This window comes from Sabethes cyaneus, chromosome 2 (assembly GCF_943734655.1).
Source record: "Sabethes cyaneus chromosome 2, idSabCyanKW18_F2, whole genome shotgun sequence".
Classification (NCBI taxonomy): Eukaryota; Metazoa; Arthropoda; class Insecta; order Diptera; family Culicidae; genus Sabethes; species Sabethes cyaneus.
This window is the reverse complement of record NC_071354.1, coordinates 86,628,991-86,773,169: the sequence shown is the minus strand read 5'-3', so window position 1 is coordinate 86,773,169 and position 144,179 is coordinate 86,628,991. Positions and strand designations below refer to the sequence as shown.

The following is a 144,179-nucleotide window of genomic DNA, read 5'->3' as shown; positions in this document are numbered from 1 at the left end:
AGGTCCGGCCAAAAGATCACAACCTCTTGTGCCTGATATTTCTTGATGACTTCATACATACCCCGTTCATCAGTAGCCCCGAAGGGTAGAACAGTGGCTTGGACATTCCCTTGTCGTTGATCGTCAGCTGCAGAAGAACTTTCTTTGAGAATTTTGTGTGAGAGATATATTTGACGTCAACGCTTAGCTTCTTGGTGGGAGACGTAAAGTCCAGCGACGAGTAGGTCTCGTCCTGCATTGTTATGATCATGTTGCAGTACTTGACCGGAAAGATGTTTTTCAGCAGCACCTTCAGTCGCTTCTTCTGGGCGATTGTCTGCTGTTCAAACACGACCGACCTCGACTCACGCTTTCGCATAAAAATGTCCATTTTAGCCAGGTACTTCTTCACCATTTGGCTGGTTGCTCCGACCTTCCGGCCTAAGGCAAGAAACGATGAGTCCACCTTGATTTTCAGTTTCTATTGCCTTTTACGGTCACGCAGCACCGTCGGGCAGTTGGAACCTGCTCTTTCTTCGAAGCTCTCGCCTTTTATCAGAAGGGAGAGAGGGTTGTTAATGGCGGATAGGCTACACCTGGCAGACACAGAAGTGCCTCACAATGTCCAACTTCATCGTTACGAAATGGAGGTGGCAGTACGAACAAAGCATCGAGCGTAGTTGCTTGGCTGTTCCTGTTTCCACCCTGGCGGCTACAAATCAATTCATAGCGCAGTCGAATTTTTTATGACGCTACAGGTTTGTTATGATTGGCGGTGGTGGATTCACCACCAGGTAGCAGGGTAATCGCACGGATAACCGCTTAAATCAGTTTATTTTTCTAATGCATGCGTCAGATGGCTCGATCAAGTTGAAACTGACTTGCGAGTGTCGAGACGCCCAACGAATTGCCCAGGACCGAGCATAATGAACACAAGTTCTTGATACAGCACGAGCCACCCCGACTCCAAGCTGGTAATATAAACATTACTTGCCAATTTCCTAGTCGTCTCAGAAGTAGCAAATCGCTTTCGACCTGGTCGAGCCATCGTGCACGTTGGACCCCCCAGTTCCGTGTGCCGACTGGGTTGTTGAAGAGGACTATTTTCGTCGCACTGTCGTGCAGCATCCTTACGACGTGTCCGGCCCACCGTAGCCTGCTAACTTTCGCTAAATGTACGATGGGAGTCTCCCTACGAAGCCTGTAGCTCGTGATTCATACGCCGCCGCCTCTGCTTTCAGTTTATTCTCCGCCAAATATCGTCCGCAGTACTTTGCGCTCGAACACGGCAAGGGCACGTATGTCCTCCGTGAGCAGCGTCTTGGCTTCAAGTCTATAAAGAGCTTCCGGTCTAATAAGGGTTTGCTCAGAGGCGAATGCCAAATAGGCAAAGTCTCTTAAAAAAAAATAAGGGTTTTGTACATTGTTAACTTCGTGCGGTGGCGTATGCTTCCGGATCGTAGCGTTTTATGAAGGGCAGAGTAGGACCGATTTCCCGCTTGGATGCGCCGCTGGATCTCCTTACTAGTGTTGTTGTCCGCAGTAACCAGCGATCCCAAATACACGAACTCCTCTACCACTTCTAGTTCGTCGCCGTCAACGGTTACTGTCCGTGGGAAACGCGCGTTTGTTTCCTTTGAGCCTCTTCCTTTCATGTATTTGGTGTTCGACGCATTTATTTTTAGCCCAATTCTCCTAGACTCTGCTTTCAGTCTAGCGTAGATTGCCTCCGCCGTCGCAAAGTTCCTGGCTATGATATCGAAGTCATCTGCAAAGCCTAGAAGTTGGCACCCCTTGGTAAAAACCGTGCCGCTCGTTTCGTTGCCCGCTCGTCGGATCACCCCCTCAAGAGCGATGTTGAACAGCATGCAGGATAAACCGTCACCTTATCTCAATCCTCGCCGGGTCTCGAAGGGACTCGAGAGTGTCCCAGAGATGCGTACGAAATGCATCACTCGATCCAATGTAGCTGTTATCAGTCGCGTCAGTTTGTCCGGAAAATAGTGTTCGTGCATTATCTGCCATAGCTTGTCTCGATCGACTGTACCATATGCTGCTTTGAACTCAATAAAGATGTGATGCGTGGGCACGTTGTATTCTATGTCATATGATTGCGAATTTGACATAAATAAATAAATGTGTTTTTCTATAAGTTGGATGAAATAAGCTAAATTTTGATTAAAACTGTTTTGAATGTCCATGAAGTGTAAACACTTAGATTTTAAGTAGAAAATTTAACCAATTTAGGCTACTTGACACCAATAATTGCATTATTCCTTCTACCAATTGTTTGGTTGTAAAACTACTCAGGAGCTAAATCATTTTAATCATTTTGAATAGTTTCAAGTTTTAACCAAGTTTAAGCACAGTACACAAAAACACATTTAATAGCGTAGAACTTGTTATAGAGCAGACTAATTTTCTTCAGAAATTCGTTTTTTCTGCCATTAAGAATTCATGGTTTCGTTGGCCAAAAAAGTTTGTTATTTTGTGACCTCCCAAACCTCTGCGTCACAAGCAACATAAAACACCGGTCAATTGAACAAAATTCGTTCCAGCGTAGTTTTCGTTGTCAAGAGATTTGCTCATAAAGTTTGCTGAAGTAAAGTTGCCAAGCATATAAATTTATCTGTCTTATATCTGACAGATATTTGAAAGGATATTTGTATCAATTATGAATACAGAAAAATAAATTGACTTCATTTTCTCAGTGAACCACTGCTTTATCAACTTTATTTTTTTCTGCCCGGCAACCGGGCCAAAGGTTGCGACAAGGAAATTACAGTGCGAGAACGGCAATGGGAGAATTATTGAAGGACACGCGCGGCTTCGATCGGTGGGCCTGAACCGACACGAGCTCGCGTGAGAAGCGAACAGCGGAAACGACCGGAGACAGACATGAAAAACAAGTGATTTTCGCCGCCCAAGGGACGCACCGCGAGGCTGGGCACGAGATGTGTGGTTCCTTAGTGCGTTTCGTTGCCAGGTTTATTGTGGGTGTTATGAAACAAGTCATTGCATGGCGCTCAAGTGAGGCGAGAGAGTGAGGGTTGGTGGTGAAATGATAAAAACGGCCACAAATACAATTTTATCACGCAGAGACGGCCACCCCGCTAGGATAAGGGCGAGCTTTTCGAACATCATGCCCGGCTCTGTCAGTGTGTAAGTGTGCGGCAGAATGATACCTTCGGTTGAGTGTTTTTCTGTCAAGTATGCACATTGAAGCTGTTGAGTATAAAACATATACAATCCTGTGCTATTTCATTTCAACCTGCCTGCAATTCCTTCATGGGTATCACATGAGATGGAAATTCTGCTGGTTATGCTTCTCAAGTATATATTTCTAGGATCTATGCTCTATTTAACATGTTTCAACAAAGAAGCTAGGAATAACCGTTTTGAAACGGATACCTTGAAGAGGGCTGACATAAAAACAAAATAAACGAATTAAATTATTTGCAGTTTTTGCTACGAAATAAACTTTTTCACAATTTTTTTTTAAATTTTTACTAGAATACGTACAATGTTTTTGTGTAAATTGAGTGCACTCCATTGCTGCCGACAGAAAATTCTCGCCGCTAGGTGACGTCACTCGGGGTATGATTTAGCTCGTACTGCGCACGCCTCGTTTCCGATATCCTTCGTGAGTTCGCCCTGATTCGAGAGGAACTTCTATACCTAACAAAGTCGGTGTGGAAAATCGTTCCCATCGCTGCTGGCATGCGAACGGGTGGAGTTTGTCTCATCGTATGCATTTCGATTCAAAGGGACGTCAGCTTTCGTGTCGGTCGCAGTGTCGAGCTGAAGTGAGTAGACAGTTTTCCAACATTTTCCTGCATATCGGCTAGCGCTTGGGTTCTGCGGTGCTGGCCAGGAAGTGGTAGAGGTAGAGGTGGGGTACAGGTTTTCGTGCAAGGCTCTGCAGAGTAGTGTAGAAAAGGACTTTTTGTGTTATTCCATCACGTTTGGAGTGTTATGTAATTAAAAAAAAAGAATGTTAGAAAAGGAATGACACCAGCTGTTACGCATCGTTACTGAAGACAGAAAGTTGCCTTCACGAAGTAATAAAACGAAAAGTCTGAGTGAAGTGATTTATTGAGGTTGGTGCTCCAAATGAAACTCGCGTAAAGTGTAATGGAAACAAACGCAGTTGAAAGGATAAATTAGATTGTCATTAGATTGAGCTGTCAGTGTTGGAATGATATAAAATTAAGTTTCCGTGATTTCGTGTGAACATACAAAAGCTTTTATAACGAGACGTGCCAAACGGGCAAGTAAATACGTTGCTGTGGAGGTATAAAGTTCGAAATCGTGTGAGGCTAGAGGAAATGAATGAGTTTCTGAGAGACAAAAGAAACGCTGATTAGATTTCACACCGGAAAGTTTTCTTTCCCCGTTCTAACATGTGCCGCAAACCGTGGCGATATAAAATTAATAATTAAAATCCAATCTACCAAAAAATTCGTTGATTCTTGGCCGGTAATTTTGCAAATGAAAGAGATATTCGTACCTTGCCAGTAAGTAGATGAAAGAATGAGCTAAAGGAGGAGCATAGTGGCAAAGTTTTACGATTGTATAACTTGGCTTGGATGTGAAAAGCAGCCGCTTTTATATAATATCCTTGGTTGAGTTTTTTTCTCCCCCGCTGCCGAAGAAGCCGGGCCTACAGTCTCTATCTTTCGTCTGGGTTTCAGTCAAAACAGATTCGTACGTAAGGTAGCTGAGGAAATCCACCCACGCAGTGAAGTAAGGTTCTGTTGCGTGTGAGAAAGGACGTTTTCGTGCCTGCGTCGTTGGACCGTACCCGCATTATCTCCAGTAGAACAAATATTAGGAGATGCCAAACTGTATCCTCCGTACCGGTTAGGTCTGTCTGGTTTGGTCTTTATTGCTGCCAGTTCAAGGATATAAAGGTTTCTGCTGTTTTGTGTGCAAGCAGTTGTGATGTAGAGCTTACATCGACGAACTGAGGACGATTCCCAGAAGTAATCAACTAAACTTTTGCGCACGTCTATAGGATGAGTTGCTGCTTTTATGCGGAATAGACATTCTATCAAATATAATCTGAGCTCAATTGTATCTTTTACACATGCGTATAGCCACTGGTTAATTATCTAGTGGACCGAGAACTTCTACCATTTAAAATTAGAGGAAGGTGTTCTGCTGGATCTTCTGGAGCTAACGTGGTAGTACCATGAATACCGCCAATTTACTGTTTATTGCGGTTTACTACCTAACAAAATCAACGCAGAAAGTTAATTTCAATCGATGAAATTTTTACTTTTTATTGTTTCTAGTTTAGGCTTAATTTCATTCGACAACCACTTTGCGTGCATTGACTGGCTTTCATCCTGCTTATCTCATTAATTTCAAGACAAATTTAAATGTAATTTTACGGTGATCAGCCGGAGGACCGAAATTAAGCAAACGCAAAATTCTATCATAAGCACTTTCCGGTGCCGACGCAATATGCATGCAGTATGCACTTGTTATGTCAACATGGTAACAACCTGCTCCGGCCGAGACGCTTTCTTGCTTACGTGCTAGGCCCTGGTTGTCACTGTAATTATTCAAATTTTCTCACAGACAATATGCAAAGCGTGACTCAGTCGGTGCTTTAGATTCATATTAATATGCAAAAGCCATCCTCTAGTTTTCCCCGCGGAACCCTCCTGGGCTACATCGCCGAAGACACCCTTAGCGTTGACAGACGAGGTCTGGAGAAAATTTGAAAGCATTTCCTACCATGCCTATCGGGGCGAATCTCCGTCTGTGTTGGGAAAATTCCCTGCAGAAAGAAAGAAGCTGTGTGAAGCGAGCGAGGGGAGTTCGTCTGGGTACTGAAACAAATCGTAATCCGAAGGACCAACCCAGCACATGCATCATACTTCGTTAAATATGAACCATCATGACTCTCTTCTGCGGATCACGATTTAGCCTTATACACATTGGTGAAATGTTCGCAGATTTTTCAAGTAAAAAAAAACGATTACAACTTTTATAACTCACGTTCCATATTTATTGTGATCCTTCGTAATCTGAAGGCACGAACAAGTGAACTTGGCTGGTATAAAATGAGGAGCCAAAATGCTTTGAATTGGTTGGAAGCTGCTTCTGACTGCTGCTTTAAATCATTTTTGTTAACATGACTGTCAGGCGTTTCCGACAAATTTGTATGAATTTTAAGCGGATCTACTATAAAATTGAAGCTAGTTTCAGCACTCATTTGTGTATCGATTTATATTATTATGTTCACTTGCTAGTATTAGTTTTATTCTGTATCCCGACTCGACGCGACGGATAGGTTTTTTAAACAAAAGTGGATAGAATTCTTCCTTCCAAACAACTCGTTCGAAAAACTAAATAAAATGACTCAAAAACTTGGAAACAATCGTAACTTGTTACTGGGTTTGGCGCAGACGAAGATTTGCTGGCTGATTTAAATCTCAATTGATCGATCAGATACAAATGTACCTTAGTAGAGTTTTTCGCGCTCCAGTTGCGGACTGTTCTAGTTCATCAACCACTTCTGTTTCGTCGGCGTCAACGGTTACCGTCAGTAAGAGATACGCGTTTATTTCCTTTGAGCAACGCATTTGGTCATCGACGCATTTATTTTTAGCCTCATCTTCCTAGACTCCGCTTTTATTCGGATGTAGATTGCCTCAGCTGTCCCGAAGTTCCTAGCTATGATATCAAAATCATCTACGAAGTCTAGGAAATAGCACATTTGCTGATGATCGTACCTCTCGTTTCGAAGTCCACTCGTTGAATCATCCCCTCAAGAGGGATGTTGAATAATATGCAGTATAAGCGGTGACCTTGTCTCAATCCTTGCCGCGCTTTGAAGGGGCTCGAGAGTATCCCCGATGTAGCTCAGATCAGTTGCGTCAGTTTGTCCGAAAATAGAAGGTCTGCTTCTTTAGGAACTTTGATTAATATAATCTGTATCTAGTCCATTGAAAGTTTCCCGGTTTACCAGATATTATTGAAGAGCTGATCTATTATTTACGCTGAAAATACTGGAGCAGAATTGAGCATCTCCTCCGTAATGCAATCTATTCTTGGTGCTCCACTGGATTTTATATGTTGCAATGCTGCTTCCATTCCATTAACGACGGACAATTAACGTGGTTGACGCCACATACTGTGGGTGTCACGTGCTGCTGGCTTTGTTGGTGTGACCCTGGATATGCGAAAGAGTTGTTCAAAATATACAGCTTAACGGTTAAGTTGGCGTATACGATCGATTAGTAATAGGCCAGCTATGCTTTTGAGCGACATCTTCACATTAATCCTAACATCACTAAGGCAGGCGATGAGATTGTTTATTGCTGGGGGCTCTTTTTCCCTTTTTCCCAGATTCTCTTGTACCGTTGGCAAGATGCTTTGACACGTCGATGTATCTTTGACGACTCTTAGCTGCTCTGGTAGGCGTCCGCGCAACTGATTTTAGGCTTCGCCCGTTATCATCATCAAAACTAATTAATTATCACATAAAGTTTACATAAAACAATCTAAAACTACTCTTAATTTGCTGCTTTGTCATTTGAACATTAACAATATCTTGATGATTATTGAATATGGACATCATTCTGTACACTGGTTCGTTTCTAGCATAGTTTTGGACTCGATTTGTCAATTGAAAAAGTCTAACCCGCCTCAACGAAGAACGTCCATCGTACAAGGTTATCTGACTCAACAGATAGGGCGAGTTATACCTGCCGCTGAGCAGATCCTTTAAGGGGGCATAGTACTTTTTACACCATATTTTTTGCCTAATTTCAAATATTTTATTCTCGATAACGCGAAAAGCGCATCGATTCGGGTTTTTTGCATTCCAAACATTGCCCTTTATACTAATATTTACACTTTTGTTTGCATATGTGAACCCCTTCCCCTCTCCCCTACGGTTCCTTGAACATGATCGTTCGAAAAAAACATGATTTGCGGTACCATGGATTGGTGCTGGGGGTCTTATCCGAATTGCAAAATTCCAAAACGACATGAAAGTATATTAAATTATCTCGTGTTTGACCCATCCTTTTTTTAAAATTCGAACGCATAACAAAATGGCGGACATTCAAACATAAAAGTAAGGTTTTTAGTCGAAAAAATTGACTTTAAACATTTCTAAAAAATACAAAAATAGTAGTATCAAAAAAAGGATGGGTCAAACATTAGATAATTTTGTTGGCTTTAAAACAAAAAAAGAATCATGAGAATTGCTTAAGCCGTTCTTGAGATATTTATGGTACCGACTTTTAAAACCTGGTTTCGAGAAAAACGACGTTGAATTTTTAATTCGCCGTGTAATCGCTCCAGACATGCGCGGTACAAATAGCTGTAACTTTGTCAATTTTTGGAATTCATTGAAATGACTTAAAACACATATGGTCAAAATGTTAATCTTTCGAAATAATCATTAAAAAAAATTTCGATTTTTTTAAGTTGAAAAAGTACTATGCCCCCTTAAGAAAAGAGCATCTATGGTACGTCGTCTGCTTTCTAAGCTTTCCGTTCCAATCAGCATGCATAACGACCTGTAATCGGGTATCTCTCCAGACCATCCTAAATTCCGCAGAGAATAGCGTAAATTTTTTTCTGAATTCGCTCGACTCGTTTCTTATGCACTTCATAGCATGGTTGCCAAATTACACTCGCGTTTTCAATATCACTGTGTATTAAGGAATTGTATAGAGAAATGATAGTATACGGCTCATTCAGATCTCCAGTAAGCAGCCACGTAGCCAGAAGGGGGGCCCAATTTTGATTTTAACTGTTTTATATGCATATTTTTTCGTTTAGAACTACAATACATCAAATGTATAGTAATGTATTATATTTATAAGCAGTAAGATATGTATATAATGTATTAGGAGCCAAGATAGGGCTCCTGGCCCCCACCTTTGGCTACGTGGCTGCCACTAAGTCGTTTGATTAAACCGAAATTCACTGCCTTTGCTACTACCTTTTCAACATGACGAGCAAAGTTGAGCTCACTATCTATTTCTACTCCAAGATCACATACATCCTTTCTAGGAATTGCGTCACCTTCTATTAGATAATCAGACAACAATTGGTTTGGTTTTCGAGTGAACGAAACCATGCTGCACTTCGTTGTATTCACTTTGAGACCAAACATTTCGCAAAAGCCGACGAACCGATCGACGCTATCTTGAAGTATGCGACAATCTTTCATGCATTTTATTAGGAGAAAAATCTTAATATCGTCGGCGTAAATTGGGACGTAAATATCGGAAAGTAGTTCCGGAAGCTCGTTCATGATAGTTACGAAAAGTAAAGGTCCGAGATGGCTCCCTTGGGGTACACTAGACCAAACCGGATACGACATTGATTTGCTCTTATCGATCTTGACATATTGCGATCGGTTTCTTAAATAATCGTCTATCCACTGCAGATTCATTCCGCCTATTCCATATTTTGGTAACACAGCTGTAATCGCATCTATATTAACCCTTAAATGCGCAATGCTGCTTTAAAACAACATAGTGAAAAACATCCCCAGAGTAAATTATGTTTATCGCCTTTAGATAAGTAAGTTTTCTTTATAAATGATTTTTTTCATCGTGCGCATTTAAGGGTCAATTACATCAAACGCTTTCGACATATCCGTGTAGATTGTATCTACCTGTTAACCATCCATCATCCATTGCGCAGTTCTCGAGACAAATTCTGCCAATTTCGTTAACGTTGAGCGTTTTTAAGGTAATCATGTTGAAAACTTGAAATTTTTGGTTCAATTACAAGATACAATTGCTCATGCACCAGAGATTCAAACATTTTAGGTATGGCCGAGAGAACGGCAATTCCTCTGTAGTTCTCAACCGGCAGCTTAGAACCTTTTTTGTGAATTGGTATAATGTGCGAGATCTTTCATAACTTTGGGAATGAACTTGTTGCTAATGAGGTACTGAATAGGTATGCACATCTCTCCGCTGATCGATTCTCATCCAAGTATCATTTGATTGCTGCGTTCTATGTCATGGGTTTTATCACTCGTTGTGATGAAAGCGTTCTTGATGCCGATCTATTGTTTTTCAATAGTTGTGAGGCTCGGGCTGCTATGTATTGTCCGCGTTGTTCCAACGAATCTTCGTGTTGAAGTTGCCCAAATGGATTTGGATGCGATTTTTTGGGGACCAGTCATTTGGCATAAAGTCGTTTGGCATGGCACCATTTGGCATAATCATAAAGAGCAATTTGGGTACATGGCAGGGGCCATTTGGAATAACCGCGTAGCCGCGTTGTCTGTTACTGCCTCTTGTTGACACAAACTAAACAACAAAATCTGATTAAATTATGAATTATGCCAAAAAGTCGATATGCCAAATGACTCTTATGCCAAATGACTCTTATGCCAAATGACTCTTATGCCAAAAGAATGTTATGCTAAATGGCATTATGCCAAATGTCTTTATGCTGAAAAGCGTTATGCCAAATGGCTTTATATGGCTAAACCGTATCATTTGGGACTTTCTCACAACATTCAACACTTTTTATATAGCTGTCGTCTGAATCTGTTGGCACGTATATTTGTTAGCAATGAAGAACGGTAGCAGACGGTTATTCTTTGGAGCAAGCAGCAATGAATAGGGTTAACGTTAGAACGCTAAAAGTCGCATTACCAGATATAACTGATTTGTATCATCTTTTAGTTCTCCGCTTTCGAGAGTGTAGTTCGAGAGATCTTTGTCAATAGTAATGATTTTCCTAAGAATTTTAATCTACACTCTTAAATGATTCTGCCCGTAAATAGGTCGGATTTAGCTAAAGCTAGGTTGAAACTACTCAAAATGCCCTTAAAGTGTACATTCATCCTTTCATCCTTTGTTTAAAATTCGAACGCGCCACAAAATGGCGGACAGTCAAACACAAGAGTCCGATTTTTAAGTAAAAAATTGGTTATAGACTTCTCTAAAAAAACATTGTTAAGTGTTTTTGTTGTATGTAATAATTGCTGCTAACACATACTGTATAAATAACCGTGAATTTGTTAATTGTTGGAATTTACCCAAGCGGTTTCAGAGAAATCCAGATTATACCATGATTTTAAAAAGCAAAAGCAAAGTTTAAGGTATAAACGCCTTTAAGACTTGACCCTTTTTTTATCGAAAGGCTTCGCAGCCGTTTATTACAGTTCAGAACAATTAGTGCAGTGATCCTACTGAATCTAGCAACATTGTCCAGCTGTGATTCGAACATACGGCGACTGGCTTGTTAGATCAGCATCATCTGGGTGGTCATGATTTTATTCATTATAATTTACAGTTGATGCAAAGCGAATTCATGAGTTCACAGAAAAGGAGAAATAGAGTGGTGTTACCAGGCTATGCTATGGCTTAAAAAGTGAACTTTTCGATAGTTATTATAATTTTTGTGAGTGTATGCTTGCGTGAAAAAAAAACGAAAAAGTATATACAAATCGAATGATTCACATACTTTGTTTTTGGTGGATTTACACTTCACGCTGGTGGAATCTGAACATCTGTTTTTTCAAAAACTTGTTTTATCTAGCAAACTGTAAATAATTGGGCAGGCCAGGGTGGGTTTTATGAAGCATATTTTATTTCACGTCAGCTGGTGGTGTATGTATGTACATCTGAGAATAGTGGCCCAATTCAATGGTTTTGGCTAAATTAAAATAGTTCAACTGTTAACTGGAAAAACTATCAAATCTATAGAGTATAAGCAATACACTTTACAGTTTTAATTAGTTTGGGATATGGATGAGATTGAGGTAGAATTTGCCTTGAAATTTTATCGTAAAAAACGCTCAGGACACATTCCAGCGTTATGGGACACTATCTCTACTATCCAGATCGGTTCCTGTTTCATTAAATCCCTGGCATTCTACTGGAAAATGAAGTACTCTTTAAACAACTATTTTACAAGGTATTTGCCAAAAAATTGGTGAAACAGGAGGCGATTCACACGGTAACAAAGAGTGCTAATTGTGTCCTATAACGCTGGAATGTGTCTCATAGAGTTTGGAAAGTAGTGTACGGTGGGTACTTTTCGGATGTACCTAAATTGTAAATCTGTGAGGATGCTTACAACCAACTCGCCACATTCCAGAAAAAATAAAAGCATTAACTAGGGGAAAGAAACAGCTTATAATTGTTGAAAGTTTTAGAAAATTAATATTTAATAAGGGTTGATATTTCACTATTTTCATCTTCCTAATACAGTTCGGACTCGATTATCCGGGGATTCGACTATCCGGGTTTTTAGACTTGATTATGCGGGTGAAAAAAAAACATTTTTTTTAAATAATTTAAATATTTTACCCACAAATGTCATAGTTAGATAATGATTCTAGTATGACAAATTCTGATTCACCTCCCTAAAGATATAAAATTCCTTTCCTATATATTTTTATCCCCGAGTAATGCAGATAATAGCATCAATTTTTAATTTTCAAATTGTTGCGTGGTATGATTCATAATTCATCGTCATCAACATCATCATCATCATCAAATTAATCATCATCCTCAATAAAATCATCATCATCATCAAAACCATCATCATCATGATCATGATCCTTTTTATTTTGATCATCATCACGCTCAACATGATCATCATCAAAATAATCATCATTATCATCATCATCAGTGAAAAAAATTAAATGAAGGAATTTTCTCACTTTAGGGTAAATTATTCAATAATAGAAATCATTTATGATACCTAGAAGAAAAAAAAAAATGGCATCCAAAAACGAAAATTTCAGTGAAAAAATCGTAAAGGAATTTTATAACTTTAGGGGAGATTAATCAATACTAGAAATAGATTTATGCCACCTACAAGTCAGAAAACATGACACTCAAAAAAAATTTTTGTACCAAAAATATGCTTCGATTTTCCGGGTGATTCGATTATCCGGGCTGAAAATAAAAGTGAACACCCGGATAATCGAGGCCGGGCTGTACTTCGACGGTCAAATTAATCCATTAAAACTGTTTTCAATATGTTTGATCCTGGAAATTAAATAAAAACAAAACTAATCCAATTTAATTCTACTATGTAGACATAGTAAAATTAAATTGGATAAGTTTTCTTTTTATTTAATTTCCAGGTTTCGTATTCTACTAAGACGCTCCAAAAACATCCAGTCAATGTTTTATGTTTTTCGTAATTCTTCAGATGTTACTGAAGAAAATTTATTGTTCCCATTTAATCTTTGCTTACTTTCCTATTTCGCCGGTTAAATACAGAAGTGTTCAACTGCGGTGTAATTTAATTTTAATTGGTGGTAATTCAAGCAAGGTTTTATAAATATTTCCTTCAAATATTGCTTCCTCATAACAGCGACCGAGTTATCTATGCCCTTCTTAGAGAGAAACGGAAAAATTATACCGCTGGACTATAATTGCTGCAGGTGCGGATCGAAATGAAACCACGGCAATAGGACCCTCAATCAATCAGCTAATGCATAGGAAAAGTGTAAGCCAATACTAGGGTATACAAACTGTGGAACAGCATTCGAGTGAAAGTCAAGAAGTGTTCGTAAATCGCCATTAGTTCGCCGCAGCAGCGTGAACCACCCTTCGCACCTAGCTAGCGGGCAGAAAACAGCGGCGGTCCTTTAATTTAGTGTGGCTTTGCAAACGACGTGAAAGTCTAGAAGCAAAACTAGAACATCGTGGTACCCTGCTTAACGTAGCACGTACAGATATATATTTGTTCGATTTAGTTCGTTGTATCTACACAGAGGAAAACCCGAGGCGAGGAAAACCTGAATAAGCATATTCCAAACGTCATAGGATTTTATGAGCCAAAGAGAGTATTGTGAAGGATACGCGGTGCGGCGGCAACCGGGGTGTAGCTTACTTTTTGTCCCATTCCAGCACCGCCCGTACGAACGCCAATGTTGCAGGTCGGGCATGAAGGAAAGCTCGTTAAGTGAATAAACATCGCCCCATATTGTACCCGGGGGGTGAAGTAGTACTATGTGGGAGGAATAGGCGTGGAAATATTGCTGTGCGATTACAGAAATGAATGCGTTTTGGGTGAACGACTCCCTCTTGACCGTTATTTAGCGCTGTTCCTGGCGTGTGCAGTATATGTTTTGGAGAAAGCGGAAACTATCAGACATTGGCACTTAACGCTGGCGCCTGTGCTTAGTTGACTTGCCTGACGGGAAGCAGCAGTTTACTGCTGGGAATTTCTGCTTGTAACTAACTGTGTAATGTTTTATGATCCCGCTTATACCCTTTGAAACGTCAATGTCGTAAAATTGGAGAATTTATTAGCTTCTTTGCATGCGAGTGTTAAGCAAGGTACCACAGACGTTCTGCTAGGGACAGAATACAAAGGCGAATGATGACAGGGGAAATTGAGATATAATTCTACATTCGTTCGGCATCCGGAACCTGCAGAAATCAGGACTGGATATCTATTTCCAAGCATTCTACAAGTGGCTTAATTGCCGAGTAGCAGTAATAGTGGTTGTGATTTGTGAAAGTTGTTTACAGTACTGCCACCGGAAAAGACCTGTTACGTGCTATCCTATTATCAATCATACTAAATTGTTGCTAGCAGACAGAAATTAGTAATTGCCAAAGTACGTGCTTTAGGTGAAGTGGTACGTTAAGACGCTTTACGCCTGGCTTGGGAGAGCAATAAATCTTTGAGCTTTTGGCAACAATTCAATTAACTGAAGTCTTCTGAATGAAATTGTGGAAAGTGAAACTTTAATCGTTGATAATAGACGAAATCTTATCAGGAGGAGTCGAATCTGAACCATCCGGTGCAGTGTGGATTTGATATTTTTGAATTGTTGTTGAAGTCTGAATATTGTAATCATAAAAGGTAAGTGTTGTTCCCTTTTCACCTTTTATTTTACATTTTATGTCCTTCGGATTGATTTTGAATATTTTAATACAGTGGGAATCCTATTTTAGCATGAATCGATTTTACAGCGGGCGAAAGTACACATTTTTGGTAACAAATAATAGTTCGGTTTTAAAAATACATCAAAAAGTCACTCATTTCTGGTATATATGTGGTAAAAAACAAGAGTTTCGTTTGTAATGGTTTAAGCATGAACCCTTTATGGAAAAAGAGTGTAAGCCATAATCCTTCTGGGAATTCGTAAGTTTCACTCAAAGCTTTTTGAGCTAATCTAATTGTCTACGGACAACCGTGAACGACTTGATCTCAGAAACAATTCTTTACTTAATTTCCGCTTCTAGACCATTTTGCAACAATTCAACCGGAATACGGAAATCAATAATCCTTAGGTGCGTGTCGTTTTGTTTCTCTTTATCCCAGCTTAATTTTCAGAATGGTCATCAATAATTAAAAATTACGAATCTAGAACTCGAGAACACCAGCCGTACATTTCCGGCAGGTCAGTAAATTGAGTTTCCCATTCTAGCAATCCTTGTCGAGAGTTAGATGTGCTTTCAAAACCGTAAATAATGATAAAATTTAATCAACACGACGATTCAATCACTGCGTTGGGAGCTGAGACCTGCAGTCGTAAATCAATTGACGAAGCAATTGGAACTGAAGTGCCATATCCGGTGACCTGCCATGCGTCACGCTGCGCTGGCAGTCACTAATTTCAAATTTCCGTTTCAGCAATTGAAGTACACACCCAAGCCTGCGAGTTGGTACGTGCAATGGTGGCACGACTGGCTGTCAAATTAGCGATTGCTGCTAGTGGTTTGAATGAAAATGGAAAATTTCTGTACGAATTTTGCAACCGGCCGAGGCAAACCGTGTTATGCTAAATAACCCGCAGCAAAGCACCCAAATGTGTGCCCCAACAGACACAGAATAACATTATCCCCCGGTCCCTTGTTTAAAGCACTTCAAGGTTGCAGGTTCACTTTACGCTGCTCTGTAGCCGTGGAAGGCGTGACATTTCGCGTAGGCTCCATGACTTCCTTGCTTGGTAGGACGCTTCGTACCACCGACCGATGCCAACGTAATTTGCCCTGCTTGGCTCCACGCGATTCGCGATGTCGACTGTCGGGGCAAGGACTGCACACTACCACAGCACGCGCATACACAGATTTTCCAAAATAAATTACCATATCAAAGAACGCCCCGCTCTGAATTGAACAAGTGGAAAATGGTGGCATAATATATTTATGTGCTCTCACGGTAGTTTTAACGGAATGTTTATCGACTGGTGCTCGGGTTTAGGGTGGGTGACGCCAGAAATACGAAGAACAAATCATTACGGTTAACAGTTGTTATGACCATCATAAACCCTAGCAATACTCTAGCAAAATGGCTTAACGAAAGATTGAAATCAAAACATTGTACTATAACAATATCAGGTTTAGTTATTGATGACAGAATAAATTTTTGACAGAGTTTGAACTTTGTTTGGATTATTTGAAGAAAATCAAAAGAATATCTCACCAAAAACCTACTTTTACTATTATGGAATATGATAATAATGCAATACTTTTTCATAATATCTAGAGTGACTAAGCACATAGTCATTTTTGATAGTAAAAAACTTATCACGCTATTAATTACAGCTAATTATGTCTCTACCTTCGTTCCTGCACGAAATAAACCAAAGCTTCGGTGCGTTATACTGCTTTTGAAGCTTTTGCTTGTTTTATTTGATAGAGTTCACAGCTAAATCGATCATCTCTAGAGGAATATGGGACATACTGGATGGTAAATAAAGAAGAATAGAAAATGTTTTGTACTGCATAACAAATTCTTTTGGTGTTTTTTTATTAAAATCATACACAAACTCTTCGCACTCCGCTCTTGTCAGAAAAAACTGTCTCGCCTGTAGAGAGTGTTTTTCTAAGCTTTCATCATCAAGCTGCAATCATTTTCTCGAATTACAATTAATATAAAAAGAGTTTTTTCCAATTCAATTTTACAACCAATAAAAGGCATCTCCATCGATTACCAAGGAAACAAGATCGCATGTTTATATTAATCACCGGAATTTCGAAAAAAATTCTATAAGTAAAGTTTGATAAAAAGAAGAGCCCGCACCGTCTGCTCCTTTCCTACTGTTGGCGATACGTGGACGGCATTGTTATCTCGTTACTTTACGCAATACGCAAAATAGACCGAAAAGTTTTACTTTGTTGTTATTTTCACGGCATCGTATCGCCGCGCGCTTTGGCGACTGAATTTATGGCGTTCCACCGGGTGTAAATATTTCAACGAGGGGTTCCAATGTATCGTTTCATCCACTTCATTTTGGTAATGATGATTATTTATATGCCGTCGGCTTTTCACCGTCGGTATTTAAATGGATGTTCGCCTGTCAAAAGGTGTTTTATGTTCTGAAATAAATTTGATAACTTTTTGATGATCCAGCCGCAATTAAACATCTCTTCAAAAGGAACAGCTGGTAATGGGATAGACATTTGTAGATGTTCAAATGTAATTTGAGTTTTTTACGTGTAATCTATAATAAAAGAAAACGAACACATGATAAGATGAAAAATCATTGAAGACCTTGAAAAATACTTACTTTTAGCACCGCAAAAGATGCCAAGGATTCCATCCAATATCATATCGACGAACAATTCAATCAATCTTCTCTGCGATAATGAATCAACCCCGCGGAGAACGATTCTTTCAACTTTTATTGCCTAAACTTCAGGAATCGATGCAAACATTAGTACACCCTACGGTTGATGTATAGGTAGTCAGTCGGAATAACGTAAATAAATTATGCCATGACGTCTACCACCATACCACCAAAAACTCCGATCGGAATAATATAGTAGGTATTCCCGTGTGAAAAGTTTTCTCGTTGCAACAGTATCGGTAAGGTGCGAAATAACACATAAAACGCCAAACATAACCTCGCACAGTTCACAACTCGGTATCTTTTGGGGACTTCATTTTGGGGCTGCGTTGCGATGCCTTTTTCGATTTCCAACTTGTCCGTGAAAACCAACCTACAATTTTGTTGGTAGCAAGGCTACACTAATTGTAGCCGTTGAATTATATATGTGGTAGATCAATGATTCTTTCTGATTACCAGCAAATACAGCGCCAGGTTGCGCAATGTTGAGAATGAAAAATTCAAACCCATCTAAGTTCATTGTACCGACGCCATAAAAATGCAATGAGTATCTTATCGCCAGCCAGCACAGACTGCGAAACGACGTTAGCGATCAAAATAGAGCATGAAAATATGATCCGCGTTCATAAAATTTAAAATATGACCTGCCACGGCTGCCAGCCGGAAAAAATATTTTCACCCTCGTCCCGACCCGACTTTATCGGGCTCGGGACTGCATAATGCCCGCCAATGATGGCTTCGTATTGCAAATTTTATGGGCCTATTTTGCTTAAGTTACTCGATTTGTGGGTTTTGTTTCCCTCGGACTATGAGGAAAATGGACTATTTAGATTGATGTTGGTAAGCAAACTGATAGCCATAGTTGGAAATTGGACTCCAAGCTGGTGGGTAAACGTCTTCGGTTTTGCTACTGAGACTTTTACATGGAAAATATTCGGCGTAGCGACTGCTAAAGTCCATCGTACTATACAAATATTCTGGTGATGAGTTGCAGTATCTTCATGCCTCACATAGTCTCCTCTTACATGTAAAACCGCTCGGGCTAGGATGCTTAGTTTATGAGGTAAGGTATCTTAAATAAGCTATATATATAAAAGGAAAATTTTTATTGAAAATTTCCAGGAAAATTAATGATATCGTAGATTTTAAATATAATGTTCGTTCATAAGTCCATAAATGCATGTGTTCAAAATTTCATAAAACTTTTACCCCAAATCTACTCGATAATTTTGAAAAATTCTCCTTCTATTTTGAAAACGTTATTACTTCCCGCAAAGCTAACGAGAAGCAGAGAATTCTCTGATTAACAAACTTACAGCACAAATCTGAACTAAAGCAATCATTAGTTTTATGGCTGCAATTGTTCTGAATAAGGCGCCTCCTTTGATACCAAAACAGATGGGAACGCATTGTTGTTTATGAATTGGCTGTTTGATAAATTCATAAATCAAGACTTTTGGCAAGAAATAAGCTCTCAATTCGGATTAATGACCACGATGATTACTTTGAGCGTATTAGTAGGGTAAATTAACCATTAGTGGACCATTTAGTACTTGAGCAGTTTTCTTCCACGAATTATTTTAAGCTAGTAACGCTAAACACGCAACCGATGGCACTTACAATACGAGTAACTTTCGATTGAGCCTAAAAAAATATCAATTTATGTTGCAAATCTCTATATTTTACACATTTTGTAAAACAGATTGCAATGTCCGTTTTCCTTTAATTACAATAGGATAGCGACCGGGTCGGTTATAGGAATACCAATGCATTTTGCATGGAGAGGGTCCACTAATGGCAACATTTCGCATTGTTAAAATGGACCCTGACTTGTTGAAAATGTCGATTTTAAGGCATTAATCATTAAATTCGCCTAAAATTTAATAAACTGAGTTGTGGAGTATGTTTAGTACTTTCTGTTTCATGTCATATAACCTCGGAAATGAGAAGCACAAGCGAATAAACGCCGTACCCGAGGTCCATTATAGGTAAAGGGTCCACGATAGGTTAACTTACCCTAAGTAGCTTTTGGTTGCTTTTTACATGCAATTTTTTAAACTTCTAGTTCAGTAGTGTGGGGGTTGAATCTCCCTATTATAGCACCTATCGTAGAGATGGTGTATTGCGCGCTTGACTCGAATCAACTGCTCAACTTGACTGCGTGACTTGAATGCTCGACTCGACTACTCGAATTAACTGTTGACGCGATTTCTCGACAGATTTCTATTTTGTCATACTCTAATTTTAGTAAATATTACTAAATAACTCACTATAGATGATATGTCATAGTAATAAACATAACAGTGTTTGGCATGTGTTGTAATATTTCTTTGTTAGATTATTTGTTTATTTGTTTATTTTTTTATTTGTTTATTTATTTACTTATCCTCAACTGACTGATTGTCTTATTGAGGCGAATGGGAAAAGCCAATTTGAGTTGAGAGCATTATAACCATTCTCAAATTGGCATAAAAACCCATCATCTTTTACACTTAGAATTTTACATACATAATAGTCATACAACATAATTAAAAGCATTACAATACATTTACACATTTACAATTTCATAGTTTAACCTAAAATATCACAATTATAAATTCTTTGTTTGAACTGGTCAATTGAAAGCGTGAAATCAAAGAGATGGTACACACGGTTAAAACGCGGCACATGGCCTGGATCGGTTCGTTGCTACCATACACAGTACGGTGAAATACAGGTCGGAAAAAGTCACGGGTCCGGAGATTTCTTGGCGCTATATTGATGTTCAGCTGGGATAAAATTTCTGAAGCGTCGATTTCTCCTTTCAGTAGCTTGGCAGCGAAGATAGCTCGAGAAACCTCTCTTCTTTTGAGCAAGGTATTGATGTTCAACAGTTTGCATCGGTCCTCATACGGTGGAAAATTTGAAGGATCATTCCAGAGGAGGGATCTTAATGCGTGCCTGATGAATCTCCGTTGCACGGCTTCGATTCTCGTTATCCAGAGCTGTGTATATGGACTCCACACTATAGAAGCTGCGTCAAGGATTGAGTGTACTAGTGAGAAGTAAAGGGACCGCAGACAGTACGAATCACGAAACTCCTTAGCCAAGCGCATAATAAATCCCAAGTGTCGATTTGCTTTTGAGATAATGTTGGAATAATGGTTGTAAAAGGTCAGCTTCGAGTCCAGTTCCACTCCCAAATCTTTAACACTAGCAACACGTTCAAGGGAAGTCCCTTGAATCCTGTATCGGTATATGATTGGATTTTTGCTTCTGTAGAACGTGATAACTGAACACTTGGCAACGCTTATAGTCAGATTGTTCAGACTGCACCAATCAGCAAATCGGTTAACTAAAACCTGTAGTTCTTTGCAATCCTCAACTGATCTTACAGCAAGGAAGATTTTCAAGTCGTCTGCATACAATAATCTACTTCCAGGTGGTATCACATAGCAAACATCGTTGAAGTATATGAGGAATAGCAATGGGCCCAAATTACTTCCTTGTGGAACACCGGATTGGTTGCAAAAACTAAACGACTCGGCCGTGCCCAGCCGTACCGAGAGGCTACGATTTGTTAAATATATTTGTAGCCAGCAGACAAATTCGTTAGAAGCTCCAAGTCGATTCAGCTTATGTAGCAGAATTTGATGGTCTATGCGATCGAAAGCAGCTTTGAGATTAGTATACACTGCATCAATTTGAGCACTGTTCTCCATATGGCGGAAAGAGAACGAGCAGAACTGTAACAAGTTTGTACCAATAGAGCGCTTTGCATAAAAACCGTGTTGTTCTATTGAAATATATGATTTCACTTTACTGAACAAAATATTACAGACAATAATCTCCAGCAATTTTGAGCATGCGCATAAAGATGTAATTCCACGGTAATTTTCTATATTGCCTTTATCTCCTTTCTTAAACACCGGGAACACGTAAGGGTAAACGGGGTAACAACGCCCGCCGGGGTAAAACCGCCCACCATGGTTTTACAGGGCCTTGCTCAAATTGGTGTTAAATGTTGATGACAGTCATATTACTGAATGCGTACGCAATATTTTACAATACCTTGTACAGCAATATCGTGTAAACTATCGGAGAAATAAATAAAAACAGACTTTTCGTTATAATCGCTTCGTTTTTTATAACTTTGTTCCCGCAGAACTTAGGGTTTATTTTATTCAAAACGTTAAAACTTTTAGTAAATCCAACCCATATCGCATCTCTGATCCTGTCTTCATCCGACAGTACCTAAATTAGATAACTGTTCACGCAGTTTTGTTAAAATAAATAGTGAATTGTGTAAATCGCTCATTTGGGGGTAAAACCGCCCACAACGAACGGCGCAAGACCGTCGTGCATAATGCTAGTGCGATAAGGAGATTTTTAAAATAATTGTATAGTTTGGACCAAAGGATCTTAGATTTACATAAAACAATGTAAATGTGCTTAACTTGTAGCTGGTAGACTGTTTGAAAAAATCTAAATCGCCAAGTTTCCCTGCTGGGGCTATGGACATTTTCTTGTTTTCTCGGATATAGCTTTTTTCAATAATTCCTCCTTCTTGGAACGAATATACTGGAATAAACACTTTTTTATGGAAATATAGCCAATTTTCTTAGCAATGCAAAAATAATATGTATCTGGTTTATCAATCAGAACAATTTGAAATGTCAAAAAAGGACCCACCGGATCAATTGCAGGAACTTCAAAACCCATATTGTTATATTTTATCTTAAATCCTCTCTAGTCATTATAGATTGACTCCAGGATGCCTAACCCGATCCATCTTGTTGTCTAAGGAAACTACACGGTATCAATTTCAAGACTGTTGGTACCAATCACTGATATTCTTCCAATACGAGTGGTTGCCGGACACTCTTTTGAAATTGCGAATCTCGGGGAACCATGTATTGTTTGATGGCAAACTGATTCAATTTGTTTAAATTGGATAAATTTACGAATCCAATGCCACCAGTTTCGTTCAAATCGGTTGAATATTGTTAAAGTTATACGCTATGGCGGTTTTACCCCGTTAGTGGGCGTGTTTCACCCCGCATGGAAAAAATACTCTATTTTTTGGACGTGTTTCCAAATCGCAATAAAAAATAGAAAATCATTCAGATATTTATTTTTTTTATTTTTTACATGTAGGTAATAGATCAATTGTTCATTTAAAGCAGATAAATTAGAAATTGAGCTACAACTTTTTTTTACACAGGTGGTTTTGCTTAAGCGGGCGGTTTTGCCCCGCCTACCCTTAAGACCTTTTCCAGGACTCAGGGAACTTACGCTGTTGAAGAGACATATTGATACGACCATAGATGGATGAAGTGGTTCGATACGACCATTGATAAGTAAAATCCCAGATAACACAACATCGTAATAGAAAGTTCACATTAAATTGTTTTCATGTAAATTTTACATTCGAATTGTATAATGATTAGAGTATGTCAAAACAAAGTAAACAATAAATTGTTTCGCAGTCGTGCGTGTCCTCATATACAACTCATGACTGTGAATTATGAAGCAGTATAGATGATTGCAATATTAAGTTAAATCTCAATCATTTATCCAGAAGTATTAAGTTGCGTGTTATAAAAACCGCTGCATAAAATGCAAGATAGAATTACAAATAATTGTCAAAATTTTCGCACGTATATTGCCTCCACTTTGGTACTTATATGTTCTTATCTGGCGTGAAATATAACTTTTTCGTTCAGATATGATGTCGTATTTCTCAGTTGCAATCGAGATATACAAACCAAATAGTTTACTGGGATGATTCGGCACGATCATTGTTGTCCAGACAATAAATTCGAGCGCGACAAGTTTATGTTTTACTTACAGAAATAAATCTCCAATGCATAATATTTATATCATCGAATCGAATTCAGGCTCAAATACGTCGCACGTGCTTTCTAAACGATCATTTATAATAGTGATCGCGGAAAGTTTCGGTAATGGATGAAATGTAACTCAGAAGAATAGTAATTTGTTATGGAAATAAACCAGAATTAGGCGATCCTCGGCTGAAAAATTCAATAACATCGCTTCGTCAAAATCCCCAGGCAGAGAATCCTGCGATTTCAAAAAGATACAATAACGCGCGTGAAGAAAAATTTACTTGACAAGCTAGAAGGAAGGGTAGAGCGCCACATTGCTAGAAAGACAACCAATTACGTGAAGTCCAAGTTCCTCATATGCTTACCTTACGAGACGAATCATCCTCAATGCCGAAAAAATTGTGTTTCCTCTTAACGGGTAACAACTAAAATTTTGGAATTTTTTTTCAAGCTCTCAAAAAAAGACAAAGATACATGAAGAAGATCTGATCTACCGAAATTAAAGATACATTATCCATTGTTGATAAAAATTAATGTATATTTGAAAACGGTCCGTAATCGGCTGTTCGGCGAAGCTTTCGTTTGATGTTGAAACAGGAGCGTTGTACGGCCTTCATGTCAACTTTGTGAATGCATCTTTTGATTCTACCAGACAACTTTTTGCAATTCGCGGTCCTCCAGTTATTTTTGTACACCAAGGAACTCAAAATCCCGAAGAAATCTTCGATTGGGCGAACTGAGACAGATTTTTCCGGTCGTGGTTGTTGGGTAAAAATGAGATCGAAGGGTATTCAGGAACGATTGTGTTTTTGGCGTAATGCGATGATGCTCTATCCGGCCAAAACACGTATTATCCATCTGCATGATGTTTTTGTAGAAACGGGATCAACATTTTCTTCAAACATTCGTCTGCTGCATCTTAATTGATAGCCAAACCAGAGGACTTGTTGTTGAAGAAACGAGAAAGAGAACGATGTCCTTCTGCGTCCATAATTTTGGCTGGTCTTCCACTACCTTGCTTGCGAATAGTTGTTGGGCATCTTAGGATATGGTAAACAGTCGAACCGCCACATATTCGCTTTTTAAATGTTGTACCGTATACTTTTTGCCAAGATTTCTTTGGCAGTTCGTAGAAGTGTACAACGCGCTCTCGAAATGCTTCTTGTTTCGACGTCATTTTAAGCAAAACAAGGCAAGCATAAACAAAACAAAAAATATTGGCAAAAAGAGGAGAGAGAGAGCTAACACATGCATACTCGCATTTCTCTCTGAGGGGTCTCAAAAAAATTCCAAAATTTTAGTTGTCACCCGTTAGAAAAAAAAGTTAAAGATATGGGGGGAATGCGCTAGGACGTTTCACCAGGTACAGTAAATGGTGTCATTTTGAAACGAATTTCGGAGTTGCTAAAGATTTGAACAATGCCAGACAAACGCCACACTGCTGTACCATCAGGGCGGATTTTTTTCCTTTGATCCGGATTTGATGTCCTTTTTTAAAAATAGGGCAAATGAGGCCTTCCAACCACTTACACAACTTAATTCTGATGAATCTCTAGGAGATGAAAATAAATTTGAAAAACCTTCCTGGTTGGTCCGTAGGAAACAATACCCTTTATTTGCGATTTTCATCAGCAAAATCGATTGAGTCGCCTTGCAGGAAAGTAGGTTGTAAAAAGAACATAACCGCCCACAGTAAATGGTTTGGCATACCTTATCTCTGCACTGACGTTTTCAGTTTTTTTTTGTTCTGCTGTGGCCGTCGATGCATGACGGAAAAGTTATGCAGTCGGAAAACTCATTGCTGAAGAAGCTTTTTCCTCGACAAGACATCAGAACAGATCGAGCGTCACATGGTTGACTGCTAGCTACCGGTGGAAACATGATGCAGTATCATTATAACACGTTTGCCAGCCACCGGCAATAAGCTCGAAGGAAACGGGAAATATCTTTCCATTCACTACTGGTGGCATTCCGTTTACCAAGGTTTTCCTCCGAACGTTTTGCTGATGTAAAGCCCTCTGTAACAAAGGCGGAATATTTCATCTTGGTTCTTGCGCATCCATGTCGTGTGAAAAGCTGCTACCGCTGCTGGCTGGCTGATGGCGCTGCATGACATTTTGTATGCCCATCACGTCTGCACAACGGCTTCGAAAATTAGAAGAATGGAATGTTTGTCATTGTTAAAAGTTTTTCATCCTGCTCAACGGTGGCAGATGTATTTTTTTCTAAAAGAAAATGACAAAATGTGGTGTTCGAAAGTTTATCAAGTATGTTAAAAAATAAAATGCGAAGACTCATGAAATTTAAATTATTGGCTGATTCCGAAGCTAGATAAACAACTAAATAGGTATTTCGTTTAATCAACGAAATGTGACTTTTGAAAAGGAACAACAAATGTTCAGACTGAAAGTATTACAACCATCTTCATTACTGTGCAAAATCCTTTGTCCCATTTCAAATGGGACGACCAGTAAAAGATTGATTCTGAATCATTATTTGAATGGTCTGACCGAAGTAGTGGGTGTTTATCAAACAAGAATGGGAACGAATCGCTCGTTGTGATGTAAATACATGTGGTTTTGTGCAGTAGCCATGCCATACATACTAAAGTAGACTAACCTTGTGAGTTAGTTTTTTGTTGTATTTCGTTTACACATTACACTGTTGCTTTGCTATCGTTAGATTGGAAAAGTCTACCGTCGTTCATTTCCATCATGAGCTGCTAAGGCTTTAGTGATAATTGGAAAAGTTTTTCTACCGGAAAGACTTTCCCTCTTAGCGTTTGGTTTTACACGCGACGTCGATTTTTCAAATGTGCTGTCCCTGCAGATAGGCTTTTTGTCAGGAAAACTATTCTATTTTAAAAGGTGTCGTCTATGCCGTTCAATCTTCCTTGAGGTAAAATTTACGTAAGATTGGAGACATGATTTCCATTAGCACAGATTCTTCAATGTTATCTTTCCAGATTTCATCCAGAGTATAAGACAAACTTCCAGGAGACTGGCTTCCTTCAATGTGCAACTAGACTTTGTGTTCTGGTCGGTTTCTTAGTCAACCAGGGGTGTATGTTTTTCGATCCCTCGCGTTTATACCGTACCGCTCATATGGCCCCGGCATCAGGAAATCCCTGCTCGTTAAGCTATAAGCTTTTCACCAGCTTGCTGCTACATTGCACTTATTGTTGTTGTTGTCACGACGGTACGATGCAGTTTCAAGGCTTCGTTCGCCAGAAACACGTGATTCGTATACGTTTCTCTACTGAAGCGAATGGAAGAACGGCAACCTCTTACTTTCAATCATATTGCTTGCTCAGTTCCTCACCTTTTCTGAATAATTCAGGTGATTCTTGTACTATGTTGCTACATGTATAGTTTGGACTGCATACTTTGTCGGGTAATAGCAGCCGTGGGAGGTAGATAAAGTTTCTCGCTTTCATTCCTCTGTTGGTGTTCATTTTGTTTGAATTGGTTTGTACAAAATGTCAAGAGTTTGCATGCAGCCGTTCTGTTTTCCAGCGCTTTTGAGTTTTTATGTGCTGCTTGCCATTCATTTTTCATTGTGCCTTTTGAACGAAGGCTGAAGGGAAACCATCTATCGTTAATGATGTTAAAGCAAATTTGTTTAAAAGTTCTTTACGGTGAATTTTTATTATAATAAAATATTAGCAAAATGAAAAACGAAAACATTGATGAGAAATTTTATGGCAATAGTGTATAGGGAATAAATAAACTTCTAATAGCTTAATAGCTCAAAGATTGAAGTAATGATGTAAAAAATAACAAAAACCTTATTAAAAACTTTAATGTCATAGAAATTTTTGTTAAGGTTAATTTTACGAAAACAACTAACATAGTCTTGGGGGGCTCCGTAGCCGCAAGGTTACAGAGTTTGCTTTGACAAGCGAGTGGTCGGGTGTTCTTAGTAGAATAAAGCCATTCAATGTCAAGTGACTTTAGCATGGGTTTATTTTCAGGCTCCTCATTTACCCTTCCTTCATGCTGAATTCTAGATATTTACCTACTGAAGCCTCTTGACAGTGCAAAAGTCCCTCCTATAGTTAAGGGGGAACCCTACTCTGGAAGATCGAAAAATAATAGATTTTCGTAAAATTTTTTTAGATGCTAGAATTATAGTTAAGAGTTGGGGTATTTTGGTTATTGATTAAGGTATATTTGAAGATATATTTTGTATTTTTTGGATACCAGAATAGTAAATATTATGCTGGTGGCAGGTAGACGCGTGAATGCCCTCTAGAAAATAGTTCCTTGCTGGTGGTACATGCCGGGAACCAACGGAGTATCGTAGAACGGATTTCAAGGATGATTTTGAAGCTTTAAGTCAATACCTAAATTGTTAAGTAGCGGTTTTTGAAAATTCGAAAAATTATCAAAATGGCGGCAATTTTTCCAAAAAAACAAAGGTGTTTTTCATCAAAAATCGCCAGTAATGAATCCACACATGAAAAAAACGTAGCCTAACCGTAAAGAGTTTTAAGAATAAAGAGGTTAAGTCCGAACGAGCGGCAGCGAGTATGGACAGCATGTACCCAACGTTAGTGCAGGTTGAAGGCCGTGAATATTATGTGTCGAATATGACCTTCGGCCATTAGATATATTATGCCATTTGTTATTTCGACCATTTGTGTTTCGGCCATTTATGATTCGGCCATTTGTGTTTCGGCCATTCGTAGGTAATTCCTCATAATCACTGTCTTACGTAATAAATACAGATTGATAAAACTCACCGATTGTCCTAGCTTTGAAACAAATTGTCTTGTTTTGTGCTCAGAAATTTTGCTCGTGAAATCTTGTTTTCAAATTTCCAAAATGGCTGCAAGAATATCTAGCAAGTACGTCATATATAGTTAATTATGTTAAATAAAGGTGTAGGTGAGGTGAGTCATCGTCAAATAGTTTTGTTTTGGAAAAATGCGGAAGGAGAGAGCAATGCAAAATTGAACAAAATAGACTTAAGTTAGTTATTTGAAAGCTTTTCTCTTATTAATTGCGTCAAATAATTTTAAGTCTACATTTATTTTCGACTCGAAAATAGGCGAAAAAATTTCTGGTAACTTAACTTGTTAGAAAGAGATTGTCAACGTAAAAAAATGGCGTTTATTGCATCCGAAATACATTTTAAGTGTTCTGTAAACATGACTAAGATGGATTTTTAAAATAACTATAACTTTTGAGGATACAAATAGATACAGACAATTGACACTTACTTTTAAAGGTTTATTGTTGTACTTTTAAGTAAAAATTGTTTGATCTACCATTATTTGCCACCTTAGGAAATATTTAAGCTTAAAGAAGTATTATTTTAAGTATGTTATTCTCCGAAACCTCAGAAAATAACGTATAATAATGTTCTTCAAAAACGTTGATTTTAGCCACATAAACAACTTTCTAGAACGCTATGAACACGTAAAAGTCAGGGCTTAAAAACTGTTTTAAAGGGTTTGTCCGCTTCATAGATAATTTCCATGAAGAAATACAAGTATGATGTCTTTGACAAAATTATTTATATTGATTTTTACTACAACCTTGCCGAAAGTACCAAACCTGTATCTCGAATATACGAGAAAATAAATTTCGTATCTCACTTTTAAGGGAATCATTCACCCAAAGATTTCTCTCACAAGAAGGGGTTTGTAATACCAAGAAATGTTCCTAAAGACACTGCATGCGAAAAACTTCACATTTCGGCGCAGTATTACACGATCACGCATTTCGCTGTTTATACCACTGTGCGGCGGTAGCCGGGTGGAAGGAGCACTTCCAGACGCTGTTGAGTAGAGAGATAAACACGGAGATCAGCAGGGACAGGATAAGAATCGTGTGCGTGCCCAAGCGTAGAAGGACATTACATTTCTCAATATTGTCTAGTAGATGCTCTCCTGTATCCTGTTCTGAAGATTGAGACCATTCTCAGAGTCATTCATCGGCGCGTGTCAAGCTAGATTTATCAACGGTTTGTAAACTTTAAGGCGGCGTATGATTCAATCAAACGAAACGAGTTGTGGCAGATAATGCTGGAATATGGTTTTTTCGATGAAACTATTTAAGTTGAATCGTGCGACAGTGGATGACTCGGACTGAAACAAGGGAATTTACTCTCTAACCTACTATTTAATATTGCCTTGGAAGCGAAAAGTTAACGATGAAAAGAACGGACGCTAAAAGAAGCTGGTTGGCGAGTACTTGGAGTTTTTAAGCGTTAAATTCTGCTGTCAATATTTGCAACTGCTCTGCTCTGCTTAACACAACTGTTTGAACTGCTCGCCTCAGCTGCTTGACTTGACTGCTTGACTCGACTGCTCGACTCCACTCAACTCTACTGATGGACTGGACTGCTCGAATTGCCTGCCGACTCGGCTGCTCGACTCAACTAGACTGCTCGACTCGACTGCTTGACTCGAGTGCTCGACTAGACTGCTCGAATCAATTGCTCGACTCGGTTACTCGACTGCGGGACTTGACTGCTCGACTGGAGATTTTGATAATGGCAAAAATATTCGCAAAATATAAATAAACTATAGATTTGATATAATGTCAGCAATATAGTTATTACGATGCTACTTGTGTTACTTTACGCTGTTTTAATTTACATGGTTCACTGCAAGTGAAAAAAGTGTTGTTTATATTTTAGCTTTCATCACACAACTCGCACAAGGCACAACGTAGCTCTATACCAACCGGTCGTGTGTGGAACACAACCGTCGTGAATTTTTTTTCTTAGAATTTTGTTAATAGACGCATGTTGGAAATTTCTATTCTAAAATCTATACCTATAAAGAAGGATTTCTGTCTGTCTGTCTGTCTGTCTGTCTGTCTGTCTGTCTGTCTGTCTGTCTGTCTGTCCTGTGTTCCTTATAGAATCAAAAACTACTGAACCAATCGGCGTGAAAATTTGCATGTAGAGGTTTTTGGGGCCAGGAAAGGTTTTAGTGATGGTTAGAGACCCCTCCCCCCACTAAGAGGAGGGGCTCCCATACAAATGAAACACAAATTTCTGCATAACTCGAGAACTAATCAAGCAAATAGAACCAAATTTGGCATGTGGGTGTTTTCGGTGACAAGAATTTATTCTAGGGTAATATGAGACCCCTCTCCTCTTTATAAGGGGAATTATAACTCCTCTCCCCTTTAAGAGGGGGGGTTTCCATACAAATTTCCTCATAACTCGAGAACTAATCAAGCAAATGGATCCAAATTTGGCATGTGAAGGTTTTCGAGGGCAAGACAATTTTCTATGTTGAATTAGGACCCCTCCTCACTTTAAGAGGGGGGGCTCCTGTACAAATGAAATACCAATTTCCTCATAACTCGAGAACTAATCAAGCAAATGGAACCAAATTTGGCATGTGTGTGTTTTTGAAGACAAAATTTTTTTCTATGATGAATTGGGACCCCTCCCCACTTTAAAAGGGGGGGGGGGCTCCTATACAAACGAAATACAAATTTCCTTATAACTCAAGAGCTAATCCAGGAAATGGAACCAAATTTGGCATGTGGGTGTTTTTGGAGGCAAGAATGTTTTCTATGATGAATAAGAACCTCTCCCCACTTTAGGAGGGGGGGCTCCTATACAAATGAAATACAAATTTCCTCATAACTCGAGAACTAATCAAGCAAATAGAACCAAATTTGGCATGTGGGTGTTTTCGGTGACAAGAATTTATTCTATGGTAAATTGAGACCCCTCCCTCTTTATAAGGGGAATTGTAACTCCTCTCCCCTTTAAGAGGGGGGGGCTTCCATACAAATTTCCTCATAACTCGAAAACTAATCAAGCAAATGGAACCAACTTTGGCATGTGAAGGTTTTCGAGGGCAAGAAAATTTTCTACGGTGAATTAGGACCCCTCCCCACTCTAAGAGGGGGGCTCCTGTACAAATGAAATACAAGTTTCCTCCTAACTCGAGAACTAATCAAGCAAATAGAACAACATTTGGCATGTGGGTGTTTTTTTTGGTGACAAGAATTTATTCTATGGTGAATTGAGACCCCTCCCCTCTTCATAAGAGGAATTATAACTCCTCTCCCCTTTAAGAGGGGGGACTTCCATACAAATTTCCTCATAACTCGAGAACTAATCAAGCAAATGCAACCAAATTTGGCATGTGAAGGTTTTCGAGAGCAAGAAAATTTTCTATTGTGAATTAGGACCCCTCCCCACTTTAAGAGGAGGGGCTCCTGTACAAATGAAATACAAATTTCCTCATAACTCGAGAACTAATCAAGCGAATTGAACCAAATTTGGCATGTGTGTGTTTTTGGAGACAATTTTTTGGCAAGTTTTTGGCAAGAATTTTTTCTGTGATGAATTAGGACCCCTTCCCACATTAGGAGGGGGGGCTCCAATACAAATGAAATACAAATTTCCCCATAACTCGAGAACTAATCAAGCAAATAGAACCAAATTCGGCATGTGGAGGTTTTTGGAGGCAAAAATATTTTCTACGGTGAATTAGGATCCTTCCACACTTCAAGAGGGGGGCTTCTACACAAATGAAATACAAATTTCCTCATAATTCGAGAACTAATCAAGCAAATGGAACCATATTTGGCATGTGGGTGTTTTTGGAGGCAACCATTTTTCCCATGATGAATTAGGACTTTTTACCTTTTTAGGAGGGGGGGGGCTCCCATTCAAACGAAATACAAATTTGCTCATAACTTTAGAACTAATCAAGCAAATGGAACCAAATTTGACATGTGAGAGTTTTAGATGGCAGAATTTTTTTTCTGTGGTGTATTACGACCCCTTTCCCTTTTAAGAGGGTGGGCTCCCATACAAATGAAATACAAATTTCCTTATAATTTGAGTACTAATCAAGCAAATGGAACCAAATTTAGCATGTAGGAGATTTTTGAGTCTTGAATTTATTTTATGATAGTTAGAGACCTCTCACCCCTGTGGTAGGGGGATATGGACTCTCATACAAATAAAACAGAAATTTTTGCGAAACTCAAAAACTAATCCAACTCGAGAAATTCGAGACTCTTCCATAAAACATTAATCAATAACAAGACCACAAAAACTATCTATAGTAACACTAGATCATTCAGGACGAGCCGGTCGCGAGTGTTGCCGGTGACCCGCCGTCGGAAGCGCCGCCCACTGGGGGGCTTGCAAAACTCGAGAAGTGACAAAGATCATCCGAGATTCATGATTTATGTACAACACTGGTTATTTTGTGGCAATACGAAGTTTGTCGGGTCAGCTAGTACGATTATAAATAAATGGTATAAATATTCGTAAAAATATGATACAATTATTTAGCACTATTATTTACTTAACGCTATTTTATGTCAAACATAGGTCAGTATGGTGTGAAAAGATTTCTTTAATATTCAAGGTTTCTTCGCAAAAACCCGCCTAACGTAGTTCTACGCCAGCTACACGGTTGTGTCTGGAATACAATCTATCTGATTTTTTAATGGTGAAAATTATAATGTACGATGCATTTTGGTAAAATACCCATGACAGCCAATCGTTCCTCCACTTCGGCTCGTTGCCAAGTACTCTTTTAATACATCACCTCAATTTGCCAGCACATTGTTCTTGCAGGTTTCGATCAACACTAGAGCACCACTCGTTGAAAGTGAGCCAATCGATTTCGATATATCGTGTTTTTATTTATGTATATTTTTATTTATTTTCTTTCCGCTTGCACTCAAGTACGAGCAAAAAGTGTATCCATTGGAATATTGTTCAGTATGACATAGGTCAACAAGTATGAGTCTTTACTGGATGCTTAGTATCTGAGGCTTAACATTAGTGCCAACAGGCTTCTAATGGATCCGTCAGGATACGTACTTATAAACTGTGAATGTTTCGCCAACTGCCACGCAGTTGCAAAAAAGGTTATATGCAATACCCCTAGGCTCATTGAAAGCTAATGATCGTCCACAAACTATAAATAATGTTATTAATAAACCAAAGAGTACTTTATACTTTATTTATGAATCCATTTAACAGGCAATGCTCGTCAAACTAAAAAATATGTATCCGCTTTATTGTCTGAATAATAACAAGTACTGTAAATTATCATGTTTCCAACATTGCCGGCGCGCAAATTCGGGAAACATTAATACGGATTTAATAGGAAGCGGCAGGAAGCCTTATTTTGTAATAGTTGTATACGTCCATATCCCCATGGTACGAATGGCATTTGCCAACTAGGAGCATTAAATTTGTTCAGTCTATGAGCATTAAGTCTGCCTTTTTCGCATTTTATACGTTAATCCGTCAAACACACCATATACCCACCACCCTATAGACTGGACTTCAAACAATCCCATTGCACGCGATGTTACATAATATGGTTAAGTACGGGAAAATGTCGAAGTCATTTGCTGTGATTCTTTATTTGCATGAACTAATGATTCCAAGGGTAAAGCAAATTGGAAACGGAGTTCATAGCAAAATTGTTCGAATTTCTTTTTTGTTCTCGTTCACAAAACCCTAATGTCGAAGTGTTACCAACAGCAAAAAAAATTAATACAGTCCAGTGTTGGATCAAATTAATGTTTACATTGCCATAATTTTTGCTGGCACGACAAACTGAAAGCATGTCTATACACAAGAATGTAAATTAATTACCTAGACCAAATTTCTGTACTTTTGAAAATGAAATCCTTTTCTCTTCTGAACACTGCATTATAGCTCTATTGTCTTGACTGTGTTAAGCATAATGTTTTCAGCATTCTTCACTTTACGCTCAATAATCAAAATACTTGGTTATAAACACATTTTAAAGCATAACTCGTTAACGCTGCTACCATGGAACATAAAAGATGAGACGTTTTAATTAACCCCAGCACAAAAGTGCAATAATCGCAATTACCTGCCTCACGTTCGGCTTCCACGTTCTTGACTCTCATAACCGCCAGCCAATGATGAATGTGCCATGAATAATTATCCTGGATGAGCAATATTCTGGTGCTTGAGCGTTGACGTGAGCTACAGGATTTTCTTCGAGATCCGTTTTCCGTATCGTCGCTTGCTACCGTATCGTACTTACGCCACGCGAATACAGGTAGGTAAATCTCGCTGTCATTGCCCCGGTGACCAACGTCAGGGTGCATTAGTTCGCGTGATTCGACCATGACAAACTCAATTAATGCGCTGTTTGCTGCCTTCGTTTCACTAAATACGACGCTATCGGGTTGACACTGGAGCACTAGGCCAAACCTGCACGCTTAAATCTTATTCCCTGCTCAGTCGCAGCCGGTCACCGAGAATCAGCCTATGTTCCATAGAATAAGGGAAACTTTCTCTGTAGCCAAGTCACGACCACCAGCTGCATAGATCCGGGATAAAGTTCGCGGTAATAATAAAATTTCTCAGCACCCCATTGAAGGGGCGATAAATTTAATTAGAGAAATAATTAAAGCGTCTCCCTGCTATGACTTCATCGCAAGAACGGGACTGCCGAGGACGACAATGTGTCCGCCGTTGCAGTCAAGTGCTTCGAGCACAAAAGCACAGGATAGCGGATCTGTGGATCTGCTGCAGCCGTATACATGCTCCTCGATAAAGCATGGAAAATCCTGCGTTAGATGATGGTACAGTTTACGACAATGGTGATGATTATCGCAATATGCAGTGCAATTGGTGATTTCGCAAATGCGAAGGGTTGTTCCTGAGTGAATGGGTTCAAAGCATTATGGGCCTGATAAAGCATCTGGGTACTTTTCCAGTTTTCAAAGTTTAATCGAGCGAAAATACGATTTTGTTTGATAAGGGGCATCAAGTTGTGGTGTTGCAAGGATTGTTGGTTGAAGATTATTGTCGAATATCACAATATCTTAAAGAGTAATTGTAAGTTAAGCAAAACCATTTGCTGTAGGAAAATCGACCAGATATTTTTCCTCCTTGAGGGTGCTTCGTCACACACGGCAATACAGGTACGCTACACTTGAATGCATTTAGTTATAAAGTATAAAGTATAAAGTATAAAGTATAAAGTATAAAGTATAAAGTATAAAGTATAAAGTATAAAGTATAAAGTATAAAGTATAAAGTATAAAGTATAAAGTATAAAGTATAAAGTATAAAGTATAAAGTATAAAGTATAAAGTATAAAGTATAAAGTATAAAGTATAAAGTATAAAGTATAAAGTATAAAGTATAAAGTATAAAGTATAAAGTATAAAGTATAAAGTATAAAGTATAAAGTATAAAGTATAAAGTATAAAGTATAAAGTATAAAGTATAAAGTATAAAGTATAAAGTATAAGTATAAGCCCCGTTGAAAAATACTAGGCTATTATGAAGCAGGCAATACAGAAGCATCCCAAAGAGGTCAATTCTGAGGAAGACATGAAGAAAAAGTGGATTTCCGTAAAGATGAAGCTACACCTAGGTTGTACAAAACCTTTTGAGTGGAGTTAAGCGTAAGGTGCGAGCATGCGGTTATGGTATTGAAGTTGAATGAAAGAAATATGCCAAAAGCTTACTAATGGGTTATATTTTGTTGTTAGGTAATTTTCTACAGTGTTACCGTGGAGCAATTTGATATGGGACACCGTTTATGAAATTCAACTTTCCATTAGATGGATGAACCGTCAAATGATAAACTTTAAAAGAAAGATCTGGAAAAGTCTGCCATCGACCAACTGCCAACTGTCAGTCGAAATGGATATTTTCAAGTAAAAACAAAGAGAACATAACGCACGTTTCTGGCACTTCTGCAGCATTCTGCATTCTAGCCCGCCCTGTCCGTTCTGCTTGCTGTTTTCCTATACACTTAAAACTTTGGACTGGATCGTCTTAGTTCTTTATTGTGTTCAGTTAGAAGCCGAAGTTCCAGGGGAAGAAGTTTTAGCCTTGTTAAGCGCACTTCGTGTTGTTTTCCAGAGTTGATGCCGTCTTTTGTTCCATCACGGCGAGTTTTTTGTTTATCAGAGAATATTTCTCTAGGTGGACAGCAGACACCATAGTTTCATCTAGAGCACTTGAGGCAAGTTATGTCTTATGTTATATAAATGTAATTGAGTTCAAGAAAATATCGACCATGAATTGTGGGTCACTATGTCAAATGATGGAATTGAATTAGTTTTCTGTGAAAAGGACGGTTCCTAAATTTTTAACATCCTCGTGATCTGAATCTTGTAAATCTCACTGCCATTATCATCATTAATTTTTTGCATTGAAATATCGAGCACAGGCACACTCCATACCCCCTTGAAATATTTGATTACCTGTTAATCTATACCTATAAAAAAGGATTTCTGTCTGTCTGTGTGTCCCTATGTTCCTTTTAGAATCGAAAACTACTGAACCGATCGGCGTGAAAATTTGCATATAAGGGTTTTTGGGGCCAGGGAAGGTTAGAAAAGGGAAGGTTTTATGACGGTTAGAGACCCCTCCTCCCACTAAGAGGGGGGCTCCCATACAAATGAAACACAAATTTCTACATAACTCGAGAATTAATCAAGCAAATGGAACAAAATTTTACACGTGGGTGTTTTTGAAGACAAGATTTTTTCTATGATGAATTGAGATCCCTTACCTTTTTAGAAGGGGGGGCTCCCATACAAATGAAATACAAATTTCCTTATAACTCGAGAACTAATCAAGCAAATGGAACCAAATTTGGCATGTGGGTGTTTTTGTAGGCAATTTTTTTTCTATGGTGAATTGAGACCCCTCCCCTCTTCAGGAGGGGAATAATGACCTCTCTCCCTTTTTAGACGGGGGGCTTCCATACACATGAAATACAAATTTTCTCATAATTCGAGAACTAATCAAGCAAATGGAACAAAATTTCACATGTGGGTGTTTTTGGAGACAAGAATTTTTTCTATGGTGAATTGAAACCTCTCCCTACTTTAGGAGGGGGAGCTCCTATACAAATGAAATACAAATTTCCTCATAACTCGAGAACTAATTAATCAAATGGAACCATATTTGGCATGTGGGTGTTTTTGGAGGCATGAATTTTGTGTATGATGAATTAGGACCCCTCTCCCTTTTTAGGAGGGATGGCTCCCATACAAATGAAATACAAATTTCCTCATAACTCGGAAAGTAATCAAGCAAATAGAACCAAATTTGGCAAGTGGGGGGTTTTGGAGGCAGGATTTTTTTAATGATGGTTTGAGACCCCTCACCCCTGTGGTAGGGGGATAAGGACTATCATACAAATAAAACAGAAATTTATGCGTAACTCAAAAATTAATCGAACTCGAGAAATTTTAGACTTTTTTTATAAAACATTAATCAATAACAAGACCACCAAAAATTATCAATAGATAATTCGACATTAGATAATTCAGCGCGAGACGGCCACAGGCCGCGAGTGTTGCCTGCGACCTGCCGTCGGATTTTTCGGATTTTATTTATTTTCCTAGATCTACTGAAATCTATTACTTTCCTTGAGTTGGGTTACCCCTGCGAAATGGTACTTTCTACGAAAAGATTTTCCGTGAAATGGTACATCCCGCGTAATGTTTTTCGCGAAATGGTATTCTGCGAAACTCTATGTTCCGCGTTATGGTCAACCGAGAATTGGTGTTCCGCAAAATGGTATTCGGCGAAATGGTTTGTAATGATGGCGAATATTTAAATGCTATCCGCTTTATTTTATCAGGCTAAGCAATGGGGGGAGTTGTTTTCTATTTTACTGTGAGGAAAATTTGTATATTAAAACACCCACGAACTCCCCAGAAACTAGCAAAACTCAAGATTGTGAGAAAGGTCATCCGAGATTCACGATTTATGTACAACACAGTGTAATTTGTGGCAACACGAAGTTTGTCGGGTCAGCTAGTAGAAATATAAATAAATAGGAGTAAATGTGACGAAAGTGAAAACTAGCTCGTGTTCTAATTATTTTTTCTATTTGCCTCGTGCGTTTTTTTTTTGTATCCATACAATATCAAAGGAAAAATTTTATATCTTGACACCAGTACATGCTCTAACTAACTTTCGTGCATGTGCGGTGGCAAACGTAAGCTAACCGTGACCGAATGTATGAATGAATTTTCCGTTGTTGTTCTTGGTTTGGTGTTGCGAAAAGCAAACCAAGAGTTCGGTTAATGGTGTCAAAGGAAGGTTAACAAGTTTTTTGCCTATAAATATATAGTTTGCTAAGCAGCTTCATGTAAGTAATTAACCGAACTTTAAAGTTGCTTTGTGCTCGCTGCATACAATGCTACGCAGCTTCTAAAGAAACTTAATCATAAATTAATGACATACAAATATATAGCACTTTAAGTTCTATTTTTATACTTTTCTACCTTCTGTCTACTCCTAACTTCTGTAAATTCGTTTCATGCGATTAAGCTTGACCATAAAAAACGTTAAATTATCACATGTCGCTGCTGGATTTGAACCCTAGCGTTCCGTTGTTTAATCTTCAAATACGAACTTGAAAGAACGGTTAGTTACTTAAAAACTAAGCTGAATAGATTAATTAAACAAATAAACAAATAAGCACCAGAAAGCATGTTATCCACGGTGATTACTAGTAAAAGAGTATTTAGTAGTGCAGCTTTCCTCTCCGATTCAATTCGTCGAAATTCTTTACGGTGCTTTTCGGTTCCCTCGAAAGAGTTACCAAACCAATTTCAGCTGCTTGCCGATGAAATCAACAATTTTGGCAAGAACGTTGATCGTATTGCATTGGCCAATTGCTTACTCATCATAATGTCTTCGTATGGAATAATACGGCTCGACATCTTTCGACACATATCACCGAAAAAGATTTATCGTCTTCAATGATCTATCGCCTTTTCCGCATAAACAAATTGCTTATCAAATCAAGAATTTCTTGGCAAGCTTCGACATTTACTGGTTTCGGAGGTTCTCTAAGGCATCAAATATCCCTTTGGCAGTGAAATTCTGATTCCCCGGAATCTAGCTGAAGTCCGTTTTCATGTAGGTCTCGTCGTCCATAATGCAGTAGTGTGGTTTCGTCTGATTTTGATTGTATAACTTCCGGGTACGGCTATTCGCGATCGTAATCTGTTGGTGACTTGAACTGTATGTAATCCAGCTAGAGTTTTGGCCTTCTGCACGAAACTTTTGCTCAGATTCAGTTTTTTTTGCCACATCTCAAACGAAGGAGTTTGATTTCCCGTCAAAGGCCCCAATTACGCGGGTGTGATCCTTAACGGACGGTATACGGACGACCCTTTTCTCCGCATCTTGGCTTACGATCGACAGTCAAACGTTCTTCGAACCGTTTTATGGCACAAGAAATCGTAGAATTCGGAATTCACAGCTTTTTACCGATGGCACAATGTGATGATAGCTTCTCATTTTCGATGTACTCGATGAGTTTTTTCGCGAGCGAGCTGTTCTTTCGAAGCCATTTCTGAAAAGACTCACACAGTGCAAACAGTGGTGCAAACTCAGTGTAAAAATGGTTTACTGGTAGTTGAAGGTAGGTAATTGGTAATTGAACTTTCTCCATGCAAAATTTCGATTAATTTCGTTGCAATTTTACCCTGGACATCGTTTAGAGCCGGAGGGGTTCTTCCCGTATCAAGAATTCCTCTCCATTGTACTCGGTCCTGGGCTACTCGTCGCCAATTAGTTAAGCGTCTTGACACACGCAAGTTAACTTCAACCTGGTCGAGCCATTTAGCATGTTGGGTACCTCTATGGGATTTTTGACAAGAACGATTCTTACTAAACATTCTTCTGGTATTCTTGCGACGTGGCCGACCCACCGTAATCTCCCAACTTTCGCCAGATGTATGATGGGAATCTCTTCAAGTAGGTTCATACGTCTACACCACTCTCCGCTTTCCGCTTGTACTCCGGCAAACAACGCTCGTACAAATACGGTAAGTTCAGGTATGCCATTCGTAAGTAATGTTACAGTCAGAAGTCCGTAGAGCTCTAGCAGTCTGTTGAACGTTTTGTATATCGTTAGCTTTGTACGGCATCGTATGCTGCTATAACGAAGCGTCTTGCGCAAAGAAAAGTAGGCTCCATTTCCAGCTAGAATGTGTCGTTAAATCTCCTTTCTCGTATTATTATCGGCGATGACCAGAGATCACAAATATATGGACTCATCAACCACTTCCAGATCATCGCCGTTTTCTCTAGCGCCTCTTTCCTCTATATATTTGGTTTTCGACGCATTGATTTATAACCCTATCCGCCTAGCCTCCGTTTATAGTCTGTTCCGTAGATTGCCTGTGTCGTCCTAAGGTTTCTAGTAGAAGGCTAGAAGTTGACTACTTTTCTGCTACTACTGAAAATCGTTCCTCTCGTTTCGATGCCCGCTAGCTGAATCACACCTACAGTAGAGTTGTTGAATAACATACAGGACAGTCCATCCCTTTGCCGCAACTCTCTGCGCGATTCAAAGGGGCTCGAGAGTGCCCCCGAAACACGCACGTAGCATAGCACAGCTACATCCAGGGTAGCTTTGAGCCTCTTCCTGAAGTAATATCGATAAGGTGGTGCTAGGGAGGTTTGAGGCTGGAGACTCGAGTAGGGTTTTAGGGGGTCGGCATCCTCACGCCTCATTAGGGGGGCGATCGAGATAGCCATCCCCACACCACCTGAGTGGCATAGCAGATAACAGATTTCCCTACTCGTAAAAAAGGGTAGCTTTGATTAGCGGCATCGGTTTGTCCGAAAACCTCTTTCCGTGCATTATCTGCCATAGCTGTTTGCGTTCCATTGTATCGTGTGCTGCCTTGAAATCTATAAAAATATGATACGTGGCGCGTTGTACTTCCGTCATTTCTGGGAGTGAAAATTTGCTCCTTGTAGGCGACGTTGATCGGCGTAATATCGCGGTAGCCGCCCGGTCTTTTTGTAGATTGGACAAACCATACCTGCCATCCATTTCTCCGGTAGTTGCTCCTCTGCACACATTCTTGAAACTGTTTACTGAAGTGCCGTTGTTAGTGGTTCTTTGTGATTTTTGTAGAGTTATGCCAGAAATCGCTCCTTGCCGACTGCTCTATTATTCTTCAGCTGACCGATTTCTCGCCGGTCTTCAAGATCGGGAGCCGGCATACTGTTATCGTTTGTAGGCACTTTAGCGTTACCCAGCAAACATTTTCGTACGCATATCAGAGTCATAAATGAGTTATATGTACCTATATATACTATGAAAAATCGTATCTGATGCACAAAACTAGTATATGCGTACTAATTTTGAGGTCATATACGTACTACAAAATATACGTTAACAATTCAACTTTATAAATCTTTGTATGCGATTAGACCCGACTCAAAGCGATTAGTTTTATAATGCTATACAATTCTATACTGGAAGTCGCAGTTCAGACATTTGCTATCGTCAAATACGACAGAATATAAACTTGTGTGCATTAGGCTAGATTTACGATACTGAATTTATTAAAAGTCAATAACGATAATTTTCGTACATTGATATACGAGTTGGTGTTTGCTGGGTAACTACCGTTTCGACTCCTTCTGTCATATCGCCATTGAAATTCCCATCGAAGAACTGCTTCCACCTGTCAACCACTTCCCAGGTTTTCCTCCACGTCCCTATCAGGCTTCGATATGTACCCTTTAGGAGATTGGTTCATCTTTTTATAGAACTTGCACATCTCATTAGCCCGGAATAGTCGTGACAATGCTTAGATAGTTTTTCCAAGTTCTTTTTTCCCGTCCATCACTTATTGTCATTCCCCGTCAAGTCAATCATCTCGTGTATTCGAGGTTTCTTCACCTAGCACTGCGTTTGCGGCTTCATTGATGACCGAGCGTATCCTGCTCCATCGGTTTTCGAGTTTCGAAGCACGTAGCTCTACAGAGGAAAGTAGAGCTTCATCAAGTACACACTAGTTACCCAGCACAATGCGTTGTCCTCGGTAACTCACAGGTTGTCTAATTGCCGAATATATAACCGAGGAGGACGGCTTTGCCGTGAGATATATACCGTCGATAGTTTCGAGTGCACATGCACTGCTTTTAGATAATGATCCGAGTCGATTTCCGCACCTCGTATGTTAGTGATGTCCAAAGATGAGAATGTTGGTTGAGGAATCGTCAAGCCAACAAGAGGCTCCTGATCTGCAAACAGCCACTCTAGACTGACAAGGCAATTCCTCGTTGCTACATTCAGCGTTCACATACGTGCCTCCTTTCCTGTCGGTATACGACCTTCGTTTCCACTGGGATTGGAGCATTGAAGTAAGGAGGGGCAAAAGTGCGATAGGGGTAAAAGTGCGATTCAATGATTTATCAGTGCAGATTTCAAGTAAGTTGACTACATTGGCATGGATGGATCACTACTTTGACAGCTTGAATCTATCGTAAACATGTGCTGCTTACGAAGCATGGTTGCTGAGGTATATGATGAATGTTATTTTAGAGTGCTTTTGATGTAATATTTCGTTATACATCAAATACGATATCAACAGGAGGATATTACTTGTTTAAAAACTGTTACATTTATCTCATATCTCTTTTGAAAATGCAGTGAGAAAAATTTATAAAATATATTTCGCTTTTCCATAATTTGATCAAACTCCGTCAAGCGCCTAGCGGGGCAAAAGTGCGATTCACGGACGGGGCAAAAGTGCGATTAATAGACGATGCAAAAATGCATAGGTAGTTATGTACATTTTAGGTACTGTATTACAGATACTAGAAATCGAAGGCATGCAGAAAATTGTGAGCTCTACACATGCTGGCAGAAGCAAAACAGCGTCTACCCGCCGGAGAAACAAAAAAGAATCGTTTGGTAAAGTTTCGAACTGACGGAGGCTGCAGTACACCAGCGGAAAACAAAAAGAGTGTGAATTAAGAATATTCCTTTCCGAAACATATCGCAGATTCAAGATATTATGGTTTTCTTAGCTACTTCTGTGGTAGTTTAATGGATTCAAGCTTCGCACTTCGCGATCACAAATATATGGACTCATCAACCACTTCCAGATCATCGCCTTTTTCTCTAGCGCCTCTTCCCTCCATATATTTGGTTTTCGACGCATTGATTTGTAAGCCCAACTGGCTAGCCTCCGTTTTTAGTCTGTTCCGTAGTTTGCCTCTGCCGCCCTAAGGTTTCTAATAGATGCTGTAGTAATTTAATGGATTCAAGCTTCGCACTTTCGCCCCGCTGTATTCGCACTTTTGCCCCGCTAGTGGGGTAAAAGTGCAATTCGGCACCTAAGCAGAAAAATGAAGAATTTCTTTTGCATAACACTATTACTCGGGATGATTTATAGCTAAATGTGAAGATCATTGCATCAATATATTTAAAATATATTTTATTGCTGTGCTTTTTTATATCTCATGAAAATTGATGACAACTTCAAAAACATCGCACTTATGCCACGCCCTACTCTATTCAGTCGTTCACCAGCCTTCTGATTGATAGAGCCTGATACTTAAGCTTATTCCAGTAGTGATTCGATAAATTTTTAATAGATTCTCTGTATCAATCCATGCATAGAAAAATTTATAGTCGATTGATGGCTTACTTTTAAGCAGGCAAAACGTTACCACTGTTCGTTACATGCTCATTTCTCGTATTTCTAAAGTGCACCCAAATAATGTAGTAAACAACAACGTAGTTCTACGTTAAAAGTGAACATAAAATTAAAACGAAATGATAACTCTTGAAATTTGTACTGCTTAATATCGTACTTTCATAATAAATTATTCAGCATATTGTATGTTAAAGCCAGTGAATGGTAGAAAAGTGCTTTGTTTTTCTTACGATGTTGCTAGCAGACTGAACAGTCCATTTTTGGTTTTGTTTGTGGCTAGTTTTCCACGATTACCTGTTGTTGTGAATAAACAATGTGGCCAGTGGATATTACCATTCTGAATGGGTTATCATATAGAACTTGCACGCTCACCACTGACTGTGCTGTTTTCTAGTTGGTACTAAGAGTACTGCTCGTTTACAACCTTTATTTTGCACAGAAAAAGTAGAAGCGCAATTGTAGGACTTCCGAAAATTATTGCTAGTCAAAAGTTAGATAAAAAAATTATTTTGGCATGTGAGGGCAAGGTAGCCTGCTGTCGTATGGAAATAAATTCTCACCGGTGCGTAAATTTGTAGCACTCTCTCTATGAAACCTGTGAAACATTAGAAAACAAAACATGAGATACTTTTTACTTGATTTTTTATCACTTTCGTAACTTAGTATTGCGATCTACAGTGCGACACATATATATTCGAACAAAAACAAATCCAAATATTTTTGTCATTAATAGCTTTATTTCGAATTTTAGTTTTAGAAGTGGTTTACTCATAGACACAGAACGCAACAAACCATCATGTCTCTATTGAATCGCGCTTTCCCTGGATAACGCGCTTCAAACGCTTTTTGAAATTGTTACATGCGGCACGCACTACTTCCAAGTTATGATATTTATAATCCTTGAGCTTCTGCTGCATATACCCCCCTATACAAAAATCGAGAGGTTCGTATCGAGAGTTCTGCATGCAGCACTGTTTTAAAATTTATTTGTTATCAACGACCGTAACTCGAACATTGGTACGTATACACCGAACGAGACACAATACGAAGATGCAACTACGTCAAGTAAGACTTAAGTCATGAAGACACACACACATGGTATTAGTTTGATTGTATTAAATGTATATGCCATTGCAAGCATAAAATGATTTTGGTTTCAATATATATGTGTCACTATCTTCAGGTTTAGTTGAAAAATTTTCGGTGAAATAATGAAACTGATGAATATATCGCGTAACGTTTCAGCCTACTATTCTTCAGCTATCGTCTGACGCATTCTTCTAGTATTTACGCCACATTCATATCAGTTATTCAGCCTTCATCAGTGGGCTGGTTTTCCTTCCGTCCAACTGGCTTGTTGTTGTTACTCTCATTTACATACACTCTATTTGCTAAAAATTTAGCTCGTAGCAAAATAGTATCCGGAATTCCGCCACGGGGTTCGCAAACCAAAAAAGGTTGGAAACCACTGGTATATGTGGTAATATGTTTATTGCCCAACACTCGATAACGATTAAATTAAATAATAACGATTATCTGTGATTGATTTGAGATTATTTGAGCATTATTATCTTATTACCTATAACCAAGAATTTATTTATTTATTTATTTATTAAAGTATTTCACGGTTTGTCTTGCAATAACTATGCCTATGTGGATACACAAAAATATACTAATTGCATTTTTTTTTCTTTTCAGCAATGAAATACCTTTCGAAATTATCGTACGTTTTTTGACGAACGCCCGGTAGATGGTAAGTAAATTTTAGAATTGAATGTTAAACAAATGTGTTATTCGGTGAAATAAGTGGCTTTGATTTGAAATGCAGTTAAAAAAACGACACCAATACTTCGTTTGCGGCAATTGCTAATGAAAGTGTTGGTTAGTTGTTTATCCTTATATGTTAATTGAATCTGACGTTTCCTAATACATGGAAAGAAAAGAAAAAGTGCTTTTATAATCAGAACACAACAAAATAAATGAATGTTTGGAAAACAAAAGTACACCACTTCCTCCTCCACGCTCAAAATCTGTAAATACAAAGGTTTTAATCATGATTGAATCTGCAAAAGCCAAAACTGAGGCTCTATGATTAGATTCATTCAATGTCATTCGTGTTTATCGCTCCGAAACTTTGAAAACTAGGTTCCCTTGTTAGTGGAATTCGATTTACTAACTCAATTCTTCCAGTCTGATGACCGATATCGATACCGAACAGAAGTTTTTCATTAATTCCTACATATAAATCTGCACACAAGCGGAAAAATGTCATTGCGTATTACGAGGAATTTGCGTTGGTAAACGTCGTCGTCGTCGTCGTCTGGCGGCCAGGACAACAAAAAGCGCCGTAATCAGCTCCGACAATCACACAAAAGTCGTATTGCCTCAACAAGGCGTCTCGAAGTCTGTGATCGATCGGAAAGGCAAATAGACTAGGCAGCCGGCTGCCAGCTACCACCCCATGCAAATTTCCGTTGCTGTTTAAGCCAAGGAGTTAGCTGCCCGTCTCCAACGACTCCAATGGGACACTAGCCATGGGCGGTGGCAGGCACGCAGCGAGTGAAAAGTTTCTGTGGGTGGTAATGGATTGGTGCTTTAATGCCAGTCGACGTTTGTGGTGCGTGCTGTTTCTGTTCAGCGAGCATATTGTTTCGTTTTCATGACTCAGATATAGTTTATATAATTTAAAATTTACGAAGGGAACGTCTGTACGCGGTTTATAAAAGTTTAAATACATTTTATTGGCATTGTAAGTCCGTTATGTCGACGGTCATGGTTCAATCATGTTTTGTGTCGATTTTTTTCTATTGTGGATACGAAATCTGATTCAACTAATAGTTGACAGTGTACAAACATAGCTTCTAGAAGCATATCTTACAATTATACTGGATCAGTATATGTATCTCTGAAATTGAGTCTCCCAAAGGAAATGTTAGAATCTGTAGCTGTCTCGCAAACTTATGTTTTCGACATTAGTTTTGATGTTTTCTTTTCCATCGAATGTTGTTTTTCCAACAAAAAGTGCTTTGTTACGGAAACATCCCCACTGGGTGGAATCGTCAAAGGTAATAAAAATATTCATATAAGCTTATTTTCTTTCGGCGTTCTCATAGCACCAGAGTGCTGCTGCCTACTGCAGTGTGACTCTACTATGCTAGCAGGATTCTGTCACAACATGACGACACCAGCGCTGTTGCTAAAACGTACAAGAAATTTTATTGCTTTCAACTTACTATGGTACTGCTCTTTGTTTCTTATCCCTTCAGAATCTTCTCAATTATATGGCTTAGAGTGGTCAAAATATTTATTATTCAACAGAATTGGTGTATTTTTGTATAAAAAAAATTGATTTCAAAAGCAGATGTATGAATCACAAAAATAAAATGCATTTTTGGGTAAACATAACCGCCAATTAACTGTGACCACCCTTTTGTATTATATTTTGCTCTGCACGGACTCAGCTTCCACTGCTGTCCGCCGGAAGGACTTCAGCCTCATCCGAGCGGAGCTCAGTCAATTTTCTATGTTGACCTACCCTAAATTGGAAAGTGTAGATTTGATGTGTTTGGGATCCGGCCACCAAGAAGAGTAAGTTGATAGATTACTACAGGTCACGTAACGTAGGGGGATTGCCTTTGGTTCAGTTTTATGATTTTCGTGTTTGCTGGTCCGGATGTGATGGAAAAGCAAATCGACCGTAGAAATGTATCCCGAAGCTACATGTACTACTGCTATGCCGTATCGGGGATACACGTAGGATCCGGGGATAAACTGTGGCTGCTAGTGGGGTCGCAATTGATTTATATTTGTTCACAGATTAAGATTGATTACGATTTAGCGAAATAATATGACGGATTAGTGATCCGCGCAGTTAGCCGGTGGGAGCGGTTTCGCTGCAGGAGGTAGCAATAAAAGATTTCCAAAAATGGTTAGGTGAGTTTTATGGGGTTTATGCTGCCGTGTATGCGAGTGATTAATTTTCGTCGAATTGTCGGAATTATCGCAAAAATTGCGGTTCACAGATGAATAATTCAGCAAAATGGCCAGGTAATAAAAATCGTCGGGCTGCGAACGTTGTTTAAGAGTTAGTTTATTTATAGCAAAACTATCACAAATAAAATTCACTTAATTTTCACGTTTTTATTCAACTTTTATTGTTACAAGAATACCTCCACTGCTCTTAAAAAGTAAAATAGGATGACTTATCATACAATCATGATAACGTTTGAGTTGAATTTTTAATGTTGTAAAAAATCATAAAACGCTCCAAGGTGTACATCACGATGAGTTGTACGAAAAAGCGGCGTGCCTAATGGTAATTTCGTTATATCAGTTTATTAGAATTTGTGGCTCTTCACTTAATGTTTTATTATGATAGGCGGCTTGTCGGAGCAACTTAACCTTCCAATCTGTCGTCAGCCAGGAGCTAAAACACCGGGCGTCGGCTGCAGTCGTATACCTCGGTTCAAAGCAAGTAAATGTTTTCTGAATTCTAACCATTGAGGCCGATAGTGTACTGTCGCTTTTCCCAAAAACGTAAACAGTAGACAGAGGATTTTTTGATTTAATTCTTATTTTTATTGTTTATTGATTCATCGAACAATTTTTGTCTATGTGAATAAAAATTAAGACTAAAACTATTACTAAATAAAATTTTAACGATTTTTTCTGTACGCCCAGCAAATCATGCTATTGATGAATGAATTCTACATACAGAACACATATTTTCCATCAAGTATATGTGGAAATTCATTTGACTCATAATTTGTATATGCACTTTCAAGCAAATTTAGTTTATGTTTGTCAAAGACTTTAAGTCGGATTTTCTGCAAATATTTAGTGAATAAACTACAATATTATAGCTCAGGCAACGACGACTGGTTTGTTAGACCAGCATCAGCTGGACCAGCTAACTGAGCGGACTGATCGTGCGGTCTTACCCTTAAAAACACCAAGAGCTCGTCGGTCGTTCTCTTCAACGATTGTTTTAGAAGAATTTATGATTGGCACTATCCTCACAGATCCTCCATGATACCCATGTCGTCGACAAACCCTAAGAGCATGCGAGATTTACTGATGATGGTACCGCTTTTCTGCACGCCTGCCCTTCGAATAGTATTTTTCAATGCAATGTTGAACAGCAAATTCGGTAGTCCATCACTTTACTTCAAACAATCTAACATCACAAGCGAGTCCGATGCCTCACCCGCTATTCTGATTTTAAACTTTGATTGGTTTTGAACCAGCAAGGGTAGCACCTATCAGCCTAATCAGTTTTGTTGGAAAGCCATCTTAAAGCATAATCCGCTACAACTCATTTCGTTTAACTGTATCAAACGCCGCCGTGAAGTCTACAAGCAAACGGTGAGTCTGCAAGCTGAATTTCCGCAAGGTATCATTGTCCGAAGGTTAATGAATGGATTGCACAAAACAGCCGTTCACTCCCGACTTCAGCAACTCGGCGAGGCAGCCGTCCTTTCCAGCTGCTTTACCATTCTCAGCTTTCTAGCAGCTTTTTAACTACGTCCAAAGTTGGTGGACCCACTGCTTGTCCATCATCTTCAATCGTTACCTTGTTTCTGTTGATAGCTCCATCTTGCTCATTCATTCAAGTGTTTCGGATGCCTGGGCTCCTCCGATCTTTTGGTAATTAGGTTCCTCTCCTTGTCACTGCACATGACAGGGGCTGGCACAGTACGTTGATCGTTTTAAAGAAGCTTATTGTGTCGTGCCTCCGGAAGCAATTCTCCGCTTCCGCAAGAACGCGATCCCAGTGTTGGCATTTCTTACGACGGTGAAGTCTCTTTTCGGCAGTTTCAGCGTCTCGGTTTCTACCCCTGTTCTGGGGTGTCACAGTTGCAGCCAACATGTGAGTTCTGGCTCGATTCTTCTCGTCAGTCACTCGTTGGCAATCTGCGTTGAACCACTCACTGGCTGGCAAGTGGCTGCAGCAGTAGTACCCAACACTTCTTTCTCAAGTTGTAGTACTAATCGCATCGTGGTTATGCTTCCACTTTTTGCTCAGGTTCCCTCCTGGTTGTTCACCGATCCGCTCATCAGTTTTCCGATGTTCAGTCGTTGGTTCTTCCTCGTTGGTCTCGATTTGAAAACGTTGATCATCCGGGTGCGCATCTTGCTTACTACTAAATAGTAGTCCGAGTCGACGTTAAGTTCCCGAAAGGACCGTATGTCTGCGACATCAGAAAAGTGCCAACCATTAACCAGAACGTGGTCGCTCTAAAAGCAGACCTCTCCATTAGGGTGTTTTCAGGCATGGTTTCGAATATTCTGTCGTGCAAAAATGGTACTACAAATCGCCATTCCTCTGGCTGCAGCGAAGTTGTTTGTCATTTGTGGTAGGATGAAATCTTCGTGTCTGACCAGTGCGTTTATATTTCCGATGACTAACGTTATGTCCATATTCCTCATAACGCATAGACGGTAATAATAATCCGATTTCATACTCTGCGTTACTGCCATCGTTGCAGGAAATGTGATACTTAAAAAATTCGTGCAAAATTCGTGTTCTCCCGTCCTCGGTCATCACACTTCCTGAATGATTGCAACTTCGACCGTCTTCTGTTATTCTCTTGCTAGGATACCCTTGCGGGCCGATTCATGTAGAGTTCTGATATTCCATGTACCCAATAATCGTTGTCCTTTTTTCGTTTGGTTGGATACCATACCATACCGATTATTTCGTTTTGGTTCATTCCCTGAATTGTTCGTTATATAAGTTGTTTAAGCATGCCGCCTTACTAGGGCTGCGATATCTAGTCTCGCAGACAGGCCTTCTGTGTTGGGTATAGCTGGTGAGACACAGCATTTCATAAATCAGCCACACGCTCCGAATCAGTCGCTGTTGTACGCCGCCCCTAATTTGGGATATAACTGTGTATCAGGTAAAGAAACGTTTAGCACCGTCATGAGCCGCCTCTCTCCGGAAGACAGTCTGATTAGCCACGAAACCCGTTCTCATCAATGATTAGCACTTTTCGGTTGATGGTATCACATGTAGCTTTGGAGTCCACGAACAGATGGGAATGCGTGGGAACTCTGTATTCATTTTTGGAGGATATACTGCAGTGTAAATATTTGACCTGTCGTTGGTTCGCAATCGGTGATAGTCGACGGCAATTTATTTGGGAGAGTACTTTGCAGGTGGTATTGAAAACGGTGATCGCTCGATAGTGCTTACAGTCCGGTTCAGATGGATAATCCCATCCACTTTTTTTGTCGTCCTTCTCAGCCCATTTGTTGTTCTTTAGCTGCTTCATAGTCTCCCTAACTTCGCTTATCGTTGGAGTTGGCACCTCTTCCAGCTTTAGCGCTTCGTCGAAATTACTTTCTCCGCAACTCCTGCTATTTCAAACAGTGCAGTGTTTTTCTTCCTAAGAGATTTGGGTTCGCTGCATCTTCTTCTGCCAGTGTCTTTCTACGTTCTGACAAGTGTCACTGCGCATCTTTCTCCTCATTCACCACCCTTCTACATTCAATGTCATGCAGGTTTCAATAGTCCTCAAGAGGGGCTTCTTTCAGCTTCGAGCGAATGCGCGTAGTTTATGACGACTTCGAGGCCGCCGTCACGTCATACAGTGCGTGTTTCAAACACCAAACTACGTGATCGCGTCGGATTACGTCGAAACGTGTGATTTTTCACATATGGTGTCTTTAGGAAAGTCCCTTGTTTTGACAGTAATCGTTAATAATCGCCTTTATTTCTTCTAAAAGTGTGAAATGAAATTTATTTTCTGATATATTTAATATACAGGTTTGGTGTCTTTTGAAAAGTTGTACCAAAATGTTCATATCCTTGGGTACAAAACTAACCCCGTTGGTCACTCCAGGACATCCTTTGAATAGTGGCACGAAGCTAAATTCGACTAGAAGTTCGTAGGACCCTCGTGTTGCTTCAACAGTGAAAGCAGACGCTTCTGTAGACACTCCTTGAAGTAGATCTGCCCGTTTACAGTCCCGGTAGTCACGAACGGCGCACTCTGTTTGCCACATGAGCAGATCGCTTGCCAAACCATGTATTTCTTGGCAAACTTTGAAAGTTTCTGCATCCTTACTTCCTCCGGATAATCAAACTTGTGCTGGGCGGTGAAGTACAGTAGCTCCGGAAGCTACCGCAAGTCAGCCTGGACGTTAGACTTATCATTCATGATGAGAGAGTTGAGAATTTTCCAGGTGTCTGCACAAAACAAATTCACGGCGTTGCTTGTCGGGTGACGCAATTTTTCCAATTTTCAAAAAACTGACCGCGTTAAAAATAGAGTGTAAACAATACACTCTAAACTACTTCTACCCAAATTTCCAAGAGAAAGTACCCAATGGGTAATTTTCTCCAGCGTTTCTACCGTGATGCAATTTGATGTGGGACACCATTTACAAAAGAGGGAACTACAGGTTTTTCAGCAATATTGTAGCTAACTTCATAATAGTTCTATATACAGTAATACCTCGATATCAAGCGACCTCGATTCAAAGCAACTTCTATATAAACTATATTAACTATAAACTAATTCTATATAAATAAGATAACTTTTACCTCGACATAACGTAATTTTTTAAAATTCATTAAAACAACTGAATTAACTTTCATTGTGGTGTGACCTATCATTGCTACTGTGCGAAAATCATTTCTATTTTTGAAATTTTGTAGTTTATGATACAATTTCTTTATTTAGATTTTCGAGTTTCAACTAACAAAATCTTTACACACAATTTTTAATAACAGATTTACATTTGATTTCTTTTCATGTCCATCAGTTTTTTTTTTAATTTCTATTCTACTTGTACTCTTAGATGTAGTTCTGAGTCAAAGAATTTTTTGTTAAACTCAAAAACTAGCAACGAAAGATGTCTAGTTATGCTCATTATTTTAAAGCAATATACACAATATCATGCATAAATATTTTTATTCGAATTCCGAGTCTGTCGTCTTAGTCTAGATAAAACTATTTTGAAATATGAAATGCAAGCGGAGTGAGCAGCTTCAGCTAAGACACAGTTACCGGTTAACTTAAATTCAGCGGATCCTATCCTATGATGCACAACGTTTAAGTACAGTTTTGCGCGTCTTCAACATTCTCCGCCCGTGTAATGCGGGGTTTACGGTCGAGCATAAAGAAATTATGTTCCTGTGTAATAAAAAACCAGAGGTTGTCCTTTTAATTTTTGCTGGTCCGCTAGGATGCAGGATCCTTAGCGACAAAGTTCCATCGTTCGGTAGCATTTAACTGGGCCATTTTATTAACCTGCAGCAGCACCACCAGCATCAGCGGGGTCTGCTTTTGGCTTCTGGAAGACTTTGTCAAAGTTTCGGTTTTATTTTATTTTATTTTTTCTTTGACGGGCAATAAAAAGTAAAGTATGTTTACTGAAGGTTATGTTTAGTTACTAGACAGAGACGTGCACATTATATTTATAAAACACTAGCAAAGCTAGCGAAAGAAGATGATGTAATAAAATTATTAGACAAAGTGCAGCAAAACGGGATAGTTAAGAATTCCTGTAATAATAAAGGAAATAAAGGAAGCATGTGGTTGTCGTAGACGTGTCCTTGGTAAACTGTGGTTTACTGTGGAACTTCTATTTAAAATGGATGAATTACTATGGAAAGCTGGCGTACTGTAAATAATGTACAAATACACATAAGACAGCTTAATCTAATAGACATCTGTATTAATCGTGAGTTTTGGATGTATGATAAACGTATACGACAAATAATGAATATATTATAGTGATTATTCTTGTACATACAAAAGATTAATAAAACTGGCTATCCAAAATAAAGCACTAAAACAGAGTAAGTTACTCACAAACAGTTCTAGCGTACGATCAAATCGAATATTCAACCGAACGCGAGTACGAATGCAAATGAATCAAATGAAGTAGGAGACCTAATACGGGTTACCCTCCTTATATAAAGAATTGAAAACGCTGATAGAATTGCTCTGTAGCATCCTCTGGATACGATTGAGGAAAACTCGTTACCACTACTGCTGTTCGTTCTACCCACCTTCAAATTTGGCTTTCGGTTCGACAGCAAGAGCAAGGAGGAGCCATTTCTTTTCGAGAAAGAGCGCATCGTTGTTGGCAATATACAGGCTTTCATTTTATCACAGTCCTCGTTTATTGGCGTTGTCTGACCTCTGCTCTACAGCCAACAAGTGTTTGCACTCTCGTTTCGAGTCCCGCTTGTTTCAACGTCGGCGACGACGACGGTTCCAATTTCGGTCCCATTCTGCTGCGAACAAATATCCTAGCAGCGGCGGCAGGCTGACTCTAGGTTGTGGCCACACTTGTGAACGAGATAGTAAACTGGATTTGGAACAAAAGTTCGTTTCATTGCATACATATTTTATGAGTCAGAGGTGATATCGAACCACACGGCAAAGCAGATGAAAATTTCATTATCCTTGGATGTGCTTTTTTCTCTCTCGACATTTGTGATAAACTAAAGCGAGGAATTTTGGTTTCTTCTTTTACGGTATGCAAACGGACTAGCTATGATGAGAGTTCCGTTGATCAATTTTCTATTTCGAAACGAGAAGGTAACAAAGCTTTGATTGCTTTTTAACTTTCTGCAGCTGACGTGGTTACCTCACCGGCACTCTTAATCGCATAAACCTCAAACTCACAGTACCTAAGTCGTTTTGCAATATTAGCAATTAGGAAAAACAGACTCATGTCAACATACGAGTATAGAAATTTTTTGATAAACTAGCATGTCAACGTAATAATAACATTTTATAATATAAACCAAAAATGTCCCGCGAATTTTGTGGAAAAAGTCTTGGTGCCTAAAACGCTACCTATCTGGACATTTTACTCTATAAGATACTAAAGGCTTGAACATCAAAATGAAAGTCCATAAAGTGAATAACCACAAAATCAGGCTTCTGAAGAGGACAAATTTGCAGCTCTGGCGTGCGGTATCCTAGCGACGTGGCCGGTCCACGTGAAATCCCGATTTTCGCCAAGTGTACGATGTGTATCTCATCCTGAAGTGACTATAGCTCGTAATACCTGCGCCACTCTTTACTTTCTGCTTGTACTCCTCCAAAAACAGTCCGAAATACATTTCATTTGAATACGATAAGTGCACGTACGACTTTCATAAACAAAGTCAATGACTCAAGTCCTTAAAGGATTACCGGTCTAATCAGCGTTTTGACCATCGTCAGCTTCATGTACCGCTGTATGCTTCTTGATCGAGGATAAAAAGGTACGATTTGCAGTTTAAATACGACATTGAATCTCCTTACTTGTTTTGTTGTGGGCAGCAACCAGGGATCTTAAATATATGAACTCATCGTTGCCGTTAGTCTGTTAGTCTGATGTAAATTTTCTCCATCGTCCTTAAGTCTCTAGTAAGAACGTTTAAGTAGTCTCGAAGCCTTAAAGTTGAGCTTTTCAAAACACATTTGCTGGATCGTATCCTTAATAGCGTTGTTAAACAGTCTATGCGTGCGATGGGATTCGACAGTACTCCCGAAAAGCGCACATAACACATTACTGGTTCAAGAGTAGTTCAGATCGCGTGTTACCTGCCATAACTGTTCGCGTTAGATAGTATCATAAGCTACCTTGAAATTCACGTAAGTCAAATATGATCCGTTATCATCATCATGCTTAGGATAGAACTGGGGTGGCTCCTGTTTTTTCAAACAGTCGTCTCCACTCAACTCGGCCACTCCATCTTGGACCACTCGCCATAAATTTCCCAGACATCTAAGAGGTCGCAAATTGGTTTCGTTCTAGTTAAGCCGTATCGCACGTTGGGCCCTTTATTCCCGGTGCCGGTCGGATTGTTGTCCACGTGTTTGTAAATTATAATCGTAACTGTTACCGTCCGTAGGAGGCGCGCGTTTGTCTCCTTTGAGCCTCTTCCTTTCATATATTTGGTCTTTGAGACATCTTTTTAGTCCAATCATCGTAGACTCCGCTGTCAGTTTGGTGTAGAATGCCTTCACCGTCGCAAATAGTGTTCGACATCGGAACGAAAATTGAAGTCCGGGTTCCGGTCTGGTCCTGCTAAAAACCGGCACGAACTTTGTAATTCCGACTTTATTTCAGCCCAGTTTCGGTTCCGAACCGGACCGGAAGCCGGACTTCAATTTTCGTTCCGATATCGAACACTAGTCGCAAAGTTCTTGATGATATCAAAGTCATCTGGAAAGTTTAGCTTTTGGCTACATTTGCAAAAAGTCATGCCTCTCGTTTCGATGTCTGCTCTTCGGATTATCACCTTAAGGGCATGTTGAAAAGCATACAAAATAAGCCTTCACCGCGTCTCGAAGGGATCGGATAGTGTCCACGAAATGCGAGCGAATATAGCTCTGATCATTCTCGCATCAGTTTGTCCGGAAAACTCTGTTCGTACAATATCTGCCATAGCTGGTATCGATCGACTGACAGCGTATGATAGTTGTTTTGAAGTCGATAAAAATGTGATGCGTGCGCACGTTGTATTCGCGACAATTCTGCAAGATCGGTCGGATGGTGAATATTTGATCCATAGGACGCAAGCGTATAAGTAAAAGTAAGTAAGTAAGAAAGTAGGACGCAAGCCTCCATGCAGCTTGCTTGCTTGCTTTACCAGACGAAACTCGTCGCTAATCCGTTGCGCGTCTCGACACGCGCATGTTGGCTTCAACCTGGTCGAGTCATCTAGCACGTTGGACCCCGCTATTCCTGGTGCCGGTGGGGTTCTTGAAGAGAACGGATTTTACTGCACAGTCGTCCGGCATCCTTGAGACGTGGCTGGCCCACCGTAGTCTCCCAACTTTCGCCAGGTGTACGATGGCAATCTCTTCTAGCAGTGCCTGAAGATCGTGATTCATACGCTTCCATCACCCTCCGCTTTCCGTTTGTACTCCGCTAAAAATAGTCCGCAACACCTTTCGTTCAAATACGGCAAGTGCTCGTATGTCTTCTGTAAGCAAGGTTACTGTCTCAAGTCCGTAGAGGACTACCGGTCTGATTAGCTATTTGTATATCGTCAGCTTTGTGTAGCGGCATATGCTCCTTGATCGAAGCGTCTTGCGGAGGGAAAAGTAGGCTCGATTTCCAGCTTGAATGCGTCGTTGGATGTCCTTACTCGTGTTATTATCGGCGGTGACTATAGATCCCAAATATATGAACTCATCAACCACATCCAGTTCATCGCCGTCAATAGTCACTGTCCGTAGAAGGTGGACGTTGTTTTCTCTGGAGCCTCTTCCTACCATATATTTAATTTTCAACGCATTGATTTGCAACCATATCCTCCTAGCCTCTGATTTTAGTCTGGCGTAGATTGCCTCCGCCGTCCCAAGGTTTCTGGTAATAATGTCGAGGTCGATTGCGAAGGCTAGGAGTTGGGTACCTTTGTTGAAAATCGTTCCTCTCGTTTCGATACGCGCTCGTCGAATCACACCTGCAATAGCAATGTTGAATAACGTACAGAACAGTTCGTCTCCTTGTCGCAACCATCTGAGTGATTCGAAGGATTTCAGGGTGCTACTGAAATACGCACGTAGCACATCATCGCTCCGGAGTAGCTTTGAACAATTGCTTCAGTTTGTTCGGAAACCCGTTCTCGTGAATTATCTGCCTTAACTGTTCGCGCTGGACTGTATCGTATGTTGCCCTGAAAACACGAAAATATGACGCGTGATCATGTTGTATTTCCCATATTTGTGTAAGATTTGCCGGAGAGTGAAAATTTGATCCATAGTAGCACGGGCCATCCATCGTAGCACATGAAGTCCGCCTGATACTGCCCTAAGAATTCTTTTGCTGTTGGGGATAGACGACGTCGCAAAATCTGGAAGAGCATCTTGTAGGCAGCGTTGATCAGAGTAATGCCGCAACAATTACAGCACTCGAACTGAAAGCCCTTTCTACAGATGGGACTAACCTAGGCAGGCCAGAGGTCCCGGATTATGCGGGACAGTCCCGGATTTGGATGGTTTGTCCCGGATTGATAAGCGTCCCGGAAGGTGTCCCGCATTGATTAATTTTTTAATCGAAATAGTTTTTAAGGATGAAACACAGGGAATTATGTTACATTCATTGGGGGAACTAGCGCCCATTTCTAGAGGGGGCTATTGCCCCCGGCATTTTTTTCGAGTATTTTATTTGGTCGGCCAGGTTCACTTAGCCTCCCCTAGTTCCGCTAATGGTTACATTGCATGAAAAAACCTACTGCTGACACCGCTCGACGGCCGGTGCATATCCTCTCCAGTCACGGCCCCGGCCAGCCGGCACCTCGAACTTCTCATTTTCATCTTCAGCTTTCGCTTCATTATCCCCCAGTATTTCAATACTGGACGAACCCGGAGATAATTTGGGACACTCAGCTCTTAGCTCTTTTGTGATGAACTGAAATCCATTATCTATTGTAGTATGTATGCTGAAACTGCGGTAGGCTATCATGGGACTTAATGAAGGTCAAAATTCGCCTGGTGAGGCACCTACCCCTGCGTATCTTCAAATTCTTATCCGTCACAAAACACTGGTTTTCAAACGGATACCAATAAAACAGATCCCTTGCCAAGTCATGACCTTTTATCACGAATCCATTCCCAAAACCAATCTCGAATCTGCTACAAGCCCTACTACGAGCCAAAGCATGAAGCATTTAACCCCTGGGTTTGGCTGAAATCGGCCTTCTCTGAAGCTTGTTCATCAGGGATTCAGACACATGCATCGCGTTTCGTCACCACCCGGCCGCACAGCCCACGAGACCGGATTCTAAGTAGTCTTTGTTTATTGTTTGAGGCTTCTGTTGGGCTCCCCATTCGCTCAGTAACACTTGTAGCCATTCCGAGACCGAGTTTTTTCGCCAAAGCACAATTCGTGATGTTGAGATCAGCCTTGACTTTCCGAATTACCCTCAACCGCTGTTAGCGATCAAGAGTTCAACTCCAACGTCTGGCCTGCGCCTTGCGGACAGCCCTGAAAGTATCCTAGGGAAACTTTACTTGTACCGCTCAGTTACTCACACCACAGCTCTTTTGGAATTATCCGTCAGTCCCGCCAGCTCCCGAGCCGACGCTGATGGATTCTGCAGGTGACTGCACACAATAACTTTCATTTCTCCTCCTGCATGACGAATATCTCGAAATTACGTTACCTTTAAACTGCGAAAAAAATATGTCGAGCAGAATTGTTTGCAAATAACACGCTACCAAAAGCTAGCATCCACGGCCACTGGGAGCGCCGCTATCGCCAAAATGAAGTGCCAAATTTCTAAATGATCCCTTCTCTACTACCGAACCGATTTAGCGAATAAGCCATTCAACACGCATTCATCCAAAAAAAATCTGGTCACTTTAGACTCTCTGGTCACTTTAGATTCTCTTCCTCCCAAATCCTTGAAATTATCCAGTGAAGTGACGTTGCTGGTATTTTTTTATCAGTTTTAGTGAGTCCTGGCGGGAGTCGGTCCTTAACGGTGGCTCTATTATACTTGAGTAGACCTATTACTCACCGCATCTCTTCGATCCGCTGTTATCGTTTATAGGAACTCCTAGGTTAACTTCCGTTCCGTCTTCTTCTGCTATATTAACCTTGAGATGCGCATCAAAGAAATACTTGCACCTGTCTACCACCTTGCGACCAGGTTTTCCATTTGTGACCAGGTTTTCCTCCTCGTCCCTATACATATCAGGCTTCGGTGTGTATCTTTTACAAGATTAGTTCATGTTATCATAGAACTTATGCATTTCGTTAGTCTGGAATAGTAGTTTTAGCTCTTCACTATCCCCTTTCTCCCCCTCAGGATCGTAGTCAACTCATTTCGCGCACGCCAAATTCTCTCTCGTGGCAATTCTTAAATAGTTTTTCCAAGCTCTTTTTTCCTCTCCATCGATTGGTGACATCCCCTGTCAAACCAGACATTTCATATACTGGAGGCTTCTACACCTAGCGCTGCGTTTGTGGCTTTATTGATGGCCGAGCTTAGCCTGCTCCATCGGTCTTCGAGAATCGAAGCAGTTAGCTCCACAGAGAAAGGTAGAGTTTCATCCAGTACACGCGCGTCGTCCTCGGCAACTCGCAGGTAGCCTAGTTGCCGAATGATTAACCGAGGAGAACGACTTTGTCGCGAAGTAATCCAGCCGTTCATCAACCAACCGGACCTTTCCGCTGTTTTCAACAAATTTGAACCATCAAATCGCAATCGTTGTATTGGATTAGCTTTCAATTGGAGGCCCGGTGTTACGATGGTTTAATCCATACCTGTCCGGTCACCATCTGGAAGTCAACACCGACCGTTTTATCTCGAGACCTTAAGTTGTATATAGATGTAAACAAGCCCTCCAATGCCGTGATTCCTTAGGGGCAACTGTTGACTTTTGCAAAATGGCGCATGCTGCTAAACGCCGACAAATGTGTTATTGCATTCTCTAAAAACCCCTTCGCCTAAAGCCTCTCGCCTTCGACCACAGCCTATCAGACTCAATGTTCTTAACTATTTATAGCAGTTTCAGTACGATCACCTGTCTGAAACAAGGGTATGTAATCATGCTATCTCTTTCTCATGTAGGAGTGAAGAGAGCATCCTTCAACTAGTTCGCCGGCAATTAGAATTTCCATTGAATAAAGCGTTAGCCGTCACTCGGACCGAAACGTCAGAAAAAACGGTTACACTGCAATCATATGCATTTGACGTTCGTTTCACACCCCTGGTCGGTTTCACTCTAGCTTCGACTTTGACATTAGTCGAAAGGTGCTGCGCTTTTTATCTCTAGCACATACTTTCTGGATAAGTTTTTCATTTGGATCCAAGGCCTGTTGCTATTTTATGCAAAAATAAAAGTAAAACATATGACAACAACTAACAAGTAAAGCAAAGCTAACCAAAGCATCTTCTCTCTAAGACTTGGCTCTTCTTTATTGACAGACCTCGCAACCGGATTCTACTGAATTTATATAACAGGCCTAGCCTAACCGAGATTGGAACATACAACGACTGGGTTGTTAGACCAGCATTGTACTTGTACCTCGAAGGTCTGGTCGATTACATAACTGACAACAAGTGCCTACCGTAATTCTATACGCTCTTTACGTAATTCGGTGAAATTTGGAAAATCTTTAGAACTCATCATATAGATAAAGGGCAGCATTCTTTGTGTGTTCGGATTTTTCCATGTTCAATGTATCATTTTTTTAAATGAAATTTACTGCAAATTTACTGCAACAAATATCTAATTGATGATTTAACTAGAATATCGCTTTTCTTTGCATTCTGCAATTCTATCCTATGAAAAAATTATGTAATCGTACCCGAGCATTCCAATGTGGCCTTCGCATTACGACTAATGCGATTTATTCTTTTTATTCTAGCAGTTGAATTGAAAAACTTTCCATCGGTCTGCAACCTGGATAAATTAGAACTAACTCGGTGTATCCGGTGGGTTAATACTATTTGCTACGAAAAGCGATGGAAAACGAATTCCACAGTGTGCTGCACTTGGATGTGAATTTCGTTCGTTCGTTCGTTCATTTCTGTGAATTAGAAATTTATTCTGAAGTGCAGAAAAGGTAGGATAAGCATGCAGTTTTCATCGCATTGAGAGAGATTTATCCCTTTGTTTTATGAAATTAATTGGAATTCGGTTTTCTAAAAGTGATTTGAATTCGTTTAGAAACCAGTAGGATACTTTTATTCTTAAATAGCCAGAAGCATCCCTCTACAAAGTAAAGAGCTTTTTTCCTCTTTATTACATTACTTTACTCATCAGTTATGAAAGCGTCATGATCGATCACTAAACTTTGCGTCATTTCAAGTGGCTGCTGTAACGCAGAAAAGGACACTTTGGCAGTTCGGTTACAGTTCGCGGCATATTGCGTCAAGTGCACACAAATTGGATATTTGCACTGAAGCGCCGTGCCTTCGTCACCGCGAAACCTCGCCGCCATTTGGTGCTTTATTCCGCTGTCCGGATATCACGTTTTCTGCTTTATAGGACTTTAGGAAGCAAGAAGACACATTCATCACGTCTACGTCGACGGGGAAGAAGTGTTCGAAATATATTGGCTCAATTTATACACCAAGAGAAGCATTTTTTTAGTGCAGTTTTTTCGCTGTCTTGGGAGCACAAGGATACGATAAGACAATACGTGCGGCTTTCGAAATACAGCGGGTATTCGTTTTCTTGGGATAGAGCTTCTCATGTCCGTCAGATGGTTTTCATTCTTACGTGCCTTACGCAAAGAGTGAAATTTTTTTATATCTTTTAACAAAATCATGATCTGTTAGCAGAAGGCCTCAGATGACTATCATTACTACAGTTCGTGACACGATGACATGATGATCATGATATGGTACATCGTAATCAATCTTTTACTTGAATAATAAACTAGCGGCTACAATTTTACTTAAAGGCTACTAGGCTTAAACCTGGAAAGAATTTTCATTGTTGATAACGTAAATATTAACGTAAATTTATACAGTCTATTATTTTCAGCTAGTACGTAATGAATTCACAAACAAATTGCACAAAAATATTCTTCTGAAGTGTATCTTATGCTCCCAAAATTACCCTTTCTAAATGAAGCCGAATTAAATTCAGTCCGATTCGATGCAAATTGGCTCTTGCGAAAACATCTCAATTTTGTGCCGAAAACGATTGGAATTCATCGGCATCCGTTTAGTCTATGCATATTTTATTTCGAACCAAAACAACGTGTGCCATCCAGATTTGGTCACCAGCAGAGCAGAGTGATGCTGCTGCTGTGCAACTGGCCTGATCTGGTAACAAGGCTTTTACCGGAGGATAGAAGCATCCCGGTATGCATGCTTGGGATGCCCTGAATTGCATGATTGCACTCCCGTTCCATTGAAACCGGGCGAGTGAATCAGTCTTTCACCGTGAAAGTGTCGATTCCACCACCCACTAATGAACGAGAGTTGTTATGTAGACTAGCGGGCACTATGCTGAACTGTTTGCATAAACCATGAGTATGGAAGTACGGTACTGTTAGTGGTAGATGATGGCCAGGAATTTTCCTGGTCGTGGGTTTATATTTAGAGATGAGTGTACTGCATGAATGTACAATATCTGCAGAGTAAATTAAAAAGAGTTTTATTAAATCCACCCTTTCATATTGTGACAGTGACTATTTGCTAACGTTGATTATGCTCCCATTAGTCAATTTGTCCACATTTTTTTTAACAAAACAGTTGTCGAGAGCCCTTGATTGCAACAAAAATAGCACTTTCAACCCTCTCATGCACAACAAAATAGAATGAAAAATCTCTAATAACTAGCACGATTTCTGCGCATAAAGGGATTTTTATAATAAACGCTGAACTCAAAAGACGTGCCAAATTGCTCGGTGATAAAAAATGATGATGGAAAAAATCCAACGCCACATTAGAGGCTTTTCCTGTCGGCTCGAAATCTGGGGCGTGAAAACCACCTGATGAGAAAGGAAGCTGCGGTTTTTTTCATTCATCTAGCATTACCTGCTGCATCATTTGTAGCAAAGAAAGTAGTGGTTTGTGGGGGTAAATTTACGCAACCATGCAAACGACCGGTTGATGGTACACTGTAGCTAACCGGAAATAAATGATCGCTGCGGGTGTTCTCCGTAACGAGCGCGGTGGCATCGGTAGGTACCTACTTGCCAGTGGTTCGTGGAATGCAAAAAAATTGGTTTCACGTGCAGGTGTATTTTATTTTTTTATTTGGGTAGTATACACGTAGTTGCTATCAGATGTCGTTGATTTTAACGAGATGAATACCCATAATTTGAACGCAGCAAATTGAAGTCGTCTGTGTCAGACATGTTAACAAAAGCGAACACATTAAATCGGCTTTACCTGGTTCTATCGGTGTCATTTTAAAGCAACAAAGGTGGATAATAAATTTTGTAACCTTATTAGGTTTAGCGCACAATAATAGATTTGTTTCGAAAGTTTTCATAAGGAATTTTCAAATATATTTTAACTATACAGTACTGTTCGGAGAGGACCTAAAACCGAAAACGCAATCGATATCTCACAGATTAGACACACATGCCAGTCCAGTCCAGTAAAAACCATTGTCAGCTGTCAGCTGTCTGGAACTGATGACAGGAACTAGAGTGCAAACTCTAGTTATCATATATGTAGCGGGTTTCCAGGGGTAACCAGAGATGCATTCGAATTGATGTTCAATAACTTGCTACTCCACCAGTTTCAACGCTCTACCCACCGTGACACGGAGCCGAAGGGGGAACATGTCAGATTTAACAACGAAGAGTGGAGGTCAAGCTTAATATCGACTAGCTCGCCGGCCACCAGCGCCTCCGCTAAAAAAAACATGATATGTACATTTCCGGGGCTCGCTGCCCGGAATGATGTCAAAACTTGTTAGCAGGCACACCTGCTAGTAGTAGTTAACGATGACAATTTCGAGGATATCCGCCGGGTATAATGATCGGATTGCATCTCACCGTTAACGAAACACTGTTAGTCGTTGACATGAGGCACGCCAGCCGGTCGTGGAGGAACAATCGGTTCTTCTTCTGTGCCGCTAACATGGCGGACGTTTGATGACCGTTTTCTACACCCGCGAAAACCGGTTACCCACTTTCTTACTTTCTTAAGGCACTGTTTACAGCTGGTTCCCACTTCAAGTGACTCCAGATAGAATCGGAAATAAGTGGCAACTTCTGAAGGCTACCACACCTACCATAAATTTCGTTTGGGCAGAGTTTATAATAAGTTCTATCATCATAGCTTCCTGCCTAAGATACGTATTATAGGTCTCTTCTACAGCTCTACGGTTGACACCGATGATATCGATTTCGTTCGAGAACTCCAGGAGCATTTCGTGATAATGGTATCGCTTCTCGGCACGCCAGTCTTTCGAAAAACATCTTACAATGTTGAAGAAAATTCAATAGCCCGTCAGCTTGCTTCAAACCATCTAACGTCACAAACGAGTCCGATAACTCACCCGATATATTACCGTTAGATGTACGTGGAACTATCAAGGGTGACGCCTTTCAGCCTAATCAGTTTGGAAATCCATGATAAATCATAATTCGCCTCCGCTCAAAATCCACACTGGCATTCCCTAAAAAAGATTTTCTGTAACGGCCTCGGTCTATGAAATAGAATGCGAGTGGGAATTTTATATGGAGAGTTAACAGCAGCAATTAATTACTGCATTTGTGTCGATGGTCCTCCTTAATCCATACCTTTAGTATAACTTTTAAGACTTTTCCAGAAGTTTAGCGTTTTCTGCTCTCTAGCTACTTTTTAATCCTATCCAAAGTTGACGGATCCACAGTTAGTTCATCATCGTCAATCAGTATTCAGTTTCTGGCATCAGCTCCATCTTGGTCACCGCTCTATAGTTCATCGAAATGTTGTTACCAACATCTGACCAACTCCGTACTTTTGGCAAACAACATGTTTTCCTCCTGGTTATTGCACATAACAGGAGTTGACACGGTCTAGTTCCTAGTTCCGTAGCTCGTATCAAAGAAACTTCTCATACCGTACCTCCTTTCGGTAGCTCTTGCGTCTAGATATCTCTTTCTACGCTGGCATGTTATTGTTGCAACCAACACGTTACCCCTGACTCGATTCGTCTTTCTCAGTCAATCGTTGGCACTCTTCATCGCAGCGTTCACTGAAAGTGGCTGTAGCTGTAGTACTCAACACTTCTTGCGCTCTATCTTGTGCTGATCGCATCTCTCCCACTCGCTCACCGCTCACCACTCTTCAGCTTTCCGACAGTACTCTGCAGCAATTTCTTCGGCTGGTAACTATCTCGTTGATTTCGATTGAAGTGCACGCTGGCGCACCGTCTTGCGAACAGTACAGTAGGGCAGTATTAGAAGGGCTTCATGGGGGCCCGTGCTACTACGGATCAAGTTTTTACTCTCCGAGAAATCTTCCAGAAATGTCGAGACTACAACGTGCCCACGCATCATATTTTCGTGCATTTCTGAGCAACATACGATATAGTTGAATGCGAACAGCTATGGCAGATAATGCACGAGTATGGTTTTCCGGACAAACTGATATGGCTGATCAAAACGATCTTGGGGCGACTGACAACAAACACTACGTGCGCGTTTCGGGGATACTCTCGAATTCTTTTGAATCGCGCAGAGGGTTGCGGCAAGGGGACGGACTGTCCTATATGTTATTCAATATCGCTATTAAAGGTGTGCTCCGGTGAGCGGGTATTGAAACGAGAGGTACGATCTTCAGCCAGAGTAGCCAACTCCTAGCCTTTGCAGACGACCTCATTACTAGAAAGTTTGGGACGGCGGTGGCAGTCTACGCCAGACAAAAAACGGAGGCTAGGAGGACCGGGGTTATAAATCAATGCGTCGAAAACCAAATATATGGTAGGTAGAGACTCCAGAGAAAGTAACGTTTGCCTCTCACGGACAGTGATTATTGACGGCGATGAAGTGCAAGTGGTTGATAAAGTCATATATTTGGGATTTCTGGTCACCGTCGACAATAATACGAGTAAGGAGATTCAACGACGCATTTAAGTTGGAAATCAAGCCTACTTTTTCCTCCGCAAGACGCTTCGTTTAAGGAGCATATGCAGCCGAACAAAGCTGATAATGACAAAACGCTAATCAGACTGGTAGTTCTCTACGGACTTGAGACAGTAACTTTGCTTAGGGAAGTCAAACGTTCACTTACCATATTTGAGCGAATTACAAACGGATCGCGGAGAGTGACGTAGGCGTGTGAACCACGAGTTGCAGCCACTACTTGGAGAGATTCCCATCGTATACCTGGCGAAAATTGAGTAACTACGGTGGGCTGGCCTCGTCGCAAGGATGCCGGACCTCTGTGCAGTGAAATCCGCCCTCTTCAAGAATCCCACCAGCACCAGCAATAGAGAAGCTCCACATGCTAGATGGCTTGACAAGTAGTCCAGGAACAAATACAATGGAGAGGAATTCTCGATACGGCTCTCGGCCGGGTAGAACTTCTGGTAGAAGTAAGTAAGTAAGTAAGTAGCTTCGTATAGCGGTGTATGCCTCTTGATCGTAGCATTTTGCGAAGGGTAGGATAAGCCCGACTCGATTTCCCGTTTGAAAACTCTGCTGGTATTCCCTAGTTGGAATATTATGCGGAACAGGTAACACAGAAACTCATCTATCGTTCCTACTCCACCTGCAAATGATGGATCTCTGTAGAGGGATGTTCGAACGTACCTGAAGCTAGTGAGAACCAAAGCGGACGGTCCAAAACCCCTAAAAGGAGGATGGTTTTTACAACTGTTATCCATGGCTATTACGTAAAGACCTGAATGGATAAACCCCTAATCCAAGGTGTAACGCGACCCGTGCCGAGGGATGAATGTTGTAGGGGGTTCTATAAATACTTAGCCGCAATGGAGCCCGAGGAGTACCAGGGCGCCTTCCACATTAGTTTTCCCTTGCTGCATTAAGTCGGCCAATGATGTAGTGGACCATTTGTTACCGAGCAACCTCTCTCTGCCGTAAAATAAAGAAACGGAGGGGGCGGAGATGAGAATAGGGGGGGAACAGGACCTGAATGATGCGGTAGCAGAAGTTCAGTCATGTTCCTCGTCTATCATCAGTGAGTTGAAACAATGGGAGAGCCGAACAGTCATGGCCAATTAGATGGACGTACAATCGCTCAAACAATAAAAAAAATATAATGCCGAATATTAAGGTTACTCAAAAGTCTCTGCGTCTCAATAAGAGAGATCTCAGCACGCTTACCAGTCTTGTGACAGGACATTGTCCGAGTAAATATCATCTTCGGAATCTCGGTTTCGTACAAGATGATTTTTAACCTCGGAACACTTGCTGTGCCATTGAGGAACACTCATAGGACCCACACTGCAGTACCTCAAAAAGTACACTGTAGTACTTCATATTATAACAAAACTTTTGAACAGACCAATTGACCCAAAATATTGAGTAGTGATTACCTGACTATTATATCTTTCACATGCACCTAAAACATTTAACCCGATGAAGCTACTCTTGATACTAGTTGAATTCATTAGTTTTATGGTAATTAAACATTCAATGGAAAAACAATTCTATTGTCAACAGACACTTACTTGAACAGAAAACAAGGTACAAGACGTTGACTAAAATTGTTATAGCAGTAAAAAAATAAGATGGACTACTTTTTGTGGGTTTCATCCTGGGATTTAGCAGACAGAGCTTTTCATTACGATACTGCGGTACTGCGTAGAACTGTCTATTCAATCTTCTTCATTAGCCACATAATGATGCATGGGTGAGAAGCAATCGTATGGAAACGATTTATAAATAAACCTCTCCCGAGCCGCAGTTCAGTGGTTTCAATTCTCATGTGGTTTCACTCACACGTTGGTAAGCAGAAATCGATAGACTGTGTCTGTGGAAATGTTAATATTTGACAATTGTTCGTGAAGTGGTTTGACGCTTCGATTCTCTGTATTATTTAAAAAAAATATCCTCCTGTCTACTATGGAGCTACTATTCTACTATTGATTAAATTTGGAAAATTTTGGAAAATTTTAAATTTTGGACTAACACTAAACCTTATTTAATCTGATATTATCTAATTTGTTGCAAATTTCTCTAATTTCTCTAATATTAAAGTGTGATACATTCAGAATCATTATTATGGAATAATGTATCAAAATATATTAATATAATGATCACAGTGTATATCATGATGAAGGAAAATTGAAGAAAAATATCGTTGTTAAGGTGCGGTCAGTTGATGAATTGAAAGTAATCCATGTTAAAAAATGCAATAACATGCATTATTACTAAAAAGATTTCGCCTGAGCAGATTTAATCGCTCGAATCCTGATTAAATCATCCTCCAACTATGAAACTTTTGCGATAGCATTAAATTTTCTTTTCACTCGCCCGGGCGCAATCCGTTGTCTGAAACATCTTTTCAATTTCAGCCACCATCCACGAAATGCCCGTTAAAAGCCAAACTTTCATCTTCGAGGGTACTTGAAATCCACTTTCGATATAATATTGCCAAACCGCGGATAAAAACTCGTTCCCAATTGGTAATTCTATTCTACATCGTTTGCCCTTATTGCAACAACCGGTGAATGGTGCACAAAGAAAAGAAATGAAACAACTTTTAACTCGGAGCACACCCGAACATCAACGGTGATGGTGATTGGGAGAAAATAGGACACAACGCCGAACAGCGACCCCGGCTCGACTCGAGAGTCGAATGTATACCAGAAAAGTTAGATTTCATTTTGTGTATAACTGGCGGAAAAAAGTTTCAATAGCTTTTTGACTTTTCCTTCGGCGTCATTCACAGATCATACAGCGGATGTTAGAGCTACCTACCGAACTTGGCTGTAAAAGGACATCCGACCGCTTTGTCCTCGGTGATGGAAACAGTTTTCTTCCCGAGTGGAACGAGAACGTCAAGTAACATATTCTTCTATACTGCATACATACGATTATCGATGCACATGTATAATGCAAAGTAAATATCGTCGTTGAGCAGCAACATCGCCTTCCTATTATAAGCTCAGTAAACGAACGATGCTTCTGACGTTGCTAGAACTGGACCATGCGAGGTTTGGCATGTCTTCAAACGAACGAGGATGTAGTAATGCTAATGAACCGTTGCATCGTGCAATTGAAGATATTCATGGAGTCTGTAACATGCTTATAGTTTCTCGAATACAGTACATAGATAAGCATTTGAACTTGTCATTAGCCTAACGTTCGTGTTTTTTTTTCGTAGCCAATTAGGGTAAGGAACTGATTATTCAAGGGGTCACCTATTTAAATCAGTTGAAAATAAATGAGCCAAAATGCAGTATTTTGTTCATATTTTTGGAATCTCTTGATAAGAACATCATCTTGAATCACTTAACAATAGATGTAATTCATACAAACACAATCTATTGTGTTTTCAACAAGAAATATGATGAATTAAAAATTGTTTTAAAAACACTTACATTTTTTCGGCTGCTGAAGAGAACCGTAAGCTCGCTACTTTAAGCACTGATTACAGCATTTTCAAAAGTCAAGCACTCAATTTTCAACCCTACCATATTGTAGTAGACATTGTGTATATCATGTATTTAAAGTGGGTTTCCGTACAGATGAAGCTGCAGCCCGGTTGTACAAAACTTTTTGAGTGGAGTTAAGCGTAAGGTGCGAGCATACGGTTATCGCGTTGAAGTTAAATGAAATAAATATGCCAAAAGCTTATTAATGGGTCATACACTCAAGTCGCTTTTTACGCGAAGGATACGTCCCACGTAAATCAAAACCGCGTAAATTCCGAAAACCGCGTAAATTCCGAAAATCGCGTAAAAAACCGCGTAAATTCCGAAAATCGCGTAAAAAACCGCGTAAATTCCGAAAATCGCGTGAAAAAACCGCGTAAATTCCTAAAATCGCGTAAAAACCGCGTAAATTCCAAAAATCGCGTAAAAACCGCGTAAATTCCGAAATTCGCGTAAAAACCGCGTAAAAAGCGACTTCAGTGTATGTTGTTTTCTGAAAGTTTCGGTCAATTCGGTCAAAGGATCGGTCAATTAGGTAATTTTCAACAGCGTTTTTTCTGTGGTGCAATTTGATGTGGGACACCCTTTATATTGAAACTAGCTGACCCGACAAACTTCGTATTGCCACAAATTAAACTGTGTTGTACATAAATCGTGAATCTCGGATGACCTTTGTCACAATCTTGAGTTTTGCAAGTTTCTGGGGAGTTCATGGGTGTTTTAATATACAAATTTTCCTCACAGTAAAGTGGAAAACAACTCCCCCCATTACTTAGCCTGATAAAATAAAGCGGATAGCATTTAAATATTCGCCATCATTGCAAACCATTTCGCCGAATACCATTTTGCGGAACACCAATTCTCGGGTGACCATAACACGGAATATAAAGTTTCGCAGAATACCATTTCGCGAAAAACCTTACGCGGGATGTATCATTTCACGGAAAATCTTTTCGTAGAAAGTACCATTTCGCAGGGATGACCCAACTGAAGGAAAGTAATAGAGGTCAGTAGATCTAGGAAAAAAATAAACCTAGATAGAGGTTATCTCTACGGTGTGCTGCCCCCCGCAGTGGCCGGCGCTTCCGATGGCAGGTCGCCGGCAACACTCGCGGCCTGTGGCCGTCTTGCGAAGAATTATCTAATGTTACTATTGACAGTTTTTGGTAGTCTTGTTATTGATTAATGTTTTATGAAAGAGTCTAAAATTTCTCGAGTTCGATTAGTTTTTGAGTTACGCAAAAATTTCTGTTTTATTTGTATGAAAGTGCTTATTCCCCTACCACAGGGGTGAGGGATCTCAAACCATCATTAAAAAAAATCCTGCCTCCAAAACCCCCCACATGTAAAATTGGGTTTCATTTGCTTGATTACTTCTCGAGTTATGAGGAAATTTGTATTTCATTTGTATGGGAGCCCCCCCCCCTCCTAAAAAGATAAGGGGTCTCAATTCATCATAGAAAAAATTCATGCCTCCAAAAACACCCACATGCCAAATATGGTTCCATTTCATTAATTAGTTTTCGAGTAATGAGGAAATTTGTATTTCATTTGTATAGGAGCCCCCCTCTTAAAGTGGCGAGGGGTCTCAATTTACCATAGAAAAAATTCTTGCCTCCAAAAACACCCACATGTCAAATTTGGTTCCATTTGCTTGATTAGTTCTGGAGTTATGAGGAAATTTGTATTTCATTTGTATAGGAGCCCCCCTTCCTAAAAAGGTAAGGGGTCCTAATTCATCATAGAAAAAATTCATGCCTCCAAAAACACCCACATGTAAAATTTTGTTCCATTTGCTTGATTAGTTCTCGAATTATGCAGAAATTTGTATTTCATTTGTATGGGATACCCCCCTCTTAGTGGAGGGAGGGGTCTCTAACCATCATAAGAACCTTTCCTGGCCCCAAAAACCCCTATATGCAAATTTTCAAGCCGATCAGTTCAGTAGTTTTCGATTCTATAAGGAACATTCGAGCAGACAGACAGAAATCCATTTTCACAGGCATAGATTTGTATGGGTGCCCCCCTCTTAGTGGGGGGAGGGGTCTTTTACCATCGAGAGAACCTTCCGTAGCCCCAAAAACCCCTACATGCAAATTTTCATGCCGACCGGTTCAGTAGTTTTCGATTCTATAAGAAACATAGGAACAGACAGACAGAAATCCATTTTTATTGGTATAGATTATTTTTATTTTATGGCGAAAATGTGTCACTATGGCATCAGGCATCACTGGGCTGATTCGGATTAATTAAACAAAGGTTTAGTGCTTATCATTAACTATAACATCGGCTACATTACATCAGATTGAAATAAGGATTACATGTAGTGAATCCCTATATCTACGTCGCTTAATCAATTTTGGATTAAGAAAACTTTGTCGTCAATTCTAGCCTTTTTTTGTTTGTTTGGATAACAATTTTGTAAGCATCCGACAACAGCAAGTGTATAAAATTAAAACATAAACTCTTGCAGTTAGAAACAAACTCGATGCAAAATGCCGCTCCTGTTAAGCCAGTTTCATGTATTTTCTACACTTTATTAGGTTCTAACAACGTATTGAAAGAAACCTTTGTTATACTAACCGAAAGTCAAGTCAAGTCAAGTCAAACGTTGTTGCATATTGTTCCCAATGCAGCGTACTGCGTACAAAGGTCAACTTTAATTTGATTAATTTCGACCGTAACTGTTAATATTTGGCAGGGCAGTCTATTAAGAGTTACAATTGAATTCAGTCGATAAAAAACACGACTTAATTTCGACCATAATAAAATAGATTTTTTTGACGACATGACTGCGAAAAATTGGAAAAAGTTCAGATCATTATGATTCTGCTGGTGGTACAATTTTCTTTTCTTCTCTTGTCAATTTTAGGTATTACATTTTTTTCATATTGCGCGAATACAAAAAAAAATTATTGCTTTTGACGAAAAAAATTGCTGCTTTTGCCTTTCGGTTCGATTTTGCTGTTCAATCTACTTGAACAAACAATGGAACAGTTTCTTAACGGTAGAGACATTTTCCGATTGCACAATGCACTGAATTGCGTTTGGTTTTTCCAATTGGTTTTTTTTTCAGAGAAACCCCGTCGACCGGCAAATCGATATGGCCTCCGGCCATTGAACATAAGTCAGCTAATGGCTTGACCCAGTTGAATGGAACGACTTCAGCCAATATCCGAAGTCGAAAAAATAAATACCTACATAAATAGGTACTGCTGCCTGTGCAGTGCATTGTACGCCTTTTCTGCTTAGCTGCAGGGAAATAATAGGATCTGCCTTTGGCATAAATGATTACCGGAGGTAAATTTGCGATAAAGAAGATAAACGATTGTTCAATAAAGCAGTTGGTTAAGAGGCAGAAAATTTTTGATTGGAATTTTCCGGTTTATATATTAATAATTAAAATTTATGAATTGAAAGCAATTTCAAGCAAAACTATTCGAAAATTCAGCATTTGAAACTGAACTAAGTAGAATTTTGCATCAGAAACTAGGAAACGATCCAGACAACATGAACATGATAACTCTCAAGTTCTCAACCAATATCTCAAAGAAAATCATATCTGGTAGCACATTAATTAGAAAACCCGAATACAAATTTTCCGTTCACCCTACTTACTTACTTAGGTGGCATGCCGTCCTAAGACAAAGCCTGTTGCACAAAATTTCTCCATGTAACTCGGTTGAGGGCTACCGCTCTCCACTTCCTCGGACACCGAGTACTATCCGCCAGATCTCGCTCCACCTGGTCTAACCATCTTGCTCGCTGCGCTCCTGGTCGTCTTGTTCCTACCGGATTTGAGGCGAACACCATCTTTGCAGGGTAGTTGTCCGGCATTCTTGCTACATGCCCTGCCCATCGTATCCGTCCAGCTTTAGCTACCTTCTGGATACTGGGTTCGCCATAGAGCTGTGCGAGTTCATGGTTCATCCTCCGCCTCCATACTCCGTTCTCCTGTACGCCGCCGAAGATCGTTCTTAGTACTCGTCGTTCGAAAACTCCGAGCACTCGCAGGTCCTCCTCGAGCATTGTCCATGTTTCATGCCCGTAGAGAACAACCGGTCTAATAAGCGTCTTGTACAGGGTGCACTTTGTACGTGGACTTAGTCTGCTCGACCGCAATTGCTTGTGGAGCCCATAGTAAGCACGACTTCCGCTGATAATACGCCTCCGTATCTCACGGCTGGTATCATTGTCCGCCGTTACCAGTGAGCCAAGGTAGACAAATTCATCGACTACCTCAAACTCATCGCCGTCGATCAATATACTACTGCCCAAGCGGTGTCGTTCGGCCTCGGTTCCGCTGGACAGCATGTACTTTGTTTTACACGTATTTACCTTTAACCCAATCTTTTCTGCTTCGCGCTTTAGTCTGGTGTACTGTTCAGTCACCGCTTCAGATGTTCTGCCGATAATATCCATGTCATCAGCAAAGCAGACGAATTGACTAGATTTGTTGAATATCATGCCCCGCGTGTTGATATCCGCTCGGTTCATAACACCTTGAAGCGCTATGTTGAGCAGCAGGCATGAAAGACCATCACCTCGACGAAGCCCTCTGTGTTATTCAAATGAACTTGATAATCCACCCGAAATCCGAACACAGCACAGCACTCCATCGTAGATTTAATCAGTTTGATGAGCTTCTTGGAGAAGCTGTTCTCGTACATGATTTTCCATAGCTCTTTCCGGTCGATGGTGTCATATGCGGCTTTGAAGTCAACGAATAAATGATGCGTGAGAACTCTGTATTCACGGCCCTTTTGGAGGATTTGCCGCAGTGTAAATATTTGATCCTTTGTAGACCGACCTTCGACGAAGCCGGCTTGATAAGTTCCCACAAATCTATTCGCAATTGCTGATAGACGGCGGAAATGATTTGGGACAGCACTTTATAGGCGGCATTGAGAACGGTGATCGCTCGATAGTTCTCACAGTCCAACTTGTCGCCTTTTTTATAGGTCGGGCAGATAACCCCATCTTTCCACTCCTCCGGTCGCTGTTCCGTATCCCAAATTGTAACAATTAGTTGGTGCAGACAAACGGCCAGCTTTTCTGTTCCCACTTTAATAAGCTCCGTTCCGATGCCATCTTTTCCAGCTGACTTGTTGTTCTTTAACTGCATGATGGCCTCCTTAACTTCGCCTATCGTTGGGGCTGGCACCTCTTCCCCGTTTGTTGCACCGTCGAAATCGCTTTCCCCGCCGCCATGGCTCTCCGCCTGGGCGCCATTCAGGTGTTCGTCGAAGTGCTGCTTCCACCTATCAGTCACCTCACGATCGTCCGTCAGAATACTGCCAGTCTTATCCCGACACATTTCGGCTCGCGGCACAAAGCCTTTGCGGGATCCGTTCAGTTTCTGGTAGAACTTTCGCGTTTCCTGAGAACGATGCAGCTGCTCCAACTCTGCATATTCCTGCTCTTCCAGGTAGCGCTTTTTCTCCCGAAAGATTTGGTTTCGCTGCATGTTCTTCTGTTTGTGTCTTTCCACGTTCTGTCGTGTGGCACTGCGCATCTTGGCCGCCTGCGCAGCATTCTCCTCATCCGTTCACCCTCGTCTAAGATCAATCTGTAATCTGAAATATTAGTATGCCTGTCCCGGCATTTATCTGGTGTTGGCCTTGATGCAGGTTTTAATCATTTACCACAATGCAGATCGATTTGTGAGTCACTTCCTGTACAGCTTACTTGCACGAGTTTTGACCACTGCGTTCTGTTTGTCACTCCGGTTCGGTGCCTTTCAGACTTTACACTTTTTTGGGAAAACCAAAACACCCAAACTAATGAATATTTGACGAAATCAAAAAGCGGCAAAGATTAACTAATAATATTGACTTGCGAAAAAAGGCGGTTTTCGATTTTCAAAATTGATTCGTTCGTTATTTTGAAATATTTCTGTTCAATTAAATGTTGAAATGTTTACCTTTTATTAGCGTTTTAAACAATACCACAATCAGATGATTTAAAACAAATCCCAATGAAAGCAAAGACGTTTATCTGTAAAAAGAAATCTGCAACACTTTGTGGTCCAAGCCTCAAGAGACGACACAAAAACTAATTACATTCTGTCTGCCAAAACGTTCATGGCTATTCTCGAATACATTCTTTCATATCCTTTTTGTTTTGGTAAAGTTAAATATAACCGCAGCTTAGTTTTTCAAATCAACACCGCACCTATTTTATGGCCTGGCAAGTGGGATTTTCGATTTGCGCTGATTTTTTGCTTCCAATTTTGCTATTAGATTTAGATTTGTAAATGTGAAGCTCCCTTGGTAACAACGCATTTCGCATTGGGGTTGTTCTACACTTCAACTCGGTAGCTTTTTCTCGCCTAATCGTTCATCGGACCACCCCTGCAGCTGGGGTGCTGACCATTCTGCTTCAGCGGTGCCAAAGCCAGATGTTCACATGTGAGTGTTGTTGGCCCGAAAGCTCGCTTCATCCAGACGACAAAGAGTAGACGGAAAGCTTGGGAAGCTTTTCTCCCGGCCGTCGACAAACACAGCTGCACCGTTCGTGCCAAACAGAACGATGCAGTAATGGAGAAAAACAGCTATAAATTTTCCGTCAGTTTTCAGCTCGCAACCGACGTGGGCACTTCGGCACAAGTGTGGTCATTATAGGGTGCATTTAGTGACTCATCCGTTTTGCTTAATCCAAACCGGACGACGACGGCCGAAGTCCTCGGCCCGAATGATTTACTGTGGCCGGACCAATTTGGGTCTTTGGGAAGCTTGTTTGTTTCTGAGTTTTTTTTTCGTTGCGGCATTTCCACCATCGTGCTGAAAAAGGATGCATTATTCCTTGCGTTCCCGAGTCGCCGTCATCCGGTGTCGCCGAACTGTCTGGGCGTGAATGAGTCATCATCGCGAAAAACCTGTGTAAGAACGGTGTGGAGCGTCACCGTGTGCAGTTTCCTGGTTCGGCTTCGTGACGGAAGCGTGCATTTAAATGCCCGTTGGTGTGGAGCCCGCAAGCAGAACGGCTGCAGTTGCAGTTCGCTTTTGGTCTCGTGACTGTTCGCGTCGAGTTCAAGGAAAGTAATGAAAAATGAATGTCAGCCAGGTGAAAAACAGTGCACTGTGAGGATATTGATTGGACCGATTGGTTGCTTATTTCCAATCGAGGTCACTTGTCGCTAAATTGATGTTTTGAATTATAGCATAGCTGCAGTGGTAATTAAAGAAATATTGTTGACTGAATGTGTATTCGATTCGATAGTATTCAACGTAGTGAAGTTAACAGTAGAACAGTCTCAAAGTGGCGCACTACGGCAATCATATCGAATACCGTGCTGCATTAATATCTATGTGTTTGCTCATCAACGCAATCAATAGTGTACTAATTGGTGTGCTGATTAAGCTGAATTTGATAACAACCGGAATAATTCTTTCACTTAAAGTCGGATCTGAAACGTTAACAGCCATGGGACTTAAAGGAGCGAATATTTTCATAGGTAATTTAGTGACAAAATCAAACTTGTGAAACTTATAACACTTATAATATTGTTCTCATGTTTGCGATGACAAGAAATAGAGTTTTGTAATCAATAAACTTCATCTTTTTTATCTATTGCTTGTTTAAGCACACTACTAACGACTTTTTCTTCTCTTTACAGGTAAGCGCCGTGACCTGCTCACTTTTGAATGTTGTCGGGTGAAATTTTGAGTCGATCGCCATTGAGCGTGGTGCTGCTACCGCCACCCTCATTAATTGAATTTTGTAGAACTATGGCAGCTCTCGCTACGCTAGCCAATCAGCAAAATATCGATGATGACGACATTTTCCTAGGTAATTTAATGTTGGTACAGTGTTGTTCCTTCCTTTCATGGGTGTTTTTCGACCCTAAATATTGTTTTTTCTTCTGTTCTCACCTTCCAATACAGTTTAAATACCTACCAATTTTGTGTTTAAATAGTTTGAATTGCCACACTACACTATTTCCACATTGTTCACACCTAGGAAAACATTCACAATGCGCTTTCGAGTGATTTTACAGGACGAGGCAGATTTTCTACTTTAAAGTTTTCATTTTCTTGCTTTTTCCTGTAACTTTCATACTTTTGTCCGTTGGTTTTTGGATGTACCCGCTTTAGACTTTTGCTTTTGGAACCACGAGAAAGCTGTTCGGTCATCACCGGTATCCTTTTATTTCTCTACAGTTTTCGGTTTTGGTAGCCTTAGTATCATGGTAGTCGTAGTATCATTCTGTTAGACTGCTGCAGAATATCAAGCATGTAGTAACAGCATCTTAGTTTGGTTTTCTTATGTTGAATTGTAATAATTTATATTTAACTAAACTAGGTAATAGTTTAATAGACATGATTCTAATTTATATAACATACAGATTTGTTTGAAACTTTACGTAAAATTTATACCGAAATTAAACAGGTTAAATGACTAGTGAAAAATATGATGTTTAAATAACTTGAATGTCAAAATTGTATTAAATTATGAATGAGACCTTCTGATTGACAAGAGGAATTTTATTTTATTTATACTAGGAGATGTTAGCCAATATTTTACTTCTTAAATTTATTGATGATAAAATGAAATTTACATATAATCTACATACAAAATTACTATATTTTATCTCGACGGATCAAGCCTGCCTGATCTTCGCTAAATTGATTCACGAATGGTATGATTCTTTGAAATATCGAAAGTTGTCAGCATTATGTGTTCTCGCAAGAGATCCCCTTTTTAGGCGGTATTACATTTACAGCCGTTCCGCCTGTCATGACCTCCCTCAAACCAATCCGATACCAAAGGCTCGAAGAAGCAAGAAGCAATTTCCTAACACACAGGAAAATGTTCACTTTCCTCGTTACTTCATCATTTTATGACTGTATCCTACACTGTATAGGTACCTAGGTAGGTACACACGTTGCGTATTCGTGCGGCGCGATTACCAAGTTGGAAGTTTTTCCAATGCGTTCGCCTGGTAATGTCATATGTCGTTCCTACTAGAAAGAAGCCCAAGAGTCGAAAAAGTAATAAAGGTAGGCAGCATGTCTGGCGCCAAATGATGACATTTGTATACATGGGTAGGAATATTAATTTGTATTTGCTTCACTTTCTCCTGTGACCATGTTTTTTTGTAATCATATTTGAAGTGAAAGCGATGGAACAGAGATTGATCCAAAATCATGACATCAATAATCTGTATACTTTGTATTGTAAATATTCTATATCAAAAAGTATGTCGTAGCTATATCATTTTATGTTAAAAACTAGCTGTAACTATTTTTACAGTGTTTTATCCTATCGAAATTCAACAAATATCTAAGTTGATGGTGACGATTTTGTGCGTCTGTCTTCTTCACAGCACTAATACTAAGCATTTTGCTAGAATTTCGTTACAATGACAAACGATATTCTTATGCAACAACTACATTTATGTTTTCAAGTACTGAAAATATTCGTAATCGGTAAAATCCTTGACCCTGAACAAAGTTCTAAACTAAGTGGTTAACGTATCTCTAATAAATTACAATTACAATTACAATTACAATTCACAAGCAAAAGGCAAATGATTGTCAGGCTCATAATATTAGTGTGATATAAGAACTTTGTCGTTAGTGTTGTGCCGCGGTGATCTTCTTCATCTCCTCCTCTGTTGGGTACTCTTACCACTGCGTCCATTATTTTGAAGTATTGTGGTATGCCCCGTTTTATTATTTTACTGCACGCTTCAAACTTACCTATCACTTATTGAGGAAGTGACAGGCTGGTTGCTGGAGCGAGACTTGTGCCAATCAGGTATGACTAGGTTTATGAACCTAGTATCCTCATCGGCGACGCCAACCAGGTCTCCCCTTTTTGAGATACTGCAGTCTGCGTACTATTTGTGCTCCACGATAGTAGAGCAAGTGCTCCGAGGTTAAAAATCATCTTGTACGAAACTAAGATTCCGAAGATATTATTTACTCGGATAATGTCCTGTCACAAGACCGGTAAGCTTGCTGAGATCTCTCTCATTGAGACTCAGCAACTTTTGAGTAACCTAGCGGTGGATACTCGACGTTCTCGATATTCTTTTCGACGTTCGACGTTCTCGATATTCTTTTTTAGATTGTTTGAGCGACTGTACAGCCATCCTACTGGCCATAACCGTTCGGCTCTCCTTTTGTTTCAGCCCACCCTCCACCACAGTCAGAGATCAGGCAGAGTGATTTTCGACCCGTGAGTAGAGAGTTGGAGCCACATCTTCGTTTGTCGACTCACAACGAGTCAACGTGTTGAGGATAGACGAGGATCAGGACTGAACCTCTGCTAGCGCATCGTTCAAGTCCTGCTCCTCCCCTACTCTCCTTTCCACCTCATTCGTTTTTTGTTTTTCGGCAGAGAGAGCTTGCACGGTAGGAAATCGTCCACTGCATCAGTGACCGGCTTGATGCAGCAAGGGCAAATTGTTGTGGAGGGCGCCCTGGTACTCCACAGGCTCCGTTGCGGCGAGAGAATTTATAGAACCCCCTCCACCATTCATCCCTCGGCACGGGTCGCGTCCCACTTTGGATTAGGGGTTTATCCATTCAAATTTTTACATAATAGTCATGGATAACAGCTATTACAACCATATAGGGGCTTTGGACCCTCTGCTTTGGTTCCTGGGAGTCAAGAGAACCGTCTTGCAGGCGGAGAGTTCACACTTCAGCCTTCGCATGAGTGCCCCCTTCTCTGTCCGCATACGACCCTAGTTTCCACCGGTTGTCCGATTTCCACTAAGGAACGTATCCCGGATGGTACCACGAGGAGGTCGAGATAGGAGTTGCTGAATAAGAGGCTGTGGAACCTCTCGGTGGTTCTGGAGCGCATTATTCAGCCATTTACCATCCCAATGCCGCGGTGATACTCCTCGGTCATGAAGGACAAAGTAGTTCTGATTTTCAGCTTAGATTCGTTGTTGGATTTTAAGTTATCGGTGACCTGCATAATCGTCCATGACAGCTATAGTCTCTAGTGGGCAACCAGCTTTCTGCTTTCAGAATTCCAAAGATTGTTATTTCATAGTAAAGGTGTCTCCCTCACCGAGTTATAGGAATCCTGAGGATTCGCCTGTTGGATTCTCATACAAGAATCCTGGTTATATTAGCACGGTATCCTGTGCGAATTTCATGCTGAATTCCACCACACGATTCCAATGAGATTACCCAGACATTCTACCGCTGCAGTGCTCGCTTAATCTTGTTCCATCTGCTCCTGCATCCTCGCTTAGTGCGTTCTTCTTTGACTTGTTTCAACCGGATTTGATGCAAACCCTATTTCTTCAGGGTAGTTTTCCGGCATTCTAAAAACATATTCTGTCCAGTGTATCCGTCCAGCTTCAGCCACCTTCCGGGTTCGTCATTCAGATGCGAGAGTTCGTGATTTATTCTTCATCTCCATACACAGTACTTTTGCACTTCAAAAAAGATGTTTCCACCCCTCGGTTGATAACTCCGACTACTGGCAGGTCCTCTTTAAGCAATAGCCACGGTTCATGCCTATCAGAAGACAACCGGTCTAACTAGCGTTTTGTACAATGGTCAGTATGTTTGACCGCAAATACTTGTGGAGGCCATAGAAGGTATAACTTCCGCTAATAATACGACTCTTAATCTCACGGCTGATATTGTTGTCTTCGGTTGCCAGTAAATCAAAGGATATAAACTCGTCGACTACCTCATAATCTCAAATTGACTAATTTGGGCCGTTTTGAAGTCGGCCAATAAACACCGGGTAATTCCCGGTACTTCTGGAGCATCTATTATATTACTGGTCTAATAACTTGTTATGAATCTCTTGGTCAATATACGATCGTTGGAAGTTGACTCGGGACAATAATCTGTAGGTGTTATTCAGGATAATGATCGCTCGGTAGTTTCCACAATTCAGCTTATTGTAATTAGAACGGATAGTACCATTCTTCCACTCCTCAATTTCAAATTTTAATAATCAATTGATGCAAACAGCTGGTCAGCCCTAGTGACAATTCTAAAACCGCTTGGACTTAATTGATCATTATAAAGGTTTTATTGCGGTATTAATCATTCCCTCTGGTTTTATTATGGTATTCCGCAATACCAAGATGCTACAAGCAGAAGTTGGAGAATTCGTTAATTGAATATATACACCAAGATTAGGAAAAAACTTCCCGGTGAGGTAGTATACCGAAAACTCAATTACCATGAACAACGAAGAAAGAAATTCAGGATGGAACAATCGGTATAGGACACGGCAAGGGACAAGGAAGCGATTAAGGGATAACGATTGGACACTTGGTACTTGGAATGTCCGAACTCTCCATGAACCGGCACGGGCTGGCTTGCTTGCTCGAGAGCTGCATCAACTCGGAGTGGAGATCGCTGCTATTCAGGAAGTTCCGTGGCCAAATTCCGGTGAAAGGGAGTTCCGTGCAGTAGACCCTATTGCAGGCACTTCTTTCAAGTACCACATCTACTACAGTGGCGGTAAAAAAGCAGAACATGGAGTCGGTTTCGTAGTGTTGGGAAAAAAGCGAAAAAAGCAAGTTATCCGGTGGAAGCCCGTAGATGACCCTATATGCGTGTCGAGGATTAAGGGCAAATTCTTCCACTACAGCCTAATCAACTTATACGCACCGACAAATAATAAATCCGATGATCCTAAGGACGAGTTTAACGACAGGCTTGAGAGGACCTATGGAGAGTGCCCAAAACACGACGTGAAAATTATCATCGGAGATACAAACGTGCAGATCAGGAGGGAGGAATTATTCCCTCCAGTCACTGGAAGACATAGCTTTCATCTGTCGACAAATGATAACGGTCTGAGGCTCATAAATTTTGGCGCGGCCAAAGGAATGACCATCTGTAGCACCTACTTTCCACGTTTGAAAATTCGGAAACACACCTAGAGGCATCCAAATAGAGACTCTAGCTCTCAGGTCGATCATGTCTTTTCGGGGACCAAATATCGACTCTGATCACTATCTCGCAGTGAGTAAGATTAGCGCAAGGCTGTCGGCGAAAGCTCGCACTGATAGGACGCTGCGTTTCAACATCCAGCGGTTAACGGCAGACGACGTAGCAGTGGAGTACGCCAGGAAGCTTGACCAACGAATCGCAGAGCAGCAGGTAGAAGAAGAAGATATAAATGGGCTGTGGAGGAACATCCATGGTGCCATCGAATCAGCTGCGAGAGAGGTGGTAGGAACGACGCGTGGAAGACAGCTAAATAGCTGGTTTGATGTTGAATGCCAGAGAGTGACAGATGAAAAGAACCAGGCCAGGAGTCGCAGGCTCACTGCGGCAACATGTCAAAACAGAGAGAGGTACAGAGAGACTAGAGCTGCGGAAAAAAGAAGAAGAAAGAAAGAAGAATCCAGCGCACAGTGGGGAATCGCTGGCCAGCAGCCAAAAAATGAAAGTTCATTTCGACTCTCCGTTGTATTTTTCCTGTAATTCTATACTATTGAAGTGTTCAAATCCAAAATTTTAGAGCAATATGACGAAATTTGAATTTTCTATGAATCTTTAAAGTATGCTATCTCAGCATGTTTTAGGGTTTTTTTGAAAAATAACCCAATATGTCAAAACATGCTAGAGGTGTAATGGTAGCTCGGATTTCAACGGTGTCTAAGGAAAAGTTCTTCAAAAAATAGTGCTGAATAAAACCCATTAAGTGAGTATGCAGTAATTTTATCATAGTATGCCACAATTTCAATTTTTATTAAAAAAGTGCCATATTTTCGCGTAAAACACACTTAAAAGTTTTGAAGCCAAGGTTCGCCACTATTGACACTACCGGTAAAAGTTAGCGTAAAATATAAGCTTTCAAATGGATATAGTCTCATTTAGCGCAGAGTAGCGCAGAGCACAGATGTTACGCTTGTAAGGCTACTATATCAGAATTCAACAATATAGACAAAATGCAAACACTCAAAGCAAACGTAAGATATCTTAATTATGGGATATCTTCTTTACATGGTTGGATAAGCTGCTTCGAATGTATGGTCCATATTGCATATTGACTAGATTTTAGAGGTTGGAGGAAATCTGGAGGATACAGCGATAGTAATGACGGAAATACAGCTCGAAGATCTTATGCCAATCCGGGTATTAGTTCTGGAATCACGGGTATAGATATGAAATTAATTAAAAAGTTGAGAATTTTTTTGTAGCAAGTTCTTGAACACATTATTTCAGAAAAATTCGAAACTTATTGTTTGTATACCAAAAACCTTTATGTCAGAGTATAGTCCTTATATAATACGTCACTGCAATGCAAAGAATTTGAATTCGCGGTCATAAATGAATCTAGACAACCATATTGCTGATAGGACGAATGACAGAAGAAGCACAAAAATAAGTTTTTTTGTTTAATTATAGTCACTTCAACAACTCGGGACATTCGTGACTTCTGCGGGGTTGGGAATTGAACCACGGTCCTCAGTGTGAGAGGCATGAATGCTAGCCACTACACCGGTATTGACCCTCACGAAAATAAGGTTATTGCCTTATGCTAAAAATAGTGATAAAAATACAAGACAATATTTTACATGCAAAAATGAGCGTGAAAATACAAATCGTGATAGAATTATTAGTCTTCTTATTCCTCCGAATAAAGGTTACAGCTTCTTCGAAACGGAAAAATGTAATTAGAAAAATCTTTCTGAGAACGCTATATTACTATTGAAGACGAAACGTGAAACGGGTGATTCTGCAGAAGGAGAAGAAGAAGAAGAGGAAGAAGAAGAAGAAGAAAAAGAAGAAGGAGATAAAGAAGATCAAGAAAACTAATAAGGGGAAAAGTTTTGATTTTTGATTAATATTAACTCATATGGATTTTGTGTTGATTATTAAAGCTCATACTTGCTTTGTATTGTTTTATATAATGTTTTATCCTATAAAAATCCATTTGCAATAATTTTGCAAATGACCCTCATTTCTTATACGTCATTATACTTAAAAAATACTTGAAAAATAGTCGAAAATTCTCCCTAGCACAAAAAATATACGTTCTAATGCAAAATAAACCTGAAATTCGGACTCAGCACCCCAAAATTACTCAAGAACCACATATTATCCTTGATTTAAAGAGATTTTTATGCTTGGCCAGCATTTGTATGGAGTCGCCCCACTGTGCAGCGTCTAAAGAAACGCGAGCACGAGGAGCACGTGCTCGCCGGCGCAGAGGAGCGATACGCCAACAACGATACACAGAGTTTCTATAAAACGGTGAGATGCAGGAATTTTGCCATGCCTGTGATGTGAAATGATAGTGCTGGCAACCTGCTTACCGACAAAACGGCGGTAGCAACCAGGTGGAAGGAGCACTTTCAGACACTGTTGAATTGAGAGGTAAATGCGGAGATCAGCAGGGTTAGGATAGAAATTGTAAGCGATGGTCAAGCTGTGGAGCCACCAACACAGGAGGAGGTTAAGAAGGCAATCAGTGAGCTGAAAAACGGTAAGGCTGCTGGGAAGGACGGTATCCCGGCTGAACTTCTAAAACCGGGGAGCGAGCGGCTGTACGAAGCAATTCACCGGATCATTGTCAGGATCTGGGAAGAAGAACAAATGCTGGAGGAGTAGTTGAATGGCCTCATTTGCCCATTTTTCAAAAAGGGACATCGAATGGAGTGTAAAAACTATCGAGAAATTACATTGCTCAGTTCTGCCTACAAGGTGCTTTCCTGTATCCTGTTCTGTAGACTGAGACCGTTAGCGGAGTCCTTCGTCGGCGAGTACCAAGCTGGTTTTCGTGAGGGTCGCTCCACGACGGATCAGATGTTTACCCTGCGTCAGCTGCTAGACAAGTTCCGGGAGAACAACTTGCAGACACACCATCTATTTGTGGACTTTAAAGCGGCGTACGATTCAGTTAAACGAAATGACCTGCGGCAGATAATGCTAGAACATGGTTTTCCGACGAAACTAGTTACTCTGATTCGTGCGACGCTGGACGGATCCAAATCATGCGTTAAAATAGCAGGTGAGACCTCAGCTGCGTGGATGGACTTAAGCAAGGGGATGCACTCTCTAACCTGCTATTCAACATTGCCTTGGAAGGTGCATTACGAAGGGCAAACGTGGAAAGGAATGGAACCATCATCACGAAATCTCACATGCTTCTTGGTTTTGCGGATGACGTCGATATCATCGGAATCAACCGTAGAGCAGAGGAAGAGGCCTTCAGGCCTTTTAAAGGGAAGCGGCGAGATTGGGACTTACCATTAACACCGCCAAAACGAAGTACATGGTTGCTGGTAGGGAACGTGGGAGCCCAAGTGGTGTTGGTGCCGAGGTGAAGTTAGATGGGGAACGATATGAAGTAGTGGAGGAATTTATATACCTTGGTACACTCATGACATGTGACAATGATGTAAGCCGCGAAGTGAAACGACGAGTTGCAGCCGCGAATCGGACTTTCTACGGATTACGTAGCCAGCTGAAGTCCCGTAGTTTGCAAATTCGCACAAAACTGACGCTCTACAGAACACTAATCCTTCCGGTGGCCCTTTACGGACACGAATCATGGACGCTAAAGGAAGCTGATCGGCAAGTGCTTGTGGTTTTTGAGCGTAAAATTCTGTAATCTATACTTGGTGGCAAGATGGAAAATGGAGTGTGGCGCAGACGCATGAATCACGAGCTGTACCAAGTATACAAATATGCTGATATAGTGAAGGTAGTGCAATATGGCAGGCTGCGGTGGGCTGGACACGTGGCCAGAATTGCGATGGAAGGGTAGCCAAAACTATTTTCAGCAGAGAACCAGGAAGAGGCCGTAGACTCCGAGGCAGACCCCGCACCTGGAGGGCGTGTGCTGTCGAAGACGATGCGCGTTCAGCTGGTGCTCGTGGTGATTGGAGAACGGCAGCCCAGGACCGACGGTTTTGGAGGACCATAATTCGGTCGGCGCAGGATCGGTAATGGACCGTTGCCACTAAAGTAAAGTAAGCATATTGCCATAGTCTAATATTTTGCTTTAGCTCGCAAACAAAAATTCATCAAAGCAAAATGTTTTGCAGAAAGAAAGTTATTATCAGGAAGCAACTAAAATGATTCTGCTAGAAGTTGAGATTGACTAACTAAATATATTTATTTTATTAAAACAACCAGCTTTCGAGAATTGCAAAATTTCAGTGACGCGTTGATTTTATCAACCTATCATATCAATATGCACGATAAAATATAATGCGCATATGCTGCAAACGAACTAAGACTGCTGAAAATTCATTAATTATTCTATGGGATATTTTATTAGGTATGTTACGATACCGCATATATGGCAACACTGCCAACATCGCTTATGACGTTTATGTTGGTTAGAGGGTAAAAGAAGAGCGAAGATAAATAAAAAAACGCCATCGCAAAAGTGTTCTGAAAAACAAATAGAAAGTGTTTCAAAGCTAATTCTGATTAATATCGACTATTTACCATTTTCAACGTGCGAAATAGCACCGGGTTCGCGAAACAGCGCCTGATAAGTGGTAGAAGTTAGTGTTTTGAGTGGTAAGGAACAAGTTATGCAGTGAAATTAATGTATACCAAAATGTAAACAATACCTGTTTATACTTACCTGCAGATATAGCAACCGTCGAAATACCATAGTAGCCTGGGATACTTACCTGTAAAGAATAATCAACGTAACCAACCGTAAATCCGTTGTAAGTAGTCTAAAACAAATAAAACAAAAGTGTAAAAAAGTATACTTACCAGATCGAACCTCTGCATTCGCAGCCGCGGAAATTACTAGTAGGGTAGCTCACCCCAAGTTGACCTTAGGCACAAAACGTATTGCCAAACCATAAATTGTAGCAAGCGTAGGATAGGAAGAAAGTGTTAGCGGAAAACGTAAAACCACTTCTTGTAAGTTAAATGTATATATTTTGAAAATTTGTTTTAATTTAAATATATTGCAGTTTGAGCATTACCGAAAAATAATCGGTTGCTACAAAAAACTGGTTCATATCCGAACAAGGTATGTTATCTATCAACCAAATTGTTCAGAATAATCTGACAGTAAAACTTTAGCTTTTATGCTCACGGATATATTTTCAAGTTGACAAAGCTGGCGAACTGATACTTAGCTTTTACCAGAGCAAAAAGCGAAATACTTTATTAAATTATGGCGGTAGCTGTGGTCATGAAAACCACTATATACGTACGTAGTAAGCTTGGAATTGTTACTTGGGATACGACGACTGGCTTATTAGACCATCATCTTACCACATGGCCAACTGGGAACTTTTTGCTGCTGTTATGAAGAATAGTAGAAAAGAGTTCAATACCGAAACCATTTTTAATGTAAGGTCATATTGTCATATTCTAGCCTTTTTCTACCCGCGAACAAAAATCCATCCAAGCAATGTGTGAATTATAGAAAAAATGTTGATATCAATTGGTTTTCATGTTACAAGAAGTAACTAGAATGATTTTGCTAGAAATCGAGATTGTCTAGTTGAATGTATTTATTTTGTTTAAATATCTGATTTTCAGAAGTCCACCTATCATTCCAATACGTACGATAAAATTTTTACGCATATGCTGCACAACAACAGAAACTGCTGAAAATTTATTATTTATTGTATCGGATATTTTATTATGGTAGTTAAAAGCCAAATCGATCAGGATGATTTGACAGTAAAACTTAAGCTTTTCTGCTCACGGACACAGGGGTTAGTGAAAATGATAGGAACATTCAAAATTTCGACGAAATTCAAACGACCTTATCCGGCTATCTTCTATAAAATAAGACATTTTAAATGAACCCAATTGCATTCGGCGGGAAATTTTTTCTAGTATTTCTAAAATAATTCAAAATTCGCAGTAGTCAGCGGACCCCGAGGATATTCCGGGTTATCCGAGAGTATGTCAAAAATTGATATTTTTCATCGCTTTTATCTTTTTCTGCCATGGAAATTTAATAATATTCATATTTTGTTCCAAAACTAGACTTCATGTCCAGTCGACTGGTGAAAAGAGAATGAAGATCCGTCAAGAAACAAACGAGATAAGGCCTTTCAGCATAGCGTGATAAAACTACCTGACTCTTAAAGAAGTTAAGTTTAAGTGGGTCACTTGGTCGAAAGGCAGTTTTATAGCGCTCATCAGAAGAGACATCTAGTGGAGCTCATAGTTTTTTTTAGCGATTTTATTAAAGTGGTCATTAAAACCACTAGAGGAACGTAATAAAACTCAAGCGGCTAATTGGGGCAGCTCGTCCAGAGCCGTTTTAAAAAAGTTTCGGACCAATATCCTCCTTTCCTACTGCTCTGTTATTTAGCCGGTGGATGCTTCGTTAACTTCTCCTATCGTTTGAGGTGACACATGCACGTCGTTTACTACACCGATTAAGTCGCTTCATTATCTATCTTGGTCTTCAGCTACACGCCATTCAGGTGTTCAACGAAGTGCTGCTTTCATCTTTCAATCACCGCACGCTCATCTCTCAAAATATTGGCTCCTTTTTCTTGTACATTTCGGGATTTGCGCGATTCATTATGCTTTTAAAGAAATTTTTGGTTTTATAAAAACGATACGATGGAGTATACTCCTTCTCTTTCTAACGGGCTTCTTCTCTTGGAAGAGTCGGGTTTACTGCCTCTGTTTTTGTTTACATTGTTTCACGTTCTGACGAGAAACTCTGCGCTGCATTCTGTGTCATGATCTTCTCATCCATTAGATGCTAACACTTCACGCTCGGCCTGAAAATGCACTTTGCTACACTATTAATGACCGTTTTGACAGGCTTTTGAAGTAATCAAGTTCCAACAGGCCTTGAAGCACACTTGTTTACCAAGCCAGTCGTCGTGTATTTGAATAGCAACTGGGAGGGACTGCTAAGATCAACAGGATCGCAAAAGCCCCGCAACAGTTTCCCCGAAGTTTCTAATAGCGGATGCTGAGAATCTTGGCTTCATCAATGACATTATTTCCCAACGGGTACAGTCTAGCGAAATACCATTTAAATTAAACTTTTATGTACCCAGTTGCAGTTTAAGATCTCGACAAATGTTTTCGTAAAACTCAAACAGAACAAGATGCGCAAAAAATAACCTCATCAATCGCATGATGCATTTTTATAATCAGCATTGTGAAAGTATTGACATCACCATGTCCAGAAAACTACTTAAATAACGACTAATCAACTGGAATAATACATAGCATGTAAGCAATCATTGTATAATATTGGCCATGTTTTCAGAATGCTAAACAACAATACTGCAGATATACTGCTCGAATCTCGGCTGGAGAGGCTGTTGGAGTCCATAGTATCGAGACTCTTCAAGACGTGGCGAGGGTACAGCTGACAACTTATCCTGCATGATTTTCAACATCGCTCTTGAGGTGATTCGATGAGCAGATTTCGAAACGAGAGGTTTGATTTCTTGGCTACGTAGGTGACGTGCCGTTTTGCGGACAAATCAAAGCAAATCGTTGACGGCGATGAACCAAAAGTGGTAATTGATTTCGTGTATGTAGGACTGCTGGTAGTCGCGGACAATAACACAAATAAGGCGATCCAGTGGCCTATTCAGCCGGATATCGAGCCTACGTTTCCCTTCACAAAACGCTACGATCCAGACGCATAAGCCGCCGTACAAACCTGACAATGTACAAACCCCCATTAGACCAATATCCTCACTAATACACCAGACTCCTGCTTTTAGAATCCATATGAATTTTATTTCATAGTGAATAGTTGCCTAACCGAGTGTTAGGTATCCCGGAGATTTAACTCTTGGATTCTCATATAAGACTCCTGGTTCTATAAGCAAGACATTCAGTTAGAGTCAATAGGACCGTAGCACTGACCCCGCACTGTCCTGTATTCTAACAGCTGGTTGCGAAGTCTGTCGTATAAAAAACAGAAGGTCAAATTTCGATAACGGAATTAGCACCCAGGCTTTGCTTTTTTTCAGTACGAATCCTCTACAGAATTCCTTCACACCCCGGCTCTAAACTGCTGATGACAACGACGAGGATCGTACAACCATCCCCATAAATTTCCCTATGCTCTAAGCATGAAGGTATAGACCAAATTTTCTTTCGTTTGGAGGGAGAGGGTGTCCATGAGGGGTCTACTGCTTCAAGTTCGACAGTTTAAGTGCGGAATCCTCGTGCTTGACGTCCACACCTTGGTAAGTGCATATGTTGGTGGTGTTCGGTTTACTATTCGTTGCTCAGAAGATATAGGCTTCGCAGTATTTGCGGGCAAAGAAGATACTTCGCGAAATAATTATACGTATTTCATCTATATACGTAGTTATATACGATAATATCCAATTAAGCGCGACTTCCTCCGTACTACTACACAATTCTGTATTGAAAATCGTATGTGTGTCAGTTATTATCATTATATAGGATTGAAAATTAACTTGGGCGGACATTTTCAAGCTTTAGTTACGATTCCGAATTTTTTAAGAGATATTTACGATAATTCTCGTACATTGATGTACGACTTGGTGCTAGCTGGGTATGTACAAAAAAGGCCATCGTCCAGAACATATTGATTATCACGGCATAACTCTTCACAGCTCTGCATTTAAAATTCTCTATCACATCCTGTTCCATAGACTGAAGTCGTTACAGGAAGCTCTTGTTGGCAGATATCATTGCGGTTTTCGAGAAGGACGCTTCACAAAGAACCTTGAGACGGATTCTTGACAAATTCCGAGAATTTTACCAGCAAACCCATTATTTGTTCATAAACTTCAAGGCGATGTACAATTCAGTTAAACGAAATTAATTGCAGCGGATTAGTCTTGCGCATAGTTTTCTACCAAAACTAATTAGGCTGCCTGGGGCCACTCTTGACGGTTCAACATAAAGTGTCAGAAATGCGAGTGAAACGTCGAAATCATTCGTGAATCGTTCAATGGTTTGAAGCAAGACGACAGGTCAACAAACAACATTGGCTTGGAAGGTGCTATTGGATGATATCGATACCATCGGTGTTAATCGGAGAGATACCAAGCGTGTAGAAGCGAGTAAAATATGACAGACTACAGTGGGCTGACCACATTGCAAAGATGTCGAATGGCGGAGTAGTGAAAGCAATATTCAGCACGGCACATACGGAAAATTAAAAAGTTAGCATCACTGCTAAGGAAATTTTTATTACATGCTGTTTATATGCTGCCATAATAGCATAAACGTCTTTTCGTTACATGTAGGTTCATTGTTTTAAGAAGGTATAATTTTGCTCTTAATTTTGCATGAGAGACTGGGAGATATTTGCTTCAAAATGCTGTATCTCGGGATCGGTACAGAATACCTTGTGGTGATAAGCGAAATAAAAATTTAGTTTTCAAATAGAAAAAGACAATAATTAGAAGCACTTCCACTAAAAATCATATTTTTTCAAGCTCCTTGAGTGATTTCCTTTTAATCTTCCAACAGTTTGATTGTAAACCTTATATTTTCATAGATATAAAGGAGGAAAATATGAAGTTCGCTTTTCAAAAGGTTTGAGTAGGGTTTCCTCAATACTTTACTCATGAAAAATGCACAAAAAGGCTTAAGAAGTATTAAATAACGATGAAATAGCAACGAAAGGAAGGTTTGACAAAAACCGGTCTTTTTTTCAAAGAGGGCCTTTGTTGTTGTTGTGTGAAGTACTTTCGGTCTTTTTTTTTGGACTGTAATAAGTAATAGAACTTTCATTCTTTTTATAAGTTTGAGCCTGATTTTTTGGCAGCGCGTTGTTGGACTTTCTTGATAATTGTCATCAAAAAACGATATTATCATCGTATTTAAAATTCGGTATTTAAAAGTGTCAATTTTACGCTATATCTATTTTAACTACATCGAAAGTCAATTGGAAAATTGCAACTAAACAAAAGCCCGAAAGTTCCTCTTTCACCAGGATGCCAGGATCATGAATGATAGCTAAAAAATCAATAGCCTGACAATGTTCAATGTCAAGTGCCGCTTTTACTGGAATTCTACGGAGCGGGTAGCGGACTCCTACATACTAACCGTCGCCGGCTCGAATGTGAAACTTTATTTTTCGTGCTCCTGCATAGTAGTTACGTGACTCACCGGTTTCTTCCGATATTTGCATTCCGTGACTGACATTATTTTCCCACAGCTGGTTTAATTCAGACGAAAAATAGGAAGGTTAAAGTGCGTTCTGAGTATACCAGTTAGCTTGAGACCAGATTTATTGTTTTTTTTTTCTTTATTTTCTTAAGAAATTTTGTTAGTTTCAATTTATTAAAAGCAGCAAGTCAAACATTATATTTGTAAAGCACCTTAGAGTTAAGCCATTATTCTTTTCGTTATAGGTATTGCCAATATTAGAGGATTTGTGTTTTTCGCAGTTGCGTATGTTTCAGTTTTACAAAATTTTAAGGGGCACTTTTGAACTCAATAAGCATAATTTTATCATTTTTGCGTTTTCAAATAGGTACAGTAGTGATAGTACAGAACCTTTAGTTTGCACGAAACTCCCCAGAACATTATGCGAAAAAACTAATAATGCATGCTTTCCTTCATTTCCCCATTGATTGTTTAGATGCTGAAAATGCTTGATGATTGATTAGTCCACATTTGTACTGAATCATTTTCCCAAACGCCAAGTACTCCGTTCCCGATAGTAATTGGCCTTAAATTTTTGCTTACAGAAAACGGCTTGCTAAGCTACGAAAATCCCAACTATCACATGGACCCTTTGCGAATGGAGCGCAACTCGCATCTATACGAGGAGATAATCTCTGAATTGCAACAGCAAGGTACCCTACGGCCCGCTGGTGCAGTGAATTTAGTGCGTGATCCGAACCAAATGCTCGGAACCAACCGGAAGGGATACCTGGACATTGGTACCATGGGCGTCGATTGCAAGGAAGTTGATGGGTAGGCTATTTTTTGTTGCATCGGAAAAAGTTTTCACCAAATCATTTTATCGGCAGATCTCCAAAGCACAAGCAGAAACTGCTAGATGGGTCACCCAACGAATCCGAAATGCAGAAGGATGAAGTTTCGGAAAAAGAGGAAAAAACTGAGGGAGAAATTAAACATATAGCCGGCACACTCAATGCTGAGGATTTATATGCGCTGCCAAATAAAAAGAAAGATGAAATTGGAGAAATAGCTCCGGACGATGACGTCAACGAGGAGGAAGATGATGAGAAGGACAAACAGGAGGATATTGAAGGTATAGAGGACAAGGATGAAACGAAGGATCTTCCACCTGGTTGGGAAAAACATGAAGGTTTGTTTCTTGCGTTTTCATTCTCGCAACAGATCACTAAATCGCTTGTTGAATGTTTTCAGACAATGGAGGACCATATTATTGGCACATTAAATCAGGAACAATCCAACGGGAGCCACCAGTTTGGCCAAAAGAACCACCGAAAGAGCTTAGCAAAACTGCAACCATGCCAACGCCTCGATGCGTACAAAATTCTATGTTTTCGCAAACATTGGCCAATCTTTACGGTACACCGAAACCGGAAACTAGTTCGGCCTCGTCCAGCAGCGGTCGATTGCATGAAAGTATCACGTCCGTCACGCGCAGCAGCACAATTTCTGCTCTCGACCAGGAGGACGAACGCCGACGGAGGGAGGACATAGCGTTGAAGTGCGTATAGATTCTACCGGTTGACGAGGTTATTTGATTATTATTTGATATTTGATGCCAACCCTTGTTTTACAGACGCCGAAGTTTTCCTCTCAAATCGGACACGGACCGACCGATCCGTTTTGCAGTTAGATCCCTGGGTTGGGTGGAAATTGCAGAGGAAGATCTTACACCGGAGCGATCTTCCAAGGCGGTTAACAAATGTATAGTGGATCTATCGCTCGGCAGAAATGAACTGCTGGATGTTGTCGGTAGATGGGGTGATGTAAGATATTTAACCAACGGGTTTCTTTGTTTTTGGCTTTGTATATTAAGTACGTGATAATTTCAGGGCAAGGACTTGTTTATGGACTTAGATGAAGGTGCTTTAAAACTAATTGATCCGGAAACACTGACAATACTAAACTCGCAGCCAATTCACACGATACGTGTCTGGGGTGTTGGCAGAGATAATGGAAGGTACGTACATAATGCGTTTTTTTAAATATGTTTTTCTTCTCCAGTACTTAAAAAAATAGGATTTCAAAAACTACACCTTTCACGAGCAAAAACTTGCTCTTTGTGTTGTTGAAAGCGAAATTGAATTCATTTATTTATTTCGTCAATACAAAGAAATCCATTACGAAATAACATCGCAATAATGAAAGGTTGTTGCAAAACGATGTTAAAACTTTGAGAAAAAGTTACAAGTAGGGAGCAACTCTTATTTTATTACTTGCTACGGAGATATGCTACATGTTTCGGATGTTAATGATGGAAGTTAATGATGCTTCTAAATTCCTCGCCACATTGCTAATTATTGAATGATATTTGTGTGACATAAAACAAATCTCATACTGCCACTGAATAAATTTAAAGCTACAAACAATGCTAAGAGAGACTTGGAATGAACTTTTCCAATAAAGTTTATCAATTGGTTTTTAATATTGAGCACTTTTTCATTTAAAAATTACACAATTAGGTAGTTAAGTGTCTATCGTGTTTTGTAATAATCTACTCTTTTCTTCTATTTTCTTGCTGCTGCTATCTTTTTGCTGCACAACACCGCTGTAATACTTTCGTTTCAACTTTACTGTTAATGTCCTGTTAATGTATTATCAGGGAAAGGTACGAATTACTAAGAAATAACTGATCTTGTACTGCACTTATTTCGTTGAATTTTTTGATCATTTTCACAAAACTATCATCACATTGTTGATTCGAACAACACCTTTCGGTTATTTAAAGACATGTATCAATACTCAATACTCTAAAACGATAACTCTTCACGTGTATATTAGAGCGGTCTAAATTTTAATAACAATTTGGAAAGCTCAATTGGATCATTTAAAACTAAATTCTTATACAGAAAATCAAACTGAATTTTTAAAATTTAATTAGAGAAATAAAGTCAAACAATGGTCCGATGTCGTCCAGAAAAATTAAAGTTTGTTCGGAAGTTTGCCTTTTCCCAAATTCTAAGCCCCTCATGAGAGGAGATTGACCTCATGGTAGTTCATTTTTTAGATCACTCTAATTTATACTATAACGTTACACTAAGCAATATCCATTTTTAATGTAGTTAGCATAACTGATAGACGTAAGCCAGTAATAAGTAAATTTAGTAACTTTGATTTTTTTTTTCTACTTTTTCGTTTCCGATGGACGACACTCAAATACGCGTGCAGAGATTTTGCCTACGTTGCACGAGACCGGCTTACCCGGATTCATATGTGTCACGTGTTTCGGTGTGACACCGCAGCCAGAACGATTGCTAATACGCTTAGGTAAGTACAACAGCTTTTTATTGATTTTTGAACTAAAACTAATCTAGTCAGTGACAAAAGCATAATCATTGTGTTGCCATTTTTTACAATTAGGAAAACACAATGCCTTCTTAAATTTATTTACCTTGTTCGATGAAGGCAGAAAAAAATGCAACCTAAAAAATTGAAGACAATTGGAAAGGTCAATGCATTAGTTTGAAAGACTCCTATTACGGACTAGCTTAACACTCTTTCTACTTCGATTTTGCTCTTTTGACAATATATGTTATGATATTATCTGCAATGTTACTAAAGTGAACGTTGCTATATCTTTTGCATTAACCTTGTTTTAAGACTGGCTAGAAAAAAGATAACTCTTTTAGTTACCAACAGCATTGCAGCGTCATAAATACAAATCAGAAAACTATGCTAACGTCAGCATATTGTAATCGTATTGTAGTAAATAACTCACAACTTATCTACTTACCTAATTGGCCTAACGTCTTATGACAAAGCTTGTGTAGCTTAATTTCTCCATCTATTTTGGTCGGTAGCAGCTGGTCTCCATTTCCTCGGGCTCCTAGTGCTCGCCAGATCTCGTTCCATCTGGTCTTATCACCTTGCACGCTGTGCCCCTCTTCGTCTTGTTCCTACCGGATTCGATGCGAAAACCATTTTTGCAGGATAGTTTGCCGGCATTCTCGCAACATGTCCTGCCCAACGTATCCGTCCAGCTTTAATCACTTTCCGAACACTTAGTTTGCCGTAGAGACGCGCGAGCTCGTGGTTCATTCTTCGCCTTCATACACCGTTCTCTTGCACTCCGCCAAAGATGGCTCTTAGCGCCCGCCGCTTGAAAACACCGAGTGCTCGTTCTCTTTTTTTCTATTCTAGCAGTATCCACGTCTCGTGCCCGTAGAGGACAACCGGTCTAATTAGCGTTTTGTACAGTGTGCACTTTGCACTGGGGCTCAGATTGTTCGACCGTAAGTTTTTGTGGTGTGCTTAGTATCTCCAACTTCCGCTGATAATACGCCTTTTAATCTCACGGCTGGTATTGTTGTCCTCAGTTGCCAGTGAGCCAAGGTATTTGGACTCGTCGACTGCCTCAAGCTCATCCCCGTCGATTACCACGGTACTGCCCTAGCGGGTTCTGTCGCACTCGGTCCCGCCCGCCAGCATATACTTCATTTTAGACGTATTTATCTTCAATCCAATCTTGTCTGCTTCGCGTTTCAGTCTGGTGTATTGATCTTCCACCGCATCAAATGTTCTGCCGACAGCATCCACGTCGTCAGCAAAGCAGATAACTTGACTGGATTTATTGAAAATCGTGCCCCGCACTTCGATCGCCGCTCGTCTTATAATACCTTCCAGCGCAATGTTGAATAGCACGCAGGAAAGAGCATCTCCTTGTCGAAGTCCCCTGCGAGATTCGAATGGGTCCGACAATCCAACCGAGATTTTCATACAGCACTGGATCCCATCCATCGTAGCCATGATAAGTCTAGTAAGCTTACCCGAAAAGCCGTTTCGTACAAAATTTGCCATAGCTCTTGTCGGTTTAAACTATCATATGCGGCTTTAAAATTGATGAACAGGTGATGCGTTGTGACTCGGAATTCGCGGCACTTCTGGAAGATCTGCCACAGGGTAAAGATTTAGTCCGTTGCAGACCTACTTTCCATCAAACTAGCCTGATAACTTCCCACAAGTCTATTGGCTATTGACGAGATTCGATGAAGGATGACTTGGAACAGTACTTTGTAGGCGGCATTCAAGATAGTGATCGCTCGGCTAATCGCCTTTCTTGTAGATAGGGCAAATAATCCCGTCTTTCAACACCTCTGATAGTCGTTCCGTATCCCAAATCTTGACAATCATTTGATGCAGACAGCATAGCCGGCCAACTTGTCCGGGCTCATTTTAATAAGTTCCGCTCCAATGCTATCCTTTTTCGCTGCTTTGTTGTTTTTCAGCCGCAGGATGACTTCTTTAACTTACCTTATTGATGGGGGTGGCACATCTTCGTTGCTTACTACACTAATAATGTGGTCGCTTTCTCCGCTATCATCGTCTTCCGCCTGCACGCCATTCAGGCGCTCATCGTAGTGCTGCTTCCATCTTTCGATCACCGCACGGTCGTCAGTCAACATAACTTCATCTTTATCTCTGCACATTTCGGCCCATGGCATAAAGCTTTTGCGAGATTCATTGAGTCTCTGATAGACCTCCCGTGTGTCGTGAAAGCGGTACAGTTGCTCGAGTTCTTCGCACTCCTTTTCCTCTGGGTAGCGCTTCTTCTGCTGGAAGAGTCGGGTTTGCTGTCTTCGTTTCTGTTTGTTTCGCTCCACATTCTGACGGGTGGTTCTACGCAGCATTTGTACCCGCGCTGCTTTCTTCTCATCTAATACCTGCTGGCACTTCTCGTCAAACCATTGCGTCGATTCGGTACCACAACGGCCTAGTACGTTCTCCGCTACACTGTTAATGGCTGTTTTCACGGCATTCTAACAGTCCACAAGAAGACCTTCATCCTGCTCATCCTCTTCCAGGCAAGCGCGCGGTTTCGAGAGATTTTTTTTATTGTACGCCAGAAGGGCCTTGGATTCATAAATGCCACTGCAACAGTCACGAAGATTGTCTTTTGTAGCTGGCCTTGATTGCTGTACACAGTTTACGAATTGCTCATACCCATTGATGGAGTTGAACTAGGTTGTAAGACTGCTCCAATTAGGTATAACATGGTTAATAAAAGCAATAAACTTCTTAGGATGGATTTTCCATACAGAGTATGGAGTTAATAGGCAGCTCCCAAAGAAACTGTAACTGGAAGACGCAAGAGCTCCACAGGAGCAGAGCAAGTGCGCTGAACTTTTTAGTTCTAAATTGCAAAAGTGGCAAATGTCGGTTAAGACCTTGCCAATTCTCTTTAAATAGTAAAGAGTGGGACAATGTCCGATGAGGAGTTCCGTGATAGTGCGCAGTTCACTACGCGTTAAGTAGTTTAGCTTGTCTACAGCCTTGCGCTTGATACCAACTGGATGCTGTCTAGTTTTTCCCAGGTCAGTAATTCGCTTTTTACAGCGGATATGGAGGTGTCCAGAAACGGTTCGGGACCAATGTACTGATGAGCAGACCCTTGTCTCGCTAGGCTGTCTGCAAGCACCCAGAATAATGAAACTTTGTTCTGGCGGGAGAGCTCCCTTAAAGTTGTGCCGCACTCCCAAACTAATTTGGATGCACTTTTAGTGAACAGTAGTGCTATACTTTCGTTTTAGACATATCTTGGCGCAGATGTATATTGCATAGACTTCCGCTTGGAAAACGGAACGTAGACTCCGGGACCTGTGCAGGACCCAATTTTTAATCCATCTGTAAAGAAACAGATGGTACCAGATGGAAGAACAGGCCCTCCATTACTCCATCCAGTGCGATCAGTGTCAATTTTACTGTAAGGAACATATATGTTAGGCCGTGCCTCCATCCAGTCAGAGATTATCGTTACTAGGGGTGATAGTTTGAACTCTCTTAGTACGCGAAGGTGACCAATTTGGTCCCCCTCAAGTATGTTACGACACCTTTGCACCCTTAGCACCCTTTGCACCCGCTTGCGGCTTCCTTCTTCACATGAAGATGTAAAGGTCTAGGTGCTATATTCCGTTATCGAAACTTGACCTTCTGTTTTTTTATACGACAGACTTCGCAGCCAGCTGTTAGAATGCAGGACAATTGCAAGGCCAGTTGCTGTGATCCTATTGACTCTAACAACCTCTCCGATTCGAACATACGACGACTGGCTTATTAGGCCAGCGTCATACCTCGGAGCCAACTGGGAGGAAAATGTAAAGGCAGCAAGCATAATATTGCCTCCATGGCTGCAGTTGGTATAGTGCGCATAGCGCATAGGCATGACAAACATGCCAGGGGTTGAACTTTGTTTAGCTTAGCCTGCGCTGTCACCTCATTCACCTTTGGCCACCATACAAGAGCGGCATAAGTTAGCCTAGGCAGTGCAATAGTAGTGCATGACCAAAGGGCTAGTTGAGGTTTCAGTCCCCAAGTTTAGCCAAACAGTGTACTGCAGACCCAGTTGGCTGTAGTTACTTTCTTGTTGGTCTAGGTCGTGCCATGGTAGTGTATGACCAAAGGGCTAGTTGAGGTTTTAGTCCACAGGTTTTACCAAATAGTGAACAGATGGCTGTAGTTGCTTTCTTGAGAGCATAGTCTAGGTGAGCAGTCTAAGCAGGCTAAGCAGAAGCTTAGTCTGACTCCATTCAGGGGGAGTAAGAATATGTCTCCTCCGCCTAGTAAATGGTATCACGACTGTTTTGGAGGGGTTTCTATTAAGACCCTCTCGTAAACACCACGAAATAGTGGTGTTTCGAACTCCTTGCATGTGACTAGACAGCACTGCGTCAAATTTACCTCTGATAATAAGTATTACGTCGTCGGCACACGCAATGACCTCATAACCATGCTGTGATAACTTTTGCTAGAGTGACCAAAGCAAAGGAGGAGAGAACTCCTCCTTGAGGACATCCGTTGATCGCTGAGATTGTGATCGATGTATCTCCCAATGAAGCTGTGATTTCCCTGCTTGACAGCATTGCTTGAATTTACCTCATTGTCGGCTGATCAGTTCCTTTATTAAGGAGAACCGTCTAATTGAAGCGTAGGACGTGTTGTCGAAAGCGCTTTCAATGTCAAGAAAAGCACAAAGTGCCGTCTCTTGGTATTGAAGCGATTTTTTAATCAGCGTCACTAGGCAGTGAAGTGCGGTTTTCGTAGATTTACCGCGTTGGTAAGCATGTTGATTGCCTTGCAGAAGGGAGTTCGAGAACAAAACACTTCATTCCATGCTTAGCATGGAATTTTATTTTAATTTTCGAGAGATAACGCGGAGCTTTCGGCGCCATTCGGTTGCTTCAGTCATGCTAGATTATACCGTTGCGGGCGCCGATATCGTATGTTGTTCACAACAGATACTTTTTAATATTTTTTGAAACGGAGGTTCTACAATTGATGAAGGGACGGTAGGGGAAAGTAATGAAATTTTTTTGGAATGGGAGGGAAAGAGCGGAAAAGTAAGGGGGATTATTGGTAGCTACGCTTAACAAGTAGTCGTTGTGACTCCTACCTTTTGTCTAATGCTGGAAGGTGCATTGGTCGAACCAAGCTATAATCTGAGATTATAACCAGATTCGAACCGACAACACCCGCCAGGGCAGGGCATGTGATTCGCTGGTACCCATGTACCTTTGAATCGCAGAGCCGCAGGAGATAGTTTTTGACATATCCTTACCATCACTAGGTAGTGATCCGAATCAATGCTAGCGCCCGGATAGGTTATGACGTCGATAATGTCTGAAAAGTGCGGAACATCTATCAGAACGTGGTCGATTTGTGATTCCGTCTGGTTGGGTGATCTCCAGGTGTACGGATGGTAGAGGTTATGTTGGAAGAAGGTACTACGTATGGTCTGGTCATGTTCTTGTAAGTGGCGAAGTCGACAGTTCTGAGGCCGTTCGTTCGTTTGCAGGTGTGCGCTGAACCGTCCAATCACCGGTTTAGATTCCTCCTCCTGACCAACCTGAGCATTACAATCGCCGGTGATGATTTTGACATCATGTCTTGGGCAGCGGTCGTATTCGCGCTCCAACTGCGCGTAAAATTCTTTTCACCACTTATGTTGAATATTTTTTATTCAGTTGGAAACTAGATAAAAAAATCTGGTCCGATTTGTGACAAAAAACAACAACAAGCAAACTTCCGAACTGTTTTATTTTAGTTTTCATTAAATTCGCCCATATTCATTTACCTGCCTAATTTTTTCTTCACCGATTAGTTAAAACAGTCAATATCCCTGTGTCGAAAAAAGAATTATGAGCTACGCTCCTTTCGAGACGTGAACACTAATTTCGCCAATGCTTATAAAATGAAATTGTGCCAAAAGAGAGAAGAGATTGGGACATATTCATTATTTCCGGAGTGATTCGCGATTAGGGCGCAACTAGAGAAATGTAAACAATGAGGAATATCACTATGATAATTTGCAAGTACATTTTCAAGTCGTAATTTAAATAAAAGTGACAAAAATCGAGTCTAAAGACATACATTGGTGTAGAATAAAGCAATCTTATAATTTCACAGCAACGCTGCATTAAATCTGTGCATTCAAGTTCAAAATCTAAGTCTTCTAGTTAAACCCCTTGAAATAAGCCTCATTGCATTTTGACAATGACATCCGCCCAGCCCTGTTTCGCCTTACTTTGATTTTTTATTAAGTTTCACCTGTTTACATGCGCCTGTGTTTTGAAAACAACGCAGTTTCGTTCTTTACTATCGCCTGTTTACAAAACGATTTGCAAATAAGCCTGTTACTTCTTACCAATGAAAGGGGTTAAACTGCAAATTGTTCCAATTTACATTGTAAAGATTTTACAAAATTATTTAACTGATCGATTTTTACAGGTTGTCTATCAGAATTCTAAATCTGATAAATTTCCTGTTAAAGCAGGTGTGCCTCAAGGCTCGATCTTGGGCCCAATCCTGTATAACATATACACATCTGATCTTCCTGAATTACCGGCTGGCTGCACAAAGTCGTTATTCTGCGAGATACAAGCATTTCCGTAAAAGGAAAAAGTCTTCGTGTCATATGTAGTCGACTGCAGAAAAGCTTGGATATTTTCTCCAAATACTTGCAAAAGTGGAAAATTTCTCCCAATGCTTGTAAAACTCAATTAATTATTTTTCCTCATAAGTCTAGAGCTTCTTCCCTTAAGCCAAATAGCAATCACATTATCAAGATGAATGGAGTTGCTTTGAGTTGGTCTGACCAAGTTAAATATTTGGGATTAATTTATGATAAAAAACTTACTTTTAAAGACCACATCGAAAGTATTCAAGCAAAATGTAATAAATATATGAAATGTTTATATCCTCTCATTAACAGAAATTCTAGACTTTGTCTGAAAAATAAACTATTGATTTACAAACAAATTTTTAGACCGGCGATGTTATATGCCGTTCCGATTTGGTCAAGTTGTTGTATTACAAGGAAGAAGAGTCTTCAGAGGATTCAAAATAAAATTTTGAAAATGATTTTGAAGCGTCCTCCTTGGTTTAGTACATTAGAATTACATAGACTTACTGGTGTTGAAACCCTAGAAACTATGTCAAACAAAATTATTTCAAATTTCCGACAAAAATCGTTGCAATCATCTAGGGTAAACGCACCATTAGTGGTGGTAGTACCAGTAGTGGTGGAAACTCGAATTATTCCATTATTTTTGCAGATTTTGGTACAAGTTTGATATTTATCAAATAATACTGTTACTGGTGGTTCGATACTTATCAAACTTGTACCAAAATCTGCAAAAATAAAGGAATAATTCAAGTTTTCACCACTACTGGTACTACCACCACTAATGGTGCGTCTACCCTATTGCTATGATTAGGTCTCTTTATAGATCATAAGTTAGCTAGGTTAGATATTAGGTTAAGATTTATATTTTTTTCCCTTACATTTAGGTTGTAATCCCTACTGCTAAATAATCTTAATTGTCATAACAAATCATAAGAAATCAGAATAATAGTATATATTGCAATTCTAATAGTGTTGAAAAGTCACCACTTGTGATTGAACACACAATATGATATAGGATAGTTACTCTTAAGTATTTTATGTAATCGAATATTTGCCCCAATGAAAAAAAAAACTGCAAATTGTCTTTTGCTTTGATTAAACAATTCTATCGTTCATTATTCTTATTCTTATGATATATGATTAAACACTTCTATTGCCCATCACTAAAAACTTGTTTTAAATAATTATATCGATTAAAACAGAAGAAAGGGTTTTGCCGTGGATATTATCAGACTTTTTAAGGCGGATGGTGCAACAAAACGATTTGTTTACATTCTGCTAATTGCGCCGTAATCGCGAATCACTTCGGATTTATCATTTATGTATTTAGTTTGTCTAACGTATGTCTCGTTGAATTTATAGTATGATGTGGAAAAGTACACTTGTGGTGAAACACTCCTAATGTGGCGTAAAAACCCATCATCTTTGGAATTTTATTTACAAATACTAAAGGATTTTCATGAATGTAGGAATGATACAGGAAGCACAACATACACGTTTGACTTGCCGTTTAGTTTTATTTTTTATTTTTTTAAATTTTATAGTAGGTAGATATGTTTATAATGTCTTCAGTTAATCTTTCTTCCATTTTGAGCATAATTTCAATCGATATTTGCAATATAGGGTTGCGGCAGCAGTTTTTCAGCCTGTTTCTATTTTATTCCTACGCTCTGTTCTCTGCATCCTAGGTGGAAAATCATCACTAATTCTTACCAATATACACTAATATGGTTGTAAATTCGTTTCGTGGTGATTAATTGGTTCTTCAGGTGCAGGTAACACGAAAAAAGAGTAGGCCCAATAATTGAAATCATGCCGAAAATACCATCCAATGGCCTACATTTGCGTACTAACTAAACATATCACATTCACATTACACTGGAACGACCTCACTAGCTAAATGTGATACCCTCACATTTCCTTCGGTCCACCTCCAGCGGGCAATCGTAGAAAAATACTAGCGGATTATCCCAGTTGCAGAACCCGACGTACTTTGCCGAAAAGCTTGTGTCCGAAAACTCCAAGAATGGGGTAGCATCTTCATCGCGCGTTAGCTGTACCAACCCACCGGGGTGGACTGTCATCGTGAACATAAATGGTGCAAAGTGTGACAGCATACCATGGCTGGCCTGTTCTTTCAACACTCTCAGATTGGTTGTTCGCTTGGGCTCGTCACGCGTATACCGACGAACTACGGTTTTGGTGTTTGCCCAGCCCGAAAGCACTGAAAAGAGGATGAAACACAGCTCGTTAGCTTTGCTATGAGTTGTACTTCGCTGTTAACCTTCACCTATCTTCCCGCAGCTGATTGTACTAACAAACAGGTTTGCATTGCATCTATCACTTACCGATTTCGTTCATTTCTGTATTATTGTACGGGTACATCACTGGTGCTAGTCTAACGTGACCATCATTGGGACCGAGAACACCTAAACGGAATTGAATAACTTTGTCCTTAGAGATTTTAATGTTCTGAAATCGACCCGTTGGGAAGTACGGGTGTGCGTGATTATAACCATGATCAGTATTGTACTGTGAGCAGCCAATAGTTGCTAAAGAAAAAAGAATTTTTATAAGAATCGTTTCATTTCAGCAGTATCGAGAATTGTACCTACCTTCAAATTTATTTGTTTGAGCACTGCAGCTATTGCCGAAAACTAATAATGACACAATGACCAAAGCTAACATATTGAACGAAGCACTGCACGCGACTGATCGTGAATAAGTTATGAAAAGCCAACAAAACTGGTTTAGAACAAAATCCCGGTAGGTTCAGCATGAAATGATGTGTTTTTGTTCTCGCCTCTTCCGAATAGCTGTCATTGGGTTGCTTGGTCGTCAGTATCAAAATGACGACAAGGCACTATCTTTCTTTATTTCTTGCTAACTGTACGCTAAACTACGCTAACAAACGAAACACTCAAAGCGTTTTGATAGCCCTGCGTGTAAATAGACGGTGTGCGAACATTTTCGAATTGATTTACTCTTATCATTTTTTCAATAATTGAATGTGTATATGTTTGCTTGAGGAGGAAATATAAATATGCAAATATTTGCCTTTTCCTTGATATTCAAGCAACACTGAAAGCACTAAGTGCTCTTAAGTGTTAAAGTAGTTTGGGATTGCATACTTTCTTTGCGACATCTATGTTGTGGCATATCAAACTGCACAATAATGGAACTAAGACACTGGGAAGAACATAAAATGACAGCCAATTGGATGGCAGTCAGAGGGTGTAACCGGTCGCAAAGATTTATAACTCGAAATGTAAAAAACACTAAAAAGCTCATAGAGCTCAATAAGAAAGCTCTTTGTACATACACTGACCTAGCAACTGGGCACTGTCTGAGTAGATACATAGTAGTATATAGTAGATACAGATAGTAGATACAAGGGTTGTTTATCTCCCAGTGAGATCTGGTCTGCTACTCCCGGGAAAGTTTCATTGGTTTCATAAACCATATAATACCTGACAGGGAACGTGTCGTGGCAACTGGCCAATCACTTATATAAAGGTGGTTAATTTGCCTGACACGAACAGGAAATAGGGAAGTTCAATTCAATGGACAATGTAGTTTAAGTCCTCCCCCCCTCTAACAAAACCAATCATGTATCATGATGGTCGAAAAATAACTAATCTTTCTGCTGAAGAAAATATTTTGAAAATACAGGGTAACCAATCTATTTTAGACCCCATTAGCAGCTGTACATAATTTGGACACTTCCATTTGATTTTGCTGTAAATGTCCAAATTATGTATAACTGCTAATGGGGTCCAAAATACGTGGTTACCCTACCTAAGTCTGAGTTAATGAGTCTTCTAAATCTATGGAAGGTGTATGTTTCTGCTTATCAAGCCGCCACCACCAATTGTCAAAGCCAGAGAGCCAGTTTTTTGCCAGGAATTATACGAGGAAACGATATCCACACTAGAGTAATCTGAAGAGATTTTTCAGCTAGAGCTCCCAGATGATTTATTGATGTATTCATCGTATGAATACTGGATTCGCCATAGATCTACGCGTTGTTTTTATTGGCGGGACGACGACACTGTGCAGGCCCTTGTGGCTTACAAGGTACTGCGTGTTATGCTGTTCGACTGTTAGCGTGTTAGCCGCGATTCTCAGCGCGGGTTTTCGGGGAAGGCTCCGTTCCTATGCAATAGACCAAACCTCGTGTTTTTAGTCTTAACCTTGAAGTGTCGTCGTAGAAATGTCTGCACAGTGTCGTCGTCCCGCCAGTAAAAACAAAGTTAGATTAAAACTTCTCGGTCGGTGGTTTCTACGGTAGGCGGAGGAAGAGGCACAATTTGTGTCTAAAAATAACCCAACGCTCACTAGCTTAATAAGGGGGGTTGTGCAATCTCCTTTTGTCCAGCGCCTCTATGGTTCAAAAATACAAGTACCAACGAGCCACATGCCCTAGCGGGTGTTGTGGGTCCGAATCTGGTTATAATCTCAGATTATAGCTTGGTCCGACCCATGCACCTTCCAGCATTGGACAAAAGGTAGGAGTCACAACGACAACTTGTTAAGCGTAGCTAATAAGTAACCCCCCCCCCTCCCCTCACTTTTCCACTCTTTCCCCTCTATTCAAAAAATTTTCATTACTTTCCCCTACCGTCCCTTCATCAATTGTAGAACCAAAAAATATTAATATAGGTATGAAGTAATGTGCGGTTTCGTCACTAACGAGAATGACATTAGCTGACGCTCGTTTTTGTAGGAATGAGAGGGGAGCAAAGAGTGGAGGAGAGGATCCGGGAGTTTGAAATTTGATGTTGTTGATATTATTCCTACTGCAAACAGCCTCAGCGAGGGCCCCAGCTAATGTCAAAAAATCTTTATATGTGTGCGTGGTGGAATACTTCATATACTTGGCCGCATTTCAAGGTCAAGACTATAAACACGAGGTTTGGGGATTGGATGAAAAACGATCCAGATTTTTAGTCGTTAAGCCCTAGCGTATGAAATTTTATATCAGGCTGTGTATGTACATTGCTCCGTACACCTGTCGAAACATGAACCGATCCGGAAATGGTGACCGTCATAACTTCAATTCATTCACAGCCACCCTCGTAGGGTTCTGCCATCCTTGATGCTACTCCATGTTCCTTGATCGTCCACTTTCCCTGTACCTGTCGAGACGAGTACCGATCCAGAAATGGCGACCGTTAGGGCTTTCATCTCCTCCTGGCCACCATCGCAGGGTTTCTTATCGAGCCCAGCACTGCTGCGTCGAGTTCGCCTTTTCACCTTCCACTTCACTTATCGAGACGTGAGTCGATCCGGAGATGACGACCAACATAACATCCATCCACTCACTGCCACCCTCGCAGTATTTCTGTCCAAGCTTAGTTTGCTCCTTCGCGTTCGTCACTTCACCTCCGAGGCGAGACGATGCTAACCGGGATTGGTAGTTCGCTGGTATTATCTCCACTTTCGTTGCAGTTGCAAAATAATCGGTTCTACAACGCCGTTGACGACATTCCACACGCCCTCCTCCTGACAAATTTTGCCTACTATGCTCTCCACGTACCGTGGAAGTTAGGGGAAGTGGGGTGGCATTTCCCTTCGCATCGCGGCTAATCGAGAACATTCAGAAACGATGTACTGTAGTGATTCTACCGTCTCTGTGCCCGAAACGATGCAGGTGTTGCCTGAAGCAACCGTGACTCGAGAGAAACTGGGTCAAGAGGAACCCGACTTCTCCATGTTTCCTATTTCAACCAGGTTGGCAGAACCGGTATGAGTCGGTGCGGCCATCTACCGTTCTCTGCCGTAACCTATATTGCAGCCATTTGATCGCCGACTTTTCCCTCGCCAGCTTCCGGGCTACTCTGGTGTTTCTTCGTCCGTAGTCGTTATCTTCCAGAAGCATGATGCCGGTGGGGATCATTCCAGCGATAATAAATACTGCCTCCGATGGTCTCGTTCTATATGCACTGGCGACTCTTACAGCCATGAGCCGGAAGGTACTATTCAACTTCGATCGTAGTGCTGCGATCCAGGCTGGACCTCCATACCGCAGTATCGACGATGGTACACTAGCTAGCAACGTGCGCTTGCGACTACGAGGACCGTAACAATTCGGCATGATTCTGGCTACCGCATTGATAGCCTTCGCCGCCTTTTCGCAAACGTAATCGACGTCTCAGTTGTAATTCAACCGGTCGTCTATCATTACTCCTAGATGCTAGACAAATTAGTGCTGTACGTTTAAAATTATCTACTGCAAATACAGATAGTTACTAAAATTTGCGAAGAATTTAAAAATTGTTGGAATAATGTTTTCGAAATGACAACCTTGATTATCCTAAATTACTTTTGCTCAAAAATTTCAAATTAATAACTTTACAAAAATTCCAAACAAAATATTGTCAATAAAAAATAAAGGAAAAATGGGTAGAAAATAACTCTTGCCATCTCAAGCTCCTACCTAGCGTCTCCACGTGGTCATACCCGGTAATTGCGGTAATGTTATTGAGTAGCTAAGCTGGGAGGTTCGATGCTGCGTGGTTCCCGGCTGCCTGATTTCAAAACTGCGATTTTAGGCAGACGGCTGAACCACACAGTCAGGTAAGCCTAATATATTATTCTAATAATTTGTATTGTTTTAGCTCATCAAGTACCTCCTACTGTACAGTGAAAACTTTGACCGAGACAAGTTTAAATAATGCACATGGATATCAGAAGGAAATATTAAATTAATTATTGGATATTAGATGCATTGATGGAAACACAAATGACGCATGTTTCATTCGACGAATTGCTGGTGAGATTGTTCTATTTTTGCCCACATGTGATCCATTTAATTTTATTTTTATGCTTATATATTCATATCGTATATTACTGGGTACATGAACACCTATGAAGATAGCGTGAGTTTTTGCGCATCCTCTTAAAGTAGGTGTTCAACTAACGTTCCCATTTCTACAATCGTAAGGGCATGGCCAGGTGTATGATGTACTTAAGGGTACACCATATCAACCACTCATGGTGTGTACGGTTGTCTATGCTATGCTATTTTATAATACATATGAAAATGCACCTTCGCCTCCGGTTTCGAGCATAACTCAAAACGATGTCTTAGAATTCCATTTCCCCATTGGCTAACGCCTCACATCGGCGCCGGTAAAACCAACTAACTGAACGTGATGCCTTCACACTTTCTTCGATCTACCTCCAGCGGGCAATCATAGAAAAACACCAGCGGATTTTCCCAATTGCAGAATCCGATATACTTCGCCGAAAACTTTGCATCGGTAAATTCCAGGAATGGGACAAAATCGTCATCTCGTGTTAACTGTACTAACCCATTAGGGTGGACTGTCATTGTGAACATAAAGGGCGTAAAGGTTGACAGCATACCATGGCTGGCCTGCTCTTTCAGCACTTTTAAATTAGTTGTTTTATCAGGTTGTTCTCGCGTATAACGACGAACGACCGTTTTGGTGTTCCACCAACCAGAGAGTACTGAAAAGAGGGTGAAACAAGGATGATTGCCTTAACTGAGAAATGTGTACTTCGTTACTCATCTTTACTTATTGTTAAACACAGTTGTTTGTGAAAACAAACACATTGGCGTTGCAGCTGGGAGTCCCCTGCGTCTATCACTTACCGATTTCGTGCATTTCTGTGTTATTGTAAGGAAATATCACTGGCGCTAGCCGAATGTGACCGTCACTGGGACCAACAACGCCTAAACGGAATTGGATAACCTTGCCCTTAGAGATTTTAATGTTCTGAAATCGGCCCGTTGGGAAGTATGGCTGTGCGTGGTTGTAGCCATGACCAGCGTTATACTGTAGACAGTCAATCGTCGCTATTGGAGAAAAGGGTTTCATCGAAATCACTACATCTCCAGCATCCAGAATTGTAGCTACCTACCTTCAAATTTATTGGTTTGAGCGGTGCAACTATTGCCGAAAATTAAAATTGAAATAATTATCAAAACTAGCATATTGAACGAAGCACTTAACACGACTGATCGTGAATCAATTTTAAATACCCGACACAACTGGTTTAGAATAAATTTCTCACGTATACGACATGAAATAAAGGGTTTTTGTTGTGTTGTTTTGCTAATTGTAAACGATAAGAGAAAACTGCTTTGATTGAACTCAGCGTGTTGATTGATTGTGTGCGAATAATTTCAGAAACATGGGTGAATCGTTTTAAAATGATGGATGAATATCTCTTTTGGTCGTCCAATAAATTATTTTGATTGTAGCATTATTTGTAAGAATTTCAATTTAATATTCTACTGCTAAGCTACCTGCTACCTTCTAGGACAGAGCATAAGAATAAGATAATCCCGTATTAATTCCATGCTCTACAACGTAGGGGAACAAGGGGCAAGACGACCACCCGGGGCAAAAGTGCCACTCTTCGATTTTCCATGATAACGACGAAGAATTTGAATATGGTTATTTTTTATGGTTTCTAAAGTGTCTTACAATATACCATAAGAAAATTCATCGATAAAAAATATGAACTCAGAGATTAAAATGATTTTGAAATTTTACTTTTTGAAAATTGCACAAAATGATAATGACTATGCCGAAAACAAGCATATTGAAATCTTATTTATCTTTATGTGTATTCTTTTTAGTCTAACACATTAACTAGACCTAATTCCTATAGATAGAAGTTCAAATTCAATATTTCTCTGCTTGTCGTAATTTTCCCCACTATAGTGGCACTTTTACCCCGTACCTATTAATATTGAGCGAAAAAACATCTGAAACGAAAACGTTATTTTTTTCTATATTTTTATTATTTTGATATTGAACTCACTGAAACCGTTTAGATTAGATTATACCCTCATCTAAGTTTTAGGCCTTTCTAGGTTGAATTCAATTGGTTCTTTTTGCCCGTAATTAAGAGAAAACGGTTAAGGTGTCCTTTATGCCCCGGGTCCCCTATATGATTTTGTACCTCATTTGATCCTCTAGTAATAGAGTTAGGTCATACGCCATTAGTAGAAAGTAACCTGATTAATCGATTTCGCTTTAGCCAGGACGATCAAAACATTTCGGTTGGGTCTATTCAAGATTTTTACCAGACAACCCAGATTTATACAGAAATGTATAATAGCCTTCATATTAAACCTGAACTCAACCTCAGTAAGTGTCACTATCCCGATTAGTCTTGCGAAACTCTTTAATATTCCGCCATTTAGATTCAACATTTTTTTCTCTCAGTAGATTTCTTAACTTCTCACATGAAGTTTGAATGATTGTATATTTGTGTTAGAAGTTTCAAATAACTCATTTATTCCCAATAGTCCCTATTTGTAATAACTCTACTATCTAGTTACATCCATTTTGGTTTGGATCGAGCGGACAGTCGAAGAAATAAATTACCGGAACGTTCCAATTGCAGAAACTAACGTACAGGAAAGACAACTTAGCGTCCTTGAATTGCAGCAGAGGGTTTACATCGCCATCCTTCGTCAGTGAAACCATTCCATCGGATTGAATCTCCATGGTGAACATGAACGGTACAAATTCGGAGAGCATTCCGTTGCTAGGCTGTTCCAGCAGTACTTCGTTATCCGTTCTGGTATGATGACTCTTTCGAATGTACCGACGGACTTCGTTCTTAGTGTTAGCCCAACCGGACAGGACTATAAAAGTGTATTGATTAAAGTAGGTAAATGAGCTTTCTCGAGAAACCTTCTAATATGTACCAATTTCGTTCATCACTGTATTGTTGAATGGATATTCATCTGGAGCTAATCGAATATGGCCATCATTTCGAGCTAGTACCCCCATCCGTAGTTTCGTAGCATTTTTATTTGTGATTTCAATGTGGTTGAAAGCCTTGGTCAGAAAATACGGATGAGGAGCATCATAACCACCGACTGCGTCGTACTGCAGGCAACCAATGGTAGCTACAAACAACTATTGGAATCAACAGATTTTACTAATCACTAATGCCTACCTTCAAATTTATTGCTGTAATATGCAGTGCTACTGCAAAGTACAGCCAAGAGCGTAAGTAGTTTCTTCATAACTGCACACTGTTCTGGTCGCGAATGCAAGCCCGAACAGAAATTTGTTATTTATTTCAGACGCCGTCAAAATATTCTTATCTCTAAAGTTGTTGATTTTTTGCATATTAAAGGCATCCTCAGGGATTTTTATATGCCTTGAAAAACAATTGGAATTTTCAGGTTCAGTTGTGAACTAGTGTTTTAGTTGTGTTGTCTTTAACCAACAAGTTTGATTCTTTGATCTAGAGTACCTCAATCATAAGTGAGAAATTTATTCAAAACATTCTTCATTCTTGTGATTAAAAAAAATTCATTTAATTTTATTATTATCACAAATTCTGACATACTTTTGTCAGATGAGTCTTTTAAACAAACAAATAAACAAATTCACAAAATATTCACTTGCGAGTGACTTCTCTTAATCATATTTGAGATTCTACTAAAACGCTCAAAAGTTCTACTAAGTAGTAGTAGTAGTAGTAGTAGTAGTAGTAGTAGTAGTAGTAGTAGTAGTAGTAGTAGTAGTAGTAGTAGTAGTAGTAGTAGTAGTAGTAGTAGTAGTAGTAGTAGTAGTAGTAGTAGTAGTAGTAGTAGTAGTAGTAGTAGTAGTAGTAGTAGTAGTAGTAGTAGTAGTAGTAGTAGTAGTAGTAGTAGTAGTAGTAGTAGTAGTAGTAGTAGTAGTAGTAGTAGTAGTAGTAGTAGTAGTAGTAGTAGTAGTAGTAGTAGTAGTAGTAGTAGTAGTAGTAGTAGTAGTAGTAGTAGTAGTAGTAGTAGTAGTAGTAGTAGTAGTAGTAGTAGTAGTAGTAGTAGTAGTAGTAGTAGTAGTAGTAGTAGTAGTAGTAGTAGTAGTAGTAGTAGTAGTAGTAGTAGTAGTAGTAGTAGTAGTAGTAGTAGTAGTAGTAGTAGTAGTAGTAGTAGTAGTAGTAGTAGTAGTAGTAGTAGTAGTAGTAGTAGTAGTAGTAGTAGTAGTAGTAGTAGTAGTAGTAGTAGTAGTAGTAGTAGTAGTAGTAGTAGTAGTAGTAGTAGTAGTAGTAGTAGTAGTAGTAGTAGTAGTAGTAGTAGTAGTAGTAGTAGTAGTAGTAGTAGTAGTAGTAGTAGTAGTAGTAGTAGTAGTAGTAGTAGTAGTAGTAGTAGTAGTAGTAGTAGTAGTAGTAGTAGTAGTAGTAGTAGTAGTAGTAGTAGTAGTAGTAGTAGTAGTAGTAGTAGTAGTAGTAGTAGTAGTAGTAGTAGTAGTAGTAGTAGTAGTAGTAGTAGTAGTAGTAGTAGTAGTAGTAGTAGTAGTAGTAGTAGTAGTAGTAGTAGTAGTAGTAGTAGTAGTAGTAGTAGTAGTAGTAGTAGTAGTAGTAGTAGTAGTAGTAGTAGTAGTAGTAGTAGTAGTAGTAGTAGTAGTAGTAGTAGTAGTAGTAGTAGTAGTAGTAGTAGTAGTAGTAGTAGTAGTAGTAGTAGTAGTAGTAGTAGTAGTAGTAGTAGTAGTAGTAGTAGTAGTAGTAGTAGTAGTAGTAGTAGTAGTAGTAGTAGTAGTAGTAGTAGTAGTAGTAGTAGTAGTAGTAGTAGTAGTAGTAGTAGTAGTAGTAGTAGTAGTAGTAGTAGTAGTAGTAGTAGTAGTAGTAGTAGTAGTAGTAGTAGTAGTAGTAGTAGTAGTAGTAGTAGTAGTAGTAGTAGTAGTAGTAGTAGTAGTAGTAGTAGTAGTAGTAGTAGTAGTAGTAGTAGTAGTAGTAGTAGTAGTAGTAGTAGTAGTAGTAGTAGTAGTAGTAGTAGTAGTAGTAGTAGTAGTAGTAGTAGTAGTAGTAGTAGTAGTAGTAGTAGTAGTAGTAGTAGTAGTAGTAGTAGTAGTAGTAGGGGAAGGCCTGCATCATTTCAAAGACTTGCCAATGTATGTAGGTAGAATTACAGTAGATCCAAATTTGATTATCAAATGAATTTCACACTAATGCTGTTACAGAAGGGCCAAAAGGGATTGGGCGGACCCACAAGCAGAGGCACTTGTGCGCATTCCGAGGTTATAAGAGTCGCCTTCCAGCATTAGGATCCTTCCATGTAATAATCAATTTCGCTGTACCAACTTTAACCCAGGTGATGATTTGTTTGTTTTGAGTTGAGAAGTGCCATATTTGCTTCAGGCCTTAAGGATTCAGGTTGGCAATCCACTCCATCATCCAGCCTTCCACATTTATGATATCAATAATAATACTATTAATAATATGATATTAAGAGGAAATGTGGTATATATGGGTATATAATGAAGTGTGGTATATAATAGAACAATCTCACCTGTGGTATATAATAGAACAATCTCACCAGCAGTCCTTCGTATGAAATAGAACAGCGTCCTTTGAAGTTCCATAAGTGCTTCTAATACTTAATTTAATTTTTTCATTCTGGTATCCATGTGCAGTATTAAAACTCGTTTTGGCCAAAGTTTTTACTATATAGCAAGAGATGCTTCATAAGCTAAAACGAAAAAAAAATAATTAAAATAATTAAATTAGGCTTACCTATTAGCAAGGCCGTGTGGCTCCGCCGTCTGCCCAAAACCCCGGTTTTGAGATCAGGCAGCCGTGAACCACCCAGCATCGCACCTCCTAGCTTGGCTACTCAATAGAGCATTACCAGGTATGGCCACGTGGAGGCGCTAGGTAGGGGCTTGGGATGGCTAGAACTATATTGGATGCTCCTCATTTGCCTTCCCCATTCCAAGACGCTCAAAAGTTCTACTAAGAAGCTCAAATTTTTGGTTATTCTTTATTCTTAGTTTCCCATTTTACATACCAATAAAAATGATAACATTTTGCCACCAACCACTTATCGAATCATTTTTGTACGTAGCAAAGCGGCTGCATCGTAATTATAGTATGGGAATATTTTGCAGCTTAGTCTTCTTTTGTACAGTACCTACAAGCAAAATTGCACACGTGTTTTACACCGATCCGCCATTGGAAGCACTAGCTACTATGGAGAGCTATCTCTATCTAGGCTTTGTTGTTTTTCTAGGTCTGCTGAGCTCTACTACTAGTTTTCTGTTACGAAAGAGCGATAGCGAGTAAGGACGGAACACACTTACTATGCGAGCAGCTAGAAAACCACGAGTTTTCCGCAAAAAAAAAATAGTTTTCGTCGCGGTCTCGAGCAACATGTGAAAAGGGCTTATGTTCAAATGAGAGAATCTCTTCATGTCTCCTATCTTCCGCTTATCACTGCATAATGAGATCGACAACCAGCTGGCAGAAGAGTTCACAGTTTATTTACAAAAAGAGAATAGAGTAGTTCAAGGTGGCTGCCCAGTAGTACGCCAGAGATATTCTGAATAAATCGGACCTGATCTTTACATTCAGTCTACGCTACAAGTGTAGCCAAGTAAGTACAGAACTCCCAGTTTCTCAAACCTCCCAAGGAGCATACCGTGATCAACTCGATCAAACGCTGCTTGCCGGTCCGTGTACATTGCATCAATTTACACTGGTAGAACGAGATTAAATCAAAGAAATTCGCAGAGACTGAACGTTTTAGGAAAACTCCATGTTGGTCTGAAGAGATGTAGTGTTGACTTGCTAGCTGTCTTCCATAGGATAAGAAACTTACACTGCTGGATTGAAGCATCAAACTATAGTGCAGGAGGTCTGCGAGAACAGTAGAACACTTTTTAGGAATGCAAGGCGGAAAACCGTCAGGTTCGACCACTATCGAATATTTCAGTTTTCCGAAGCAGTTACATGAAAACTATTGTAGGTTGGTGATTTCGTTTCGAGTGCTTCCACTAGCAGAGGCAATTTGTTCCGCCGGAATAGGAAAAGCATTTAACCCTGCACGAAGTGCATTGTTAAGCGGTTACATTTATCGCGCGCAGCTTTGGTTTGACGATCGCCCAAAGAAGATCTACACGCAAGTCTTCTTTTTACTTGGAGTTGGCAAATGACCAGAACTACGTTGGATTCCTGCGAGGATTTCCTTGAACTCATTAAGTATACCGCTTATATCGAAGAATTATTCAAGAATTATTCGATATTTCCAGCTTATTATGAGTCGATATGTTTGCTGATACTCCTTACGTCGTTCATACGATTGCTCCGATATTCAGAGAACGATCGACCACTAGGACTTTTACCCACAGCTGCTCAAGTGTTTCATAAATGGGGGGATAGGCCGATGAAGCTACTCAGCTTGTTAGATATGAAATCAGAACACCTTCGCCTTGGGTTTTCTGTTGTTCAGCTGGTTGTCGTCATCATCGTCGTCGTCGTTTTCCTCGCATTGTCGTCCGGCGTCCTTAATATGTGTCCGGCCCACCGTAACCTACCGACTTTCATTACATGTACGACGAGAATCACTCAGTACCTATAGTTCGTGATTCATACGCCTCCACCACTCTTCGCTTTCAGTTTGTACTCCGCCAAATATCGTCCACAGTCCTTCCGCTCGAATACAGCAAGGGCGTGTATATCCTCTGTGAGTAGCGTCACAGCTTCAAGTCCATAAAGAACTTCCAGTTTAATAAGGGTTTCGTACATTATCAGCTTTGTTGAACGGTGTATGCTTCTTGAACGTAGTGTTTTGTGAATGACAAAGTAAGGCACGAATTCATCTACCGCTTCTAGCTCATGACCGTCAACGGTTACCGTCCGTGCAAAGCGCGGATTTGTCTCCTTTGATGCATTTGGTCTTCCTTTCATGTATTTGGTCTTCGACGCATTTGGTTTTTCACCTATAATCCTCCTAGGCTCCGCTTTCAGCCTGACATAGATTGCCTCCGCCTTTGCAATGTTTCTGGCTATGCTATCAAAGTAACCTGTGAATCCTAAAAGTTAGTTACTTCCGAGGAAAATTATGTCTCTACCCAGGTAACCAATAAGCTTTAAAATAAGCAGTAAATCAGTCGTTTATTAGCATCCCTAGCGTTTTATACTGCAGGTTGTTGTTTATCAGCTTTTTGACTGCATAACTGTTGTAAATTGGCATCCACAATTTTTTTTAAATTCTTCTTGTTGGTAACTAGCTGCAAATAAGCATTGCCAGCACTATAAGAGGGCTGGCTTGCTTTTAAATTGCATTGGAAATGCTTATTGGTTACCTGGGTAGTTTCAATGCCCGCTCGTCGGATCAGCCTCTCAAGAGCGATGTTGAACAGTATGTAGGATAAAGCGGTCAGCTTGTCTCAACCCTCGCCGCGTCTCGAAGGAACTTGAGAGTAACCCCGCGATGCACACGAAACAATCCAATGTTCGCTCTGATAATGCATGCTACTTTGTTCGGGAAACCGTATTCGTACGTTATCTGCCAGAGCGGGTCTCGATCGACTGTATCGTATGTTCCTTTGAAGTTAATAAAGATCTGATGCGTGGGTACGTTGTATTTCACACATTTCTGCATGATCTGTCGGTTGGTAAAAATTTGGTCCGCAGAGGGTGTCCCACAGCAGATTGCATCACGGAAAAACACTGTAGAAAATTACCCTTTGGGCAGTTTCTTTGGAAAATTTGGGTAGAAGTAGTTTAGAGTGTATTGTTTACAATGTATTTTTATCGCAATCAGTTCTTCGAAAATTGGAAGAAATGGAGTCACCCGAAAAGCAACGTCGCAGATTAATTTTGCGCAAGCTCCCTTGCAAGAAAATCTTCAAGGGAGGGACTGCATACGTACAAAGTGCAGAAGACTACAAATAGTGGCGAACGGCAAAATACGGTGGGAAAGTCACGGGCCCGGAAACTGTGCACCCAGATGGTGATGAAGCCTCATCAACTCATCATAAGTAATGAGACTTACGTCAAGGCGGATTTCCGGCAGCTTCCGAAGCTATTCTTCTTCACCGTCCAGCACAAGTTTGATATTCCGCAGGAAGAAAAGAAGCAGAAACTTTCAAAGTTTGCCAAGAAATACATGATTTAGCAAGCGATCTGCTCATGTGGCAAACGACACATCTACCTCAAGGAGTATCTACAGAAGGGTTTGCTTCCTCTGTTTAAGCAACACGAGGGCCCTGCGATTTTCTGGCCAGGTCTAGCTTCCTGCCACTATTCATAGGATATCCTGGAGTGGTACGAAGCCAACGAGGCCACTTTCGCACCCAAGGACATGAACCCCCCAATGCGCCGGAACAAATGCCCATCGAAAAGTACTGAGCTATTACGAAGCAGGCACTACGGAAGCATCCCAAGAAGGTCAAATCTGAGAAAGATATGAAGAAAAAGTGGGTTTCCATACAGAAAAAGCTGCAGCAGATGTTATACAGAACCTTATCAGTGAAGTTAAGCGTAAGGTGCGAGCATACGGTTATAGCATTGAAGATAAATGAAATAAATATGCCAAAAGTTTACTAACGGATTATATTTTAAATTATATTTTTTTTTGTCTGAAAGTTTGATAAGGATCCATTAACTGGGTAATTTTCTAAAGCGTTTTTTCCGTGATGCAATTTGATGTGCTCTTTTCCCCGATTTCCCGCTTGAATGCTCCGCTGGATCCCCTTACCAGTGTTGTTGCCTACGGTCAGCAGCGATCTCACATACACGAAGTCATCTACCACTTCGAGTTCGTTGGGATCCGTGGGAGGCGTGGGTTTGTCTCCTTTGAGCCCGTTTGATTTATGTACTTGGTCTTCGACGCATTTGTTTTTACCTCTAATCCTCGTAGACTCCGCTTTCAGCCTGACGTAGAATCGCAGGAGTTGGCTACCATTGGTGAAAATCGTGCCTCTCGTTTCGATGTCTACTCTTCGGATCATCACTACAGGAGCAATGTTGAACAGCATGCGAGATAAACCGTCACCGTGTCTTAACCCTCACCGCGTCTCGAACAGACTCCAGGATGTCTCCGAGATGCACACGAAACACATCACTCGATGCAATGTAGCACTGATTGGTCGCATTAGTTGGTCCGAAAGACCGTGTTCGTTCGTTATCTGCCATAGCATGTCTTGATCAACTGTATCATATGCTGATTTGAAGTCCATAAAGATGTGATGCGTGGGCACATTGTATTCCCGACATTTCTGCAAGATCTGTAGGTTGGTAAAAATTTGGTCCGGGTGGCACGAGCCCCCACGAAGCCCGCCTGTTAATTCCCTATGAAACCTTTTCGTAGATGGGACAAACCATCCTTTCCACCTATTCTTCTGATTACTTCTCCTCTTCCCAAATCCCAAATCCCAAATAGAATTGTTATTTGAGTTATCGCACTTGCCTGTTCTAGAATTTTGGAATCCACGTTCTATACACCCATAGACAGGACTGCGACGGCTGTTGTTCGTTGGCAGGAATGGCTCCACTGCGGTGAGTGGTCGGAGGCTACCATAATACCGAAGTCATTGCACCCCGGCATAGGCTAGAGTAGTATGCTACGCCAAGCGGGTCTAGATTGATGGTGAGCTCAGTGTGTAAGACGACTGATGTGCGCTGGACCGCCCAGTTAGCTTCGAGGTACGATGCTGGTCTAACAAGCCAGTCGTCGTATGTTCGAATCTCGGCTAGGCGGTGCTTGCTAGATAGAGTCAGTAGGATCGTTACATTCTAACAGCCGGCTGCGAAGTCTGTCGATAAAGAAGGGTAATGTCTAATGACGGTTTAAGCCCACGGCTTTGCTTTTATGTGCGCTAGCAGGAAGGGCTTGACTATGCGCTGAGAGGGCCAAAAGTGGAACTTTCTTCCAATCGTGTTTTGCTTTCATTTTAGCAATACAGTCCCTTCGGACCTCTTATTCGTTCGAACAACTCTTCCCTCCCCCCAGGAGTTCACGCAATATTGTCGATGCTCAGTCTATCTTCCACAACCTCAATAGAGATGTTAAACATTGTGCTTGCTGTTAGCCATAGCCTCGTCTTAATCCTCTGTTACTAAATGGCACTCGGGAACATTCTACCGGTAGTTTTTTCCTTATCGGGTATTAGAAGTCCGGTCATTAGTTATAGTAATCTGAGAACTCGAACAGTGAAAAGTTTGTAGTGTCCAACTCATGGACGGAAATTATGAGTTCGGATATTAAAATAAGGTACTAATAACTTATAGAATCGAAAGCGCAAGAAACGCGTGCATTCTACTCGGAAGCCATCTTTGCAATAAGTATCTTCGAAATATATGTAAAACTGTGCTGTGCTTAAAATCATAAACATTACAAAGTTAATATATACTAGAGCGTTGATCTGTTTGCTATGGCTGACTGCGAGGAATGCGGATGTACATCTTAACCTATTAAACAATTCTTACACGATTTAGACTATAAGGATATAAGCAGATCAAGAGTTCACACAGACACAGAATACTCAATATTTGAGCCGCAATTATTAATCTCATAACTTGTTTTAATTGCAATATACCTAGTTGTCACTGACGAGGTCGATATTCAAAAGCTAATTTTACATTTCTACCAATTTTTCTACCAACAGAGATATCTGCAAACGGATAATGATTGAACGTTCCCTCCAGCTCGACGCTAACAGTTCCAGCTCGAGCAGTTCTCGCTGCGCAATTCGTCCCACTGATTTGCCGACCGAAAATCGCCGATGGATTCGACACCGTAAGAATCATACCATTCGCAGTCCGGTTTTCGAAATTAATCGATTTTCTTGTTCCTCAGCGGCATCCTTTCCTACACCGATGGAAGAACCAAAAAAGGTGCTCAAAGCACAGTACATCGGTTCGACGGAGGTAAGCCAACCGACCGGAATCGATGTATTGAACGATGCTATCGACAAGGTAATAAATGGAGCAAGTGTGGACGGCTGGGAGAGTGTCAACGTGTCGGTGGCTCCAAGCATGATCAGTGTCAACACTTCGGTAAGGCGACGAACTTAGTTCCGACTTTCGTACAATGGTAAAGTGTGGCTTAATTACAGGATCCAGATGCGCGACTATTATGTGAATGTCGAGTGAGATACCTGAGCTTCTTGGGTATAGGAAAGAACGTAAAATGTTGTGCATTTATCATGCACACCGCGCAGGATAAATTTTTAGCACATGTTTTCCACTGCGAACCATCTAGCGGTGCATTATGTAAAACGATAGAGGCCGCCTGTAAGGTGAGTTTTTCATAGAGCTAGTCTGGAATGTAGAATGACTGATAGTTTAATATTTTGCAGCTCCGATATCAGAAATGTCTTGATGCTCATCCGGAAGGTAGTGGCCGCTATTCGGCCGACTCACACACGCCAGGAAAAGGAATTGGAGCAACTTTAAAAAACTTGATGAGCTCGTTCTCACTTAAAAAGGATAGGGCCAGTTCCTGAGAACGAGCAAAATCACTGCAGGTAACGTCTGGCTTCAAATAACTGTAATGTTTGTTGTTGCTTACACGTGAACAATTCCTCGTTTCTACCCGTCCTATCAACTTTTCCCTGGAAACATTGTACGAACACTTTGCAAACCCGTATTACCAACCGTGTAGTAAATCAAGCCCCCGATTGTAATTTAGGAAATCTGGTCACTTGCCCCAGAGCGGGAGGTCATCCCACATCGGCACCTGCAGTCGCCGTTGATAAGCAGAAAAATCTTCGAGTATCCCAGCAGTCCGTAGCATATAATGCTGCCAGCAGCCTGGCGAAAAATCACATTCACCACCAGCACTAGCCGCAAATCACCCTTATCTTCGCATTCCATTGCATCGGGCCCATCCACGGCGCTCTCGTCGGAATCTTTCTTCGTCAGGACGACGACAACGACGAATGTGCCGTCCATTAGCAGTAAATGTAGCAATCATTATGACGCAGCAGCAGCAACCGCCACCACCGCACCAAGAGCAACAACTACAGCTAACAGCAGGAATCAACCTGCTACCAGCACCAATTGCAAAACTATTTATGATAGGAACAACATTAACGATAGTACTTTAAACAACAAAACCAGCAAAGAAAATCCCCTGTTACCGTCGTGTTAGCAGAGTCACCTTTTCGAAGAAGGCAATATCAATAGCGAGTACCGCCCAATCGTAGACCATTATAATTTTGATTGGAGAATGCTTATAATAATTGCCAGTTGTCTAGCGGTTCAATGTGACTTAACAATGCATAGGGTTAATAAGAACATGTAGAAATAACAGGGTGCACCGTGTGACTGATTTGGAATGATTGATTTTTTTGCGCTCGTTGAAGCCCAATTGTTTGGACCCTTACGCAGTAAGTTAACGTTAAATATGTATATGTTTCAACGTATCAACAATGGATTCATTAGAAATAATTTATGGTAAAATCTTTCTCAGTCGATATACGTAATCTTCACGAAAAGTTTTTGCAGGATGGTTGTATAACAATATGCTCTGTGTGATGTACTTCATTTGCACTTGGTCAGGTGTGCCACTCGCTCTAATTTTCTTCCAACTTTATTTTACCCGATAATTATTTTTCTAAGCAAACGAGTGGGACTAACAGAAATAACACTAATGTTTCTTTGTTGAACTACTCGTTAGAATCTGTGAATTTGGAAGGACGAATTCTTTTCGTTTCTTATTTTTTCTCTGTTTATTATGTTGACACTGTGCCTTTGCATTTTTTTTTTGTTAATATCGTTATCGGCGGCTGTTAGTAAGGCCAAATGCACGACTTCTAGTCTGATGTTCGTGTCTACCAATACATTACAATGCGACTTTTTGCCGCAACATACTCCCCCACCAAATCCGACGTTTTTCACTATGACGATAACGCACGAATGAACGAATCGGAACGGAACGGATTAACGATATGAAATGTCAGTGGGTTAGCTTCCTTCTGCCTTTGGCGAACGACGTGGATGGCAATTGCCTTCTTGCCGTACATCACTCTTACTACTGTGAAGAACCAAAAAAAGAACTGTAGATGAAGTAGCGGAATTTATATTTCAAAGCGGCTGTGATTCACCCACACGGTAAAGCTCCACTGGGGAACTGATTGCTAAGCGACTGTGAAATCACCCACACCCCAAAGTTGCGCGTGCCTTGTAGTCAATGTCATCGTGTTGCCCCGTTGTTCGGAACACATCCACTTGGAATTTAGTGCAAGCAGCAAGCAAGGGAACCCATCCCCTTGCCGCTACCTCTTAGGGATTCAAAAGTATTCGAGAACATCTCAAACACTCGAGGTACTTATATCGTCGTTTTGGCCAATCGTGTCTGTTTTTCCGAAAATGCATAGTTGTGCATTATCTCTCATACGTGGTCTCGATCAACCAACTCGCACCTTTATCTCATTAATATTTTTGACGAGGTTAGTCTACCTTTATGTCATTTGCTTTACCAAGAGCTAACATCACTGCGGGCTCAGGAGTCGTGGCCCTCACTGACAACCGAGGAGCTAACTTATGTGAAGAGTAGCGATGGTGATATCGTATCTCGTTTACGCTAACGCTAGCAACTTGGTCTCGATCGATTATGTTCTGTGCTGACTTGAGGTCGATACACAAATATCAAGTGGGCATGTATTGGTATACTTATGACATTTCTATATATTTGCCGTATCGCGAAAATCTGGTCCGCCCCCGCTGCTCGCTGGTAATTCGATAGGCGGCGGTGTAGCACTTGGTAGAATACCTTAAACCTCCCAATTGGCCTCGAGGTATAACACTGGTCTACACAAACGAGTGGTTGTATGTTCAAATCACGACTGGGAGAGGCTGCTAGTGTCAATAGGAACGCACCATTAGCCCTGTAATTGTGCTATACTCTAAAGTCGTCCGCAGACGGAGCCATAGACGACAGGTAATACACCCGTATATGAGCAATTCGTGACCGTCGCGTCGCTGTTATAAATATTCGAGGAGACTTGGTCCTGCGCTACTCATCGCCAATTCCTCGGGCGTCTCGACACTCGCTAGATCCAGCTAGCTCATTGGGCCCCTCTGTAACAGATGCTGATGCAGTTCATGAAGAGAACATATTTCGATGTCCTCCGTCCCCGCTTGGTGATCGGCGTATCATAACTCTCCGACTTTTACCAGATGTTCGATGGGAATCTCTGCAACTAATGCCTGCAGCTCGTAGTTTATGCGCCTGGATTAAAAGCTGGATAGTGCCAATACATGTAAGCAACCACAAGAAATTCGCTTTATTTACAGTCTTATTACGGTTTTGTTAGCTAAGCATTTTTTTTTTCAATAGAACCAAGCGGCTTTAGGATTATTACATGGCAAGTACGCTGCGTAAAAAGCTGGATAGAAGCATCCAGCTTTTTACGAGTCATTATGGCGGACGCTACAATCTGTGCAGAAAAAAAACATGCGATGTATTACAGAAATGTCAAAAATGCTGTTTAAATATTACGAACACGAATTGTGTCCGTATTATTTAAACGGCCTTTTTGACATTTCTGTTTACATCGCACATTTTATTTCCGCACGTTCCTTTAATTTTTCTATGAGAACGTAGGGAAAAGAAATGTGCGATGTATACAGAAATGTCAAAAATATTGTTGAAATATTACGGACATGGACCAAACCTCGTGTGTTTTTAGTCTTGACCTTGAAATGCGGTCAAGCATATGTATTAATATTTTTGAAACGGTGGTTCTACAATTGATGAAGGGACGGTAGGGGAAAGTAATGATGTTCAAATATTACAAATACTTCTGCCATTATGGCTCGTAAAAAGCTGGATACTAAGCTTATCCAGGTGGCAGCACCTTACCTTCGAAGTCGTGAATACAAAAAATGTCAAAAATGTTTTTCAAATATAAACGCCGATTATGCTGTTTGCCATTATGGCTCGCAAAAAGCTGTATAATAAAATTCAAATTGTTACAAATTGTTAATTGTGAACGGCATAATCCGTGTTCGTAGTATTTCTGCTCTCTATTGAGCTCGTTAAAAGCTAGATATAGAAATGTCTTGCGAATGGAAAAGTAGGATTGATTTTAGGATTGACTGTTTACTGCATCTCTTTTCTTGCATTCACTGTGTACAGCAGAAATCCCAGGTTGGGAATAGACGGCAAACAACATGGGGAAATACGCTTTTTAGGCGGCGTAATTTGCGTAATGCCTCGTTAATTACAGCAATCAAGCCGATTTTCCGTTTTGTAGACGGGACAAATCACTAACCAGACCTTCCACCCTCTCGTCCGATAGTTTCTTCTCCTTCAAAAACCCCGAAAATTATCTAATGAAATGCCGTTACTAGTGGTTCCTTACCATGTTTGTAAAGTTCTACTGCGAGTCGGTCCTTTTCGTCAGTTCCATTTGTCTTAACCTATCTGATTTCTCGTTGTATGTCCTCGAGTCAGGATGCTGCTATCCGTTTGTTGGCGCTCCAACACTCCTCTTAACCTTCGTTTTGCCTCCTTGTCATTAGCCCGGAATAGTTATTCTAATTTTTCGCGATCTCCGCCCTCCTTTTGGCACTTTTTATTCCTCAGGATCGTGGTCAACTGGTGCCACACTCGTCGATACTTGGCCAAATGCTCCTTTGAGTCAATGCTTAGGTAGTCTCTCTATCGCTTGCAGGAATTCTCCTTCGAACCACAATTGGAATAATTACGTTCTGAGTTTGTTTACATTGAGAGATAAAGTTTTTAGATTTTAAAGGCCGGACAACACAACAATTCAGCAAACATGGAGGTACTATTTTTGTTTGACTGAGTACCAACAGCTTGCAGTATGATTGCTGACTCAATCAAAGCTGCCACCTGTCAACAAAATGTTGTTCCTCAAATGTTGCATTTTAATGTGGTAAAATAGTATGTGAATTATTTATGGTCAGGCCAGAAGAGTTTACGCTAATTGTGTAGTTTTTGGTTTTACATCAGAATAGCACATCAGTGAGCAGAGTTATTTGATTTTCTCAACCATACTTAAGACACGACATATCCCATCATTAAACGGAACCAAATCGGCTTGAAGGACTACATAAGAATTGTAAAGGTAGACGAAAAAATAGTGATTAGTGTATGTGCTTCAGCGGAATATGTGAACAGAATCTTTTCTGTATTTCATTTTATTTTTTCTAATTTACTTAACATTTATTCCAACCCAGACCAATAGTTAGTTTTTATTTATTGAATCCACACCAAAAATTGCAAACTTCCTGCAATCCAAAATTGACACTTTCGTTACGAACGAAATGAAAATATTGCCTACAGCGAAAACACGTTGTTTGTGGAAAAATGGCGTCTCTTTATTTGGATCGCCGAGGAGAAGAAAATGTAGTCATGCTTCAGAAACCGCGACAGACCAACATCCCAAACTATAGTACAGGAAGTGCGTTTTAGTATTGAAAAACGGATGTTGCAGTAACAGCAAGAAAACATTAGTCTTATACAACTGTCATAGTAAAAACTCTATGCACTAGCAAAGCTGGGAAAACTCATGCATTCGCGTCACAACATCAAGCATGGAAATGTAAATATAAATGAAATACTAAAAAAAATCTCAAAAAAAATTTCTTGCCTTCGAAACGAACAAAAAAGTATGTATTCAAACAAAAATATGTGACAAGAAATTATCTAGCTGAAACAAAAAAAAAGGTATATTTATAACAAAAAAAAATATTATTTTTATCTAGGAGCTTTTTGTGACTAACTATAGTGAAAAAAATGCGAGCAAACTTTGAATGTGAGCCTCGAGAAAAATGCTATTTATATTTCGCCAACCGGAAGTGCAACAGCTAAATTTTGTGGTTAATCCGAGCAATTGCTTCATTGGACAGCCTGAGCCTGATTCTGTTTCCCTAATTTTGAACAAAGCGAAGAATTGCAGCACTAGTTGACTGGAACAACAACAACAACAACAACAACAACAACAACAGGGCAAGCGTGGGAGTGAAACAATGTTTTTTTTCCTCTGGTAAACAACAGCAAAAATTATACACTAAAACAAAGCGTAAGAAATCTCTAAAACCGCAATGTTAGATATAATAACCCTAGGACATCCAGTGACAAGCTTAAACGAACAAGCGTAAAGCATAAAATAAACTTACAATAAACTATCTACGGCTTGCTTTTTGCACTTGTGCACAACTATAATCAAAGTAACAGCAAAAATATTAACAAACAAAATGGAAAAACCAATCATAATTAATGCTGCTACAGGAACAGGCTTGAAGTAAAATAATAAGCGCTAAAAGGCTTATGTGAGCTAGAATGAATGGCAATGCTTCGTCGTTAGGATAAATATTATACCAGCAGTTTGGCGATAGCGCTGGGGACAGTTTAGATTAGACAGAGCAATTTGTAAACTTTCTTCCTGAAAAATTCGTCGTTACGAGCTGTAGATCAGCTAGGCGTGTAACTGTTCTACTAACGAACCCTTTTCCGATCTCAATTACATTGAATATTGTGTATGACTAAGACCTACTAAGTCAGTAAACTGTTTCCAGCGAGTCAAATCAAGATGTCACGTAATCATTGCTTTTTGAGAAAGCTATAGGAAATCCGTGAAAAACGACTAACAAGATGTAACAAGAACGAGAAAATAGAAGCATGAAATGACTGCATCGCTTTCGATTATTATGTAAAATTGTATAAAAATAAACGAAAATCTGGAAAATCTAAACCAAGGCTTTTATTTCGATGAATATTTTTAAATTATTTTAAGCGTTTTAGTAGAATTTGCGAGTCAGCTTTGGAGTGAATAAAAGGAACGCTTAGAAAGAGGAAAGAGGAACGGTACACTTTCCAAGCAACGTTTCTCCAATGACCCTTCTTTACCTAATTTTTTGCTCCTTTCTCCCCCACGTCTTGCCTCCTCTGAGGTACTATAAACACCTTCGTTTCATTACTTTCTCCTACCGTGTTCTCCGTCGATTATAAAAAATCCTATAAAAACCACCTGGAACCACTCTATACTCCCCTATCCCCAGGTACTCCCCTGTTTGTGTATGGTTCCAAACGGGCCTCAGCTAATGTCATTTCCGGTAGTGATGTAACCGTGGATTTCTCCATAAAGATATCGGATCCTCCCTGCTGTCTGGTACCTACATCAACTTTGATCGCAACGATGTCCCGTTTCCTGGACTCAGCAGTGGGCATAGAGGTTTTGCAGTGGAGCCTTCAATGGGTTGGGAAAGGAGTTTCTAATGATGAGCAAAATACAGGCTTGCGTACTTGATTTGAAGGCGATCAACGAGAGAATGTGTATATTGAGGATACTATGCGGTTTCTTTTCCTACATCATCATAAAGCTGCACACCACGGGACATCAAGACAGTCAGCGAGCATATGAACGCTCAGGTCGGTAGGGAAGCGATGTATAGACCAGTGATCGGGTCGCATAGCCTTACACAATAAAACACGAACTATAACGGGCAGCATCAGTCAACGCGGTGCCGGTTGGGACGCAACCGGGCCTGGGGTCGACCAAATACCAGTCTTTGGTTGCACCGTCGGTAGTGTGCTAATAGGAACAGGGAGCACGTAGTGCACTGTGAATGATGACTTATCGAGCGCTTGTTAGCCAGTAATTGACTATACCATAGTTGAATAAGCTACTATTCAACAAAAATGTTTGTTGGGCAAAACCGGGGAAACCACCAGGGAATCCCTCATCGTATAGGCTTAGCTACCTACTTAACATGTTGGGTAAGTTGAGTAAAGCGAGACCGAGCTGACAAGGACGCAGTATGAATTTCGATATCGTCTTAAGGCCGAGCCAGCGCTAGCATCAAACAGCGTTGGAGCGAACGAGAAAGATAACATTTTGAAAATCTTGAGATGCTGGATTTTTTTCCAATCTCTCTTTGTTTCTCAGGGTCCGAGTTGATATCTTAAACCTAGCCATCTCTAGAATTGATTGAAAGTGCGTTGCGTTTTCGCAACGCTGGGAGGAAATGGGTTAAGGTCGGAATGTTGCCTGTGAGTGAATACTGTTACGGTTCGCGTTCGGAGGTGACCGATATGAATGTATTAAAACACAACCCGTACATTAAACAAATTAAAACTTAACTTTATTAAAATATAACGAGGTACAACTGTGCGAGTCTCATTTTCGCGGTAAAACGGAACAGGAACGTGAACGTCCTGTTGTCAGCACTGGCGAGCATCAACTGATGACAGCTGTCACTGTGACCAGAGAGCTTGGCCGTAACGATGTTACGAATGTCGACGTCTCCGACAGTAACGATGTAGGGATGCCCACGTCTCCAACATCTCCCCTCTAATTCAGCTGGTAAGGGTTGAACCGTTGCGAAGTCCTTCGTGTACGGGAAGAGCGGCGAGGAACCTGAACAGCTGATTCATTTTCGGTTGCAGACATGAAGTCGAATGACGAACTTGATGACGAAGATCATGTTGATTACGCTGGAACAACCGGTGCCTCCGCATGCGCTTTTGATGACTGCAAGCTTACTGATGTTGACTGTGCTGACGAATTGACACTAACGGGAATGCTGGTATTCCAAACATTTAGCAGGATACTGAGCGGTAGCTTCTTAAGTTTCTTTGATACTGGCTTACTGTGTGTGTTACAATCTCGAATATGATTTACGTGAGATCGTACCAGCTTGCGATCGTTTACCAAAACATTATACATTACATGACCAACACGTTCCAAAATTTTGCCTGATGTCCAGTGCCATTGATTTTTGATAAAAATTTTAGTGTACACATAATCACCTCTGCTGTACTGACGATTTACTGCAGTGTCACTTTTTGATCGATTATTAACGGTGGACGAAGATTTTCCAAACCGGTTTTGCATATGAGTTCTGCTGGTCTTTTTCCTGGAGTAGAACTGTTGAGTGCGCTGTGTTTGACTAAAAATGTTGTTGCAATATTCACTGATCGGTTCTCTCCATAAGGAGAACGCATCGAGCAAATCATTGCCAAGAAGATGAACTGGTTTCTTCACAACATAAAACTGTCCTTGCTGATGATTATTATTAATGAAGATATCACACTCAAACTTAAACAGAAACTGCAGGGGATCTCCTGTTGCTGTCGTTACTTTTTTCCTAGCAGTCGATGTTGGCGGTCTGCCTATTCTCTCCCACGTTTGTTTTGAAACAATACTGACGTCGGACCCAGTGTCCAACTGAAGTTGCACTTCCACACCGTTGAGCTGCGACTGTACGTATCGGCGCTTGTTGTTTGCTGCATTCAATGATACATTTACTGCTTTTGTCTCGTACCTCTCTGGCTGCTGGCGTTTACGGTGTGTTGCTTTCCGATTTTGTTTTACACTAGAACAATAACCTTCACGGTGCCCGATGATACCGCACTTTTCGCATTCGTGACTTTTATAATTGCAATCTTTGACGAAGTGCATTGCGCCGCAATACCAACAGGGCGTAGCTGGTATGGTTTCGGCACTGCTGCCAGAATTTACTGAAGGTTTTGACGGACGATTTGCGAACTGCTTTTTTCGACCGATATACTGAACTGATGACGTCGGTGTCGAATCTATCATTGCCGTGTCCCGTTTTGAACACATCGACCGTTGGCAGTTTTCCGCAAAATGTTCCAGGGTAATGTTGTTGTGCTCTGGACAGTAGTGGAATTCCTTTATGTTATTCGCCAGTGAATCGAGCATTATCTCAGGGTTTGATAGAACTTGGACATGTATGGACGACATAACTTTCCTGAAGAATTCCTGTTGCTGGTGCATTAGCTGCTGCTGTTGCTGTTGCATAAAGATCAGCTGCTGCTGCATCAATTGCTGGAAGAAATGGGCGAACGGTGCATCTGGAGATGGCTGTCCGGCTGTAATTGCACCATTCTGCTGCATTGTGGGATGCTTTTGACCTACTGTGGCTTGAAATAGGCCTTGCTGCTGACTAACTCCCGGTGGTTGCTGCTGCTGTTTGGGGTTATGTCCTGATGAACCCGCTTAATTGTCCACGTGGGTGAGGGAATTTTGACTGATGAGTAAATTCCTCGTTTCACTACTCGTCGCCACTGTTACGGTTCGCGTTCGGAGGTGACCGATATAAATGTATTAAAACACAACCCGTACATTAAACAAATTAAAACTTAACTTTATTAAAATATAACGAGGTACAACTGTGCGAGTCTCATTTTCGCGGTAAAACGGAACAGGAACGTGAACGTCCTGTTGTCAGCACTGGCGAGCATCAACTGATGACAGCTGTCACTGTGACCAGAGAGCTTGGCCGTAACGATGTTACGAATGTCGACGTCTCCGATAGTAACGATGTAGGGATGTCCACGTCTCCAACAAATACTACTGGTCACGGCGCGCCCATCTTTACCGTTGCACCAAGGGCAATATCGAACCTAAAACCAGCCGCAATTCAGTCCCCATCAAAAATTTTCCGGCGAATCCCGCGGTGCTCACACCATTCCTGTTCGAAATCTGGAAGTATCCCATTTTGTTTAGAGCATATTATTTTTTGAGTAAGCTAAGGTTTTGTAACAGGAACTCAAGCCAAAAAAATTAATAGTGTCCAAACTAAATAGGACGAAGCCTATTCCATTCTGAGGACTTCTTTACATAAAATAATTAGGTTTTAAGTTTTATTTTATCAAATTCTAGCTTAATTTAACCATAAATTCAAAAATTGTTAAAAAATGTATGAGAAAATTAAAACAATATTTTATCAACTGGTCGCCCGTTGCTGCATTGCTTCTGTTTTATCCTTGGGTTCGTTTTTGCGCTTCGTGTGTTGCATGCGAAAGTGGATGGGAAGTGTTACAGTACTATTTACACTACAGAAGGCTTCCGATTCAGCGATTCTCCTTTCCTTACGCCAACCACTCCACCAGCCCTTTAATCTTTAACGCTTCTTTTTGCTATAAAAATAAAAATTCTGGGAACGGATTCCCCACACACGCTACGCCTCCGTTTGACATTCCGGAACAGAACACGGAGTTTTGGCCATGGTTATAATAAATAAAAAATTGGCTGGCAAAGGGTGAACATGTGCATTCCATAACCTCTGTTCATTAACTCCTATTCCTACCTCCACGAAGTGCCGGCTGGGGTACGCAACCTCGGTTGTCGTATGCTAACAGGAAAGGGGGCACAGTGGCTCCCGCCCACATTAAGATGGCAGCCCCATCAGCGGGATAAGGACCTTAAGTTAACAGCCTACTGTACCGGAACACAAAAGAGTTACCGAAAATGGAAGAAGAAATCTCTCTGGATTATTGGCAACGATCTTTAGCATGAAAACACGGACACGAATCGGAACAGGGAATATACTGACCCTTGCCCAGCAGGGCAAGCTGGCTCAACTTGCAAGGGAAGCTAGCCGCCTGAAGCTTGAAATCATGGGGCTGAGCGAGGTCCGCTGGCCGGGTACTGGCGAACACAGGACATCATCCGGGCAAGTCTTGCTCTACTCTGGCATACGAGGTGAAAATGCTACTTTAGAAAGAGGAGTTGGATTCCTACTGAGCCCAGGGGCACATGCGGCCCTGATGAAGTGGGAACCAATAAATGAGCGAATAATCGTTGCCAGCTTTAGAACACGGGTTAAAAACCTTACGGCAATCCAGTGCTATGCGCCAACAGATGCTGCCGACCTGCAGAAGAAAGAGAGTTTTTACAGCGTGGTTGAGAAAATCCCGAAGGGGGACATCTAAATTCACATGGGCGACTTCAACGCGAAGATTGGCTCAAACAACGCGGACCTTGTACGCGTCATGGGACGCCATGGCCTAGGAGAGATGAGCGGAAACGGGGAGCTGTTTACAGAATTCTGTGGTAATAACGACATGGTCATTGGTGGATCGCTCTTCCCCCATAGACCAGTACATAAAGTCACGTGGGTTTCCCGCGACGGCCGAACAGAAAACCAAATCGACCACATCTGCATCAGCCGGAAATGGAGAAGGAGCCTTCTTGATGTACGCAACAAACGCAGCGCTGACATTGCATCCGACCATCATCTTGTTATCGCTGAGATACGTCTGCGTGTCGCACGTGTCCAACGACGGGAGGAGAAAGTTGGGTGCCGCTACGACGTCCGCCGATTGGAGAATCCTGAGGTGAAAAGGGTCTTTGTTGAACAATTTGAATCTCGAGCCTCGGAGTTGCCACCTGGTGGAACCGTCGAAGAGCAATGGACCGGTATTAAGAACGCCTTCATCACGACCAGTGATGAAACCCTCGGCAAAGCGTGCAGTGGGCGGGGGGAGTGGATTTCGGATGAAACTTGGAGGAAGATCGACGAGCGGAGAGAGGCAAAAGCCGGCATTGAGCGAGCGCGGACCAGATCGGCTAAGACAGCTGCCCTTCAACGATACGCCGAACTAGAGAGGGCTGTTAAATGTGCTTGTAGGCGGGACAAGAGAGCCTGGACTAACTCCCTAGCCGAACAAGGAGAAACCGCCGCCGCCAATGGTGATATCCGTTTGTTGTACGATATTTCTCGCCGCCTTAGTGGTGCCAGGATGAATACAAAGATGCCGCTAAAGGACAGAGCTGGTCAGCTATTGACTGACCGTACAGAACAGCTTAAGCGATGGACTGAACATTTTGAACAATTGTTGAACATTTTGTTATACTTTCAGTATAGAGGGTTAAACAAAATCAACATTCTCATGTTTAAATGTAAACACTTGACTAAGAAAACATTTGTTAACGTTGTAAGTAATTGTATGTGTAATGACGAAGATTGTTTAAATAATTGTAATGTTTTATAACAATAGTTGCTCCGAGGATGAAGGCATAGACCTTCGAAACGTCAGCCGAAAACGTAAAATAAAGTTTTCGTAAGAAACCCGAGACCGAAAAGCCACATTTTTTAATACAAATACAACGGTCTATTATAATTATCATTTTGAACAACTCTTCCGAGTTTCAAATGTCAGAGAACAACAAAACCAGCAGCGTATGATGCCTACAGTTCGTCGAATTAATCGCGTTAACTCGGAGGCGCCATCGCTGGATGAGATCAAGAGTGTTACGGTTCGGGTGGAGGAGGTGCCCGATATGAATGTAAAACACGACCCGTACATTAAACAAATTAAAACTTAACTTTATTGGACAACAACGAGGTACAATTGTGCGAGTCTCATTTTCGCGGTAAAACGGAACAGGAACGTGAACGTCCTGTTGTCAGCACTGGCGAGCATCAACTGATGACAGCTGTCACTGTGACCAGAGAGCTTGGCCGTAACGATGTTACGAATGTCGACGTCTCCGACAATAACGATGTAGGGATGTCCACGTCTCCAACAAAGAGTATCGTATCGTATTTCAGCTGAAATTCTCAAAGCTGACCCATCTTTGTCAGCCCAGATGATGCATCAGCTTTTCAGCAATATTTGGGAAACCGCAACTTTTCCGGTGGACTGGATGCAGGGCATATTGGTCAAAATCCCTAAGAAAGGAGACCTAACTGAATGCGGTAACTGGCGTGGCATCACGTTGCTCTGTATTACTCCCAAAGTACTCTGTAAGGTAATCCTCAATCGGATCCAGGAGAAGATCGACGCTACCCTCCGGCGGCAGCAAGCAGGATTCCGTGCTGGCCGATCATGTGTAGACCATATCACAACGCTCCGCATTATATTGGAGCAGATCAACGAATTCCAGGACTCTCTTCAGCTGGTGTCCGTTGACTTCGAAAAGGCGTTCGACCGACTCAATCACGAAAACATCTGGGGCGCACTTAGGCGTAGAGGAGTTCCAGATAAGCTAGTCCATCTCATCGAGGCTCAGTACGAGGCGTTCTCGTGCAAGGTTTTGCACGACGGCGTCTTGTCCGACCCCATAAGGGTTACTGCTGGCGTGAGACAGGGCTGCATTTTATCACCGCTTCTGTTTCTCATCGTTCTGGATGAGATATTAGTTGGAGCAATTGACAGTATACCAAATCGAGGAATGCCTTGAAATCCTCTAACGATGGAGCAGCTCAATGACCTCGACCTAGCCGACGACATTGTCTTGCTCGCACTACGCCGAAACTATATGCAGAGCAAGTTAGATGACCTCTCCGAGAGCTCCCAAGCAGCAGGCTCACAGTCAATGTAGCGAAAACTAAGTCTATGGTAGTGAACGCTGACAATTCCTCCAACTTCACAGTAGCGGGACAACAAGTTGAGCAGGTAGACGCCTTTCAATATCTTGGTAGCCAAACAACGCCCGATGGTGGTACTAAGACTGATATAGCCACACGGATCAGGAAGGCCAGGGGTGCCTTCGCAGGTCTACGAAACATTTGGCGCTCAAACCAGATCACTCCACGTACGAAAACCCGAATCTTTAATTCAAACGTTAAATCCGTACTGCTGTATACCTGCGAAACGTGATGCGTCTCAGCGGAGACAACGCAAAAACTGCAGGTATTCATTAACCGGTGCCTGCGATACATTATTCGTGCCTGATAATTGGATATCCAATGAGGAACTCCATCGTCGGTGTCATCAACGAAGGAGCTTAGCCAACGGCATCCGGGCTGTAGACGAGAACCTGTCCTGGCGATAGGTAAAAGCCATGGCGGGTAACCGTCAGCAGTGGAGATCTCTGATTTCATCCCTTTGTTCTGCCGGACCGGCGGACATGGACACATAAGTAAGTAAGTTATAATAAATAAGGAAAATAATGTGTTCAATTTATTTATTCCAATTTTATTCATATAATAACCTACTTTGAAAAGTGGTCAGTCGAATTCATACTGCACTGCAATAAACATTTTGGTTGAGTTTCGTTTTCACAGGTGCAGCTAGCGCTGTATGAAATCATATTTAGTTTCACACATATCTGAAAATAAAACAATCATATTTCATGGGGCAATTGAAACTATGACGTAGGTATAAGTCAAGGCTGTTTATTTTGTGTTGTCTGACATTTGCATATTGTAGTTAAATTCAGAGTAAAATGCAGTTCTGCATAGCAGTAGATATAGTGGTGTTATATGGGGGGGGATGCATTGGAAACGAGACTTATTTGAGTTGCTGTTGCTGCCAAAATCTGATGTGAGCCGTAACTTGTTTTGATTGTTTAAATCAACCATGTGCATGAATGTCTTTCTATCGCATGTTGTTACTACCTTAGTAAGATATAGAGCAATTCGCTGTGCAACTAGCTACTGTTCTAAACTATTTAATTCAAAATTTCATCCAAATTTCTAAGGAAAATAAAGGTACGTTGTGTCGGTTTGATGGCAACCGAACTGAAATTTGAGTTTAAATCAATAAAACCTGTAGAGATTGCAATGACTAAAAATCTGATTGTAACACTTTCATAACTATCTATGTAAAATTTCATTTTACATTTTCCTGTAGCAAAACGGAAGTCCGATCCACCACCATTATTCATTGGCTAGCTGCATTGCCGATTATTCTCTGAACAGCGTCACGAAGTTCAGTCGGCTTGAAAACGCCTTTTTCGGTGACGATCCCCGTAATAAGTTCCGCTGGGGTCACATCAAACGCTGGATTCCAACAATTAATGCCTGGCGCCGCGATTCTATGCTCTCCAACGTGAGTCATCTCCCTGGCGGGCCTCTCTTCAATGGTGATACGGTCTCCTGACGGAATTGCAAGATCGATTGAGGTGAAAGGTGCTGCCACAAAGAACGGCACGTTATGATACTTGGCAACCACCGCTATTTGATAAGTGCCGATTTTATTGGCCGTATCACCGTTAGCAGCAACGCGGTCTGCTCCCACTACTGCTGCAGCTATCTTGTTAGACTTCAGAAGCGAAGCTACCATACTATCGAGAATAAGAGTAGCTGGAAGTTTATCATGAACTAACTCGTAAGCGGTAAGCCTAGCTCCCTGATTATAAGGCCTAGTCTCAGTACAGTAAACATGTTCCAAGCGCTTGATTTCCCACAGTCTTCGTATTACTCCCAGCGCAGTACCGTAACCAGCAGTTGCAAGAGATCCTGTGTTGCAATGGGTTAATATTTTAATTGGCGTATCACTGGTTGTGTGCGAGAGAATTACATCTGCTCCATTCATTCCGATGGCTTTGTTGTCAGATATATCTTTTTCTAGCATGCCCTCAACCGCGTCCAAAAAATTTTGTTTAATATTTTCTAGCGTTATAGTTTCATCGTCCGCTAATTTATTTACTAAACTAAGCAAATCGTCAGCTGCTAGCTTCATGTTAACTGCCGTTGGTCGAGCTGAAATCAGATAGTTCAGTTTACCCTCAATCTCACGCCGAAAGTTGTTTTTGCTATCGAATTTCTCATTCTTCACTTCCACAGCTAAGGATAAACATCCTACAATGGCAATTGCCGGCGCACCGCGCACCTGCATCTTATTTATCACTTTCCAGCCATCCTCGACTCCTTTTACGGAAATATATTTCGACTGCGCCGGCAACAGAAGTTGATCCAAAACATCAAGCTCTCCATTCTTATAAATGATTGCTTTTAACGCCATAACTTCAGCTGAGTCACTCTGTTTTGAATTGTCTAAAACGAGACAATCGTTATTTGCTGTTGATAAGACTTCAGCGCTTGATATGATTAGAATTAGCCAATATAAATTATACTTACAGTACTAGACAGATGTATAGGTCGGTCTATAAATTTGGCACTCAGCAACAAAAATATCGTTGTATTTACCAGAAAGTTACAGATTCGAGCTAGTGCGTTTATTGTTCCTAAGTCCTGTTTAAACTAACCGATTTGAAATATCAACAACTTTTTAAAGAACACGGAACACGCTTGTAATCTTGTAATCGAAATCATATGGTTGCAGACCGCACGCACCATCCAGTCCAGAGATGCCAATAGATTTCAAAAATGTTTGAAGTAACTCGAAAACATCGAAAACCTTCCACTCTTAAATATTTTTACCAAGATTTACAAATTAATTGAAACTACTATGAAACCCTGCTTATATGATCATCTTTAATATGAACATTTCTGGCTTTAGTTTTCAGAAGGTCGAATAATCAACCCTTTTACATGCATTATGCGACCTTTTGAAAACTAAAGCCAGATCTGGACCGAATTTGGTAATTTGAAAGTGCTCACATTAAAAAATAATCAAACATCATCCATAATTGACGCTACTGTTTTACCTGACTCACTGCGAATATGCGTATTATTGAAATAAAACGTAACCATACGCTTTATTCGTTTATAAAGCATATGCAGTTAATATCGATAACAAACGATTTTTTGTAAGTTGTGCTTTTGTTATTGCATTTAATTTGTAAAAAGTTGCATAAATAACAATTCAGTTTCACAATAAAATTATTGCGTACTACTGGCACATGAAATATAACGTTTAAGTACGTTATTTTTAGTGATCAAAATTAACGATATTTTCGATACAAGGGCGATATTTTTCGAAACCTTTCGAACCAACACGATCCCGCGAATACAACGCATTTCGCAGTGAGTCAGGTAACACAGTAGGTAGGGCAATTTATAGCTCATATACTAAGAAAGTTTTTCGTATAGTTTCCGTGTCCCACATACATTTTTGCAATGTGCCCAGTAAATGAACTCTATGTGCCAAATAGTTGTTCTTTGCAGATGTACCTGGATTAATCCACATTATTTTCTCTAATGCCAGTGTATATGACAAAACAAAACAGCAACATTGCCGTTATAGCTCTCCCTTTTTTACTACAGCAATCTCACTGTGTCGCACTTTTTGTGCCACTGCCAATCGCACTTTTGGACTGCGGTGTCCAGTAAGGTGCAAAATGCGGCATATAAATTTACGTGTACGCGAAGAATTTGCATATACCATTTATATAGGTTATGTTATGTAAATTTCTGGGTAGATTGTGTTTATATGTGGTACATGATAATCATACGGAATTTCATTTGAGTGCATATGTAGCTTATTCCAGTGCAGTGCTCTTTTTTCGACCCAGGAAAACTTAGCGGTTAAAGCATAGAGAATAGACATTCGGGCTTTTTTGTGTAAATTTTGTTTGCATGTAATTCTTTTTGTTTTGTTTGTAAAATTTTAGTAGTTTTCAGTGCCGTCTGGTCCAATGTGATATATACAGATGTGGCAATGTTGGTTAAGTGATGTTAGTGCAATGAAGAAATTTCATCATGGTGTGGGTGGGATCGTAAATCGACCAATTACGATGAAGCGTGACGTCAAACTCCAAAAACAAACCCCATTGTCCGACGCGGTTTGTTTTTGCAGTTTGACGTCGTTTTCTGATTTTTTGCTACTAATACCATCAAATGTCTTCATTTGCATATCTTTTTAAACCTCATTGCGTCTGGTCCAGGTATCGCCAACGGGATGGCAAGATTGTCATATTCGGTGCGTAACCGACATCACACAAATATGGATGAGGGCTTTAAAAAAACGGACGCTTTTGAACTACGAGGGGAGGGAGGGTTTATGTGATTTCAGACGTCCAAAAACAAAATTAAAAATCGGCAAAGTCAGCTATCATTCAGTTACAGCTTGATTTGAAAATAGCAATATTGTGGTAAGGCCTGATACAAAACGTTTAATCTTTTTTTTTTAATATTTGGAATAGACCAAATCAAGGTGACGTCATCTGGCAGATACTGGCGCCCTTGTTTACAAACAGACCGTAGAGTTCAAAAAAGTTTCAGCTGTTAAACGGCAAGTTTGTTGTTTAAACAGCATTAAGACTGAATTTAAAACGCCATTATGCCTGTAAAATGTTAAAACACACGCTATATTCGCTATAAACGAAAAGGAAAATTTTCCAAAATGTAAACAAGGGCGCCACTATCTGTCAATTGACGGTATGATGATTTGGTCTATTGCACTTGTGTTTTAAAGCCCCCCAGCACCCTTTAACCTGGTCGATTGACATCGTTTGTGAATGACGCCAAACAAGACATCGCTCGCCGTTGCCGAAGAAAACATCGAAATCATCAGGATCAGGATTACCAGATATGTTGATTTACTTATGATTGTTACTTAGTATGCTAATGTAAGATACAGGTGTTTTGCAGGTTTTGCAGCATGTTTGTTGGATTTCGTAATAAAACGTTTTTAGATGTGCGCACTTTTCTTCCCAATATCCCCTTGTTAAAATCGTTTTCTGCAGGCTGTGCTACCTAACTGAATATTTTTATTACCAATTTTAGAAGCACTTTTTCATTAAAATATCTGGCATCTCTACTCTGAACAGTGGGTGGCTCTGGGAGGGCTAAAGGAAAGTCGAAAGCTGGTTGTTTTGGTTGCAATTTATTATTGATTATCTCCAGTCGATAAACCAAAAAAAGTGAATTGTTATTAATTTATATTTTTGATGGAAGCAGTGCACATTGATGATCTACCAGAGGAGGTAAATGAAAATAATCCGATTTGTTATAATAGCGCTACCAAAATTGTCCTTATAATTGCCAGATACTTCCGTACATATTTGATCACCTTCCATTGCAAGATTTGAAAAACGTTTCGCTGGTATGTCGATTGTGGAGCCAGGTGGCCTTTTCAGGACGATTCCTGAACCGAATAATGCTCAGATTAGATTTTCGAGATGGGATACAAAATCAGTACGAACGGTATCTGCTGAACAGTGACCGAGCGTACCGTCACGTTGGTTTTTATTATCGAAGTGACCAATTGGATCTCGATATGCTGCTGGCGGTGCTTGAAAAACTGGAAGATTCAATTATAACGTTGAAAATATGTCCTAACTATTTTATAATGCTCCCTGATTTGCGACAAATATTGATGCAGGTGAGTTTCTCTAGCGTGAAACTCTAGCGTGTTTAAGCTCACTAGTCTTTTTTTCGTTAAGGTTCCCAATCTTGAGAGTCTCTTTATTGTGTCTCGAATATGTCCCGATTTAAGCAGGAGAGATGCAGGAATGTCTTTTCCAGTGATGCGAAAACTGAAACATCTGTACTTGGAAAATGACGGTGGTCTGCAATTGGACGAAATTGATTTTCGCACTATGACCCCCAACATTGTCAGTTTAGATATGGACTGCGATTCGGAACGAGCGCTGACCGTGTATGACCATTTTAGTTCTCAGCTGCGAGAGTTGGCAGTATTTTTTAAGCGTGATGACTACTTTCTGCCTTTTTGTGAACTGCGCTTTTCCCAGCTAGAAGTGCTAGATTTCTACAGTGACGATCAACAGTTTGATATTCCCGAATCGGTGCGGATGGTTTGCAGGTTTTTTCAACGAATGCCAAAACTGCATAAAATAACGTTACGTTGCAACATTAATGAAGAAGTACTGATGGCCATCACAGAGAGCTGTCCAGAACTGAGGACGCTATACTTGAAAGGGGACAACTTGGGGGAAAAATCTTTCAGTCATTTAGGACAACTGAAGAAATTGAAGGTGAGAATTATAATACTTTCCTAAGTATGGTAAGAATGTATATTGATGATTTCCTTGACAGAGTTTAAAAATTGAAGGCTGGATAAGGTGTAACATTTTGCAAGGTTGCAAACCAATACCGTCTTTAGACCGAATGTATCTGCATTCGGTGCTGGTAGATGATACACAGGGTTTCTTTCGATTGCTGAAAGATATTGCACCAAATCTTCGCACACTGGAAGCTATCGAGTCAGACATAGATGACGAATGTCTGAAATACATTAGTTGCAACATTGCGTCCTTGCGATGTTTAGTTTTGGAGTTTTGCCCTAATGTAAGTATGTAGTTAGGAAAAGTAAAATCAGCAGACATTTCAGTAACCATATGAACAATATTTTTTTAAACAGCTTACTGAAGAGGCCTTCAGTTTTCTCGACCGTCTCAAGCAGCTGCACGAGCTCAAACTAGGGTACCTTGACGTTCCTCAGAACTTGTTCGAACTAATGCCACCAAATTCTGTCCGTCACTTTTCTCTGTACCGCTGTGATAAAGTAAGCACTATTTTACGACAAATAAACTAGGTTTTCGAAAATATTAATATCGTATTTCTGTTCCTTTCGATTCTCCCAATTGCAGCTCGATAATGCAGCGCTTCCGGTGATAGCGGAAAAATTTCCCAATCTGTGCTACATGGAAATTGCGAGTTGTCATAAAATCACACTAAAAGGGGTCGAAACGATAAGATCCCTAATGCCAAATGCAGAAATTGTAAGCTTTATGCTTTTCTAGCTAAACGGCAAAACTACCAGATACTACACCGTCTTCTTCGAACGGTTGCAAAGTAAACGGGAACGAGTACAGCAGGAAACGTAACGGTTTCGCATTCTGTGACCCGAAAGTAAATTTACTAATATGCCTAACGAAGTACACTTGCTTTGATGCGAGTTCTCATTCGGTGTTAATGATTCAGCTTTAGAGCTCGAATTTCTAAATTTCTAATAGACTATTAATAGAAATAAAAAAAAATTGATATGAAATTTTAGAGGTATTATAAAAAGTATGTCTCAACGGACAGAAGATATTGTTGCAAACTAACACTTACATTATTGAATTACTGCATATCGCATTCTCGATTGAATATGAGTGGACTTAATCAGTGATCCATCGGTTTTGCTCCCGAACCGGTTTTGAGACCGAATAACTGACTATTTTTTCTTATCGTTCTTTCTTAGTGACCGCGCAGTAAGAAAATTTTTAGATTATGAGAAAACAATAGTCCAAATATACTGGATAGGAGTAAGGATAAGTTACAATATTTTGATGCCTTTTATGGAATGAAAATTGAGAACATCATCAATCATTAATGCCATTATTCTGTAAGTCTAGCAGAAGTTACAACGTCTAGATAACGTAGAACTTATTATAATAAAACTATTTTAATTACACTTTCTTAATAACAAACCAGTTAATAACTATGTCATGCTCGTGGCACACACATTTAACAGCATACTATTGTTTTTCAGGAAAAACGAGGTAAGTCGTATTCAGCACCTCGATTTAAAAGCTGATAAAATTCACTGGCGATGCATGTTTTATAAGAACAATTTTTCAAGCATTTCGCTTCTTTTGATCTTAACTAAAAGCTAGTTTTGTTACCATTGCATGCTCCAGTAAATTATATTAATTTGAGTAGAAAAGTATAACTGCCGAACATTTTGTCTAATATATCCGTTGTCATCTACAATGGTGATTTATGCCAAGTTTTTATTAAAACTAAAACTCGTGATAACTGTGCCCGTTTTCTGCAAACTTCTTTATGATGCAAACATTTAAACATTCATAAATTTATCTAGCAATGGGTCCTTGTTAATTGAATTACTCTACATCTCTGCAACTACCTACTTTCCACAAAGTTTCGGTTCCAGGCGCGCATTGTAACATGCCGCACACCTACACACTGCTGGTTGCACTAATTGCTCCAATGACCCAAATTCTCACTTGAAAGAGTTGCATCCAACAACGTTCTAAAAACCATGCCTTCTGGCTGAAGCAAAATGGATGTTTAAAATGTTGCTCTATGTTTACGTTTAAACGAAAGCACTACACGCGACGTAAACATTGCCGTAGACTACAACTCGGCTCGGATGGAGCAGACACATTAGACCGATTCGAAAGTCATACGGGAGTAGGCAGACAATCGATCGGTGATTTGCGCCAAATGTGAACGGCATGAACCGCCCTAACGAATTGGTAAATGCAATCATCCAGAAATGTTTTCCATGCGTATTTATGTTCGGTATTGGCGTAACTTCTCAGATTGCAGTCGATTCGATTGTTTGGATTTCTACCTTTGTAATGAACGTGTTTACTCTCCAAAATTTTCAAAATATATTCACTCCTTA

General features: G+C 40.4%; 6 protein-coding genes across 7 annotated transcripts; 2 read left to right on the top strand and 4 right to left on the bottom strand.

Moving 5' to 3' along the window:
- Positions 1-76,387: 76,387 nt before the first annotated feature.
- Positions 76,388-123,931, top strand: LOC128737605 (protein Fe65 homolog). Of its 2 annotated transcripts, none has more exons than XM_053832280.1 (12): positions 76,388-77,243; positions 93,387-93,615; positions 93,672-93,973; positions 94,036-94,342; positions 94,418-94,607; positions 94,674-94,801; positions 96,010-96,108; positions 121,111-121,241; positions 121,302-121,501; positions 121,561-121,743; positions 121,804-121,971; positions 122,136-123,931. In XM_053832280.1, exons 1-11 carry the CDS (start codon positions 77,096-77,098, stop codon positions 121,948-121,950), a joined length of 2,064 nt encoding a protein of 687 aa, XP_053688255.1. In that variant the 5' UTR covers positions 76,388-77,095; the 3' UTR covers positions 121,951-121,971; positions 122,136-123,931. The 2 variants fall into 2 exon arrangements, with proteins under 2 accessions (XP_053688255.1, XP_053688254.1); XM_053832279.1 differs by having other exon boundaries at positions 122,109-123,931.
- On the bottom strand, positions 104,248-105,668 carry LOC128737608 (uncharacterized). The gene is made up of 3 exons (XM_053832284.1): positions 105,355-105,668; positions 105,088-105,291; positions 104,248-104,963 (listed from the first exon to the last, which is right to left on the bottom strand). Exons 1-3 carry the CDS (start codon positions 105,425-105,427, stop codon positions 104,632-104,634), a joined length of 609 nt encoding a protein of 202 aa, XP_053688259.1. The 5' UTR covers positions 105,428-105,668; the 3' UTR covers positions 104,248-104,631.
- On the bottom strand, positions 109,328-110,728 carry LOC128737609 (uncharacterized). Its single transcript, XM_053832285.1, has 3 exons — positions 110,630-110,728; positions 110,361-110,564; positions 109,328-110,215 (listed from the first exon to the last, which is right to left on the bottom strand). The coding sequence occupies exons 1-3, from the start codon at positions 110,700-110,702 to the stop codon at positions 109,884-109,886; spliced, it is 609 nt and encodes a 202-aa protein (XP_053688260.1). The 5' UTR covers positions 110,703-110,728; the 3' UTR covers positions 109,328-109,883.
- Positions 111,570-112,771, bottom strand: LOC128737610 (uncharacterized). The gene is made up of 3 exons (XM_053832286.1): positions 112,688-112,771; positions 112,434-112,637; positions 111,570-112,370 (listed from the first exon to the last, which is right to left on the bottom strand). The coding sequence occupies exons 1-3, from the start codon at positions 112,755-112,757 to the stop codon at positions 112,054-112,056; spliced, it is 591 nt and encodes a 196-aa protein (XP_053688261.1). The 5' UTR covers positions 112,758-112,771; the 3' UTR covers positions 111,570-112,053.
- A 12,195-nt stretch (positions 123,932-136,126) lies between the features above and the next one.
- LOC128737607 (methylthioribose-1-phosphate isomerase) lies at positions 136,127-138,241 on the bottom strand. The gene is made up of 2 exons (XM_053832283.1): positions 138,038-138,241; positions 136,127-137,953 (listed from the first exon to the last, which is right to left on the bottom strand). The coding sequence occupies exon 2, from the start codon at positions 137,919-137,921 to the stop codon at positions 136,839-136,841; it is 1,083 nt and encodes a 360-aa protein (XP_053688258.1). The 5' UTR covers positions 137,922-137,953; positions 138,038-138,241; the 3' UTR covers positions 136,127-136,838.
- A 2,400-nt stretch (positions 138,242-140,641) lies between these two features.
- Positions 140,642-143,073, top strand: LOC128737606 (uncharacterized). Its single transcript, XM_053832281.1, has 6 exons — positions 140,642-140,787; positions 140,850-141,185; positions 141,247-141,798; positions 141,860-142,111; positions 142,185-142,328; positions 142,414-143,073. The coding sequence occupies exons 1-6, from the start codon at positions 140,752-140,754 to the stop codon at positions 142,564-142,566; spliced, it is 1,473 nt and encodes a 490-aa protein (XP_053688256.1). The 5' UTR covers positions 140,642-140,751; the 3' UTR covers positions 142,567-143,073.
- The last annotated feature ends 1,106 nt before the right edge of the window (positions 143,074-144,179 follow it).

Excerpts from the sequence above, each read along its gene's own strand:
- LOC128737606 (XM_053832281.1), top strand. The coding sequence starts at position 140,752 with ATGGAAGCAGTGCACATTGATGATCTACCAGAGGAG. Across the intron at positions 140,788-140,849 it reads TTGATGATCTACCAGAGGAG|ATACTTCCGTACATATTTGA; the intron begins GTAAATGAAAAT and ends TATAATTGCCAG. Across the intron at positions 142,329-142,413 it reads CTCTGTACCGCTGTGATAAA|CTCGATAATGCAGCGCTTCC; the intron begins GTAAGCACTATT and ends TCCCAATTGCAG.
- LOC128737608 (XM_053832284.1), bottom strand. The coding sequence starts at position 105,427 with ATGTTAGCTTTGGTCATTGTGTCATTATTAGTTTTCGGCAATAGCTGC. Across the intron at positions 105,292-105,354 it reads TCAAACAAATAAATTTGAAG|CAACTATTGGCTGCTCACAG; the intron begins GTAGGTACAATT and ends TTTTTTCTTTAG. Across the intron at positions 104,964-105,087 it reads TACAGAAATGAACGAAATCG|TGCTTTCGGGCTGGGCAAAC; the intron begins GTAAGTGATAGA and ends TCCTCTTTTCAG.
- LOC128737609 (XM_053832285.1), bottom strand. The coding sequence starts at position 110,702 with ATGCTAGTTTTGATAATTATTTCAATTTTAATTTTCGGCAATAGTTGC. Across the intron at positions 110,565-110,629 it reads TCAAACCAATAAATTTGAAG|CGACGATTGACTGTCTACAG; the intron begins GTAGGTAGCTAC and ends TTTCTCCAATAG. Across the intron at positions 110,216-110,360 it reads CACAGAAATGCACGAAATCG|TACTCTCTGGTTGGTGGAAC; the intron begins GTAAGTGATAGA and ends CCCTCTTTTCAG.
- LOC128737607 (XM_053832283.1), bottom strand. The coding sequence starts at position 137,921 with ATGGCGTTAAAAGCAATCATTTATAAGAATGGAGAGCTTGATGTTTTG.
- LOC128737610 (XM_053832286.1), bottom strand. The coding sequence starts at position 112,757 with ATGAAGAAACTACTTACGCTCTTGGCTGTACTTTGCAGTAGCACTGCA. Across the intron at positions 112,638-112,687 it reads TTACAGCAATAAATTTGAAG|CTACCATTGGTTGCCTGCAG; the intron begins GTAGGCATTAGT and ends AGTTGTTTGTAG. Across the intron at positions 112,371-112,433 it reads TACAGTGATGAACGAAATTG|TCCTGTCCGGTTGGGCTAAC; the intron begins GTACATATTAGA and ends ACACTTTTATAG.
- LOC128737605 (XM_053832280.1), top strand. The coding sequence starts at position 77,096 with ATGTGTTTGCTCATCAACGCAATCAATAGTGTACTAATTGGTGTGCTG. Across the intron at positions 93,974-94,035 it reads TGGTTGGGAAAAACATGAAG|ACAATGGAGGACCATATTAT; the intron begins GTTTGTTTCTTG and ends GAATGTTTTCAG. Across the intron at positions 96,109-121,110 it reads ACGATTGCTAATACGCTTAG|AGATATCTGCAAACGGATAA; the intron begins GTAAGTACAACA and ends TTCTACCAACAG.